Source organism: Hakea prostrata, chromosome 10 (genome assembly GCF_041222555.1).
Source record: "Hakea prostrata isolate BN-2017 chromosome 10, UWA_Hpros_2, whole genome shotgun sequence".
NCBI lineage: Eukaryota > Viridiplantae > Streptophyta > Magnoliopsida > Proteales > Proteaceae > Hakea > Hakea prostrata.
In genome coordinates this window covers 1040401-1167956 of record NC_142609.1, presented here as the reverse complement: position 1 = coordinate 1167956, position 127556 = coordinate 1040401, and the positions used below count along the sequence as shown (strand labels likewise).

Here is a 127556-nt window from a genome sequence, read left to right as displayed (position 1 = left end):
AGTCTAGAAAAAAACCCATTAGTTGAGTCATAATTTACAATCCCAATTGATAACCCACTAAGTGTTTTTTTATTCTAAAAACACTATAAACAATTTTGATTGTTTTTGGAAGTATAAACAATTTTTTTAGGTATTTGATAAAACATGCTTTTGAAAGCAAAAAAATATCAATAAGGTTTTAATAGAGTTCTTAAGTTTACAATGTCAAATTTCATAAATACCCTTCACTTAAACCTACCCAATGACTGACTAACTTTTGCTTTGCGAGGAACAGTGTGTCAAAATTGTTTCTTGAAGCAAAAAGTTTCATGAATTTCAATTTATGTTTCAAAAATCACTTTAAACAAATCAGTTTTATCAAAAAGTTTTTGACCAATTGTTTTGTTTCTCTCAAAGCAATAACACCAAAAACTGTTTCTCAATGGGTTATCAAACGGGTCCTTCAACTCTTCCAGTTGACTTGCTAATATCTCAATCTATTGAGCTAATCACTTTCATTTCATGTGATGGTTCAGTGAACCCATGAAGTGGGAGAAGCTTCTTATACAAGGACGACCGAAGTACAATTTTTGCCACAGAATTATACATTGCAATCTAGATATGCACCTCATGTAGATTTTGTCTTGGAATGACTTGCAGATTTAACTAAATAGAGATTTGTGATGCTCTCTTCCCAGACAAACCACGTGTGACTCCACAACCTTGTATGAAATTTTAGAATAGATATGGTTTGGGAGAGCGACACACAGAATAGTATTTCTTTTTCCCAGATCAGAGAAGATATGGGGAAGAAGAGGAATCTAAAGCTCCTAAGAGAGAACAAAATCTGCCAATGATCACTGTGATGGGTTTAGATGCATGTATCCTCTGTTGTACCTGTCTGTTATATGTTTGTTTAGTCAATAAATGTACTTCAAGCACCATGAGTTGAAATCAAGTAGGAAATCCAGTTTAGTTATTTAATACTAACTAAACCAGAACTGTTCAGATGTTGGGAGTCATACAGATGAAATCCCAGATTGGTTATCTGTTATGCTTTAACAATTTCATATGCTCGGTCTGGTTCCAAGAGAGGTGCATGCATGGGGTAGGGGAAGTGAAGGGAAATTATTTGCATTTCCTATAAAATATCTCACTTCTTAAAGATCAGAGAAATGCATTTTAAAGATCCATGAAGGAGCAAAATCAACTGAGCACCAAGAGATGATTGCCATTAAAAGCTTCCTTTCCTTATTATTCCAAGGGGATTATTTTCCATTGGAAATTATTGTAGATACCCACTGGCCACTGCCATATCTTATCCTATCTCTTTTTCATGAACCTTGCCTTCTGTTTTAAAATTGTGCCAATAATTGTTGCTGTAATTAAAGATCAACAACTTCAAGATTTTGTTGTCTCCTTCTGGTCCAGCATTGTATTTTAAATAGTTCATTGTATGGTCTTTGTGGCCTAGAAGCAGGTCTTGTGAACCTCATATCTCTTCTTTGTCCTCTGCAAGGAATCCATCTGTACTGAAATATATCAACATATAGAGAGTGGTTGATCACCTTAATATTTATTTCATTGAACTACTTTATCTCAAATTGATTGACTTGATTGGATGCAATAATGCAAGCAGATTAAAAATATTCTGTCCTTCCTTTTAAGCTGTGGATGGTAAAAAGCAACTCCATCCAGTCCTTATGAAGTGTTAGTTGGCCTTAAATATGTTCTCCTCAAGCTTATCCATCAAGAAACATAAAATATTCCAGGAAACAACCCTTAAATATGATATAACCTCTCACTTGCTCTTCACACAAGACTGATCCAACCATGACTAGAGGATTTAGTAACCTAGAACTCCTTCCTTATCCATAATAAAGTCAATTATTGTAGTTTAATAGAACTTAACAATTGAAATTTGTTTTACTTAGTCCCTAGGTTAGGAAGAAAAACCTGCAACTCCTGGACATACACCACATCTTCAAGTGGATTTATACCATTATTTAATTGATTTTCAACAAAAAGATACATCATCAAATGTTGACCTCATAAAATGACCTTAAGTACACACTTTCATTTTAATATCAGATAGATGAGCTGGGGAAGAAATAAATCACATGCTAATGCTATATGATTCTTGAATTTTAGACATGTGAAGAGGGCTATTTCTTTCCATTATATCCCCAGGATATAGAAAGCTTCTTAATAAGAGGGTTTTGAAAGATGAATATGCATGGAGTCCTGGATGACTAGTATGAATTAGATAAGACTCTGGCTGAACTATTCAGGAAACTGATATCATCTTTACTTTCATATAGGTTAATCAATCTTTTTTCCTTTCCATGCTTGCAGCCCATTAGTGAGGCTGTATGTGGAAAGAAGTAGGCCTGTGGTGATTGGTTTCAGTTAGAATGGCAACAATAGAGCTGATTCATTTTGACTATGGTATTCTACTTGACTGATACTTCAAATTCTCTTCTCTGTATTAAGGGGCATTGATGACCCAAAAAATTCTACAAGTCATGTTTCCATTTTCACTAAGGATCTACAAAAAGAATATTAATCGAAAAGAATGTCAAAGAATGCCTCTTATCAATCTATCTTCACAAAGAAAAGAATATTTCAGGGACTCCCCCTCATCTGTTATCAGGACTTAAGGGTGTCGATGTTCGTCTGCGCAATGGGGTTGGCGTTAATGACTTTGGGCTCAACACTGTTGAATTCTTAAGACAATAGTAAGCTCTAGCACTTCTGGGAGACAAGTGCACTTTCTCTAAAACAAGTGATTGAAGACCAGAGGGATAGTCCCTCACACAGCCAATACGGGGACCAGCTCCTGTTGTCCATCTGCAAGTCAATTGCTTCCCCAGTTGATATGATCTCATTTCTTTATGTGAATTGATTCTCTTGAGGATCAATTCTTTGGGACAAATTACTTCTTTACTTTCTTCTTGGTCTTCCTCAAATAAGTTTCTCTTGGAAAACATGTAATCATCATCTTCTGTATCTCTTGATTCTCTTGCTGTTTTATAACCATCCATTGGAGATTCTAAGCTCGTGATTGTAGATGGTTCATTGCTTTTTGGACCCTCAAACAGATCATTCCTTTTGGGTATTTCAAGGTTGGTTAAATTGGTCAATTTTTGATGCGGCTTTGATTCCACAGGTTCTGTAGCACTTTTTGAATCTTGGTACACTGATTTGGTCTCCAAGTAAGCATTCACTTGGGTCAAGTCTTCCTCAGATCCGTAGCTATTGAGACCTTCACCACCATGTTTGCTTAGACTTTCTTCTTCATCATCACTTGGACATTTCTGCATAGAACCAGAAGCATAGGTTAATCACTGAGTGCCTATTTGTTTTCTTCCTCCACCTCACTAATGAGGTAGCCTAGATATTACCAATACCAAAAGATATGAGAGATTGTTTTACCTTCACATCAGATAGATCCACATTATGTTCTGTAAGGAATGCTACAAATTCCTGAAAGTTTTCTTCTGTTGGTCGATAATGCCCGCTGTGAGGCCAGATAGCCTATAAGAAATCCAAAGGAACACTGATTTTAGCAATACTATTGATTAGAAAAACTAGAACAGAGAAACTACACAATCTCAATCAGACTGGAGGAAAAGGAAAAAGAATTAGTAATGGCATTTGCTTTGTACCTTAAGTACACCATTCTCTACAACCAATCTCCCTGCAGCAGAAGTGGCACCTCCAGCCAAGAAACTCGAGTGCTGAAACTTGCCTTTTACCTTCTGGCCAACATAAACGGCCTTGGAAGTGCTGAGGACAAAGATCCATTTTGCATCCTTGGGTCCTTTAGTAGTGTCAAGGAGCTCTCCTGTCTGCTTGTACCAGAACTTTCCATCCTCCACTACAACCTCATAAGCTTGTCTTTCAGCCTGCACAAAAAACCAGTGTTCATCTGTAAGAAGATCGGTTCCATCTACAGGGAAAATGCAAGTGAGTTGTTAAAACGAAGGTGAGGCTCACCGGGCCTAGATACTTGATGCATTGTTGTTGAAGCCTTGATCGGGGACATCTCTCAACAAGATTGACCTCCTTCCCTTCCCCTATATCAAGCCTGCATTTTAGAACTTCAAATGATTATGTTCTGAATCTCAAAATATTAATAGAAAAATTGTAAGGATATCAAAGTGAATTGTGCTATTGAAAATTACCAGTAGAAGAAGGGTTGTTTACTTTCACAATGAAGCCATTTAACATAATAGAAATGAAGATTATGTCCATAACGGTGTCTTGGATCAATCTGTCAGCAAGAATAAGATCAGATTAATAAGCCCACAGTGGCACCTACATTTGAAGGTTTTTTTAAAGAATTTTGAAGTCAAGGACTCACTGCCTCAAGCCAATGCTGAAAAGCAAGCTTCTGTGCCTTGTCATCCTTGGATAAACCTTTCCCCACCTGCATAAGAGGAGCAATAATTCCAAATTAGGTAAAATTCAGATGGCATCTATCAAGAAGAGAAGCATATATCAATTCATCTAAAATTTACCTTGGCAACTCTGGTTCTTGCTCTTGACCAACGGGAAATGGCAGTCTCATGTTTCTCAATGTCGAAGAAAGAAATAGAACTTCGCTTCAGTTCGGCGAAATCCAATAGTTTCCACCATTGTTGCTCCACAAGAACTGCACAGTCTGCAAGCTTTCTTCTTGTTCGAAAGCTTTTATACACTTTCTGCAACTTTACTGCAGCTTCATGCTTAGGGCTGCCTGAATCCAATAAGGGTGAGCTGAAAATTTTCTCAGAATCCCTTAGTGGTAATGTTTCAGTCATCTCTCTGCTATTAGAGTTGATGGCTTGAGAGAAAACTTTATTTTCATCATTGGATGAAGGTGTCTGTACTGAAATCATGGTTTTTCTTGGAGATGTTTTTATGCCAACTTTTCCGGGGCCAAGAGATTTCAGTATCTTGGGTTCAAAATCTCCAACATTAAAACTAACGGATTGCACCGGTGTACTAATGTTGTCAAAACTGATGGATTTCACGATAGCAGCTTCATTATTCAAATCATCAACAAGAGACACCCCCATTACAAAAAAGGAGGAACCTCTTATGGAAACACTTTCTAGCAGAAGAAGACCAGATCTTACCTGTTAGAAGCAAAAACATATAAGCAAATCTTTAAGGACACTCTCATGCCTTAAATGGAATTAAGGAGAAAACCCAAGAATCAAATCATCAAAATTACAGAAAAACTTGTATTTATGTTAACAATTAAACACTAATCAAATGGTGCAGAAGACACAAAGCAATCAAAGGGAAAACCCATTTTTAGGGTTTATTTTCGAAAGATAAATATTCAAAAGATTGAAATAAAAACCTGCAAAACCCATTTGCGTATAGGAACAGAACACCATAGATAACCAAAACTAAGAGGTACCCATTACTGATTGATAGAAATGAAATGCAGGTACAAGGTCTTACCCTGAATCTGGAGCTTGACAAGCAAGGAAGACTTATGAGATTCTTCTGTTTTTGGGTTGTGAAAACAGAGACAATTGGAGTCAGAAAAGAGGGTGGGACGAAGATTGGGTGGATATGAATATTGTAGAATCCGAATATAAAGGCGTTGGTTTCTGGGGTTGGGAGATTACAGAGTGGCTGGTTGGCCTCACTTCCCTCTCTCGGAAGCTTTGCTGTGGCGTCTTGACTGAGTTTTTCAAAGCGAAAAAACGTTGGATGAATCGACTAATCCTGTCCCTCTTCCCTCCTATTTATATAATTGCAGCTATAGAAAAGGATGAGAGAGAAAGAAGAGAGATTTAACAAATGAATCAACACTTTCCAACCTCGTGTTGTTCAACTGTTGACTCCTTCCAGTTCTCATCCACGCTCTTTTCTTTATTTTGGGATTTTTTTTTTTTTATTTTTTTTTTTTTGGGTTTGTTGGACGTGGGTGGCAAGGTAATATATACAACAACTGTTATTAAAGGTGGAGCCAAGATTTAACATCAAGGGTCTAGTATTTATACCTCACACCAAATACTAGGATTTAATATGGATTTTCACACTTTACAGAACAAATTTTCTACTCATGATTTTTACACTTAAAATTTTCCTATGATTGAAGGGCCAAGTATTAATATTTAACACAATGGAATGAGGACCAGAAAAATTTTAAAAATTGAGAAAGGATAGGAGAATTTTCAATAATTTGGGGACGAAACAGAGTACTGATCTGTCATACATGAATAGAGGGTCAAAAGGAAATTTTCAAAAATTTGAGGAGAGAAGGAAGAAATTTTTAGTGGAAGAGGGGGAAGTTAGATCACTTCTCCCTTTATGTTTTTGAACCACACAGTTGTGGTGGGGCTTACCTATAAAAATAAATATTTCACAGAGTCTCATGAGGATTCTATTTCCTACTACGTAGTTCAAAAGCGTCAGGAGAACATATTGTTTTCTCTTGACAAAAAGCTGATGTGGACTCAAGAGGGGGGCGCATGGCCCCTTGGCCCTTGGGTAGCTTCGCCCAACCCTGTTAGTGGTCCGTTACGATCGTCACTGCTACAAATCGGATGTTTCAACAAGTATCGCCATTGGGACCCAATTAGTGATTAAAGGAGGTACGTACCCAAGCCAGCTGGAGATGACGATTTCGCTTGCGTTTTAGTGGTATTTTTTTTGGGTAACAAACTAACAATTATCAAGTCAATGACAAATCAGAAATTTCACTTTTTAAGTTTTATATGTGTAAGGGGTGAGGTGTAGGCTAACGTCAATAATTTTGGCTGGTTACGCTTTTACGCTGGTTTGAAAATTTCATTTGACTTTAATACCCTTTCAACGACCTCTTAAAGACCGTGAGGACCAAGAGAGAGAATGTCTAGAATCTCTTCATCATCACGCATTACTTCAGGCGATTTGAATTTTTGAGGACCAACCGACCAAGTCTCATTCTGGAATTTCCATTATCGTAAATTTCTAATTTCCCTTGAAACATTAAACCCTAAATTACATTTCCCAATATGTGGGCCCAAGTTACTTAGAGGCGGGCTCCACCTCAATCGCAATGTGAAGAAATATGAGGAAAACACAAACTTCTATCTTAACTAGAAGATCTAGACTCATTAGTTTTCCTCAAAATTAGTACATATCCATCATATTAAGATGTATATATTAATTACTCAAAACCTAAAAAATATTTCATATTTTTGTGAAAATAATACTATTTGTACGAGTCTATGACATATCGCTAGTACAGTAGCACTAATTATTTAAGATGATGTTTTCATCCAATGGAGAGACTAATCAAGAATTGAAATTATTGATCAGTGCATAAGAAAATTGGAATTAGCCAGTCCTAGAGGTCAGACTAATTCTAATTGAATTGGATTTAGGACCATCTAGACCTGATAGACCTAACTTGAATCTCAATTATGACTTTGAATAGCTAAGAATGAAAACAAAACCACTAATAGGGTTTAAGATATATAAATTAAACCCTAAACCCTAAACCCATGATGCCCATGACGATGGATAAGAGAAAGTGTCATTGGCCAGCTTCTTAACCATTCTTTCCTCCCTCGAAAGTCCAAATAATAATGGTCTTGTGTTCCCACACTTTCTTTTTATTTTATTTATTTATTTTTGTCTTTTCTAAAGGTCCCCCACACTTGATAACCTATCCAAGATTGATTAACAAAATTAAAGATAACCTAAAAGAATAATTAAGAAAATTAAACGACGTTCATAGTTCATACCCAAAAAAAGGGTAAATGAGAGGACGTGCATGGTTTCGGCTGATCTGGCACTTGCTCCATCTGAACTGAGTGGGGCCCAACTGGGAACCGACCACTAGCATTCTATACTTCGTACACTATAAGTCAGCTGTGGGCCCCACAGTTCGATCGTGACATCTACAGCCGGTTCTACCGAAACAGATTTCGTCCAATAATGTTGGTGCCGACACATTTAAGCACCGTTGGGTTAACATACATACGACCTATCCGTTTCTAACACCCACCTAATTGCTTCGTTAATCGTGTTTCTTCAACTAAACCATTTTTTGGTCGAAGTTTCTTCAACTAAACTTCCATATATAACAAAAGTAACATCCAAATTCTAGGTTTAGCTCTGTTTTTTATTGTGATTTCGTGTTTTTCCTTTTTTCTTTTATTTGTTTTTTAATTTTCTATCAATCGTTAATCCAATCACAACGACCAAGAGAATTAGGATCCATTACTGTTTTTATTACTAATGCATCCAAAATTTGCTTAGCCATGAAATCTTTGAGAATGAATCTACAAAACAGTGTTAAATGTGCCCCAATCCTGAGGTCGGGCGGCACTTTCCGAAAGCTAAGTCAATTAAGGAACTGATCACAAAGATCTGGAGAGTTGCAGAGCAGAAATTGAATACGATAGTAAGATAAACGATTTAGATATTCCTCATCTGTGCGTAGGCTACTTGTTTATATAAGTTTTACCTATTGTTCTCGATCTTTAGATTCGTTCATGATCCTTCTTGGTGGTCGTTCGATTGTAGGGTTTTGCCCATTTTCTCGAGTGTGGAAGCAGTTTCCATGTTTTAATAGGATTGTTCACCCCTCTAAGTAGCAATAACCATTTATAACTCAATAACGTATCCCGAATTCCTCGAGGTCATGCTTATCCTTTGGAGCCGCATGGTTCCTTCCTCATCACGCTATAGTGATTCTACTGGACATCTGAACCCAACCGTGGTTAAACCATATTCGATTGAGGTAAAAAATTGAACGGAAGATAGACCTAATTCGGTACAAATTTTATCCACAAAACTTACATTACCATACCACAAAATAAGAACGAAAATGATAAGACAAACCATAGGTGGAACTTCTGATGGACCTTACGTGAGCCCTTCTGCTAATATATAATAAAAACTTATAAATGAAGTATAGACTTTTACCCTAATACATAAAAAATTTGATTACATCAAGGATTCATGCAAAAGAGGAAGGGAGAATCTAGGTGACCTCTCCGTTGGAAGAGCACGTAGACACTTTTTGCCACACATATTGTGTCATTGTGTGGACTCATTTTTAAATATTAACAATATAATTATGAAATGAAACCCCCTTATTATTTAGTAATGGATCTCACACAACCAACTTGGGGGTGATCCAAACTCGAGAATGGAGGAGGAAGAGATGTCTTTAGAGGAAGCTCGAAATTAAAAAACTGCCACCAATCCCATTAAAATTTCACTTATAATATCGTACGCTACACAATGCAAAGAAGAGGCGAACCCGAAATGTTGCGGTTAAAAGTTTCGTGAAGATGGAATTTTGTAAGAAGTCAACGAGTACACCGACGAGGAAACCCGACATGAAGTCTGTGAGAGTTCTTTTAACTACCAATCAGTGTCGGACATATCGTCGTCACGTCCAACTGTCTCTCGGATCCCAATGCATGCATGTACGAATCTCTGGCTACCGTACAAAATCCTTTTGAGCTGCTACTCTGTCAATCTCTTGCCATGTTGCCTCGAAAAGATAAAACTGTCTACGTGGCAGAGCAACATTGAAGCACGTGGTTCAATGGCCAGAACCCGATACAAAATGCCAAAATAACATAATTGCATATCCCACGAAGGACGCTGATAGCCCGATACTTCCACTGGTTCCGGTCCCCTTCTTCTAAATTTCAATCTTTTGATCGATCTCTTCTTATGAGTTAGTGTGATTCAGAAGAAGGACACGAGTTCCGTCGAGTTGAGATCACCATTCATATCTGAATATTAATAAAATAATTCGAATAATTCAAAAGTGAGCCCTTTAGTGAATCTCATATAGGTCTTACTTTTATTGTAAGCCATGGTTTAGAAATCATTAAACCACGAAAATCAATTACCTGTTAGAAATGCAGACTATCGCATCGTCACTAAGGGACTCGAAGGCCTGACGATCGGCCGACAGAAGGCAAAGTGAACTCCATTCAGAGGTTTTGTCAAGATCTTGTGTGACCCGATCAGATGCATTCATAGTCCATTAGGGAATGAAGATCTCCTAGTAAAGAAACGTTGGCCAATGAGCAATTTGTACTCTTTTGACAGAGGTAATTTAGACTTAGCCTGCCGGCTTTGCCAGTTCCCATCATCCATTGGGCTTGACTTTAGTGTTGCGTGCTACGGCCGTTTCATAAAAATATAAAAATATACTTGTAATCAGTATTTAGCCTACGATCCTTGGATCCAAGGATTGGCTTCAGAGCCAGCCTTTGTAGATTATATCTAGATCAGACACTTCTCGGCTCGAGCACACATCCAGGCCCGTTTTCTCTAAGAGATTACATCAAGAGCGAAGTAAATTGGACTCCCTCTTGATAACGTGGGACTTGGCACACTCCTCACGTTGCGGGTCAGCATTAAATGTTCCCAAGATCTCCATTATCCCCCTATGGGTAACTGAAACTTCTATCACACTCAAAGCTTCTCTCGAGCCCAGAGCTGGCGGCTCGACTGACCCCTCTTTTATGAGCTTCGGTCACATCAGTAGTAGGATAATACAAGCCTAACACTCATTGACGAGAAGTACCGACGGCTAAATCGTCTGACAGCTTGGCTTGCCACCTCCTAAGGCCATCTCGACCATTTGCAAGCACATTCCCAATCAAAGGGCCAAAAATAGATCTTGGGATCTCCAGAGGTAGGGGCTTGCGGCATAAATAGCAAGTGACTACATAGGTAAAGGTAGCTCTCCAACCATTACTCCCTTTCATAAATTCACCAAGAACATTCTCCTGTTTATTTCTTGAGCATTTACTTCTTTAGGAGTAAATCACAGTTTCTTTCTCAAAGACTGACTCAATCATTGGAGGTGGTTTCCCGTCCTAAGAGGTGACTCATTTTCACATCTCTTTTGATTTTAGGAGAATCGGATCAAAGTGAACCCGATCAGTACAAGGAGAATCAACATTTCTCCAACAATAATTTGCATAACTAGACGGTATTTTGATAGTTCACTGCAAATATTATGCATTAATTACGCACCGCCCAACAAAATTCTTACCCATATATTACTATACCCATCCGATTGTTGGCGTTTGAAGAGCTAAAAGTGGTAGTTTGGAAGTAGCATCGCACCGTCCATGCAGCTGTATAGCAAAAACAGGCCCGGGTCCATTATTATTTATAGGTTCAAGGGAGGGTCTATAGCTGTATCCATTCTTTCTTATTTTATTTTATTTGGAAGAAGGTGCTGCTATAGTGTGGCTGCCCATCAATAATAAGTTTGATCCACAGCATGTTTTCTTAAAGTCTTAATACTTTATTAGGAATTTGGGAGATATGACATGTATCGATCAATTCAGTTCTCGGTGAGGCTACACGTAAGTCAAATGGTTTGCAGGTGGGAATGGGAACCTCAATAATTCCACTTTACCACCGTTGGCGAAAAGGTAAGAGTGTAAGACTACCGTCCTCTTATAGGCGCTTACCTGATCCACGTGATCGTGGACTTTTTGAAATATCATCACTCACTCACACTACGCTACCAAAGGGAATCCCCTCCACGCAACACGCGACTTTAGATGACTTTTCCGTCGGGAAAGTACAGTGTGCTCCCTTGATTTTTTAATTTTTTATTTTCTTTTTTAAGATGCTTTACATTAAATTGAAAATTAAAATAAAATAATTACAAGCATTGGTAGCATTTTCCACCAGCATCCTGGTAAACAAGTCGAGCTAGATTCGAGGGAAGATCACTAGGGTGCAGGCATGGTACATTGTGTCGGCAATATATCGCCGTGTTGCTGGGGGGCAACACGACTCCCCTAACGACGCGATATTTATAATATATCGGCGATATATCGCCGAAGAATCGGTGATATATCGCTACATTTGCATATAACAGCATTTCATTCGTTTTTTTGCCTATTTTTAATTCGATTTTTGCCAAATTGACATATGACCTCTACAACCCCCGTGTCCGTCGACAACAATATGTGAAGCATGAGCCATACTCAACATAATTGTATAATGAATTGTAAACTTTAGTACATCTATTTACTAGTTGTGTATTATAGCCGGACATGTGCTAATCATAAACTTTAGATTAGGTGATGTTTTAGGTCAAAATAACACTCCCAATGTGTTTATTAGCTTCAAATTAGGCTACTCGTCAAATTTCATCGAACCCTTGCCAAAAGTCGGCTGACATGTCGCCCATGTCGCCCGTGTCGCCATGATCCAACACGGCGACACGGACCGACATGTCGGACCATGGGTGCAGGTGAATTTTCCCTGGGGAGTTCACATAGTTTGCTAAAATGCCGACACAAAAGTTGGATTCTCTTATCACAAGTTTTGTGTGGGGCCTAGATAAAATTTGGTGGAAGTATCACATCTAAATTATTCTATCAATTTTGGTTGTAGGTCCCATACAAAATTTTGGATGAAAAACCGTCATCAAGGGTGGCCTAGACTCACAACAAACGGCTCCCACTACTCTTGCAGTTTGTAAAGCTCCAAGGTTGGAGTTGGTCTAGCCAAGTTGGGTTCTTCATTTTCAACTCTCCTCTTGCAACACACACATGTCAAGACGTCAAGTCCGACTCTAGATCTTCTAGTTGTCAAGATAGGACAGGGGCCTATATGGAGCCCATTTGAAAATTCCACCTATGATTCTGATACGGAAGATTTCTACCCGACCGGGTCTGACCCGGATGGGGCTCCACATGATAGTTAATCGGGAAAGATGCCGATCATCCATGACCAAAAGCGTAACATACGCCACATATATAGCAATCATCCTTGATATAGAATGTCAACTCAGCAGGTGATTGAATGAGACCAACGACAAGGAAGCATGATCCTAGGAGAAACAATAGCCATTGTCGGGCTAACTTACCAAATACATAAAAGGTAACACTTACAATATAAAAGCAGAGACATAACCCTCTGGTAAGCAACCAATACACTCTGAGTATAATCTTGTGTATCTTTTGCACGAGACCTCACTCTGTTCATCATCTGACTTTGCCATCGGAGGCGGCTGCCCGGCACACAAGCCGACCCGCATCTAACCTTTCTTGCAGGGCTCATCGTCCCTAATACGAGAGGAGGCTCAGTCGGATCCAGAAGTATAATTGATCCGCATCAGTTTGGCGCCGTCTGTGGGAACGACAAAATCTTCAAGTCATGCCAAGACGAGGAGGAAATAATGGACGTTCCTGAATAGAAAATGTTTGCGGGAATCAGATTCCCGAAGATCAAACACATCAAGACGATGGAGTCCACTCAACCCGAGTGGAACAGGATCCTCCCGAGGGGAACCTGGTCGTTGAAAATCCAAACGGGAAATGCACATCCCGAGGCCCTCAGGGGTATGCTACGGCAGCAGATATGGACGAGCTCCGCAAGGGAATGATCGATATGCAAAGGGTGCTGCAGGACTTGGTCCATCAAGTTAGAGTTGAGCAAGGACCAAGGCGTAACACTCAGACGGGAAGGCTACTGAGAGCCTTCCAAAATGCAAGAAGATCCCAGCCAAGAGGGAGGATCCTGAAAGGAAGACCTGACAAAGGTCGGAGGTACAATCATGCTGGTCCCGACCATCGTCAAAGAAGTCGTCGGGAAGAAATGGAGCACCAAGGAGAAAGTCATCCTCAATCAACCCAATCGAGGGTCTCAGTTGCCCGAACTCAATCCGAAAAAGAAACAACGTAATCAAAGGGAATGGAGTTAGGCAAAGTAGCCTTCGGAAGAGGATGGCAGAGGTCGAGCGCAAATTGGAGGATTGGGATCGTGACGAGGATTTGGACGTGGTTGATCGAGAACCATTCTCAGATGAGATCATGAATTTACCTCTTCCTCAGAATTTCATTATGCCTACCTTTACTCCATTCGAAGGAAAAACAAGCCCGAAGGAGCATATCGCTTATTTCAAGTCAAGAATGACTGTCTAGTTCGGGAAGATGAGCTACTCTGCGAGAACGTTCTCGGCCTCGTTGAAGGGCCCGGCCATTAAGTGGTTTAGTGGTCTTCAACCCGGATCCATCCATAATTTCAGGGAACTTGCCAGAAAATTCATAGCCACTAGAAGTGCGATCGGAAGCAAGAAGACGTCTGATAGCTTATTCGCTATAAGGCAAGGGCGGAATGAATCCATTTGGGATTTCCTGAAACGTTTCGATGAAGTAACCATTGAGATCGAGAATTTTGATGATCAGATGGCGTACAACGCACTTTAGAGTAGCATTACACACCAGGGACTTTTGGAAGTCTTACTAATAGATAAGCCCAAAACATACAGGACATTGTTACGTAAGTGCCAAAAACAAGCCAGTGTTTATGAAACAGTGTCTTTAAGGCAATAATTTGAATCGGGTCAATCCCATTCATCTTGCACCTTTTTTAAGGTAATAATTTGAATCTGGTCAATCCCATTCATTTTGCGCCTTCCATAAGGACTTACACCTTTTTTAAGGTAATAATTTGAATCGGGTCAATCCCATTCATCTTGCGCCTTCCATAAGGACTTGCACCTTTTTTAAGGTAATAATTTGAATCGGGTCAATCCCATTCATCTTGCGCCTTCCATAAGGACTTGCACCTTTTTTAAGATAACACCTTTTTTAAGGTAATAATTTGAATCGGGTCAATCCCATTCATCTTGCGCCTTCCATAAGGACTTACACCTTTTTTAAGGTAATAATTTGAATCGGGTCAATCCCATTCATCTTGCGCCTTCTATAAGGACTTGCACCTTTTTTAAGGTAACATCTTTTTTAAGGTAATAATTTGAATCGGGTCAATCCCATTCATCTTGCACCTTCCATAAGGACTAACACCTTTTTTAAGGTAATAATTTGAATCGGGTCAATCCCATTCATCTTGTGCCTTCCATAAAGACTTGCACCTTTTTTAAGGTAATAATTTGAATCGAGTCAATCCCATTCATCTTGCGCCTTCCATAAGGACCTTTTTTAAGGTAATAATTTGAATTGGGTCAATCCCATTCATCTTGCACCTTCCATAAGGACTTACACCTTTTTTAATCTTCCTTGCTATCTCGCACAATGTAAACAACGTCCAGATAGGGGGCTTATGATACGGAAGATTTCTACCCGACCGGATCTGACCCGGATGGGGCTCCACATGCTAGTTAATCGGGAAAGATGCCGATCATCCATGACCAAAAGCGTAACATACGGCACATATATATATGTATAGCAATCATCCTTGATATTGAAGGTCAACTCAGCAGCTGATTGAATGAGACCAACGACAAGGAAGCATGATCATAGGAGAAACAATAGCCTTTGTCGGGCTAACTTACCAAATACATAAAAGGTAACACTTACAATATAAAAGCAGAGACATACTCCTCTGGTAAGCAACCAATACACTCTGAGTATAATCTTGTGTAGCTTTTGCACTAGACCTCACTCTGTTCATCATCTGACTTTGCCATCGGAGGCGGCTGCCCGACACACAAGCCGGCCCGCATCTAACCTTTCTTGCAAGGCTCATCGTCCCGGATACGAGAGGAGGCTCAGTCGGATCCAGAAGTATAATTGATCCACATCAGATTCATTTTATTAATTAATACTTAAAAGTATGTCACCTTATTGTGTGATAAAAAAGTATGAAAGAAGTATAAACCTCTCTACCCAGACAAATAGAGAATCCATAACTACACCTTCCACAATTCGCATCACAATCTATGTTTCTCTCCTGTCAAGCCTATTCACGCCAGTAATACAGACAAGATAGGCACATGAGAAGGTGCAAAAACCAAGTCGTGAGTCATGGCAATATTAAATCCAATTGGGCTAAATAATTTCTTCATTCAAGAAATTTATTCGTTGCTTTTTGTTTACAACCTCCTCTAGTTTTACACTGTTTCATACAACATAAGAATTGCACACATTTGAATGCGAATAGGTCATTCAGAGAATAATACCCTAGAATTTCTACCTCAAAAAAACCAAAAAAAGGTTTGCCCTAGCATCAAAAGGAGAAAAGAAAGGGTAGCACAAACTACAAAGATCAATTTACGGCGACAGCGTGATACTAGTGTTTTTGAATTCAAGATTAGCCACCAATTGATTGATTTCTTGAATATCCATTAATGGTCGTCAATTCTTGGTTCTCACAAATCACGACAGAATGAGCACGCAGAACACCATCAAGCTTTGTCTCTGTTTCTCCGGAATTTCCATTTTCTTCATTGACAAGAAGCTCTACCAGGTCTAAAATCTAATACCCCAAGACAGCCACAACTTGTATCACAAGCTTCCGCATCACTTGAGGAATCTTGACTTCTTCTTGGTTCTATTTCAACCCAACGTTTTGAATATTGACCTTCTAACCTAAATTTAATTCCATTTCTATGACTTTCACTGGTCTTGTGATGGCTTTCCTGCCTTTCAACTTCACCCAGCAAACTGTACTGGTCAGGGATTTCCTGCTTGGTGGGACAACTGCTTTCTTTTTAATGGGTTTGACACTTCTTGCTTTACCGACATCTCAAACTATTCTGTCTTGTAATTGTTCTGTAGAAATGTTCAAAGGCAACCATGTAATCATGTATGATATGCTTCATGGGCAAGAAATGGATAGAAAAGAGAGAGAAAACTAGAGAAAAGTAGTGATGAAACTAATGAAAAGTTTATATGCCTCTCTCCTTGATTTTCAATCCGCCCATGTCCTTTTTCTTCCAACCAAACAACAAATATTTACCATTGCAGAATAACTTGCAGCAGAAGGAAAACAGAAGTCACATCCTTTACCTATAAATTCAAACAACAATTACTTATTTCTTCTTGATTGGTGGTTGTGTTAGCATGGCTGGCGTGGTATCAGGGCTGTGAAGTTGGTCAAATTAGTATCTTTTCTAGGGCCAAAAATCCCCACACACCTGAGTTTTTTGGACCTCTTAGAGCAAGATACACTCAACTATTGTAGAAAATTGACAACACACAAAATGTAAAAAATTGACAAAACACAAAGGAATTATGAGGTGAATCTCTCAAATTTTTCTTATTCTCTTGGGAGAAGATTGTATTGAATTTATAATGGAGTATACAACCATGATGCTATACTTAAATAGCTATTAGAAAGTGTTGGAAACTTGTTGAAGAATCTGCACGAATACTTGAAAGGTTATTGTAATAATGATACTTCATCAGAGCTTAAACATACCAGAGGTACTTTCTTTAAGATATTTAGATAGGCTCCATTTCTTACTGTGTGGTTCAAAAGCATCAAGAGAGCACATTATTCTCACAAGAAACTGATCCGGACTCAAGAGGGGGTGCATGGCCCCCTGGCCTTGGGTAGCTTCGCCCTAGCCTATTAGTGGTGTGTTACGATCACTATTGATATCGTCACTACTACAAATCGAATGAGTTGACAACCATCGTTATGTTTTTAAAATTGAGACCCAATTAGTTTAGTGTGAATGGAGACTACTTAATGATTAAGTAAGTGAGGTATTTATCCGAGCTAACCGGAGATGACGATAACGCTTGCGTTTTGTTTGTATCTAATTAAAAAATAAACCATCGAGAAGTATGCAATTAGCAAGTCAATGCCAATTAGAAGGATTTTTATTTGCAGCAGTTGTTGTTGGCTGCTGCCAACAATGGTGATCGCACCACGTAATCAAAATAAGATCGAACGGTTGAGATTCAAATAGCAGGAGTTTACTTGTAAATACTATTTTTATTTTTATATTTTAAGGATTTAAAGTTTACGAATTTACAAAATCAAACCCCTCATTTACTCGAGTCCAAATCCCTATTTCGTTTTTTCTTCTGACTAGTGTTTTTTTTTTTTTTTTGGGTGTGTATGGAGAAAATGGAGACTTATATTAATCAATTTGCCAATTTTGCGTAGTTAAAAACCAAATGAAGCGGTACCATTCAACTTTTTCAGAGCTTCATCTGACTACATTATAAGCCAATTGCATGGTGAACCTGCCCGTCGAAGTGGTTGTCCATGTATGAATATCACTAGCAAACCAACGATAAGTAGTGGTTGCAATCTCATCCCAACGACTCAAGAAAATTGGATTAGTGGACCCATCAACATCAAGAAAATCACTAACCCGAGTGAAGGGATCTCTACCAATCACAGCAGCCACCAAAAGACCAGGAGAGTAGAGGGGCCCGCTAGGTAGCCACGGGTCAAACTAAGTAGAAATCAAGGTGCCATCATAAACCAAGTACCGCATGTGCTGGACAACAATACTTCTCACCTTAAGGGTGGCATTGAAAGAAGTAGAACAACACGAAAATTTAGGAAGGGACCAAATGGTGTGAAGGTGTCGGATTTATACTTTGATCAGCTCCTAATCACTCGCCTTCTAATTAATAATCACCAGGGCCATGGTGACATCTACATCTGATTCAACCGAAACATATAATGTTAGTGCCAACAGTAGGTTTAAAGTATCCCACGATACCATACGATACTAGCCGATACGTATCTATATTTGACCCAATCGATACGATACATCTCGATACATTTTTATATTAAATAACACTAAAATACATTAGCCAGAGCGATACAATACTCGACACAGGACGATATGTCTCTTAAAATCACCTGACCGATACGATACTCGATACTGATACCGATACTTTAAACCTTGGCCGACACATTTAAGTGCGGTGGGTTAACATTCACCTATACGTTTCTACCACACACCTAATTGCTTCAAGAATCGTGATTCTTTAACTAAACCTATCAGTATAAGAATTGTATAAGAAACGTGACATTATAGCTCTTGTTTGTTGTGATATCCTGTAATTTTTTTTCCCTCCCTTTTCTGGTCATCGTTGGTCCAATCACAAGGGTTGAAGAAGTCCAAGCTTGCTTTACACTTCTCTTTTTTTTTTTTTTTTTTTTTTTCCGTTTGCCAACCCCGGTTATGCTTTTTTTTCGTTTACACTTCTCTATTGCACACCAAGAGTGGGGCCCACTTCCTAATATTAATAATTAAACTAAATGTGAGACTCTAAGTGACCACATTACTTCAGTGCTCCGCAATTAAAGTGCAGTACTTTAGCCAACGCAGAGATGTTCTAATGGTTGAGAGTCTTGAGACCAACACCTCTTAGTGAAGAGATTATAGGTTTGACTTTCGCTAAGGCATATTAATATCCTTATCCTTGGCTTAATAAAGCCTTTGACAAAAAAAAAGAAAAGTAAAATCAATGTAATTCAAAAAGTTACAAAAAAAAAAAAAAAAGAATATAAGAGGATTTTTTTTTTTGTTACAAAACGGGGTCAAAATACCAAAAAAAACAAAACAAAACAATCAAACTAGAGCACAACTCTTGAGACAATCCTCTATAAGGATGTCTGTCATTTACTGCAGGGGATCATTGAAAAAGACCAGATCATCTCTTCCAATTACCCGCCTCTTAAACAACCAATTAGCAGCCTTGTTATTTTGACGCCTCACATGACTAAATCTAACATGGCCTCGAGAAACATATAAGGCTTCAAATTTCAGCAACTAATCTTCCCATCGATCCTTGCTCATTAACTTCTGGGTCTAGTAACCTTATGGCCTTCAGCGAGTCTGATTCTATTTGGAGTGGCCATGCTCCCATATCCAACGCTACCTTTATCCCTTCTTTGATTGCTCGCATTTCCGCCTCTACTACATGGCATAGAGGAATCTTGATAGCAAATCCTCTTCTGAACATGCCTTCTTGATCCCGGATCACCCCAGCTAATTGAGCGTAGCATTCCTTCACTTTCACAACAGCATCCATATTGCACTTAAACCATCCTTATAAGATGATGTTTATTAAATTACATAACAAAGTGTAAAATTTACATTTGAATATTAATAAAATAATTCAAAACTAAGATTCCAAGTAAATCTGACAGAGGTTGAAATGATAGAAAAATGTCAAAATACTCCTCCAATACAAATGTGATTTCCTCAGCAGTTGAGCAGTACCCATTACCTATACCCATCCGGTTGTTTGTGTCTGGAGAGCTAAAAGTGGTTGTTTGGAAGTAGTGTCACACCGTCCATGCAGCTGGATAGCAAAACAGGCCGGGGTCCATTATTTATAGGTTCGTGGAAGGGTCTACAGCTAGCTGTATCTATTATTTCTATTTTATTTTATTTTGGAAGAAGGATTATCGGGGTGTAGCTAAGGGTGTTAAGCGGTACAGTTTCGATAATTCGGTACAGTTTTGGTACAAAACTAACTTTAAATATAAAAAATCAAAATCGTACCGTACTATGGTATGGTTTCAATATTGCATAGCTAACGGTGTCAAATAGTACAATTTCGGTAATTCGGTATAGTTTTGGTACGGTACTAACTTTAAATACAAAAACCAAAACCGTACCGTACCGTACTGAATTTACACAATATGGTATGATTTCAGTTTCGTAAAAACTGTTCAGTCCAATTTTGGTATTAAATCGGTGCGAAAAAACCATTTAAACACAATATCTAATGAGGTACAATTTTTGTACGAACAAATTCATGCCACTTTTGTTATTAGTTTATTAAGATTCTAATGCGATTGCAACTAAACAATAGATAAAATCTAATATTAACAAAGCCAAAGCAAGTATATCTAAGAAGGAAATTGAAGGATAAAAAGAAAAAACTGAAACAAGAAATTAGGGATAGGGTAAAGGTCTTCAATTATAAAATTACATTTATGTTTCTTAATTTGGTATGATACAAAAACAAACAAATAATATGGGTACTTAAAATCCGAAACTATACTGAAGAAATTTAATTTCAAATGCTGTGGTAAAATTGCATAGTTCGGTACGATTAAACGATTTCGAACGATTTCGTAGGCAATGAACACCTACCTTTAAAAGGTGACTCCCCATCAATAATGAGTTTGATCCGTAACAGTGGGTCCTTGAAAGAAATTGTAATTTTTTTTGGAGTGTTTTGACATGCATCGATCTTTTGGGTCAAGAAGCGTAGGAGAAGCACGGATCCGGACTCATGAACACCTACCTTTGGACTCATGAACACCTACCTTTAAAAGGTGACTCCCTATCAATAATGAGTTTGATCCGTAACATGTCCTTGAAAGTCGTGGTAAGTTACTTTATTCGGATGATATGACATGCATCGATCTTTTAAGGTATACGTACGTGAAGTTGTTTGGTGGTGGGAAATGGGAAGTTGGGAACGTCAATTCGTCAAATTCCACTTTTCCACCGTTGGCGAAAAAGGTAAGACCACCGTCCCACTTTATAGGATTTTCAGATATCTTATCATCACTCACTCTCACTCCTATGCCGTTAAGGAATCGCCCACTAGTCGACCTAGGGTTGTTGCTGGTCCAGCCTAACTGGGGGTTCTCCATTTTCAACCCTCGTCTTGAAACACACATGTCAAGGTGGCACCATATATTAAATGGAAGGCCCACATAGAGGAGTTTGGATCAACTTCCCACTCCCCTTCCACGCCTTTTAACCACACAATCATGTCAAATCCATATCTTCGTATTGATTAAAAAGTTTTTAAAAAATAGGATTCTCAAGTGGGTCCCACATGGACACATAATTGTGTGGTAAAAAATACATCAAGAAGGCACATATTGCTTCTACGACGGGGGAAGTGATTTGGTCTCGAGCCCACTAAAGATCCCACCTATGATTCGTTTTGTCAACACTTCAAAAGTGGGTCACATTGCAGTTTATGTTTCTCTCCTGTCAAGCCTATTCAGAGTAGTAATGCCTACACAAGTGTGGATCATCTTCCATGATGGCTTTACAACCACAAACTATATAAAACCCACAAGTAAAAAGTAATAAAATATTAAAAAAAAAAAAAAAACCATCACTCTAATCCTATGGCCCCCTGTAATTTAATATCAATAGAGTACAGATCCGGACTCAACACGCACACACACACAAGACAACGTGTGAGGAAGTGCAAAAACCAACTCGTGAGTCATGATAGTATTAAACCAATTGCATCATTCAAGCATTTTACGTATTGCTTTTTGTTTACAACTTCCCCTAGGTTTACACTGTTTCATACCAACATAAGAATTGTCCACATTTGAACGTGAATAGAGGTCATGCAGAGTTTGCCCTAAAATCTTCCTTAGAGTGCTGCAGTGTATACGGGTTTGTTAAAAGGGCCTTTTCATGGATTCATTTTGACTGGAATTCTGGATTCCATGAGAAAAAATTTCTTCCAATGTCTGAACTGTGTTTTTACATAATTGAAACTGCCTATAGTTCCTCATGACACCAAAAATGGAAAACAAAGGGTAGTTCAAAGATCAAATTCATGCTGACAGCGTGATACTAGTGTTCTATAATTCAAGATTAGCGTGATACTAGTGTTCTTGAATCTCCATTGGTAGTCAATTCACAAATCGGAACAGAATAAGCACGCAGAACACTAGCGGGCTTTGTCTCTGTTTCGCCGGAATTTCAATTTCCTTCATTGACAAGAAGCTCTGTTGGTTATCATATCAGGCTCTAAAATCTAATACCCCAAGACAGCCACAGCTTGTATTACAAGTTTCCACATCACTTCAGGAATCTTGACTACTTCTTGGTTCTACTTCCGCCCAACCTTTTGAATTTTGACCTCCTAACCTAATTCCATTTCTAAGACTTTCACTGGTCTTGTGATGGCTTTCCTGCCTCAAACTCCCCCCCAAACTGTATTGGTCTAAGGATTTTTTGCTTGGTGGGACAACCCTTGTCTTTTTAATGGGTTTGACACTTCTTCCATTACCCACATTTCAAACTTATCCAAATGGCCACTGTGGACCTAATATATTCTTCTTGGCTGAGACTATTCTGATCTGTGATTGTTGTGTAGAAATGTTCAAGGGTATGATGTCTCATGGGCAAGAAATTGATAGAAACGAGAAAGAAAATTGAAGAAAAGTAATGATGAAAATCAATGAAGAGTTTATGTGCCTCTTTCTCTGATTTTCAATTCCACACCACTTCGACCCCCCCCCCCTTTTTTCTTTCTCTTCCTTGCTAACCAAACAACAAAAATGAAAACAGAAGTCATATCCATAACCTATGAATTCAAACAAAAAGAACTACTTTCTTCTTGATTGGAGGTTGTGTTAGCTTGGACAGGAATTAGGGCTGTGAAGTTGGTCAAATTGGTATCTTGTACTTGGGCCAAAAATCCTGATATACCTGAGTCTGTTTTGGACCTCTCAGAGCAAGACAGTCACAGCCATGACCATAATTGTGAAATGCTGATTTGGGATCACACTGGGCCAATAAAATGGATAAATGCCACTTCTGGGTTTGTTAAGCTTCAAGGTGCAATGTGGTTGGAGAGTAACTATGACCTGAATATTACTTTTTAACCAGACATTTTTTTCACTTTCAAGCCCTACAGTATCTTCTCAGATGTATTTCACAAGGGTTAGGTGCACTATTATTGTTCTCCCTTTTGAAGATGAGAACAACTGTGATCCTAATGTGCAGGTTTACAGACTCCTATTAATACATGGATGAGCAGTTTGAAGCCAATGGTTTTCGACTTCAAGCCATGTAGTGATCTCCCAAGAGACCTCATATAATGGATATGGTCATCTACTATGCTCATGAAACCAGCTGTAACTTGGGCCAGTGTGCAAGCAGCTATGCTACCTGTATGAACAGTGCAGCTTCACATGAGAGCACCCATCACTTTATCCTGATGAACTGTGCAACCTTGGTTGCTCTCTTTATATGGAACCCTCAGATGTGGGTTTACCAGCACAAGGCCAACACAACTATAATAAATCCAGATGGAGCATCATTCCAAAAATTCAAATCTTATTTATCTATACAACTAAATCATTACAAAAATCATGCATATGTACAAATAATGCATGTTGCTAGGACTACACTCAAGCTATTTGTCTATATAAAAGGAAAAATGATATACTCAACATAGAATAAATTCCATATAAACCGATAGAACCCCGATATCGCATCCTGGAAAAGTTAATTACATCAACAGTTAATATCTATTGATCAGTCAACTCAAAGAATAAAAATCATAGAACCAGAGGAATATTAGGAGAATCAACTTATGCAAAGTACAAGCAGGAAAATATCTACAAAATTGACCTGTAAATATGCTAACATATTGAAACTTAAATCTTTTAACATTTGCTTGGCAGCAAGCTACTCACACAGACAGGATTTCAGAAAGTGATCTTTTAAAATTTAGTTCTGAGTCAGCTTGAATCACCCACTTCCAATTCCATGAGAGCCTAACTGTCATGTTCAATGCACAGAAAGCCATTTCCAACTGTGAGGGGATCCCTTGATGCTTTGACACTTAGCAGTTGAGAAATAGAGTTTCTAGGCATATCTAACCTCAGTCATATACACTTTAACAAGTTCCAGCAAGGAGGAACAAGAAATTTTCAAATAAATTTTATGCTTAATCCACATGTGTGGACGAGATATCTTGACCAATTCAGGTACCTTATGTATTTACATTTTAATAGGAAAAGGAAATGGTAATATTTAGAACCCACTAATAGCATTCTTAAAATATATCAACTTGCAGGCAGGGTGCCTTTCCTTTTTGTAGACATCACATCACCTGTGTTTGGTTGGCAGTATGATCAAATTCATTCACCAATTTGCAGCAAGGTCATTAAAAAGGACCCACTATTTCCATCATGATAAACCACAGATTCAGAACTTTGCTACCTTCCAGAGGCCTCACCCGTAAAATTATACTATGTGGAAAGCATTGATTTCTGACTACATGTTCATACCCTTTCATCCTCTTTCAATAGGAATAAGTATTTTCCCTTTTAGATGAATGGGAACAATATTTCCTTAACAAGACTGCAGTGAACTTAATGATGTACCATATGATAACCCTTAGGCATAATTCCATATCCTGAGATAATACATGGTGGCTCTACAACCTTCTGACTCTATCCAACAACTCTTCCATGTTAAATTCAAAAGATCTTGTTTCTGAGGATCTGTAGAGGATACAGTGTCTTGAATGGTGCTGGTGGCATGAATCCTTGCCATAGAATCAGCTCCAGCGAGGTCAGATTTGATGCAACAAGCTATGCATGCCTGATGCGTCCAAAATCTGCTCAGCCCTTGGATCTCCACGTGATGTCCTGCAAAACGAAAGCGTCAGATGTGGCCCGACCGCTGGGGTCGGGAGTCCACCTCCGAAGGCTAAGTCAGTTGATGAACTTAATCACAAACGGCTCTGCTAGAAGCACATAGCTAATGAATGAAGAAACGGGAAAGGTGATCTAGATAGCAGATCGCGGATAGTTTAGGTCTATCAGTCTGTATCTGAACCTGAGTCTCAGATAGTATTCTTTTTGATCGATTGATCCGTCCCTCACCTTGTATTGTAGTGAGGTTTATATAGAGTGTACCTTCGAATCTCCTTCGTTGGATGCACTTGAGCCTTCTTCGGGTAGTCGTTGGATCTTATCAGTTAGATCCGTTGAGCGATAGACTTCTACTAGTTTGGGCTAGTAGAGGACTCCTGAGATAACCTTTAGGTTATGCGATGGTTATCCCCTCGATAATGATTATCCGCAGCCGTCAATTTGAGTCTGCCATCATTAGGGTGATTACCCTAATCCATAAGTAAGATTAGGGCACGCTTGCAGCCGAATAAGCTTTCTTCTTCAGCAAGCCATCTTCCGGATCCGGTTCGCTCGGGAGCGATTCGGTTTTCTCCGTCTCGACCGGGGTCGAGGGTCGGACCAGGTATGAACCCGGTCTGATCATAAACTCTCCATATCACAAGCCCCCCCGGACCAAGCGTTCGGTCGATCCCGAGGGCTTGGTTTTTAACCGGGTTCGTCGTCGGTGATGATCTCTGCGTGCTTCATTAAATGTCATATCACATTTAATGCGGTGGTCACTTTTCCTCGAGCGTTGTGAGTGTAAGGCCACATATTTCGTTGCAGTTGATCTGTCGTGGCTCACGTCATCCAAGCGACGGTTTCCGAACGCCTATTTCGGATTCGTGAGTTCAAACTTTCAAAACTTCTTTCAATCTTGATCGTTCAGATTCCCGAACACTCGTGCGGGAGTTTTAAAAGCGGTTCGTTGTCTTCGTAGGTTTCATTCTTCCTGTTTGGAATTTGAACCTTTGTTGTTCGCTTCGCGCCTTCCTGCTCTCAAACTTCCGTCTCACTTGAATCGGTAAGTTTCTTGGTCTTTTTCCTTTTGTAGTTTATTGAAACGAGTAATGGCGGACGATAGGGCTTCTTTAGTACCCCATGTTGGTAATAGCGGTGATGCTTTTACTTCTCCTGCTCCCGAACAGTCGGATAGTGATAACAAAACCCTAACCGTCCTCCGCGGGGAGTTCGCTGAAGTTTCTCAAAAAGGTTTTGAAAGAAAAACCGAAACTTCTCCTCCGTCCTTCTCGAGTCTGGATCTTCCAAGATTGTCGAGTCTTCTAGGCAGCCTCAAACCTCCGGGTCCAATGGTGGATATGGCTCTGTTCCCTCCATTTACAATGAGGAAACCCTTCTTTCAGCTGTCCAAGATTTTGATCTTCCTTCCTCATATCGAGTTAGGGCTCCCCACCCCGATGAGAGGGTTGATTCATCCCTTTCGGGTGAATTTTCTCTGTATATAGATGCACTTTGGAAAGCGGGGTTCACTTTCCCTTTTTTAATCCTTTGTTCTCCGCATGATTTTGAATCACTGAAACATTTGTCCGGAATGCTCCTCCCCAATAGCTGGCGTCTCATCGTCGGCTTCTTGGGTTTGTGTTTTGAACTTGGCATTACGCCATCTCTTTCTCTTTTTGTACATTTTCATGTTCTTTCTATCTCCCATCCTCCCGGATGGGTCTTTCTTTCCAAACGCAATAAGGCTGAACTTGATTGGAGGGGCAGCATCCTTGTCAAAGGAACTTGCCCTTCTAACCACAAAAGATGGCGCGAACGATACTTTTTCGTCGAGCGCCTCCATCGGATCTTAACTTCCCAACCACCCGGAGGAGGTTTACTTCTTCGTCCGAGAGTAACCGGGGCCTTCCCTTATCCGGAGAAGACGAGGCGGCCATCGGGAAGATCAAATCCATTCCGTGGTATCAAGAGATACATGGATATGAAGTGGAGTATAACTCCATCCTTTAATCTTGGGGCTTGGCTCATTGTGAGCTTCTAACCATCATCCTTTGATTTGATCGAAGTGATATGTTTTGAATTCCGATTCTTGTCCTTCTTCTTTGCGGTGCCTCCCGAAATGAACCCCGAAAGCTCATGGGTGAAGGCCGCTAGGGCCGTTGTGACAGCCGAGCAACGATCGCCCGGGGTCTTGACCGTAGATCAAGAGGCTTCTCTTCCCTCTCCCGACCCCTCTTATAGGGGTATCGGGAATATCGGGCACAGGCTGATGCTTCGGGTAAAGGGAAGAAACCAATGGTGGAGAGGTCTAATGTCTCTTCCTCCGCCCGAACCAAGAGGAGGCATGACACAATTGATGTTCCCTTCAATAAAAAATCCAAAGCTTCGACGGATGGTGAGGAGGTCTTCACCCCCCAGTGGACCCCGAAGATGACCGACGGGGTTACTCGGGATCCCGAGAAAGCTGCGAATGGAGCTCCCTCGGTCTTGCTCCTTCGATCGCCAAGAGTTTGAAGCCCTGGATGACACCTCCCTTGTTAGTCAATCTACAAGGTACCGGTCTTCTTGATTACTTATGTTTTCATAATTTCTTATGACTTCTTCCGATATCTTCCGCCTTCCCGGGAATGCTTTGTGTTGAGCTTTTATCAACACATGGAAGCATTGAGCCGGGTTGGTCGCACCGACTCCTTGCTGCAAACTTGTGAAGAGAAATTGGCCAAAGCCAATTCCGAAATAGACCAGTGACTGCAGCTACCGTGGAGCTGCAGAAAAAGCATGAGGAAGAAGTGATCTCCCTCGAAGGAAGCCCTCGAGGCTTCGAAAATTCGTGTCACTTGCTTGCCGAGCGTGAGGCCGAGAAAGCAAAAGGCAGCTGCCACGTTGTTTGGTGACAGACCTTGAAATCAAAAGTAGGGAGCTCGAAGAACATCGAAGTTGGCGATCCCTAGCAAGCTTCGAGCATATAAAGCTAGAGCTTCGGAAGGAGTGCATTCGGAAATACCCGAACATCGTACCTTTCTCCGAGTTGCTAGGTCTCTACAACCTTCAAGCTTATCGCATGGGGCGTAACGACGTTTGGGAGCAAATCCTTGGATTGATCCCCGACTTCGACACTTGCTCCTTTTCGTGAGGTATGCCACCAAGAGGTCTTCGGGAAAGTTGGTATGGATCTCCCGGATGGGCTCGGGGAAGAAGATGATCCTTTTCCGGTGACCCTCAATATGAGGCATACCCGAATGACGAGCCGGCACTTCCGGAGGAGAAATCACAAGTCGAGTCTCAAGTTGTTGTTTGTAAAGGACTCAGCCGATGCCACTCTTGAGGAAGGCTCTTCTCATGATCTCGAGAAAAGTCCTCCCGACCCGGGGTCCCTCGGGCAACAATGAAGAAAAGGCTTAGGGAGTTGTTCTTTTGTAAAGATTTACCCTCAATTTAATGAATAGACATTTCTTTTTTCATGTTGGCCTCTAAATTTCCCCGTCTCCTGCCGAAATCTTGCCTTGAATATCAAAGTATTAATGATAAAACTTATCACTTAACTTTTCATTCCTCGCCGAATAATAATCTTGTAGAAATATTGTGAAGATGCGTTTCGGGAAGATGCATTAATCTTCCCCACTACTTCATTTATTGCAAAGTCCGCACGTTTCCCTTCTGCGAAGTTCAAACGTTTTCCTACTTTTGTATACCATTCACTGTTTCCAATGAATCGGAAATACATCCATTATTTTAATGGCGGTGCGACGATTGGAGGTATCTCTCGCATCGGTGCTCGCTTCCACATGTTTCCATGTGGCATCCCTTCGACCGTTGATCTTGCTTTTTGCGGATTTTGAAGCGTCATTTCGATCTGGGTCGTCGGTTGTCCTTAGCCTTCAACCGTCGTCTTATACCTGAGGCTATTTAAAGCCTTCGTGGGTACTCTCCATCTATCCTGACTTCTGCAAGTTAGATTTGCTAAAGTGCCAAAGCAACCTTTCGTCCTTCGGCCTGCTTCCGTATTCCTCGTACTCCAACAACAGCTCTATCCACTTCTGAACAAGTGAGTTTTTTGATTACTCATCTCTTTCCCCACTTCCCCCCTGAGTAAACTGCACAATAGTTATACTTGGGGTTTAGTTTGTTGGTTTGTCAGAAGCTGTAGAAAACTAGGGTTTCCCCATTGATTCTTTGTCGTTTATTTACATCTTGATACGGCTGGTTTTTTTGTTGTTTTGCATAGTGGCTCCCAAGATCAACCCGAACTTTATCAGAGCAAAATCTTGCAAGAAAATCGTTCCGTCGGTGGTGGTTGGGGCCGGTGCGGTGGTTTCAGCTAGTGAATCCTCCAAGCGTAAGGCGGCTTTGGCGGTGAATCTTCAAGTCGATTCCCGCAGCTTCTATTGATGCCGTCCCTGCGCCTCCTTTGCCCGAAGTGATCGCTCGTCTTTCCCGGGAAGATCTTGATCACTCCGTTGCCGATGGTCTTGCTTGGTGAGCTCTGTTGGTGAGCTCTGTTGGTGCACCCCCGAAGGAGACTCTTCGGGCATCCGAGGCAACTATGTTGGCGTCCGATGAAGGTGTGGTCCCGGCGGGTGCTGCTCCTATTTCTAACTCTAGTGCTTGTTTGGCATCCTCCTCCTCTCCTTCGAGTTGGAGGATTTTGCCACTAGGAAGCGCCGTCGGGTGACAAGTGATGAAGCTCATCCTTCTCTTGGTGTAGTTCATCCTTCTCATCCTTCGCTTTGAATTAGTGTCAAACGAGTTTGACAAAGCGTTGGAATGGTGTCTGCTTGCTGCTCGAATGACTTCGAGAACGCAGTTCTTTCCAAACTTCCGGATGAAGTCTTTACGAAGTCACCGGTGATGTAAGTCTTTCTTCATTATCCTCCGATTTTGAAAAATTACTTTTCTGCTCCTCGCTAACTCGGAAGTTGTTTGCGGGAGTCTTCTTGGTAACTTCCACAACCAAGTGGAAGCGATTTACTAGACTTAGTAGGTTGAGCAATGAAGTTTCTAGGCTTCGGGAAATCTCCGAAGCTAAAGATGTTGAGATTGCTCGCCTTCGAATCTAGCTTGGGAGGTGGCGGGGAGAAAAAAAATTCGATGATTGGTCGTCTTCGGTCGGACTTGGATGATGCCGGGGAGAAGATCCGGCGGCTGGAGCGAACAGTTGGAAAGTCGGGAGCCAAAGGATCCGAAACGTTACACGAAAGGCAAGTTGTCGTTCCTTTGCCCGAATCCCTTCCAACCGATGTTCGCAGAGGCTTGTGTCTTCAAGTATTTACACGGTAAGCCCTTTGTTGATATGCTTTGAATGCTTATAACTTGCGGCGTCCGGGATGGTGAGAACGAAGTATGGGAATCAATATTAAGGAAAGATCCTCATTTTGATACGACTCCCTACGGTCTTGTTTGCCATCCTGAAGTATTTACCGACACGGGTATTCCTCCTCCCGATTGGACCAAGGATAAGATTGATCCTCCACCTTCCGATCCCGATATTATGCAATATCCGGAAGATTCTCTCTTTTATTCTCCGCTAGAAGAAGTCAATTATGACGAGCTTGTCTTGAATGCAAGTTTGGTCGAGGACCATTCTTCTCCTGGACAAGCTGGACAAAGAGTATGAAATTGCGGAGGATTTTATGCATACCGAAATATTTTTGTAATCCTCATTTCTTCTCTTCTTTTCCTTGTATCCCCACCAATGGTTGACTCATATGTTTGTTCTAGCAAAGTCGCGTCGATCTTGTATAACTTGTTAACAGTCACCTGTAATGACTTTCTTCTTTGATCGAAGATTGTATCCAGCTCTTGTAATTGTTTTGATCTTGGCCTCTTTGGATCTTTTGAAGAAATAAGAAATTACTTTATCTTGAACTTTGCTAGCCACTTGAATCGCCGTTGTATTAGGTCTTAGTTGTGCGAAACAATGCCTTTACTTAAGGATTTCCGGAGAAATACAATAAGTCCGAGAAGGAACTCACTCGGGTTTTAAACCGATGCCTTTACTTAAGGATTTCCGGAGAAATACAATAAGTCCGAGAAGGAACTCACTCGGGTTTTAAACCGATGCCTTTACTTAAGGATTTCCGGAGAAATACAATAAGTCTGAGAAGGAACTCACTCGGGTTTTAAACCGATGCCTTTACTTAAGGATAATTCAAAAATTCAATAAGTCTCGAAGGAACTCACTCGGGTTTCAAACCGACGCCTTGCAAAAGGAACTCACTCGGATTTTCATCCGATGCCCCGACTTAAGAAAGTTCGAAAAATTTCCATAAGTGTTGAAGTGTTGAAGGACCCATACGAATTTTCATCCGATGCCTTATAGTTGGATCTTGTTCTTGAATGTGGTGTATGATGCCCCCCAATCAAAAGATAGTTTGTTGAAAGCCAAAAATTGCATTGATTGAGTTGAAAATGATTACATCGCGAACAAAATTGAAATCATCCTCAAGGATAAAACTTTTTGAGATGCCTAGCATTCCACGAACGATCCAACTCTTTACGGGAATCGATGTTCTTCATCTGTAAGCTCTCGAACCGACCGGTTTCACAACCATATAAGGTCCTTCCCGGGAAGGGTCCAACTTTCTTTGGTGACGCGGGTCGGAAGCTAGGGTGTTTCTCAACACCAAATCTCCGGCTAAGTACCGACGATTCTTCACTCGAGTATTATAATGAGACGCTATCCTTCTTTGATAATGTTGAGTTCGTGCTATTGCCTTTGCGCGAACTTCGTCCAACAAATCAAGACTATCAAGCAGTCCTTGTTCATTTGCTTTTTCCTCGAACTCACGATCCCGTAATGTCCCCGCCATTATCTCCACTGGTGCCAATGCTTCGGATCCATATGCCAACTTTGAATGGAGTTTCTCCTGTAGGTGTTCGAACCGTAGTTCTATAAGCCCACAGTACATTATGTAGTTCTTCGACCCAAGAAGCTTTGTCGGCTTCGAGTCTTCTCTTTATTCCTTCCGGTAGCGTTCGGTTAGTAACCTCTACCGGCCATTGCTTTGGGGGTATGCCACCGAGGACATACGATGCTCGATCATATATGTTCCACAGAATTGCTCAAATTGTGGACGATCGACCGAGTACCATGGTCGATGACAATAATCTTTGGAATTCCAAAGCGATATATGATTGATTCAAGCATAAATTTCTCCACTTTTTCTCGATAATTGTCGCCGGTCTGCAGCTTCTACCCATTTTGTGAAGTAATCAATTGCTACTATCGGATATTCCCGTCCGCTTTGATGCCTTGGTGAATTTGCCCATGATATCAATTCCCCACATTGCAAAGGGAATGGGATTTAGAATTGAAGTCATAGTTTCCGCCGGGCGCTTCGATCTTGTAGCATGAATTTGACAATTACTACATCGACGAACGTAGTCCATAGCAGCCTCTTGGATCTTAGGCCAATATAACCCAAGTCTTAGAATTTTGTGGGCCGGGGCTCGGCCTCCCATGTGAGCTCCACAAATTCCTTCATGAACTTCAGCCAAAGCTGATTTTGCTCCTTCGGGGCCTATACATCTCATAAGGGGTCCAGCATAAGATCTTTTGTATAGTCTCCCATTCCGAATGACAAATCTAGCTGATCGAATCTTGATCAACCTTGCCTCTCTTGGATCCTCGGGTAATTTGTCATCCTTTAGATATTCGATTATTGGATCCATCCAAAGAACGTTCGCTTCAATATAAGAAATTTCTTTCTCATGATAACTTGGAAAAGTTATCTCTTCAATGTAGACCGAAGGGTCTAGATTCTTTTCCCCGGCATTGGCTAGTCGGGATAGCTCATCCGCCATCTGAATTTTCATTCCTCGAAATCGAGATATCTTCAAATTCCGAAATTGGTTTTGAAATGCCTGCACTATCTCCCGATATTTTTGCAAGCGTGGTTCTTTAATGCCATACTCCCCTGGACTTGGTTGACTATAAGGTGAGAGTCACTATAAATAGTAACATCTGCAATAGCTAATGCTTTTGACAACCGAAGTCCCGCTATCGAGGCCTCATATTCCGCTTCGTTATTACTTGCATCAAATGCGAATCTCAAAGCATATCGAATAATAAATCCTGCTGGACTTTTTAATAGAATTCCAGCGCTTTGCTCCATCTTTATTACTCGAACCATCCACATATACCTCCCAAGTGGTTGGTATAATGGGATCTTCAATGGTGGGCTCCACTGGTGCGGTAGTTTCTACTACAAAGTCGGCTAATGCCCGAGCCTTGATTGCGGTTACGGGCTTAAAGCTCACTTGGAACTCGTTGAGCTCAACCGACCGGGATACCATCCTTCCGGACAAATCGGGTTTGTTAAGAACTTTACTAAGAGGAAAAGTTGTAAATACCTCAATTGGATAAGCTCGAAAATATGGCCTTAGCTTCTTGGTGGCCATCATGAGAGCCAGAGCACGCTTCTCAATCTGCGAATATCTCGTCTCCGCATCTAGCAACACGTGGCTTACATAGTAAATCGGCCACTGTTTCTTATCTTTCTCCCGAACAAGTACTGCTGCACCGACCGCCGAAAGGGACATCGCTAGATATAGCTGTAATATTTCCCCCTTCTCTGGCCTCGGACGGGATCGGTGGTTGTCCAAGTGCTTCTTTTAATTCCTCGAAAGCTTTCCGGCACTCCTCGATCCACTTTGCTTCCTTACTCGCCCTTCGGGTCTTTAAGTGCCTTGAAGAAAGGCAAACATTTTTCTCCAGGACTTGGAGATAAATCGATTTAAAGCAACAACTCTCCCTCGTCAAACATTGTACATCCCGAATGGTTTTGGGAGCCTCCATATCAATCGAGCTTGTATTTTGGCGGGATTAGCCTCAATTCCCCTCGTGATACCATGAAACCCAAAAATTTGCCCGAGGAGACTCCAAAGGCACATTTTTCCCGGGTTTAACTTCATTTGATGCTTCCGTAGTCTTGAGAAAACCTCGATCAAATCTGCAATATGATTTGCTTTTGTAAAGCTTTTCACTAGCATGTCGTCAACATAAGCTTCAACATTCTTTCCTATCGGCTCTTTGAAAATCTTGTTGACGGCCCTCCGATATGTTGCTCCTGCATTCTTTAGGCCAAAAGGCATGACCTTGTAATAATAGCTCTCACCATCGATCATGAAAGCCGTATACTTCTCATCCTCCTTATTCATAAGGATCTGATTATACCCTGAGTAGGCATCCATGAAACTTAAAGTTTCATATCCTGCAGATCGCATCTATCAAGAGGTCAATCCGAGGCAACGGGTAGCAATCTTTTGGGCAAGCTTTGTTTAGATCTGTGTAGTCTGTACACATCCTCCACTTCCCATTCGCCTTTTTCACCATCACCACGTTGGCCAACCAAGTTGGGCACTCGATTGGTTCTATGAAACCAGAATTCTTAAGTTTTTCCACTTCGCTCCGAACGGCTTCATACTTTTCAATAGAGAAATTTCTTCTTTTACGTATCCTTGGTTTCGCCTTAGGGTCTATCCAGAGTTTGTGCTCTACAATGGCCCGATCGATCCCCGGCATGTCCTCAGCAGACCATGCGAATACATCCTTATTCCGTTGAAGAAAAAACTTCAACTCATCTTTAAACTCTTCCAGCTGTTCAGACCCGATATAAGTAATCTTTTTCTCATCTTCGGTACACAGTTGGATTTGCTCCAGTTTCCTCCACTGGTTCGGGCCTTTGCATCTCTGTCTCTTCCCGATCATCTCGAACTTCTATGGGGAGGGCAGTAACCTTCCTCGGACCCTCCTTGTCTTTTAAATAGGCAACATAACACTGCTGAGAGATCTTCCGGTCGAGAGGAGACTTGACCAATTCCCATATCGATCGGGAATTTTATCTTCGAGTGTTTTGTCGAAACAATAGCACCTATCTTGGATAAAGATGGTCGCCCGAGAATCATATTATAGGCTGGTAGTTCTCAAACCACCAAAAAATTGATTCGGACAGTTGTTTCCTTAGGAAAACTTCCAATGGATAGATCCAACTGAACCGATCCTTCCGCCACTGCAGATGACCCTGCAAAGCCATATAGGTGTGTAGATGAAGGTTTCATCAAGTCCTGATCCACCTTCAATTTTTGATACACTTCGTAGGAAATTAGGTCAGTTGCAGACCACTGTATCAATCAAAACTCTATGCACTTCCCGCCGTGCAATCTCTACCTTGATGACTATAGCATCATCATGAGGTAAACAAACGTCTCTTTCGTCTTCCTCGCTAAAGGTGATAGAATCTTCACCATTCAGCCTCTTCCGCTCCACGCCTCTCTCCGGCTCCAACAAATTTGGATTTGGTTTTTAGACTCCGGAATGATTCGGGCTCTGGTCCCCCGAAGATGGTAAGGATCGGTGACCGAGTAGCAGCTTCAATCACCTCCTTGCCTTTTTTAGACTTCGGGGCCTCCCTCGATCGTTCTGAACTAACCGAACGATCCCTCTTTGGAGCAGCCGCACGTGGCCCACGTGGCTCCTCCCTTCTCCTCGCTAACAAAACTGACAGATGTCCCCGAGATATCAATCTCTCAATATCCGCCTTCGAGATGACGACAATCATTAGTATAATGACCATAGTCCTTGTGGAATCGGCAATACTTTTCCCGATCCTGCTGCTCTCCGGGTTTCAAAAGAATTTTAGGCGGCCACTTTAAAATATTTTTTCTTTTGAGGATATTCAAAATATCAGCCCGAGGAGCATTCAATGGAGTGTACTCACTTTTACCGGGGATCTTTGGCGCCAAGGCCGGGATTTTCCAACCCGATCGCGAACATTTTTCCTTGGCTTCGCTTCGCTCAGGAGCCTTTTGTTCCTTATTGGAGACTTTATTATCTCCTTGGCGCGCATCTAGAATCTCCATGACTTCAGCCTGCTTCGGCATCTCTGTACCAACTCGGCATAAGTCGTAGGTATATCTTGTAGTAATAACTCCGGGGAGTTTCCGATTAGTGAGTCCCTGTGAATAAAGCGGTTACGGCTACTTGTTCATCCAAGTTTTCTATCTCCATCGTCACTTTGTTGAATCTTTTCGAAACTCTCTAATCGATTCGCTCTTTCCTTGTTTGACATAAACAAGGTTTCTTCCGTTTTCTTGACTCGTATCCCACTCTGGAATCGCCCTATGAATTGGCGCGCCAATTCGTCAAAGTTTACGATCCTTCCGGAGGGGAGGTTAGAAAACCACTTTTGTGCTTCTCCGGTTAGAGATGAACCAAAAACCACAAAAAAATTTCATCGAATTACACGAAACCGCCACTGGTCAGTTGGTAATAGCCGATGTGAGCTGTTGGATCTCCGGAGCCATCGAATGTTGAGAAGGTAGGCAAACGGAAGTTATGGGGAAACCGATATCCCGCAATTGGCTCGAGCAAAGGAGTCTTCCGAATGACCGAGTAAATATCCTCGATTATTCTTCCCTTAGCCAATTGCCCTAATTTCTCATTGATGTTGGCCAATTCTTGACCAATCTGGGTCGGGTGATCTTCAACAATATGATCACGACCTCGATTAACACGATCATCCCGTGCTACTCGATCATCACGAACAGCCCGTCCTTCCCGAGAGCATTCCTCTCGTCACGAATCGCTCGATCATCACGAACGGTTCTTCGACGGTGGGTGAGTGAGTTCTTACCCACGTATCCAACCTTGTATTTGAATCGGTTGTACTCTCTTGCGGTCTGTCGAACCGATCGCCTCGCCTCGGTTGATCATCGATCCTCCGAAGTCCTCGGTCTCCTTCACGGAAATTCCGATCAACATTCCGGTCTTCAGCCATTCTCTCGGTCACGTGGCAATGCACGTCTCCTTGAATCGCGTTGATCGGGCTCTTGTGGTAAAACCACTCGTCCGGTGAGCATGCGGAGTGCTTGGCTCACCTCCAAGAGTTGAATCTTTTCCTGATCCAATTGATCTTGGATTGTATCGGGGAGGAGGATTACGTCCTCCCTGGCCATCATCCACTTCGATAGGATTTTGGCTTTCTGGGAATATCTGGATTATTCACTCCAGTATCTCGAACACCGGAATTGCGTTGTGCGGCGGCTGCTGATCTAGTCACCATGGCTTTTCAAGTTGTTTCCCACAGACGGCGCCAAATGATGCGACCAAAATCTGCTCAGCCCTTGGATCTCCACGTGATGTCTCGCAAACGAAAGCGTCGGATGTGGCCCGACCGGCTGGGGTCGGGAGTCCACCTCCGAAGGCTAAGTCGATTGATGAACTTAATCACAAACGGCTCTGCTAGAAGCACGAGCTAATGAATGAAGAAACGGGAAAGGTGATCTAGATAGCAGATCGCGGATAGTTTAGGTCTATCAGTCTGTATCTGAACCTGAGTCTCAGATAGTATTCTTTTTGATCGATTGATCCGTCCCTCACCTTATATTGTAGTGAGGTTTATAAAGAGTGTACCTTCGAATCTCCTTCGTTGGATGCACTTGAGCCTTCTTCGGGTAGTCGTTGGATCTTATCAGTTAGATCCGTTGAGCGATAGACTTCTACTAGTTTGGGCTAGTAGAGGATTCCTGAGATAACCTTTAGGTTATGCGATGGTTATCCCCTCGATAATGATTATCCGCAGCCGTCAGTTTGAGTCTGCCATCATTAGGGTGATTACCCTAATCCATAAGTAAGATTAGGGCACGCTTGCAGCCGAATAAGCTTTCTTCTTCAGCAAGCCATCTTCCGGATCCGGTTCGCTTGGGAGCGATTCGGTTTTCTCCGTCTCGACCGGGGTCGAGGGTCGGACCAGGTATGAACCCGGTCGGATCATAAACTCTCCATATCAATGCCTTTCCACACCATTCTCATAAGGTCATTTTATGTCTGCTCCTGGCTCTTTTAATTCCCTCAATCTCAATCAAACATTGCTTCGTGTTGGAGTATCCAAAGGACTCTGTTGAACATGATCTTGCCTCCTCAAAGACCTTCTTGTAGTTTATCATATATCGGAGTTACTCACAAACCAGCTCTAATATGATTATTCCTTACTTTATCCTTCTTGGATTTGCCACTCATCCATCTAAATATACTCTTGTCTCTACCACAGTCAGTTTGTCTATAAGATGCTTCGTAACTACCCACATTCCGCATCACATTGTGAACAAATTTTACTTACTTTTAAATGAATACACCAATCATACAACACTCCAGATGCACCTCACATATCCTATTTTAATTCTAGTTTAACCAAAGTTACACACCATAGGCTCCGTATTCATTCTATTTACTGTAAATTTTTTAAGATTCCAAGACTGATTTCCATAACTTTTGCTAACTTGGCATTCATCCTTGCTTTTGTCTCATCCAACAAAATGATTTATTTCATCAGCTATAAGCATACACTTAAAGGAACCTCATCTTGAATGTCTCTAGTTAAATCATCCATGGTAAGTACAACCAAGGGCTTTACATTGATCTTGATGTAACCCACTTGTAATTGGGAATTTAATACCTTGGCCGTCCGCAGTTCTTATCATTGCACCATCATACATATCTTTAAATATGTCCACATATTTATTTCCAACACTTCTCAACTACTTGTTATAAGCTTTTTCTAGGTCAGTAAAGACTATATGGAGATCCTTTTCAAATCTTTTTATCCTTCCTTAAGTCTCCTAATTAGATAAATAGGTTCCCTGAATCTTATCTGTAATATTACTTCCTAGTATTCCCAAATACCTGCCAATCCACATCAAACAAATCAAAGCTCTGGTTACCAGCATAGTACTTTCTTAATCTCCCAGAATTTATAATTGATGATGATATCCTCCGCAACATAAGTTAGAAAATGGGAGGAGAGACATCTCTTCCTTAATGCAATGCAACAGCCAGAGTGCCAGACAAAGTATCACAAGAGAAATGAAAAGCTTCCTTTAAAGCCTTTTCACCAAGACAGAGCTGCTTCTTTAGGTCTTTTATCAAGACCTCCGCAATCCTCAATGGAGTTTTACCAACCTCAGCAGCTCTGCTGAGGTGGTGAAGAAATTCCATCCAAGTCATTCAGAACAGGAAATCCACTGATAATCAACTAATGATACACACATATTTCACTGTACAATAATTTTGCAATTACCACCCACAAAATATTAAAAGAGAAATCATTTCTATAATTCGCAATGGTCTGTAAAAGTTCTATGAAATAATGTGGTTCAACTCAAATCAATTCCAAGTATCTCATCAATCACCTTTTTGTTTTAACGTAAAGAAAGGCTGTACCTAGTGCACAAGGCTTCCGCGTTTAGCAGGGTTTGAAGAGTGTCATATGTACACAGCTTTTCCTCCATTTTCACTTATATGTACAGAGTACGAATAATCAATAGGACACTCCAAACATCCAAAATAGGAAGGGAATTCTAATATAAGATAAGCTGCAAAATTTTGAAATATTATCCTGTGTTTTGCAACATGGCCAATTCTTTTTGGGCTGAAATTTGACCTGCATACATGGGATAAATTCCACCTGAAGGAAAATGCTCTGTGCTTTGAGGAATTTTACTGCTACGAAGTGTTGAAATAAAATATGATATCAGTCAGGTAAGATACAGAGGTCCTGTTAATCTAACATTTAACAACTCAATCCCTTGTCAGATCAATATTCCAGCTCCATCTGGTTCTTGCATCGTACTTCTTCTCCTAACCGCCTCTTTTGATCTAAAAGAAGTGGACTAGTCGAGTGCATTTTAATGCCTCCATCAGAGTATTATTTTCTCATACAGCAAAATCAATATTTAACCGTCCAATTAATAATCCAGCTCCCACATTAACAAAGAATTACCAAAGATACTCTGGCATATTTTTAACTGAACTATTCATGGTCCTATGTTTCCCACAACATAGATGCATGGAAAAAAAATTTCATCATTCACTACTTTAGTTTATTTTGTAATCTTTGTCAATTTAACCTTATATTAAGTTTTTCAAGAAAATGGCATTCTGCATAAGTGCTTATAGAAATACAGTATAGCATAGGCTAACACACTTTTTTTTTTTTTTTTTGGGGGGGGGGGGGGGGGGGGGGGGAGGGAGAAAAATAAGAAACTAGTTAACTTATTTTCGTGTAAAGCAGTTATCAAATATTTTGTGAGCTGCATCAACCATTACCTTGGTATAATTTGCTTTATCTAATGACCATGCCTGCAACCACAATAAATGGGATGTTTATGCATAATGTTTCTCACCGTCTAGATAAATTTCATTCACCATAGCAAATTCAATTGGAGATAGCATCGTATTTTTCAGGAAAAAGCCAAATAAATAAATAATAATAATAATAATAATAATTTGCAACTTGGTGATCTGAACCTAATGATACGCCATATATCCGGAAAACATAAAAGCAGAAAAAAGAGAGTGAGTCAGAAAATAACAGTAACAGATTATTTCTGCAGGAATTTTCACTTAATGAAGTGAAAACATATGCTGAGTTCGTTTCCCAAGCCCTTGAATATACCCATGTTGATTGTGCTGAAATGTATTAAAGTCATGGATCCTATCATGCACCAACATGCAACAAATAGCTGCTATCTACTTATCGACAAAAATAAATAAATAAATTCAAATCCACTATTACAGTGCAACCAAGTAATACCAGACAAGACTACCCAAACCTAAGGGGTAAAAAGATCCCGTAGAAAATGATCAATGCTGCTCCACAAGAACATTGTGCAATGCCAAGAGAGGATTTGGTTGAAAGATGCTGAGCCAGAAAAGGAAGGAAAGGAATCAAACACATTCAACTAATACTCAACTAACCTTAACCCTTTGTCAGATACATGTTCTTTTCCACCACTTCAAGACAGACCTATCTAGGGTTTCTTGGCTTATTCTTGTGAAAGAAAGATGTGCCAATCAAAAAGGCATGTCCCCCCCCCCGGGGTAGCAGAACCAAACTTGTTACATGCCCCCCACTCCCCAAACCCCACCCAAAAAAAAAATTTGTCCCCACAATTGAGATGTAGGACCACACCCCGTCAATGAGGTGGGCTTCCTCTACCCCCCCCCGGCCCCACTTTTTCCCCTTGGATAGCAAAACCAAACTCATCTTTTGTCTCCCCCCCCCCCCAAAAAAAAAAAAATTTGCATTTGCATATTGTTAGGAAAGGGCAATTTGGGAAATGACAGATCCATCGAGAGTTAGACTCTCGATAGGAAAAAGAGGCGGTAATTAAGAGTTTTATACCAATCGAAATTGGTTAATGCTTTCCTATATAGAATATACTTGTAAATTAGCCTATATATAGTGATATTATTTTGAGGAGTGCTCACAAGTTTGATGGGAGCCTCCACAACTAAATCGTGGCTTCCTTCTTCTCCTCTCCCTCATTCTTCCCCTTATTCTTTCTCAAAATAACATGGTATCAGAGCTGTAGGTCCTCTTATTCTTTTCGATTCTAAGAATTACTAGTACAAACAATTCTATAGAAGGGAAAGAAACCGTACCTGTGTGAGAGTCGTTTCCAGAAATTAAAGGATGCAGTTACGCTGCACTTGTTGGTGATTTTTATTTTGATGCAACTCCTTATTGAAGATCGGTGCAAGAGAATACCCAGATCTGCATTTTTTTTTCAGGTACAAATAAACTGCGTTTTGAGATATTTTTTCGTTTTTTGATTTGGGGCTGAGGAAGAGTGTCTGTAGTCTTCCTCACTCTCGATCTGTTGAATAACCATTCTTTGGAGAAGAAGCAGCCGCCGGAGTAGTTGCTGCTTGGTGTGACTTCTCTTGTTTATGACTTCTCGCTTTCGACGTTGTTTGAGATCAGAGAGAGAGAGAGAGAGAGAGTGAGAGAGAAAGAGAAGAGTGACCTGCGACGCTGCTTTAGATCAGTGTGATTTTTCGTTTCCGATCGGTGCTTTAGATCAGAAAGAGAGAGACTCTTCGTGAAAGAGAAGAGTATGGTACCATCTTCGTGAAAGAGAAGAGTAATCGAACTTGGTTTTAATCTGTTTTCTGGTTCAGTTGGTTCAACTTGGTTTTAATTTGTTTTCTGGTTCGGTTGGTTCAAGTGGTCCAAATTAATCAAGTTGGTTTATTTATGAGATTAATCTGATTCTGGGATTAATCTGGAATTTATTCTGATTCTATTTCTGATTTATGATTTCCGATTCTGATTTCTGGGATTTGATTTTAATTGTGTTGGATATGGGAGAAACTTCAAGTAAAAATACCATGATTGAAATTATTTCTTCATCCTCTCATCGGTTAACTGAGAAGAAATTGGAGGGTGGATCAAATTTCCACCAATGGAGGGCTATAGTTAAAATTGTTCTTACTGGACGGGGACAAATAGATCATTTGACTAAGACTGTACCCATAGATGATGATACTTGGGCAATTGTTGATGCACGAATACTTGGGCAGATGTTTAATTCATTGGCCGATAATATTATAGATTTGGTTACTCACTTACAAACTGTGAAGGAATTATGGGAGTATTTGAATGTGTTGTATTCTGGTCAGAATAATCTGGCTAGAATCTACGAATTGTCCCATGAATTTTATCGAGTAGATAGAAAAGGTAGAGATATTACCCAATATTTTGTAGATTTTAAAAGAATGTATGAAGAACTAAACTCTATTCTACCTATCTCCTCTGATGTCAAAACTATGCAAAATCAAAGAGAACAATTAGCTGTTATGGGTTTCTTGGGAGGTCTTGGAAAAGAGTTTGAGGCAGTTAGAGCACAGATTCTTGGTAGTGATCATGTACCCACGTTAGCTGACACATTTTCAAGAGTTCTTCGTGTTGCAAGGGAGAGTACCAATAATTCTACAGAAAATTCAGCTTTGGCAACAGTTTCTCGAGGCACTTATGGTGGACAGAATATAGGACGAACTCGAGGAAATAATACTGGAAAATATCCAGGTTCACACAACTCTACTGACAGCCCAGGACAAGTTAAGACTTGTCATCATTGTGGTCGCCCAGGACATATTCAACGATACTGTTGGAAGCTTCATGGGAAGCCCCCACACATGGCAAATGCAATTATCACTTCTGAATCAGCGTCTACAACTACTAAAGTTCATCCTGAGGGTAAGACTGTAAAGATGACTGAGGAAGATTATATTCGTTTCACTCAGTTTCAGGCCACTCAACCACAATCAGCCACTGCCACCTTGGTTCAAACAGGTAATGCTACTGTTTGCCTTTCAACCACATCTCACCCATGGATCATTGATTCAGGAGCTTTTGATCATATGACCGGGGCTACAGGTATATTTTCCTCTTTTGTTCCATCATCCTCTTTGGTTACACTTGTTGATGGCTCTCATATCAACGTTAAAGGAGTGGGTACAATTCAACTCACTCCATCCATTACCCTACCCTCAGTTCTTTACATACCTAATTTGCCATTTAACCTATTATATGTTCATAAATTTACTTCCACTAATAATTGTTTGGTGAAATTCTTTCCCAGATATTATTTATTTCAGGATCTTACGACGAAGAAGATGCTTGGTAGAGGCCGTATGTCTGGGGGGTTGTATCTATTCGAGGAGATATCCTCTACTGCTTGTTCTAGTATTTCCATCCCCCATCAAATACATTGTCGGATGGGGCATCCCTCTCTGGAAACCCTAAAATTGGTAGATAAAAGTTTTCATTCTCTGTCAAAGTTGGATTGTGAGTCTTGTCAATTTGGAAAACTTCATCGTGTGAGTTTTCCTCCTCGTATAAATACCAGATCAGACCACCCTTTCTCTCTAGTTCATTTTGATGTGTGGGGACCCTGTCCTGTTATTTCTACTTCAGCTTACAGATACTTTGTTACATTTGTGGATGATTTTTCAAGAGTCACTTGGCTTTATTTAATGAAAAATCGTTCAGAATTATTTGACATATTTTGTAATTTTGTTATTGAAATTCGTACTCAATTTGGTGTTCCTATTCGTACTTTTCATAGTGATAATGCCAAAGAATATTTCTCTGATCCTTTTTGTAAATTTATGGCGTCTAATGGGATTCTTCACCAATCCTCATGTGTCGACACTCCTCAACAAAATGGGGTTGCCGAAAGAAAAAATAGACACTTATTGGAGGTCACCCATTCTCTCTTATTTGAGATGAAGGTTCCTAAATCCTTTTGGGCTGATGCAGTTTCAACTGCTTGTTATCTTATTAACAGGATGCCTTCATCTGTCTTAAAAGGTGGCATTCCTCATTCTCTCTTATTTCCTTCATCTCCCTTATTTACTTTGCCTCCTCGCGCATTTGGTTGTGTGTGTTACATTCGTAATCATCGCCCAGGGATCTCTAAAACTTGATCCTCGTGCACTTAAGTGTATTTTTGTTGGGTACTCTCGCACTCAAAAGGGGTATCGTTGTTATTCTTCTGACTTACGAAGATATTTTGTCACTGCAGATGTGTCATTTTTTGAGTCAACTCCTTTTTCCACTGAATCTCATAGTTTAACTGACCTAAATGATGATCTATGTATTTTTGAAAGTGTGTCTCCACAGGGTACAGTTCCTTCCCCTCCACCTCTGCCAGACATCACCAAAGTGTACATGCGCCGGCCAAAACCACCAACTCCCCCCTCTGCACCTACGGTCTCTACCTCTGTGCCGACTTCGTCTGTTGATCCTGCGGACGTTCCTGCCAAATCTGACCTTGATATTCCCATTGCTCTTCGGAAAGGTACTCTTTCTTGTGTTCAGTATCCCATCTCTAACTTTATTTCATATTCTACTTTATCACTTGGGTTCTCTACTGCTCTATCTACTATCGAGACTTATCCTATTCCTAAGAATGTTCTTGAAGCCTTGTCTAATCCTGGGTGGGTCAGTGCAATGAACGAAGAATTACAAGCCTTAGAAGACAATCAGACTTGGGATCTTGTGCCTTTACCCTCAGGAAAGACAGCTATTGGTTGTAGGTGGATATTCACTGTGAAAGTTAATCCTGATGGTTCTTTAGCTCGCCTGAAAGCTCGTCTTGTTGCCAAGGGCTATGCTCAAGTTTATGGCATAGATTATGTTGATACTTTTTCGCCTGTTGCCAAGCTTACTTCCATCCGTATTTTAATCTCTCTTGCCACTACATACAAGTGGCCCTTGTTTCAATTGGATGTGAAGAATGCCTTCCTTCATGGAGATTTACATGAGGAAGTGTATATGGAGCAACCACCTGGGTTTGTTGCTCAGGGGGAGAAGAATAAGGTTTGTCGCCTCCGCAAATCATTATATGGTCTCAAGCAATCACCTCGAGCATGGTTTGGACGATTCACTACTGTTGTAATAGAATTTGGGATGACTCGTTGTGAAAGTGATCACTCTGTATTCTTTAAAAACTCTGATGCAGGCAAAATCTTTCTTGTAGTTTATGTTGATGATATTGTCATTACAGGAAATGACACTTCAGGAATTGATAGGTTAAAGACCTATTTGCAAGAGAAATTTCAGACCAAAGACTTGGGCAAGTTAAAGTATTTTCTAGGAATAGAAGTTGCCCAATCAACAAAGGGCATCTTCTTATCTCAACGGAAGTATGTACTAGATTTGCTTTCTGAAACAGGAATGTTGGGATCAAAACCCATAGACGCTCCCATGGAATGTAACTTAAAGTTAATGCCAGACGATGGAACCATTCTTGATGATCCAGAGAAGAAGTCTGAAGGCTTGTTGGAAAGCTGAATTATCTTACTGTGACTAGACCTGACATTGCCTTTCCAGTCAGTGTTGTGAGTCAATTTTTGTCTGCCCCACGAACATCACATTGGGATGCAGTTATACGAATTCTGAGGTATCTTAAGAAAGCACCAGGACGTGGACTTCTTTACACTAATCATGGGCATAGAAATGTTGAAGGATTCTCTGATGCTGATTGGGCTAGATCACCTATTGATAGAAGATCAACTACAGGCTACTGCACATTCGTTGGAGGAAATCTTGTATCATGGAAAAGTAAGAAACAAACTGTGGTAGCAAGATCAAGCGCAGAATCTGAGTATCGTGCTATGGCACAGGTAACATGCGAGATGGTATGGATAAAACAATTACTCCAAGAATTAGGAATTATTGATGACACACCAATGAAGTTATGGTGTGATAATCAAGCTGCGATTCATATAGCATCAAATCCAGTTTTTCATGAACGTACCAAGCATATTGAAGTTGATTGCCACTTTGTTCGTGAGAAGTTACTACAAGGCATAATATCCCCCAAGCATGTGAGGACTGGAGAACAACTCGCAGATTTGTTCACCAAAGCTCTAGGGAATACAAGAGTTACCTATATTTGTAACAAGCTGGGCATGAGTAATATATATGCTCCAGCTTGAGGGGGAGTGTTAGGAAAGGGCAATTTGGGAAATGACAGATCCATCGAGAGTTAGACTCTCGATAGGAAAAAGAGGCGGTAATTAAGAGTTTTATACCAATCGAAATTGGTTAATGCTTTCCTATATAGAATATACTTGTAAATTAGCCTATATATAGTGATATTATTTTGAGGAGTGCTCACAAGTTTGATGGGAGCCTCCACAACTAAATCGTGGCTTCCTTCTTCTCCTCTCCCTCATTCTTCCCCTTATTCTTTCTCAAAATAACACATATTTTATCTACATTCAATAAAATTCTAGGGTCCAGCCAAGACTATCCATGTAAGTTCTGGGTTTAAAAGAAATTAAATAATAATAACTATGCGGTATTCACCACCTCTCAGCACCCTAACATCTTTTTTATCTTGCTTACTCATTTCAGAACTCTAAAATTTCCCTCACAAGGGTCCACCAATCACTTGAAGTAGTCTTCTTCTTTTCTTTTCTTTTTTGGGGTGGGGTGGGGTTGGGTTTGGTGGTTGAGGGTGGGAGGATAGACCAGGATACAGAATCCCAAAACTGAAATGAGATGAACACCGAGTGCATAACAGATGGATAACCTATTCTGAAAGATCTTTCTTTTCCCTCCGCATTTTTTAAGACAGTAAAAAAGTGGCTCTTGCAAGGTTATATATATTTTTCCAAAAATAGGATGTTTTAACTACCAGGAACTAGGGTTAAAAGGTAATATAAAGTTGATTGAATTAAGGGGCAAACAGATTCTCAAGGGAATAAAAAAAGACCATGTACAATGTATTTCAATTGTCTGTATAGATGAAGGACTACTAAAAATGCACGAGGCTCTCACTAGTACAGTGTCTGGAAGGGGTAAATGGAAGCAGCCTTACCCCTGCAATAGCACAACTTAACCATTGCCTAAGGGTCACCTAGTTCTAAAAACAAGCAAATAAACACAACTGAAAAAACGAAAAAACAGAACACTTTCTTTTCATCATAAAATGTAGGTACACTCAAATAGAAATTTGTAGACTGTTATAAAGCAAAGTCTGCTTTTACTAAAGCAGAAGCTTGTAGTTTACTCAAACTAGTAATTCAAGATTATCATAAAAAGTAATATTGTAAAAAGTGTAGAGAGCTTCAGAAAACCTGGAAAAGCAAACCCAATGCTAAGATGGTGTGAGCAGGAATCATTATATTACGCTTGAATGCCTGCTAAACACCACAAACAGTGAATTTTAGTTTGCAGCCATCATTTTTGTCTGGAGAAAAACAAATTTATATATATATTAAGGGCATAAAATCAACAAGATAATTAATATTAAAAGCAAGAGGAAAGGAAACAGGTGAAGGATTTACCTGAGGCATGTAAACTGCAACCAATATGGCACTGAGATAATTCATCAGCAAAAGACCAGAGCCAAGTAATGCAATATTTTTAACACCAAGCTTTGTTGCAAGGGTTGATATTCGAAACCTGAAAATTTGTACATAAAACAGATTTCTAAGAAAAAACACAATGAAACAAGAGATTCACACAATTCATAAAACATCTTCTGTGCCTTTGAAGTTCAACAAGAATTTTGTGTAGATGTTAACTCAAGTTGCAGAGACCTTATAACTGGAGGCATGGTTGGCTTTAAGCTGTAAGAAGTAGATGTCAACATGTGAATTGCTGAAGCATAGATTAGTATGCAACCTCAGTGTTGAAATGGTTTATGAACTCAAGTCAGCCAGATTCAAACTAATCTGTATTACAAATACTTAGGGTTATCTGCACGAATCCTTTTCCCAGTTTCACTTAAGAAGACCAGAACATGTTCAAGACAATGATGGTAGAATTGCATAGGATGGCATTGTGAAAGATCCAAGCAAGGGCAATATAAATTTATCATTGCAGAAAAGAAATTTATTTCTAGACCTTCCCCTCCAAACTCAAGTAGGTACTACATTTCAATTGGCGCAGAATAACAGAGTTACATAAACCCAATGATGCAAGTAACTCACCTACATGGGCTCATTTTATTAGAAAGCAAGGATTTTGTATATGATGAGCCTTTAGTCAAAACATGTTTTCATAGGAATTGAGCCCCTTTAATGAGCTTAAAATGTGCACAGAGGCAATGCATACTGCATAAATTAAGTGGTCATTTTACTCCTTTTTGTAATAGTTATTAAGGTTTTTTTTTTTTTTCATTCTTTTTGGATGGTTTTGGGAGGGAGCGTGCTGGTAAAGTTCAGTCCTGTTTTGAGTGAGTTACCTTCATTAGAAGGATTGGGTTAGGCATTTTCTTATTGGTGTTTGAGTCTGTTTTGAGTCCAGTAAAGGGTTCCACCACCCTTGTACTCAAATTTTCTTAATCAGACACTTGGTTTGAACCTTTTCTTTTTTCCGTAAAGTTAAAATTTTATTACGAGATGTAGTGTTATGCAGTGGGGATAGCCTTAATGACTACTTCATTCTTTTGTTCCATCAAGATTCAAGTAAATACTCCATTGTTTTCTGCAATTTTTATATCCTGTCCAATAATTTCAAGTTTTTCATTCAGGAATTCCCGTATTGTTCTGAGGTCCAAAGACAGGATGTTTGGGAGAGAATACCATAAGAAAGGAGATGCTGTTGAAAGCTACTAATGATGTATTCCATATCATTATCACTCTGATCTCTGAAGAACAAAATGGTGGCATTAAATCAAGTCTGAAGAATGGCAATAAACAAATAAAAAACCATCATGGTCATAGAGGGACCTCAGATGTCAGAGTGAATAACTGGACAAGGATCATTACTTTTAAAATCACTTGTTGGATAAGAATACCGAGTGTGTTTGGCAAATTCACAAATATCATAGTTGAGTTGTTCTAAACCACAATCTCTAACCAATTTGGGAACATTGAACATAAAATATGAAAAGAAAGATATCCCAAGTGGCAATACCATGGTGAAGCTTGGTTAATTTACTTTCAGAATGAAGGCTGTGAATGGAACACGGGAGTGGAATTGTTGGTGGAGAATCAAAGAAAGAGAGACTAGAGACCATCATGGGGCCCAACCATACCCAATTGTGGTGTCTAAAACAGATTTCAAACAAGCGTTAAATAGAAAAGAAGTGAACAAAATAATTCACACTATTCAAGGGGTTAATCACTTAATAGACAACCAACTGGCACAACATGGGAACATGTAAAACAACAGAAAGAGAAAGCTGGGGAGAACAGGAAACAGAACCTTTACCTAAAATGAAGTACATAGACCCATCATCAGAATGTAACTTATCCCAGCCAGAGCAACTAAAATAGAAATGGGAGACCTCTAAGTTACTAGTCATGTGACTCATAGCACCAGAGTAAATTAATCATGAGGGATTTAAAGATGAGAGATGAGACTCACTTGACTGAGTAAGCTCTGAAACAAGAGAGGAACTAGTGGTGAGTTGTATCACAAGTTTTGGATGGCAGCCATCTGATCCAGAGAGAAAGGTGTAGAAGTAGAAACCGCAAGACCAACATCAGATGATTCAAAGAGATGATCCTGGGAATGGGTACTGCTCTGTTTCATATGGTACCACCCCTGGGACGCCCATCAAGCTTCCAACAAGTTTCTTGTGTGTTATAGCCTTATAGGGGCGACTGCAATAATCACACTTTTCACGGCAGTAGGAGCTTTCAAGGAGTACACATAAATAGGTGCAGGTGGTGTAGTGAACAACGCAGAATGAAACAGGACACTTTGAGAATCATGACTCTGTATGTTCTTAAGATTGGACCAGTACACACAAATAGGTGCAGGTGGTGTAGTGAACAACACAGAATGAAACACTTTGAGGAATCATGACTGTATATGTTCTTAAGATTGGACCAGATCATATGCAATGTCCGAAATTTTGGTGAATTTCAGCGAATACAGCCAGATTTCGACCCCCCATTTCAGGGATATTTTAGGTCATTTTTTGCCCAAATTTGGTGTATAGCCTAATTTGACGCCAATATTTGGTAAATTTGAATTAGTTCCTACAAATTTTTTCATAGATATTCTCCTTCCTAGCCACATTTAACAGGTTAACCTTGAGGCCTAAATCATTCGGACATAATTGGAAAGATTACCTGTTGACTTTGAAGATTCCATTACAGAATCCCTTCATAATTTAAATTGTTTCCATAAATTCTTTCATGTATATACTCTTCCCTAACCACATTTGGCATGTTGCCTTTTGAGGCCTAAATCACTGGAATATAATTGGTAAGATTGCTCATTGATCTTGAAGATTTTGCTACAAAATGTCTTCCTAATTTGAATTATTTTCAGAAATTATTGTGTAGATTCTCCTCCCTAACCACATTTGGCACATTGCCTTTTGAGGCTTGAATCATTGGGACAGAATTGGTAAGATTGTCAATTGACCTTGAAGATTCCTCTAAAGAATTGCGAGAGAAATCGCCAAAATATCGCAAAAATTGAGATTTTGGCGATATATTTGTAGATTCAGCGATATATCGCTGATATTTCAGCGAGTTCTGCTCGTTTCAGTTTCACCCCTAAAAAAATTTTAATTACCGCCGAACCGGCCGAAATTCGGCAATATTTTTTTTTTTTGATGAATAAATAATATATTAATGAAAAAGGAAACAAACAAAGACGGTATTTAGGGAGAATACCGGAAAGAAAGGTTAAGACCCCAGGAGACAACAGTAAGCTTGTTCCATGGGGTATCATCAATCAGGGGATGGGGAGAAGCTACAAGCCTAGAAGAAACATCAAAATATATGGCATTCCAAATCATATCTTTCAAGTGAGATTTGGATGTCCATCTCCGAAGATTATGCTCCCACCAAAGATGATGGACAGAGGCACAGAACACAAGCTTACCAACATATTCGGCGATATGTTGTTATGATTATATACCTGATATGGAGAAATTATGATCAGACCGGGTTCATACCTGGTTTGACCCTCGACCCCGGTCGAGACAGAGGGAACCGACTCGCTCCCGAGCGAACCGGATCAAGAAGATGGCTTGCTGAGGAAGAAAACTTATTCAGCTACAAGCACGCCCTAATCCTACTTATGGATTAGGTTAATTACCCTAATGATAGCAGACTCGAATTGACGGCTACGGCTAATCATTATCGAAGGGATAATCATCATATAACCTAAAGGTTATCTCAGGAGTCTTCTACTAGTCCAAACTAGTAGAAGTCTATTGCTCAATGGATCTAACTGTTAAGATCCAACGACTACCCGAAGAAGGCTCAAGTGCATCCAACGAAGGAGATTCAAAGGTACACTCTATCTAAACCTCACTGCCATACGAGGTGAGGGGATCGAAAACACACACAATCTGAGACTCAGACTCAGATTCAGATACATACTGATAGACGTAAACTATCAGCGGCTTACGATCTAGATCACCTTTCCCGATTCTTTATTCCTTAGCTCGTGCTTCTAGCAGAGCCGTTTGTGATTAAGTTCATCAACTGACTTAGCCTTCGGAGGTGGACTCCCGACCCCCGCGGTCGGGCCACATCTGACGCTTTCGTTTTGTAGGTCATCACGAGGAGATCTAAGGGCTGAGCAGATTTTGGACGCATCATTTGGCGCCGTCTGTGGGAAACGACTTGAAAAGCCATGGTGACTAGATCAGCAGCAGCCGCTGCACAGCGCGATTCCGGTGTTCAGATCCCTGGAGCAAATAATCCAAATATTCCCCAGGGAAGCCAAAATCCTATCGAGGTAGATGGTGGTCAGGGAGGACGTAATCCTCCTGATACATTACAAGATCAATTGAATCAGGTAAAGATTCAACTTTTGGAGGTGAGCCAAGCACTCCGCATGCTCACCAGACGAGTGGTTTTACCACAAGAACCTGATCAACGCGATTCAGGGAGACGTGCGTTGCCACGTGATCAAAGATTGGTCGAAGACCGGAATATCGGTCGAAATTTTCGTGAAGGAGACCGAGGACCTAGGAGGATTGACGATCAACCTAGGCGAGACGATCGGTTCGACGGACCGCAAGAGAGTACAACCGATTCAAATACAAGGTTGGATACAGGGGTAAGAACTCACTCACCAACTGTCAGAAGAACCGTTCGTGATGATCGAGCAGTTCACGACGAGCGGAATGTTCGGGAAGGACAGGCAGTTCGTGATGATCGAATAGCACGTGATGATCGTGTTAATCGAGGTCGTAATCATATCGCTGAAGATCACCCGACCCAGATTGGTCAAGAATTGGCCAACATCAATGAGAAATTAGGGCAGTTGGCTAAGGGAAGGATAACTGAGGATATTTACTCAGTCATTCGAAAGACCCCCTTTGCCGAGCCAATTGCGGGATATCAGTTTCCCCATAACTTTCGTTTGCCTACCTTTTCTACATTCGATGGCTCCGGAGATCCAACAGCTCACATTGGCTATTACCAACAGACCATGGCAGTTTCAAGTAATTCTGACGAAATTTTATGCAGGGTTTTTGGTTCATCTTTAATTGGAGCAGCACAAAAGTGGTTTTCGAACCTCCCCTCTGGAAGGATCGTAAACTTTGATGCATTGGCGCGCAAATTTATAGGGTGATTCCAGAGTGGAATACGAGTCAAAAGACAGAGGAAACTTTGTTTCTTGTCGGACAAGGAAAAAACGAATCAATCAGAGAGTTTCTGAAAAGATTCAACAAAGTAATGATGGAGATAGAAAATTTGGATGAGCAAGTAGCCAAAACTGCTCTATTCACGGGACTCACTAATCGGAAACTCCTGGAGTTATTACTACAGGATATGCCTGCGACTTATGCTTGAGTTGGTACAGAGATGCCGAGCGAAGTCATGGAGATTCTAGATGCGCACCAAGGAGATAATAAAGTCTCCAATAAGGAACGAAGGCTCTGAGCGAAGCGAAGCCAAAGAAAAATGTCCGTGATCGGGTTGGAAAATCTCAGGCTTGGCGCCAAAGGTCTCCCGGTAAAAGTGAGTACACTCCATTGAATGTTCCTCGGGCTGATATTTTAAATATCATCAAAAGAAAAAATATCTTGAAGTGGCCGCCTAAAATTCTTTTGAAACCCGGAGAGCGACGGGATCGAGAAAAGTATTGCCGATTCCACAAGGACTATGGTCATTATACAAATGACTATCGTCATCCCGAAAGCGATATTGAGAGATTAATATCTCGGGGACACTTGTCCAATTTTGTTAGCGAAGGAGGGAGGAGCCACGTGAGCCACGCGCGATCGCTCCTAAAAGGGATCGTTCGGTTAGTTCAAAACGATCAAGGGAGGCTCCGAAGTCTAAGAAGGGCAAGGAGGTGATTGAAGCTACTCGGTCACCGATCCTTACCATCTTCGGGGGACAAGAGCCCGAATCACTCCGGAGTTTGAAAACAAAATCCAAATTTGTCGGAACCGGAGAGACGCAGAAGCGAAAAAAGCTGAATGGTGAAGATTCTATCACCTTTGGCGAGGAGGACGAAAGAGGCGTTTGTTTACCTCATGATGACGCCATAGTCATCAAGGTAGAGATTGCACGTCGGGAAGTGCATAGAGTTTTGGTTGATACGGGGTCTGCAGTGACCTAATTTCTTATGAAGTGTATCAAAAATTGAAGGTGGATCAGGACTTGATGGAACCTTCATCCACACATCTATATGGATTTGCAGGGTCATCTGCGGTGGCGGAAGGATCTGTCCAATTGGACTTATCTATTGGAAGTTTTCCTAAGAAAACAACCGTCCGAATCAATTTTTTGGTGGTTCGGGAACTGCCAGCTTACAATATTATCCTCGGGCGACCATCTTTATCCAAGATAGGTGCTATTGTTTCGACAAAACACCTGAAGATAAAAATCCCGACTGATATGGGAATTTGTCAAGTCTCCTCTGACCAGAGGATCTCTCGGCAATGTTACGTTGCCTATTTAAAAGACAAAGAGGGCCCGAGGAAGGTAACTGCCCTACCTATAGAAGTTCGAGATGATCGGGAAGAAGCAGAGATGCAAAGACCGAACCGGTGGAGAAGCTGGAACAAATCCAGTCGTGTACCGAGGATGAGAAAAAGATTACTTATATCGGGTCTAAACAACTGGAGGAATTTAAAGATGAGTTGAAGTTATTTCTTCAACAGAATAAAGATGTATTTGCATGGTCTGCTGAAGACATGCCAGGAATCGATCGGGCTGTCGCAGAGCACAAACTCTGGATAGATCCTAAGGTGAAACCAGTGATACAAAAAGGGAGAAATTTCTCCATTGAAAAGTATGAAGCCGTTCGTAGTGAAGTTGAAAAACTCAAAAATTCTGGTTTCATAGAACCAATTGAATGCCCAACTTGGTTGGCCAACGTGGTAATGGTAAAAAAGGCGAATGGGAAGTGGAGGATGTGTACAGACTACACAGATCTTAACAAGGCTTGCCCTAAAGATTGCTATCCGTTGCCTCGGATTGACCTCTTGATAGATGCGACTGCAGGATATGAACAAGGAGGATGAGAAGTTTACAGATCCTTATGATGGGGATGAGTCTGAAAGCTATTATTATAAGGTCATGCCTTTTGGCATGAAAAATGCAGGAGCCACATATCAGAGGGCCGTCAACAAGATTTTCAAAGATTTGATAGGGAAGAATGTTTAAGCTTATATTGACGACATGCTTGTAAAGAGCTTTACAAAAGTAAATCATATTGCAGATTTGACTAAGGTATTCTCAGTACTGCGAAAGTATCAAATGAAGCTGAATCCAGAAAAGTGCGCCTTTGGAGTTTCCTCGGGCAAATTTTTGGGCTTCATGGTGTCACAGAGAGGAATTGAGGCTAATCCTGCCAAAATACAAGCTCTGGTTGATATGGAGGCTCCCAAAACTGTTCGCGATGTGCAGTGTTTAACAGGGAGAGTTGCTGCTTTGAATCGATTCATCTCCAAGTCTGGAGAAAAATATTTTCCTTTCTTCAAGGCACTCAAAGATTTGAGGGGCAGCAAGGAAGCAAAATGGACCGAAGAGTGCCAGAAAGCTTTCGAGGAGTTAAAAGGAGCACTCAAACAACCACCGATTTTGTCCAGACCAGAGAAGGGGGGAAATATTACAGTTATATCTAGCGACGTCCTTTTCAGCGGTCAGTGCAGTACTTGTTCGTGAAAAAGATAAAAAACAATGGCCGATTTACTATGTAAGCCACGTGTTGCTAGATGCGGAGACAAGATATTCGCAGATTGAGAAGCGAGCTCACGCTCTCTCATGATGGCCGCCGGGAAGCTAAGGCCATATTTTCGGGCTCATCCAATTGAGGTATTTACAACTTTTCCTCTTAGTAAAGTTCTTAATAAACCTGATTTATCCGGAAGGATGGTGTCTCGGTCGGTCGAACTCGGCGAGTTCCAAGTGAGCTTTAAGCCCAGAACCGCAATCAAGGCTCAGGCGTTAGCCGATTTTGTAGTAGAAACTACTGCACCGGTGGAATCCACCATCGAGGATCCCATTATACCAACCACTTGGGAGGTATATGTAGATGGTTCGAGTAATAAAGATGGAGCAGGAGCTGGAATTCTATTAAAAAGTCCAGCAGGATTTATTATTCGATATGCTTTAAGATTTGCATTTGAAGCAAGTAATAACGAAGCAAAATATGAGGCTCTGATAGCTGGACTTCGGTTGTCAAAAGCATTGTCTATTGCAGATGTTACTATTTATAGTGACTCTCAACTTATAGTCAACCAAGTCCGGGGGGAGTATGGTATTAATGAACCACGCTTGCAGAAATATCAAGAGATAGTGCAGGCATTTCAAAACCAATTTCGGAATTTGAAGATATCTCAGATTTCAAGGAATGAAAATTCAGTGGCAGATGAGCTATCCCGACTAGCCAATGCCAAAGAAAAGAATCTAGACCCTTCGGGCTATATTGAAGAGATAACTTTTCCAAGTTATCATGAGAAAGAAATTTCTTATATTGAAGCGGAGCGTTCTTTGGATGGATCCGATAATCGAGTATCCGAGAGATGACAAATTACCCGAGGATCCGAAAGAGGCAAGGTTGATCAAGATACGATCAGGTGAGATTTGTCATTCGAAATGGGAGACTATACAAAAGATCTTATTCGGACCCCTTATGAGATGTATAGGCCCCGAAGGAGCAAAATCAGCTTTGGCTGAGGTTCATAAAGGAATTTGTGGAGCTCACATGGGTGGACGAGCCCTGGCCCACAAAATTCTAAGACTTGGGTTATATTGGCCTAAGATCCAAGAGGCTGCTATGGAATATGTTCGTCGGTGTGGTAACTGCCAAATTCATGCTACAGTATCGAAGCGCCCGGCTAAAACCATGACTTCAATTCTAGATCCCATTCCCTTTGCGATGTGGGGAATTGATATCATGGGCAAATTCACCAAGGCGTCAGGCGGACGGGAATATCTGATAGTAGCAATTTATTACTTCACGAAATGGGTTGAAGCCAGTACACTAGCAGCAATTACTGAGAAAAAAGTGGAGAAATTCGTGCTTGAGTCAATCATATATCGCTTTGGGATACAAAGATTATCGTCACTGACCATGGTACTCAGTTCGACTGTCCGCAATTTGAGCAATTTTGCGGAACATATATGATCGAGCATCGTATGTCCTCAATGGCATACCCCCAGAGCAATGGACAGGTAGAGGTTACTAACCGAACGCTACTTGGAAGGAATAAAGAGAAGACTCGAAGCTGACAAGGCTTCTTGGGTCGAAGAACTTCATAATGTACTGTGGGCCTATAGAACTACAGTTCGAACACCCACAGGAGAAACTCCATTCAGGTTAGCATATGGATCCGAAGCATTGGCACCCGTGGAGATAATGGCGGGAACATTACGGGATCGAGAGTTCGAGGAAAAAGCAAATGAGCAAGGACTGCTTGATAGTCTTGATCTGTTGGACGAAGTTCGGGCAAAGGCAATAGCACGAACTCAACATTATCAAAAAAGGATAGCGTCTCATTATAATACTCGAGTGAAGAATCGTCGGTACTTAGCCGGAGATTTGGTGTTAAGAAACACCTTAGCTTCCGACCCGCGTCACCAAAGAAAATTGGACCCTTCCCAGGAAGGACCTTATATGGTTGTAAAACCATTTGGTTTAGGAGCTTACAGGCTGAAGAACATCAACACCCAGAAAGAGTTGGATCGTTCGTGGAATGCCAGGCATCTTAAAAAGTTTTATCCTTGATGATGATTTCAATTTTGTTCGCGATGTAAACATTTTCAACTCAATCAATGCAATCTTTGGCTTTCAACAAATTATCTTTTGATTGGGGGGCATCATACACCACATTCAAGAATAAGGTCCAACTATAAGGCATCGGATGAAAATCCGTGTGGGTCCTTCAACACTTATAGAATTTTTTCGGAATCTCTTAAGTCGAGGCATCGGATGAAAATCCGAGTAAGTTCCTTTTACAAGGCGTCGGTTTGAAACCTGAGTAAGTTCCTTCAAGACTTATTGAATTTTCGAATTATCCTTAAGTAAAGGCATCGGTTTAAAACCCGAGTGAGTTCCTTCTCAGACTTATTGTATTTCTCCGGAAATCCTAGTAAAGGCATCGGTTTAAAACCCGAGTGAGTTCCTTCTCAGACTTATTGTATTTCTCCGGAAATCTTTAAGTAAAGGCATTGTTTCAAACAACTAAGACCTAATGCAACAGCGATTCAAGTGGCTAGCAAAGTTCAAGATGAAGTTAATTTCTTATTTCTTCAAAAGATCGAAAGAGGCCAGTATCAAAACATAAGATTACAAGAGCTGGATACAATCTTCGGTCAAAAAAGAAAGTCATCATCGGTGATTATTAAGAAGTCATACAAGATCGGCACAACTTTGCTAGAACAAACATATGAGTCAACCATTGGTGTGGATTCAAGGAAAAGAAGAGGAGAAATGAGGATTACAAAAAATATCTCGGTATGCATAAGATCCTCCGCAATTTCATACTCTTTGTCCAGCTTGTCCAGGAGAAGTATGGTCCTCGACCAAACTTGCATTCAAGACGAGCTCGTCATAATTGACTCCTTCCGGGGGAGAATAAACAGGAGAATCTTCCGGATAATGCATAATATCCGGATCGGAAGGTGGAGGATCAATCTTATCTTTGGTCCAGTCAGGAGGAGGAATACCCAGGTCGGTAAATACTTCAGGATGGCAAACAGCACTGTAGGGAGTCGTATCAAAATGAGGATCCTTCCTTAATATTGGTTCCCATACTTCGTTCTCACCATCCTAGTACGCCTGCAAGTTATAAGCATTCATCATATCAACAAAGGGCTTACTGTGTAAATACTTGAAGACGCAGGCTCTACGAACATCAGTTGGAAGGGATTCGGGCAAAGGAACGACAACTTGCCTTTGGGGTAACGTTTCAGATCCTTTGGCTCCTGACTTTCCAACTCCTCGTTCCAGTTGCCGGATCTTCTCCCTGGCATCATCCAAGTCCGACTGAAGACGACCGATCATCGAATTCTTTTCTCCTATAACCTCCCAAGCTAGTTTCCTAAGGCGAGCAATCTCAGCATCTTTAGCTTCAGAGATTTCCCCGAAGCTTGGAAACTTCATTGCTCAACCTATTGAGCCTAAAGGCTGCTTCCACTTGGTTGTGGAAGTTACCAGTAAGACTCCTGCAAACAACTTCCGAGTTAAAAAGAAGCAGAAGAGTAATTTTTCAGAATCAAAAGATAATGAAGAAAGACTTACATCACCAATGACTTCATAAAGACTTCATCTGAAAGTGTGGAAACACTGCGCTCTCAAAAGTCATTCGAGCAGCAGTGCACCATTCCAACGCTCTGTCAAACTCGTTTGACACTAATTCGGGCGAAGGATGAGAAGGATGAGCTGCATCACCTGTCACCCGACGGCGCTTCCTGGTGGCAAAATCCTCCAACTCCAAAGGAGAGGAGGAGGATGCCAAACAAGCACTAGAATTGGAAATAGGAGCAGCACCTGCTGGGACCACACCTTCATCAGAGGCCAACATAGTTGCCTCAGATGCCCGAAGAGTCTCCTTCGGGGGTGCACCAACGGTCTCTGCAACAGGGGCGTTAGCAGCGCCATCAACAACGGAATGATCAAGGTCTTCCTGGGAAAGACGAGCGATCACTTCGGGTAAAAGAGGCGTAGGGGTGGCATCAATAGAAACTGTGGGAATCTGACTTGAAGATTCACCAACAGAAGTCGCCTTACGCTTGGAGGATTCACTAGCTGAAACCACCTCCCTGGCCCCAACCACTGCCGACGGAACGATTTTCTTGCTAGACTTCACTCTGATAAAGTTTGGGTTGATCTTGGGAGCCACTATATAAACAGAGAAACCGTATCAGTACAGATATCCAACGACGACAAAAAAGAGGGAAAACCCTAGTTTTCTATCACTTATGAAAAACCCGATTAACTAAACCCCAAGTACTACTACTGTGCAGTTTACTCGGGGGGAAGTGGGGAAAGAGATGAGTAATCAAAAAACTCACTTGTTCAGAAGTTGATAGAGCTATTGTTGGAGTACGAGGAATACGGAAGCAGGCAGAAGGACGGAATGTCGCTTTAGCACTTTAGCAAATCTAACTTGCAGATAGCAGGATAGATGGAGAGTACCCACGAAGGCTTTAAATAGCCTCAGGTATTAAGACGACGGTTGAAAGCTAAGGACAACCAATGGCCCAGATCGAAATGACGCTTCGAAATCCGCAGAAAGCAAGATCAACGGTCGGAGGGACGCCACATGGAAACATGTGGAGGCGAGCACCCGATGTAGGGATACCTCCAATCGTCGCACCGCCATTGTAATAATGGATGTATTTCCAATTCATTGGAAACAAAGAATGGTATAACAGAGCAAGGAAACGTTTGGACATCGCAGATACGAGAAGGGAAACGTGTGGACTTTGCAGTAAATGAAGTAGTGGGGAAGATTAATGCATCTTTCCAAAACGCATCTTCACAATATCTCTACAAGATTATTATTCGTCGAAGAATGTGAAGTTAAGTGATAAGTTTTATCATTTATACTTTGATATTCAAGACAAGAGTTCAGCAGGAGACAGGAAAATGGAAAGGCCAACATGAAAAAGAAGTGTCTATTCATTAGCAATGAGGTCAATATTTACAAAAAAAAAAAAAAAAAAGATAACTCCCTAAGCCTCTTCTTCATTGTTGCCCGAGGGACCCTGGTCGGGAGGACTTTTCTCAGGATCTTGAGAAGAGCCTTCCTTAAGAATGACATTGTCAGAGTCCTCTTTAGCAGCAGCTTGAGACTCGGCTTGTGACTTCTCCTCTGGAAGCGCCGGCTCATCAGCCATGTATGCCTCATATTGAGGGTCAGCTGGAAAAGGATCATTTTCTTCCCGAGCCCCGGTCTAGGGAGATCCATGCCTAATTTCCCGAAGACCTCTTTATGGCACACCTCACGAAAGGGAGCAGTATCGAAGGAAGGGATTGATGCGAGAATTCGCTCCCAAACGTCATTCTGCCCCAAGCGATAAGCTTGAATGTTGTAGGCACCTAGCAGCTCGGAGAAAGGTACGTTGTTCAGGTATTTCCGAACACACTCCTTCCGAAGCTCTGGCTTGCTAGGGACCGCCGACTTCAGATATTCTTCGTTCTCCCTACATTGAAATTCAAGCCTGTCACCGAACAACGTGGCAGCTTCTTTTTGCTTCTCGGCCTCGCGCTCGGCGGCGGCGGCACGAGCCTTCGAGCAACAAGGGCATCCTTGAGGGAGATCACTTCTTCCTCATGCTTTCTCTGCAGCTCCTCGGCGGCTGCGATCAGCCGGTCTATCTTAGAATTGGCCTTGGCCAAATTCTCTTCACGAGTTTGCGGCAAGGAGGCTGTTGCGGCCAACCCGACTCAATGCTTCCATGTGTTGATAGAAGCTCAACACGGCATTCTCGGGAAGGCGGAAAATATCAAAAGAAGTCATAATAAATTATGAAAAAATAAGTAAGCAAGAAGACCGGTACCTTGTGGATTGACTAACAAGGGCAACGTCATCCAGGTTTTCAAATTCCTGGCGATCAGAAGGAACAAGACTGAGGGAGCTCCACTCTGCAGCTTTCTCAGGGTCCCGAGTCACCCTGTCGGTCAACTTCAGGGTCCACTGGGGGGTGAAGACCTCCTCACAATCCGTTGAAGTTTTGGATTTTTTATGGGAGGAAGCATCAATTGTATCATGCCTCCTTTTGGTTCGGGCGGAGGAGGAGACATTAGACCTCTCCACCATTGGCTTCTTCCCTTTACCCGAAGCATCAGCCACGGGCCTGATATTCCTAATACCCCTATAAGAGGGGTCGGGAGAGGGAACAGAAGCCTCTTGATATACGGTCAACGCTCTGGGTGATCGTTGCTCGGCTGTCGCAACGGCCCTAGCGGCCTTCACTCGCAGGTTCTCGGGGTTCATTCTTGGAGGCACTGCAAAGAAGAGCAAGAGTCAGAATTAAAGACATATCACTTCGATAAAATTAAAGGATGATGGTTAGAAGCTCACAATGAGCCAAGCCCCAGTACTGAAGAATGGAGTTATACTCCACCTCAAGTCCATGTATCTCTTGATACCATGGAATGGATTTGATCTTCCTGACGGCCGCCTCGTCTTCTTTGGATAAGGGAAGGCCTCGGTTATTCTCGGAAGAAGAAGTACACCGCCTCCAGGCGGTTGGGAAGTTAAGATCCGATGGAGGCGCTCGACAGAAAAAGTATCGTTCGCGCCATCTTTTGTGGTTAGAAGGGCAAGTTCCTTTGGCAAGGATGCTGCCCCTCCAATCAAGTTCAGCCTTATTGCGTTTGGACAGAAAAACCCATCCGGGAGAATGGGAGATAGAAAGAACATGAAAATGTATAAAGAGAGAAAGAGATGGCGTAATGCCAAGTTCAAAACACAAACCCAAGAAGCCGACGATAAGACGCCAGCTATTGGGAAGGAGCATTCCGGGACAAATGTCCCAATGATTCAAAACTGCGGAGAACAAAAGATTAAAAAAGGGAAAGCGAACCCCGCTTTCCAGTGCATCTATGTACAGAGAAAATTCACCCGAAAGGGTTGAATCAACCCTCTCATCAGGATGGGGAGCCCTAACCTGATAAGAGGAAGGAAAATCAAAATCTTGGATGGCTGAAAGAATAGTTTCCTCCTTGTAAATGGAGGGAACAGAGCCAAGTCCACCATCGGACCTGGAAGTTTGAGGCTGCCTAGAAGACTCGGCAATCTTGGAAGATCCAGACTCGAGGAGGACAGAAGGAGTTTCGGTTTTTCTCTCTAAACCTTTTTGAGAAACTTCAGCAAACTCGCGCCAGAGGACAGTTAGGGTTTTGTTATCACTATCCGACTGGTCGGAAGGAGGAGAAGCAAAAGCTTCATTACCACTACTATTACCAACACTGGGTACCAGAGAAGCCCTATTATCCGCCATTACTTGTTTCAGTAAACTACAAAAAGAAAAAGACCAGTAAACTTACTGATTCAATGAGGCAAAAGCTTGAGAGCAAGAAGGCGCGAAGCAGACAACAAAGGTTCAAATTCCGAACAGGAAGAATGAAACCTTCAAAGACAACGAATCGCTTTTAAAACACCCGCACGAGTGTTCGGGAATTTGAACGATCGAGATTGATTCAAAATCGACGATCGAGATTGGAAGACGTTTTAAAAGTTTGAACTCACGAATCCGAAACAGGCGTTCGGAAACCGTCGCTTGGATTACGTGAGCCACGACAGATCGACTGCAAGGAGACACGTGGCCTTACCCTCACAACGCTCGAGGAAAAGTGACCACCGCATTAAATGTGATATGACATTTAATGGAACACGCAGAGACTATCGCCTGACGAAGAACCCAGTTAAAAACCAAGCCTTCGGGATCGACCGAACGCTTGGTCTGGGGGGCTCGTGATATGGAGAAATTATGATCAGACCGGGTTCATACCTGGTTCGACCCTCGACCCCGGTCGAGACAGAGGGAACCGACTCGCTCCCGAGCGAACCGGATCAAGAAGATGGCTTGCTGAGGAAGAAAACTTATTCAGCTACAAGCACGCCCTAATCCTACTTATGGATTAGGTTAGTTACCCTAATGATAGCAGACTCGAATTGACGGCTGCGGCTAATCATTATCGAAGGGATAATCATCACATAACCTAAAGGTTATCTCAGGAGTCTTCTACTAGTCCAAACTAGTAGAAGTCTATTGCTCAACGGATCTAACTGTTAAGATCCAACGACTACCCGAAGAAGGCTCAAGTGCATCCAACGAAGGAGATTCGAAGGTACACTCTATATAAACCTCACTACCATACGAGGTGAGGGGATCGAAAACACACACAATCTGAGACTCAGACTCAGATTCAGATACATACTGATAGACGTAAACTATCAGCGGCTTACGATCTAGATCACCTTTCCCAGTTCTTTATTCCTTAGCTATGTGCTTCTAGCAGAGCCGTTTGTGATTAAGTTCATCAACTGACTTAGCCTTCGGAGGTGGACTCCCGACCCCCGCGGTCGGGCCACATCTGACGCTTTCGTTTTGCAGGTCATCACGAGGAGATCTAAGGGCTGAGCAGATTTTGGACGCATCAATACCTATACAAGTGTGGGGTATATCAAAGTCACAAACATCTTCCATCTCCCTCCCCTTATGGAAATGTGCCAGCATTTTCAGTCAGAACCATTGAAACAGGATGATAAAAATCCAACTGTTGCCAAAGAGAGGATAGGATGGTATTATGAATACTGAGAGATAACTCCCCCTTAGTTTTATGAACCTGTCATCGTATCTTACATATTTGGGCATATTTTCTGGCTTGCAAACAGTCCTGCATCCAGCAGATCCTTAGCAAAGTTAAACAAGACAAAGTTGGGCCTGACAAAAGGCTCCATGAAATTAATCAGGAAGGACATTGTCAAAGCATAATTGGATGACTATGCAGCAGCAGCAGTAGGATTGGGAATGTCTTCTGCAACAAGTACTACATAGTTGTGTCCTCTCAAAGGGTGAGAAGACAGGCAAGGGGCCAAGTGAGAAAGTTCCGGTCATTCAACTTGATGGAACCATGCTGAAGAGTGTTATGATGAGCGGTACTTGAATGGTCAAGGGTTAGCATTCAGTGGTTCTCATGAATTCAACATTTTTCTTTCATTAGCCATGATAACAGCAAGGTATGAGGTTCAATCTGCAACCACTTAAGGAGCAAACTGTGAAAGGCGTAATAAGGGAAGCCAGCAAAGAGGAGCAGTGACTAGGATCATGGCAGCACAAGCAAAGGAGACTGGTAAGGATGGTTTGGCAACGTGAGCCATTGCGAAACCGGAAAAAGACTGGTGGATAGTTGGTGTCGCAAAGTGGGTCACAGCAGCCTCAGGCAGCTCAACGATGGAAGTCATGATGGCACCACCAATAGGACCTGCAGATAGGAAGCAGTGGTTCGTAGAAAAGCACACAGAACAATTAAGCTTCCTAGGATTTCGCGCTTTGATACCAATTTCAGAATTAGAGAATGAGAAGATGTAACTTGTCATTAATGATAGAGGTTCACTTTATCTATAATGATAATTAAAACTCTAAAACTTTCTAGGCTTTGGAGATCTGATACAAAGTTCAGGATAAGAAACAGCCTCTTTGCGATTTCGAGGGAATGTGTTGGATTCTATTAGGAGTTCAACTAGAGTTTGTATAGGAGTTAAATTAGAGTTTGTATTCATGTAAAATTATATTCCTTGTAATAGTGTACTTTCTACTTAATTATAAATAGAGGGCTTGAGATCATTGATCCATAAGCCATTCTACCAATTCTGTGTTTATCAACATGGCATCAGAGCCTAAATTCTATTAGGATCTTCTTATATTTTTTTTCTTCTTCCCCTAATCCATCGCAGACCTATCGTTCTTCAGTTTTTCTGCCACTGAAAGAACAAGAAAAACAGACAGAAAGGAGAGAGAGGATGAGAACCACTTACCGCTGCTTGTCACTGCTGTTTTCTGCTACTTCAGGAGAAGCCAAACAGAATCGCATGCTTGTTGCTGCTCCGCTGCTTCCTGTTCTTGTAATTAGAAGAGTGCTTCCTGCCGCTTCTCGTGCTTAGAAGAGTAAGACGAACAGAATCGCTGCGATTCTTGTGAATCTCAAAATTCGACCATCGACACTTCTTCCAGCTGCCTTCTCTCTTCATTGCCGCTGCATTCTGTGAGTTCGATTCAACCAAGAACAAAAAAAGGGAAAGAAGAAGAAGAACATCGCCATCGCCACGAAGCCAAGTACCCTTTGTCTGAAACACGACCTTCAACCCTTAAACCCCTCTGGTTCTCTTTACATTTAATCCCTTTGTCTGAAATTCTTTATATTTAAACCAAACCAAACCATATTTGGACCAAACCAAACCATATTTGGTTCTCTTGCATTTAGACCAGACCCATTGCTCTTTGGTCGAACCATATGTTTGGTTCTACTGTTTTCTTTTTCCTTTTCTACTGTTATGAAGAAAGAAAAAAAAAGAGTAGATTTGTTTGAGTTGTTTGGCTATTGCATTCTGCGACATTTCAGTTACTTCGAAAGGGTGAAGACTGAAGAACTGCAGATAATTTTGTCAATATGACAACCATTGATGGTACTCCTGCTCCCACTGGCTCCGAACATTACCCCACTCTTCATCCTCTTTCGGTAAGCTTTGATGGGACAAATTATTTAATTTGGTCCCGATCTGCTTACCCGACTATTGCTGGAAGAGGACTTGTTGGACACATTACGGGCACCACTATCAAACCTACGACCACACGCATTTCACAGGATAAATGGATCTCGAATGACTCTCTTATTATGTCATTTCTTTTGAATTCCATGATTCCAAATATTGCCCGTGGATGTCTATTACTTGACAGCCCAAATCTATAAGGTTACTACTGAAACATATGGACAGTTGGGGAATGATGCACAGGTTTATGAGCTACGAAAGAAGCTGCATGAGACTACCCAAAAGGAACTAATTGTGGCCCAATATTATGTTGCGTTGCGATCTCTTTGGCAGGAGTTGGATCATTATGGGGATTATCATCCCACTAACCCAGATGATGTGACTACTTATAGGAAGCACATTGATAAGATTCGGGTATATGACTTCTTGGCAAGTTTGAATGTGGAGTACGATCAGATCAGAGTGCAAGTCTTAAGTTGTTCTCCCTTTCCTACACTAGAACAGTCTTATGCTCTTGTTCAATGCGAGGAAAGTCGTCGATTAGCCATGCTTCATTTTCCTATTATGGAGAAATCAGCCTTACAGTCTGTTCGCATTAAATCTGATCCGGCTAAGGAGATTGTCAAGTGTGAGCACTATCACAAACCATATCATACCAAGGCAAATTGTTAGAAACTGCATGGGAAGCCTGTTGATTTGAGCAAAAACAAGTACAAAGAAAGGGAAAACCAAGGCTAATCTTTCTGAGACAGTTTCCACCACACCCTCTACAGACGTTGGTTTTTCACAGGAGGAGTTCGCTACCCTGCGACGTATTCTGCAGTCTTCTATTGCCAGTACAGCCTCGACCACTGCTTCCTCTACTACCCATACCAACTCCTACATTGCTACTTCAGGTAAAACTTTTACAGGCTTTCAAGCTTCTTCAGTTTCTACTCCTTTGATCATTGATACAGGAGCCACAGATCATATGACAAGTTTATCCTCCTCTTTCTTACAATTTTCTCCAACTTCTAGAAAGTATAAAGTTCAAATTGATGATGGCTCCTATTCTTCCATTGCTGGAAAAGGGACCATTCAGCATTCTCCATCACTTTCTTTGTCTAAAGTTTTACATGTTCCCTCTTTCTCTACTAACTTTCTCTCTATCAGTAGTCTTACACATGACTTGAATTGTAAAGTGACTTTTTTCCCATCTTACTGTGTCTTCCAGGATCTGGTCACGAGGAAAGAGATTGGACATGGTAAACTAAACAATGGACTTTATTTGCTTGAGTCGATTGGAGAATCTGCGTCTGCTTTGACTACATCTTCTAATCCGGTCCATTCGGTAATATCAGACCTTCATCAGTGGCACCGTAGGCTAGGTCACCCCCCTCTAGGAACTCTTAAAAAAATATTTCCTGATTTGGTTTCTTCTTGTAATGAGGATAATTTTTCTGTGAAGCCTGCATTTTTGCGAAATAGACTCGTTCTACTTATTTACCTTCTCTTCATAATAGAAAACCTATTCCTTTTATGCTAATTCATACTGATGTGTGGGGTCCCTGCCGACGTGTGTCTATTACTAGATATAGGTACTTTGTTACTTTATTGATTGTCACTCTCGTTCTACATGGATTTATCTTTTAAAACAAAAAAATGAGGTTTTCCGATGTTTTCGTGATTTTCATAATATGATTAAACTCAGTTCAATGTCACTGTGAAGATCCTTCGTAGTAACAATGACAGAGAGTATATTTACGGTAAATTTCAAAGATATCTCTCTGACTCTGGCATATTACTTCAGACCAGTTGCTTTGATACGCTGCCCAAAATGGGGTTGCCGAAAGGAAGAATCGGCATCCCTTAGAGATAGCCCGTTCCATCATGATTGCTATAAATGTACCTGACCAATACTGGAGTGATGCTATACTCACTGCTTCTTACCTTATGAATAGGATGCCCAATAGGATACTTGGTTTTAAATGTCCTAATGAGATTCTTCAGGGAGCCTCTTCTTTTGTTATTCCCCCAAAGGTTTTTGGATTCGTGTGTTATGCCAGAATTACAGCTCACCAAAGTAAGCTGGCTCCCAGCGGCCTACACTACATATTTTTGGGGTATTCTGCTACTCAGAAAGGGTACAATGTTATCATCCTCCTTCCAAGAAAATCATTGTATCCATGGATGTAATTTTTCATGAGTTTTGCCCTTACTATACACCTCTCCAGGGGGAGAGTCCTAGAGGAGAGGTGTTCTCTCCGACTCTAGATCTTCCTATCACACACCAACACAACTTAAGAGTCCCAGAAGAGTTTCCTGACTAGGGGGAGACTTCGGCCAGTATACCTGAGGACTCTAATCCTCCCCCTTCGATTTCTGAACCATGTGAAGAACCTAGCCACGGGGAGACCACTCCTGTGAGACACACTGTTGGGGTCTTTCAAAACCAGATTGACTAGAATAAGGAGGTACAGACTTATCAGAGGAAGAAATACAACCGGCTAAAGCAGGTGGAGAAAGGTGATACGTTACCACTTCAGTCTCCTACTCCAGAATCAGATTCTACTGTTCCCCTTAAAGTATCTTCTTTTGATCTTCCTATTGCTGTTAGAAAAGGGGTCAGATCTTGTACTCAACATCCCATAGCTAAATATGTTTCTTATAACTCTTTACTGACTCCTACCGTGCTTTTATATCCTCTCTGTCATCTGTATCTATTCCTAAAAGTTGGCAAAAAGCCTATGCTGATAAGAGATGGACGGGTGCCATGGTAGATGAAATGCCTGCAAAGAAGAAAAATGACACTTGGGAGCTGGTTACACTTTGTTACAACTTCTATGGGACCCACCATACATCAGGTTCCAAGGCACTCTTCACGTAATCCAAAAACCCCACTGTTCCTAAAGGACTATGTGATATAAATACTATAATTCTCAAAGGGTAAGATGGGAATATTATACTATAAGATAAGGGTAATCTTGGATATTCATGTAATAGAAGCATTCTAGACGATTCCTGTAACTGATTGTTGTTCCTATTAAAGCACTCGGATGAATGAGATAAGGATATGAAAAATATTATCCTAAATTCTCTCTCACGTTTCTCACTCTCTGTTCTCTTTCCTCTTAATTTCTCCTCTATTATATTAGATCGCAACAGTGGTCCGACCTGCCGGATATCATGACGGAAGGAACGAGATCTCGTCAATTAGATGAAGCTCTGAAGCAACTGAGCACAATATCAGTGGAGCACAGTGCTCAATTAGCTTCTCTACACACTTCCGCCGGTGAACAAAGAGAGGCATTAACAGCTCTGGTTATGCAGATCTCCAATATGGATGGTCGTCTTGAACAGATGTGTCGACGATCTATGCCAATTGAAAGTTCACCAAGTTCTACTTCCATTCGCTCCAACGACGCAACAGATTCCACTGGAATTCAAACTCGAACAGTTCACCTTGATTTTCCAAAATTTACTGGGATCGATCTATCTGGCTGGATCTATATGGCAGAGAATTTTTTTGATCTACATTTAACTCCAGACGCTCAGAAGGTACGTATTTCTTCATTCCATATGGTTGGCGAAGCACTGCAATGGTTCAGATGGATGTATAAAACAAAAGAATACCTGCTATGGGAACTGTTTTCACGAGCTCTGGAAAATCGGTTTGGTCCTTCCGATTGTGAGGATCATCAGGGAGATCTCGCAAAATTGATGCAATTCACTACGGTGGCTGAATATCAATCGCACTTTGAAGCCTTGGCTACCCAGATATCTGGAATTCCAACAACATTCCTTGTGAGTTGTTTTGTGTCGGGTTTGCACATCGATTTTAAACACGAAGTGAGAGCACTCCGGCCAGTTGATATGACGCAGGCCGTTGGACTTGCAAAGCTCCAAGAGGCGAAACTTGCAGCAGCCAAACGCTCAAATTATCGCTCTCTTCCCGTTTCAAGTAAACCACCATTACTTCCTACTCCCTCCCCAACAACCAAATTATCTACAGGTCTTGTACTACCAACATCTGCTAATTCATTACCAATCAAATGATTAACCCCGAGTGAGATGCAGCAGCGACGTACCCAAGGCCTCTGTTTCAATTGCGACGAGCGGTTTGTTCCCGGACATCGGTGTAAGACTCGTCACCTCTTGTTATTGGATTATGATGCTGGTGATCCAGGCGGAACCACTGACTTGATTCAGGAACCATCGATTGAAGATGAGATAGTGTCGGAAGCTACAACAGAACTCTCCTTCCACTCGATGAATGGAATTCCAACACCGACAACTCTTCGATTCACCGGAAGAATATTCGGGCGTTCACTGCAAATATTAGTTGATAATGGCGTCACCAACAATTTCCTCTAGCGTGAGACAGCAGTCCTACTAGGGTGTGAAGTTGAACAAACTGCCAGCATGTCCGTCATGATTGGAAATGGGAACAAAATTGCTTGTGAAGGGCTAGTACGTGAATTACCTCTTTGTATTCAATCTTACCAGCTGACCATTGATGCTTATGTATTCCCTTTGGGTGGTCCAGATTTGATCTTAGGGGTCCAATGGTTAACCACTTTGGGACCAGTGATTTTTGACTATAGTCAGTTAACAATGAAATTTGAACAAGCTGGGCAGCTGTTTGAACTACAGGGCGACCCAAAACATCCTCCAGCCCAATTTAATTTCCATGAGTTAAAAAGAGCAGTCTCAGCCCAAACATGTGTTGAACTCTTTAAATTGGACTTGGATATGGGCTCAATTGCAACTCCAGTGGATCAGAGGCCCGATCTTGCATAGTTACTACAAGAAAATGCAGCGGTCTTTGAAGAGCCTACCCAGTTTCCTCCTCAACGCTCCCGAGACCATGCTATCTACCTACAACCTGGTGCAGCCCCTGTTAGTGTCCGCCCCTACAGATATCCTCACTTCCAAAAGGAAGAAATTGAACGATAAGTGGAGAGTATGTTACAAGCAGGTATAATTCGGCCCAGTAATAGCCCATTTTCTTCACCTGTATTATTAGTCAAGAAACGTGATGGCACGTGGCGTTTCTGTGTCGATTATCGGGCCCTCAATGCGGTGACGGTATGTGATCGCTTTCCTATACCCACTATTGATGAGATCTTTGACGAATTATATGGAGCCAGGTATTTTTCTAAGCTAGATCTCCGTTCTGGTTATCATCAAATTAGAGTTCGAGTTGAGGATGTCCACAAAACTGCATTTAGGACACATGAGGGTCACTATGAATTTTTGGTGATGCCTTTTGGGCTCACCAACGCTCTAGCTACATTTCAGGCAATCATGAATAGTGTCTTCAAGCCCTATCTTCGCAAGTTTTTGTTGGTTTTTTTTGATGACCTCTTGGTCTATAGCCATGATTGGACCGAACACCTAGCCCATCTACGGGTTGTCTTAGGAGTACTTCAAGCCCATCACTTATTTGCTAAAAGAACCAAGTGCGACTTTGGGCAGACCTCCATTGGATATTTGGGACATGTGGTGTCCAATACTGGTTTATCTGTGGATCAAGAGAAAATTACTGCTATTTTACAATGGCCCATACCCACATGTTTACGTGAGGTACGGGCCTTCCTTGGGCTCACCGGCTACTACCGCAAGTTTATCAAGGGATATGCTTCTATTGCTGGCCCATTAACCAATTTAACCAAAAAGGGGTCGTATTGTTGGACCGAGTTAGCTCAACGCGCTTTTCATGAGTTACAACAGCGACTCACTGAAGCACCCACTTTAGCGTTACTGGATTTTACTAAACCTTTCACTATTGAAGCCGATGCTTCTGGAGTTGGTATCGGCGCTGTACTCTCACAGGATGAACGCCCAATTGCATTTTTAGTAAAAAATTATCTGCAAAATTACAAGGAGCTTCTACTTATGTTCGTGAGATGACGGCAATCACACAGGCAATTGGAAAATGGCGCCAGTACCTACTCGGACACAAGTTTTACATTCGCACCAACCAAAAGAGCCTCCGGGAATTGGTAACTCAGGTGGTGCAAACGCCTGAACAACATCAGTGGCTTAGCAAACTCATGGGATATACATTTGAAATCTCTTACAAACCTGGTAAGGATAATTGTGCAACAGATGCTCTATCAAGGGTGCCGGAGTTGTTTATGGGATTCGCTGCCGTGTCTACACCATAGGCCGATTTCTTACTTCAGGTGCGCCAAGATATTGCCCATTCTATAGAACTACAACAACTCTATAAAAACATTCAAACCAGCCTAGGAGATTACCCTGCGTATTGTATTCGAGACGGACTCATTTTTCATCGTCACCGCCTGGTTTTAGATCCGGCATCCCCACTCTATCACCGATTTCTTAAAGAGTATCATTCAACTCCTTGTGGTGGCCATGCTGGGTTTTTACGCACCATGAAACGCCTCTCTGCTAATGTTTATTGGAAAGGAATGCGTGAGGCTGCCAAACACTTTGTTGCCCACTATACCACATGCCAACAAATGAAGTCACTCAGCACAGCTCCGGCCGGCTTGTTGCAACCCCCCCCCCATTCCCGAGCGTATTTGGGAAGATCTCAGCATGGATTTCATTGTGGGGTTAACTCCTTCGAATGGTAAGACCTCTATCATGGTTGTGGTCGACCAATTGTCCAAATATGCGCACTTCACACCCTTATCCAGCCATTTCACCAGTCTGAAGGTTGCCAAAGCATTTTTGAATAATGTTGTGAAGCTCCATGGTATACCTAAAACAATGGTCAGTGATTGCGATCCCTTATTTCTAAGCACGTTCTGGCAGGAGCTCTTCCGACTGCAGGGTACACAGCTAGCCATGTCTTCTGCTTACCATCCACAGAGCTACGGCCAAACTCAGGTTGTCAATCGCAGTCTTGAAATGCATTTGCGTTGTTTTGTTAGTGATGAGCCCCATCGCTGGACTATCTATCTTCCCTAGGCAGAGTTTTCTTATAATACCTCATTCCACTCGGCAATAGCTTCGACTCCCTTTGAAGCAGTTTACGGTCAACCACCGCCGGCATTAATCCACTATGTGCCCAGCATAGCTACCAACGCTGCCGTTGACGACACCCTGCAAGACCGTAACCAGATACATCGTGACTTGAAATTTCATTTACAGCGAGCTCAGGATCGAATGCGTCACCAAGCTAATCAACATCGTGTCAACACCGAATACCAACCTGGTATGTGGGTTCTGGTGCGTCTTCAACCTTACCGCCAGACCTCTGTCGCACTGCGCCGAAATCAAAAGCTTGGTCGCCGTTTCTTCGGGCCTTATCAGGTGCTTGAGCGCATCGGCAAGGTTGCGTATCGCCTCGCCCTAACTTCCAACTCTCAGATCCATAACGTCTTTCATGTATCTGTTTTAAAACCCTATTTGGGAGCATCACCCTCTGCTGGCCCTTTACCCGTCACCCCTGCACATCCGTTGCTTCCCTCAGCTGTTCTTCAGCGGCGAACACTCTTCCGTAGAGGTAACACCGTGCATCAAGCCTTGATTCAGTGGGCGAATCTTCCGCCGGAGGAGGCAACTTGGGAGGATTTGAGCTGCCTGCGCTCTCAATTTCCTAATTTTCGCTTCGAGGACGAAGTCGGAGCTGCAAAGGAAGGTAATGTTACAACTTCTATGGGACCCACCATACATCAGGTTCCAAGGCACTCTTCACGTAATCCAAAAACCCCACTGTTCCTAAAGGACTATATGATATAAATACTATAATTCTCAAAGGGTAAGATGGGAAGATTATACTATAAGATAAGGGTAATCTTGGATATTCATTTAATAGAAGCATTCTAGACGATTCCTGTAACTGATTGCTGTTCCTATTAAAGCACTCGGATGAATGAGATAAGGATATGAAAAATATTATCCTAACTTCTCTCTCACGTTTCTCACTCTCTGTTCTCTTTCCTCTTAATTTCTCCTCTATTATATTAGATCGCAACACACTTCCTCCAAGAAAAAAACCAGTGGGCTGCAAATGGGTATTTGTGGTTAAACAAAATATGGATGGATCAGTCAACAAGTTGAAAGCTAGACTAGTTGTAAAGGGGTTTACCCAGATCTATGGGATTGATTATCAAGAGACCTTTGCCCCTTTTGCGAAACTAAACACTGTCAAAGTTCTGTTGTCTGTAGCTGTGAACAAAGACTAGAACTTGCACCAACTAGACGTAAAGAATGCCTTCTTACATGGGGAGTTAGCAGAAGAGGTATATATGGAAATCCCACATGGTTTCTCCGATGACAATACTACAAGGAAAGTTTGTCGGTTGAAGAGGTCAATTTATGGGTTAAAACAGTCTCCTAGATGTTGGTTTGGACGCCTCCTGAAGGCAATGACTTTTATTGGGTACAAGCAAAGCAATGTTGATCATACACTATTTGTCAAGAAGTCAGTTACTAACATCACACTTCTCATTGTCTATGTAAACGATATTGTCATCACAGGGAATGATGGTAAAGAAATTCAAAAGTTGAAGGACTTTCTTGGCAGAGAGTTTGAAATTAAAGATCTAGGGAAGTTACAGTATTTCTTAGGGATTGAGGTGGCTCGATCAAAGAAAGGTATATTCCTATCCCAAAGAAAGTATGTCCTAGATCTATTATCAAAAGTGGGAATGTTGGGGTGTAAAGCAATTGATACCCCTATTGAAGTTGGAGCTAAACTTAAAGAGAAAGAGGGAGAACCAATGGACAAAGGAAGATACCAAAGGCTGGTAGGGAAGCTTATTTACTTGTCCCACACCAGGCCAAACATCGCTTATGCTGTAGATATAGTGAGCCAATTCATGTATGATCCATATTTAGCTCATATGAAGGTTGTTATCAGAATACTACAGTATTTGAAGGGAACTCCTGGAAAATGAATACTTTTGTCACTCACTGATTATCTAAAAGTAGAAGCATACACTGATGCAGACTGGGCTAGATCTCCAGATAGGAAGTCAATTTTAGGTTATTATACCTTTGTTGGAGGTTATCTAGTTACTTGGAGAAGTAAGAAACAGAATGTGGTAGCTTTATCTAGTACCGAAGCTGAATATAAAGCTATGGTTCGTGGAGTTTGTGAGCTACTATGGTTGAAAGGCTTGCTGTAAGATATTGGAGTCCAAGTTCCAAACCCTATGATGTTATATTATGACAACAAGGCTGCTATTAGTATTGCTAATAATCCGGTGCAACATGATCGAACTAAGCACATTGAAATTGATAGGTTTTTTGTCAAAGGAAAGTTGGAACAAGGGCTTATCTGCATGCCTTTTGTAAGATCTAGAGACCAAGTAGCAGATGTTTTCATTAAGGGTTTGAAAGAAAGATTTCCTTACTATTATAGGCAAGTTAGGCATGACTAATATCTATGCCTCAACTTGAGGGGTAGTGTTGGATTCTATTAGGAGTTCAATTAGAGTTTGTATAGGAGTTAAATTAGAGTTTGTATTCATGTAAAATTCTATTCCTTGTAATAGTGTACTTTCCACTTAATTATAAATAGAGGGCTTGAGATCATTGATCCATAAGCCATTCTACCAATTCTGTGTTTATCAACAGAGAGGCTGCATACATTATCCAGACCGTGCAGCAGTGGGAGCTTTGCACACTAGGTGCGCCTTTTCTACAATTCTAAGGGGAAAATAATAAAGAGGGAGAATATTACAACCCTAAGGTAACCTAAAATGTAAGGCAACAACATTCCAATTCCATACAGCAACATCCAGTTCTTTAGCATGCAGCATCTTTTTCTGTTGTTGTATACCATGTCATGTACATTTGTTCTTCAGCCATGAATTTTTTTCATTACGTAACCAGAAAAGGGGGTGGGGATGTGTTAATTACTCATATAAATTTTGGACTACAACATTATACAGTTACTGAGAACTCCTACCTGACTTAATACAAATTGGATAAAATACTACATTAGGTATCAAAGCTATATCAAAAAGATCATTTCAAGGATCCAATCTTTGCGGTTGTCTCGGTACTTACTTGCGGTCACCCTCCACATCTGGAAGATCCTTTGTTATGGCAATGACCAACGCAAAGAGTGTCACAAAGGTTGTGATGAACGCCACAGCTGCACTGTATACAGAAAAGGTTGGAATCAGTAAATTATGACCATAGTTTCTACAAATGTGAGAACAGTTTTTGTTCGTTTGCATTTGTACGTATGAATGAAAAAATAAGTAAAGATAATGATTTCCTAATCACAATGGCACAACACTCATAATCTCCTAATGAAATGACACCTTTTGGAATACCAAAGCACATATTTTAATTCTTTCTTTTTCTTTCTTTCTGTTTGACATGTTTATGGAAAGTTGGTGCTACAGTGAAGTTAAGCTAGCAGAACCTTAAAAGTATGTAGGAATATTTCATGGAGCACAATTCAGATAATAAAGGTTAAAAAGGGAAAGTTGGTGCTACAGTGAACTTGGTGCCAAAAAGCAAAAGAAAGGGCAAACTTGGTGCCAAAGGCTTCTGCACAAGAAGAGTCCCACGAGGGGGGCTATAGTAACCTAACCATTCTGTACAAATGCCCTCATCAAATAGGAAGTCTTTGAGTTCAACTGAGCACCCTTCCTAAACAAGGAATACGGCCAGATGTGAATGATAGCACATTTGATTTGATGATGCATGGTTTATATCTTTCTCTCTCTCTTCAGGACTTTTTCAGGATTCAGTTTTAGATGAACAAGGCATAAAGAGTATGACATCAGCATTTATAGGGGAGGGGGAAAAGAAAAAAAAAGGAGTACTAATAAATTACTTATATATTGGATTTATTGGTAGATTGCATCTAAGACTTCCATTTAAGTTTGAAAAGCTTTGGAAAATGTCACCCCATCTACCTGCCCCAAAAAAGAAAGACCCTAAAACATGTTTGGAGGAGAGGAGATTAGGAAGCACAAGTCCAATATGCAAGTCAAACTTGAGATAGTCAGTGATCAAATATTTTGAAGCTTCTGTTATTTCATCTAGGTAAGAAGAGATTTTGGCATTAGCTGCAGAAGGTAGGTTATCAAATGGAGAAGCCTGCATGTTCTTTTGGGTTTGACAATGGCATAAAGGAATCTTCAGTCTAAGCTGTGTCCCTACATTGTAGAGCAAAGTGCAGAACTCTAATGACCTTAGCAGAGGATTGAAGAAAGTCATGCACACATTGGTCCTGGTCACATGTATGACCTCTTACAGAGCTGTTTGGAGGGAATCAATTTGATGGGGCATACTAAGTCTTGGATGTTCTTTTATTGCTCATTTTATGTCTGTCTTTGCTAGGATTTATGTAGTTGACGCAACTTAGCTGGGATAAGCTCGAGCTGTCAGGTTGCTAGTCTGAATTTCAGAGTCTAATGTATAAAAAGATTCCTTACAGCAGGAGACTATGCCCTGAAAAAAGATTTTAGTTCTAGATTGGTAGGACAGGATCATTCAGCTAGTGGAAACCAATGGCTATTCTCCATTTAAGAAGTCACCTCCTCGCTTAATTATCCCAGCCAACTACGACCATTTAATTGGAACTTACCAGTTACCATTTTCCCCTCCCACTCTCCTCTATTTGTTTACAAGTAATAAATGAAAAAGTGAGAAGTGACCTCCACTCAAATGTAAGTCCCAATGCAGCTCTTGTTGCATAGTATACTCCAAAGTTAAGAAGAAAGCCCCGTACCTGCAAAATAGTCATGGATTCAACAATTTAAAAGAAATATACAACTTTTAATACTTCTAGTGGTAAGGCATCAAGGAAAACCATAAAAGTCTGAGAATTCCCTAATGATTATTGAAAGTGAAAAAAGATATAAGACCAAGACTCTGTCTGGTTGTATGTTGAATTTTGAGTCAGTCGTGCAATTATTATCCATATTAGGTTGAAATTTTCTTCCTCTTTCCCCCAACCTTATATCTCTCCATATTCAACCATACAGAGCCTAAGTAAAACCTCCATTTAACAAATTCATTTTAGATCCCTTAATACAATTTATTACCATTAATGAACTGAAAGTTAAATAGAAGCAACCTATAAGCAGCATTTTACACTGCCAGAAGTTTCCTACATAGATCGGTCTGTTCATATTCATGGCGCAGATTTTGGTAAAATAGGATTCAAAAGGAACAATCCTACCAATGCAAATGATATGGAAGTGGAAGGACAGCAAAGGTCATTAATTGTGTACAGTTATCTCATATGCCAAAACATGAATGAATGTATGTTGTATCTACATGTATCTTCATACTATCATAGCAATGGTCCTTTTCCTTAAGCAGTATTCTGATAATTGGTCATCACTGAGCTTTTAAGGATTTTTTTTTTTTTTTTTTTTTTTTTTGTCAATTAATATATTTGGCAAAAGCTTTAACTTATCTTCAAAATTTTCAATGTATCCCTTAACTTTCTTCTTCCATTGTATTGATTAGGATTTCTTTTTGCCTCTATTCTCTTAAAAAACTTAATCTTGTTGTAAACACCATCTCATCCCATCTTTCCTGATACTCGAAAGACATAAAACCCTAACTAACTTCACCCATTGGCTCCCACAAATGCATCTTTTTTGTGGGTAGCAAAAAGTCATGAAAGTGGTTCTTTATATGCTTATTTTCCCTTTTACTACCTTATTAACACCCATTGACTCACCCTTATTTAATCTCATTTGGGCAGGAAGGTGGGGAGAATCTCTCTGGCAAAAGATGAAAAACTACTTACTGACTTTGATTCCATTTAACTCCCTGTCTAGAAAAATGCTTGCAAAATTAAAATTGGCAATGCATCTAGCATATTCAACCAATGAATTAGGTGCAACTTGGTACTCTTCCTATACAAAATAAAAAACATTAAAGGGGGGGGGGAAGATATGGACATATTGGAAAATGGCAAGAAGTGCCGCTTTATGGAAAGGCTTCGGATGTAGATGACAGTCTAGAAGTCAAAATGGAGTTCCTTCACCTCTATGAACCTTCTTCCTTGACCTTGATGCAGCATGGCATTGAGCCAACTCAAATCTGTTTGGGAACCATGGGCAGAGCTCTTGGGGCTGGGGGGGCCATGCCCATCCCCACCCCACAAAATTTTCTTTTCCTCTCAAATTTTCTGACACCTTCTGGCCTTCTTTTCATGTGTGAAATACTAGCACTGGCCTTCCCCCCCCCCCCCCCCCAACAAAATCAGAAAATTTTAATGGTAAAGATAATGAGTAGAGAGGTCATTGTGTTTTGTGACTTTTCACCTATTCGTGTTTTCATAAGTAACTGATATAGATTTTAAATTAGTACCTAGCAGTTTACTTTTTAAATATTAATGGTAGAAATTTTGTAATCATCATCTTGCCCCTCCAGATGTTAAATCTTGGCTCCCATCCTGTTGGGAAACCAAATCGGGATAAACCAAGTCCAATTGAATTTTGGGTTAACTCATATTTAACTATCTGGGTTCATTTACTAAGTGTATCTTATTATTTTACTTTAGAATCTCATTTTGGTTTTAATTGAGGATTCGAGTTACCTAGTTTAGGAGTCTCTTAATTTATCTTTAAATACTATGCAATCATCATTATTTTTTTTTCCATGCAATACAAAAGTGAAAAGCTAAAGCTTTTGTGTGTGCATGCGTGCACTCTTCTTCCCCACTTATCTTCTCTTTTCTGTCTTCTCTATTCTCTCCCCATTACAGGTGCTTATAAATGAATAGGAAGAAAATGTTTCTCCCTCTTCTTGGTTTTGGTAAGAGGATTCCTTTCTCCATATCATTATATTCTCACTCCTTTTTACTTTTTCATCCCCATGGTTACTTCTTCTCGTTGTTTTGTCCTTACTCCCCTTAATCTCTCTCATGCATGGATATGTTATTTTTCTTTCTTTATTTGCCTTAAATTTCATTACCAGTTTATTAGCAGAAATGTTATCCTTCCCTCTCTTGCATATTTGTTTCTTTCTCCCTTCTTCCTCACAGTAACTCATAGTTTCTCTTCCATGTTATCTTTAATAACCTCATACGATTCTGTTATCATCTTCCATTAAATCTGACCTTCAGATCTGGTAACCTCTTTCTATTAATTTTGACCGCTACATCTAGATTCAGATCTGGCCCAAATCCAGTCATCAGATCAGAATCTCTTCCACTCCTGGACCTGTTATGTGCAGGTCAACAAACTTCACTAGATCTGATCGACCAGAGCATCATAGATTATTAACCCTGGAAATAGTTCCATCGACCACTAAATCTGTCCAAAGGATTTAAGGGAATGTTGGTTAGAGTTTTGGCCATTGACATGACAAGACCGACGATAAAAAGAGAGAGAGGACACAAAATTTTGCAATAAACAAAATCTGATCTGCAAGACATACTATGAAGAACTGAAAGACTCTAGATGTGAGTGAATTTGGATACAAAGCCATTACCGTTGCAATGATAAGAAACGCAGCAACAGGAAACCTCTTCAACCTAAATGGAGGAACAGAATAGATACTGCCCAGAAAAAGACCAAGACAGTACAGGCAAGTAATAAATGGGCCAAAGTTCAACCCAACAATCAGAAGTCCCGAAGCTGCAAAACATAATACCAAAAGCCATGCTGATTGAACTGACAGGTCCCCTGCAGCTATAGGTAAATAGGGCTTGTTTACCCTGTAAATAAAATAAAATGATACCAAATCAAGAACAAAGAAGATTATGTGTGAGATGTCAATTGACAAAGAATGTAAAGTCAATAAGTAGTTCTGCCTACTTGTCAATTCCAATGTCATAGATCTGATTAATGCCCACAATGTAACCGTTTCCACATATAAGTGCAACAAGACCAACAAATGCCTTGAGCAGTAGTGACCACCGTATAAGGCTTGAATGCTCAATCAATGCCCTTGCTACCAGAGCACTGTCAAGGGTCAACAAAAAGACAAAACATGATCAAAGATATCTAACATGTACTACCAAGTACCAAGAATACATGACACCCAATATGATAAATAGCAGATCATTATAATGTTAACTACTTACATGGAGCCTAAAGCAGTACCCCGAATTGTATGCGGCCTTAAAAATCTCCAGAATGCATCTTTGAATTCAGAAATTTTACTCCGTAATGGATCAGACCCAACAGCTCCAATTTGCGTAGAAGCCTGTAAAGAACTTCTTTTATATGAACCTTTTAAAAAATCCCATTATAGAAACTCTCCAATGATAATTACACGTGGTCACCTTAGACCATTTCCAAGAGATGCAGCTTACATTCCTTGTTACTATTGAACTGAGTTAGTTTGAAGCTAAATCGAATTCATCTCTTGTAGAGAGGAGTTCCTCAGAACTGTATCACTGGAGTTTGAGTCAACGCAAAGTGAATCTATTATCTATCTAAATCATGACAACAGATATAGAAACCCACAAGGAAGAGAATGCTAAAGATATGTCCCCCCCCCCCCCACAAAAAAAAAAAAAAAAAAAAAAAGGCAGGAGATAAAGAATCAGTCAAGGTCCAACTTTACAAACATCCTTGCTCTGGGAGGCTCAATGTAATTTAGAAGAGAAATATTGTAACAGAGGAAGCTCCTTTCAGCCCATCGCAATATTCTCAAATCAATTGTCTTTTCCCTCTCCTAATAAAACATATAATATTATTAAAAAATTAAGTGCATGCGAAAACAGATAGCAACTAATGAGTGAGAGAGAGATTGCGTCTAAAAACCAGGTTTGTTCATTAGAACGTGCATCGACTGGTTGCTTAACAATGTATCTTCAATATTCTGAGCCAAAACTACTGTTTTTGCCTTACTGTCCTAGTTCGTTTCCTGCACTTCTCCAGGAAAACAATCCAATTCAAGACCAGAGGCCACAAATAGATAAAAGCAATCAAACCAGACTTTAATTCCAAATCCCAAATTCCCCAGCGGAAAATGTACCACATTGAGCCACAGATTTGGCTCTCTGTCACTGTGACACCCAAATCGACCAACTAAATTCCATTGAATAAGCATAACGACTAAACTGAAAATCAGAAATCTAACGGAAGAAATGATCGGTACCAAACATACCCTGACGCGGAAACGCCGGGAAGGGCTTGTTGGAACAGTGGAGGTGCAGTTGCTGCGATGGAACAAGCGAACTGAAGATGTACTACTGCTCCTCAATGAAATGTTGTTACGCTTGTCGACTGGCTTGGTGTCTCTCTTCTGAACTGGTAAGCCGTTGCTGCGAGGAACAATGGTTGAAATTCGCAGCGAAGAAGACACAGAGTAGAAGGAAAGATCCATGGCGATCGACGAGGTACTAATTTGAGTGATTCAGAACTTCGAATCCTTTTTTCGCCACGCTGTCTTTTTCTTAATTGTTTCCTTCTCATTTCTACATATCTCCATGTGTCTTGAGTGCACGTGTCTGTCAAATTGGATTTTTTTATAGTTTTTATTGATGGGTTACTGGGTATTGATCCATTTGAACTGTAAGTTCGTCATTTACAATTTGTGTATGATATTTTATTTTTCTCTCCCATCAATGAGAATATTGTCAGTCGAATCAATTCCAAATCTTCTTAAGATTTGTTTGGGTAGTTAATTAAATTTTCTAATTGTGGTCGTCAGGTTTACTGGAAGACCCTTCAACTGATAATATAAATTAAGTGTTGTCAATGCAGAGTTGGGAGAGTGGTAAGATCCATACTTCCCAGTGGAGAGGTAATGAATTCGATCCTTGCAGAGACGACAAGCATCCCCAGAGGATGTAATCAAGGTGCACGCTTTGACAAGTAATAAGTTAATTTGACTGTCACTAATCTTGAAAACTATTTCTTGAGAATAGCATGCTTTGCTATTTATTCAATGTTAAATACAATTTTTTTGTTGTTAGATGAGCATTGTACAATGCGACATCAATGTCATTGATATTTCACTATGCAGTCTTGTCTAGAATCAATTGGGTACGATAATTAACTAAAGTTTTGTATCTTTTTCCTTCGAATGACACATCTTTTGAATTCATGTAGACTAGCGTTTTCAATAAGCATCTCTCGTCCCTGCAAAAGAGACATGTTCTATGTTTTATAGTATGACTCTCATTAGTAGCCTTTTCCCATAGTCTTTGTTTCTTCTCTCTTATTTTAACTTATTATTTGTTATTGTTTTTGAAGTTTTTCTGTTTGCTTAATTATGTTAATAAAAATAATTAAACAACTTTATTATATTCCTTGTTAATAAAAACAAATAAACCACCTTTATCATGTCCGAGTGATCTAATAAGTGAGTATAATATACTCTACGAGCAAGGCTAGGGTTGTTCTTTCTTTCATCTTACATGTTTAAATCACATAACCATGTAGCACCCAGGAGAAGCTAGACTCTTAAGTAGGGATCAAATGGCATGATTTAGTTTCACTAAGTATTCATGTCTTTTTTCTGGTATCTCATGCTTTCTATGTGTAATGTTTGATTCTTTCATGCAAAAGATCAAGCTGTGAAGATAAATTGAATTCTATAAGTTGAGCTAATTTCTAACCCTTAATAATACCTAGAATTTGATCATTTTATTTCCTTTTGGATGGACGACACATGTCCATTAGTCACATCCAAAGGTTCATATTAAATTAAATGGAAAAATATTATATTCCTTAAATATTACCTCAACCTTAGGATGTGATTAGTGGATACGTATCCTTTATCCAAAGAAAAATGGAAGGGATAACATTTTTTGTGCCTAATTTTCTCTTTTAATGGGGGTGATGTTCTGAAGCTCAGAGCTTATGCTTGCAGCTTGCTTCAAATTTTAAATGATTGAAATGAGATAGAGAGAGCGGTTTTGTGTTTTTAAATCGATTCATGTGGTTTTTGAAGACGTATTTTTGAATCAGGTATGGTTTTATGTATAAACGTATAAGCACGGTACCGTGTGTCGGCAATACGGCGAGATTTATACGTGTGGCTGGGGGGTGACACGAAACCCCCCAACGATACGACTTTATCATTAAGTCGGCAATATCCGTCAAAAAGTCGACCGTTTGTGGAGAGAGAGAGATCAAAGGAAACAACCTGCAATTGCTTCTCCAATGAAGACGACGATGACTTCGAACAATACTTAAGTTAGAGAGAAAAAGGAGAATGGAGAAGAAGAGAATAATAGTCTTTGCGTCATCGTCTTTGTTGTTTTTTGTGTAGTTCGTAATTGTAGACAATGATGAAGATGAAGATGAAAATCTAGAAGAAGAAGAAGAAGTATTCCTCCATGAAATTTCAAAAATGGAAGAAATTTTTCTATAACCCTTGGCTGAATGGAAAGAGAGAGAGATTAGAGAGAATGCACATATCTCACAAATCTCTCTTCTTCATCAGGAACTCAACTAGGTCGTGTTGCATTCTCAACCTTTTGAGAGAGAGAGAGAGAGAGAGAGATTGAGAGAGATCAGAGAGAACGGAAAGAGAGACATCAACAGCTTCAGAGCTAGAGCTTCAATGGAAGCTAAAGCTTGTGCTTATTGTCCTTGCTGCCATAACGGAAGCTTTGTAGTGCCCAACGGCACCATCAAGCTTGACTTGAAAGCCAAAGCCAGGATAAACCCGTTGGAGGTGTTAAAGCTTCCGACGTCACCATCGACCGATCGACGCCTCTCTAAACCTCTGGTAATCTGGTTTCTCCTCTACACACCTATTGAAACCACCGTTGTTCCCGCTGTAACCCTCCCCATCATCGTCTACTTCACGGCGGAGGTTTCTCCTTCTTCTCCGCCGGTTCCCTTTACTACTACAATCTCTGTGACTCTGCCTCAGATTGGCCAGTTGAAAAATCGACCGAAATGTCGCCTGAGTCGCCTGGCACCGACAAAGTGACACCAGGCGACATTTCGGTCCTTGCGCATAACTGTATAAGTGGTTTTGATCGAAGTATCGAACTGCTGGACTGATCGTTCTGGGTGGACCGAACGCTTGCTTTATAAAGAATCGGATTTTTTTAATATTAAAAACAAGCAAAATCCATATTTGGAGTGTTGTATGGTGCTGCCAACATGTACGAACCCCATGATACAGATTAGGTTAAAGCTCTTCTAATGGCGACGGCACTCTCGACAGCCCCTCACGCCTTTCGAAAACGACAATCGCCTACGATTTCACGCCTGAAAAGAACTCAGTGTCAGCGCCTTTCGGTGCCTCGAACGGCGACGGCTACTTACTGCAGAAGGACTGATAGACGGTCAGATACTCAGCATGTCGGAACAAGTAATTGGTCGTTCGAAGAAAGAATGCAAGAAGCCCTAAGCGTGTTGGAGCTCATGGAAGCTCAAGGCATGGAACCCGAAGCCAGCTTGTTTTGCATTCTCCTCAAGAGCTGCGCGGAAGCTGAGAATTTCGAATTTGGCAAAACAATTCACAGCAAAATCATTGGTACGCAGTTGGAAAATGACGTTTTTGTGGTCAATAACCTGGTTAATTTCTATGCGAAATGCAAGTGTCTGAAAACTGCACGCGAGTTGTTTGATAAAATGCCTGTTAGGAACGCGGTCTCTTGGACTAGCATAGTTTCCATGTATAGTCAATCGGGCTTCCCTGAAGAAGCTCTAAAGATGTATAACTTGATGATATCGGATTCAAATATCAAGCCCACTGAGTTCACTTATACGGTGGCGTTGAATTCTTGTGCCAAGACGGGAAATCTAAAGATGGGCATCAGGTTACATGAGGAAATCGTGAGGAGCGGGTGTGAGATGGATGAATTTTTAGCATCAGCTTTGATCGATATGTATTCCAAATGCAGGAGAATCGAAGATGCATGCCAGGTGTTCGACGAAATAGCCGAACCAGCAGTTGCTGCTTGTACTGCCATGATAGAAGGCTACAACATGAACAATCGTGCTAAGGATGCGATGGGCCTTGCTCGCAGGATCTTGCATTCGGGCTTTGATTTGAGAGCTGCTCAGGAGTTGGGTTTGAGTAGTATCATCCGTTCTTGCGTTCTGGAAGTGGCCCTTAGACAAGGGCAAGAAATTCATGCCTACATGATTAAATTTGGGCACAAGCTAGGGACGCAAACAATAAGCGACCTCGTGATATTTTATGAAAGTTGTGATAAGATGGTGTTCGCTCGTCACCTGTTCGATGAATTGCTGGTGAAGAGTACGGAACTATGGGGTAGAATGATTTCAGGATATGTCCGTAATGGGTTGAATCAGGAAGCTTTGGAGCTCTTTGTGGACATGGTTTCTCAGGATGTTGAGCTGAACCCCTTGTTTCTTTCGTGGGCACTCAAGGCATGTTTAGGCACTATGGGTTTAAAGGAAGGTAAAGGAATACACGGCCGAGCTATCAAAGCTGGCTGTGGACTGTGTGAAGATTCAGTCAAAGGAAGCCTTGTAAGGTTGTATAGTGTTTGTGGATATGTGGATGAAGCAAAGAAGATAGGAAGATGCCACGAGAATCAATAATAATTCCTTGTGGTTTCATTGTTATCCATTGACTAACATTCAGTTCATGCTGCCTTCAAATAATGTACAGCTCTGAAACTTAATCCTAAGTCCATTCCTGAACCAAATGTGGTTTACTAAACTAGGTAAGACAATAATCAATTCGATTAAACAGTAACCAGCTCTTATCATGATCCAATTCGATAAAGCAATAACCAGCTCTCTTTTTTCTTCTTCTTCTTCTTAGAAAGACAATTATCAATTCGATAAAACAATAACCAGCTCTTATCATGACCCAATTCGATAAAGCAATAACCTCTCCTTCTTCTCCTTCTGTTTTTTCTCTTATCATGACCCAATTTGATAAAGGGATGATTTGGAAAATGAATGCCGTTGTGAATGATAAATTTTTTACCCATTGTTGAAATCTGGATCCTCCATTCACATAGAGAGAACTGTTTTTTTTTTTTTAATTTACATGGTTAATCAAGGTCAATTCAATTGATATACCCAAGTCATGGACTATGCGAATATTTTTATTCTAAGTATCGAAATGGGTTTACTTTAGGAAAGAACTAACAAAGTCGACGTAGCTAGGGTTGTCATGTCTTTTCAGACCTCTTCAATGAGAATTGAGGTTCTCAACCATTTCGCTAAGACTCCTTTGGCAGATTAAACCATGGTTGTCAATTGTCATGTCTTTTCGGGGACATCCAATAAAAAGAAAATACATAGATATTATAGCATTGGCTGTCCACAAGGATGAAATGCACAAATAGAGAGACGGCCCAAATTTTTGTTCACCTAAAAAAAAAAAAACACCATGGTTATGTTATTTTCCCTCTCTTTTCAAATTAAGCATCATGGTGGGCCGGCCCATAGACAAGTTATTATTCTTGTAGTTTCGGCCCAAGGCCCAAAGTCCAAACCACAGGTTCTCTCCCATCGCTATAAGAGGCGGAAAACTAGGGTTTTTCTAACCCTCTGCAAAGTTTTGTGAATTGGTGAAGCGGCTGCCTCGTCTCTCTGGCTTCAGAGTTGAGATAAATAGCAGATCTTCTCTAAACGCTTCAGGTATCGGCTTGCTTGTGAAATCTTTGTTTTTGTTTTCCATTAATTTTCTTGGATCGTTGAAATTTGGATTCTCACGAAGGTAACTATTTTTCTGATTGGGAAGAATTTGCTGTTTCTTTCGTTTATTCCTTCCCCTATATTGTTCCTCTCTTTCTTTTCGTTTTTTCTTTAGTAATTTGGGATGGTCTGTAACAACTCCTTGATCATAATTATGCAGCCTGAGATTCTGGGATTCTGTCTGATTCCTCAAAACAATCATAACCATAGATTCTAGACTCTTGATATCACTCTTCTCCTGCTGTGAGATATAGGTCTGTAACTTGCTGATTGATTCTGTTTGCCATCTCAGCCTTGTGTTTATACTCGATAATGGTGTAGAATGAGAAAAACTTTTACGATAGATTAGCCGAAAGCTTTCTTACCATCTAAAGCATACCCGAGATTTCCAGTCGAAACGTTTTTTGTCGCTGCGAGTTCATGGGTGGGAGATGCCAATTCCTTTTATGTTTTTAAATTCCGTATCCTGTTCTACCAGTTTTACCCTCTTTTTGCTACCCCAGTTTTAACCCATCTGATTGTTAAAAGTTTTTCCTTAACTATCACAAGCTTAATTTCTTTCTTGTCTATGTTGCAAGTACTGGTTCCTGGGGTGTGATCATTCCAGTAGTTGTTGTGGCTTGTTGAGTTGGGGGCGATGTCTATGATTTTCACTCCGTGTCCATTTATTTTTCCAACTATTTGAACAGAGTTTCCTACTTTCTGATTAGGGTGTGCAAGTTTGCATTGGTAATATTAATGATGTTCTGCTGTAAAGGGTTCTATTCTTTTGATACAATCTCTTTCTTATTATTTCTGTGAATTATACAGGATGGATAGTCAGGTGAAGCTTGCATCTGTGGTGAAAGTGATGGGTCGAACAGGGTCCAGAGGTCAGGTTACCCAGGTCAGGGTCAAGTTTCTAGATGACCCCAATCGGCTCATCATGAGGAACGTGAAGGGACCTGTGAGGGAAGGAGATATCCTAACCCTGCTCGAGTCTGAAAGGGAAGCTAGGAGGTTGCGTTGAGTCTTATTCAATTCAACAGTATTATGGTTTGATTCAGTGGCTACTGCTGCTGCATTTTCGTTCTTACTAGGTTTCAGTTTTTTTTTTGTCATTTTGGGAATACCTTATGATTTTATCTCCCAACCATCAGTTTTGAACTATGTAAGGAGGATTGATGTGTCCATTAGTAATACTTAGGATGATGATAATGTTATTTTTGTTCAAGTGAAAACTGTTCTTCAGCCCTGGATCTGGCTCTTTGATTATTTAACATCTGACTTATCATGTATCTTGTGGAGTTGAGAAGTTGAATGGTGCAGTAGTGTTGCTTGTTTTGTTGGTATGAATTGGATGCCTGTGCTCTAAACGAGGGGTTGGCCAAGGTAAACATTGCCTTAGCTTTGGCATTCTTCAGATATACGAAGTCATCTAAGATATTGAAAGATTGCTAGAGAAAATATGTTCTTTGTAGCGATGAATCTCTCTTGTTTAGGCTTGTTTAAATTAAATGGAGCCTTCAATCTTGTGGTCATATTGCAGCTTTTCCACCAGATTTGGCTCGGTTGGTACTCTATTGTAAAGAGATTCTTGGCAGCTTCAAGTGTCTAATGGGAGATTAGTCATCTTGGACATTGACATGAATCGATTTGGATTCTAAGATCTTGCTACTGCTTTTCTAATCGCTGCTCCCCTGTTGTGATGTCAGCAAATTACCCAGGGGAGCCAGGTGGCTTAGTGACACGGCGTTCCATCAGAGCCCAACAAAGACCAGCTCAGCACCTGCTTGATTTTGCAGCTTGAGTGGAAATTAATTAGCTAAGAAACAGAATGCATGTGCACAGTTGGGAAAGATTGTTAGGCAGTTAGGATTGTTTGTGATCTCACAGTAGCATAATTGAAATTCCTTTATAAAGAAACCTAGAGGATACAGAAAATATCAAATACCTTTAAAACCTGTTCTCTTCTCTTCTTCATCCCTTTATTTACTTGGGCCATGTTGTGTCGGCCCATGATTTAGCAGTGGATACACCTAAAGCTGAGGACATTCTTGGCCCATTCCAAGATGCTTGAAGGAGTACGAGCCTTTTTTGGGGACCCAGTAGCTGAAAACACTTTTATAACAAATAAGAGGACCTCCCCACGAATGCCGCCTGTTCTCACCCTTCCCAACTCTGCAAGCCTTTCACTGAGGAGATACACGCCTCCCGTGTCGGAATAGGTGCTGTACTTTTTCAAGATGGACAACCCATTGCATTTTATGGTAAACAGTTGTTTCCTACCCTACAAGCTGCTTGAGATGCACGAGCTATCACTCTAGTTGTGGGTAAATGGAGGCAATACCTCCTGGGTGCCAAGTTCTTTATTCAAACAGATCAATGAAATTTGGAAGGAGTTGACATCGCAGGTTACACAAATGCCAGTAACAACAACAGTGGCTTTCAAAATTAGTGGGGTATAATTTTGAAATTATTTACCGACCAGGTGAGACATCAACGCCACTGATGCCTTGTCTCGTATACCGGCCATTATGTCTCTCACCATCACCACCTCATTGCCTGATTTTTATGCCCAACTCCGTCAAGAAATCTCCAATTCTGTGAAAACCTCTAACAATCCTAACCCATTAATCCATTGGTTTTAGGAACTGCAAACTCGGAATGCAAGTAGGTGACAACTCTGGACCTTACGAGTTGAACCGGGTGTTGAACTAAAGCGATTACTCTAATAGAGGTCAAGAAGAGAGAGAAAGTCAGTCCGAAAGATATAAAGATGAGGTTTTGGCATATCAAAAATCGATGTAAGAAGATTCAATTTTCAAAATAAACTATACCATTGATCAAGCCTTGGAAAGCCTTTCAGAGAGATTTAATTGAAACGAAACAATAGCCCTATGACTTCATTTTGCTTACCAGATCAAAAACCAAATTCTCAATCGACCATTGACATAGCCATAGCCAGTTGAGCATCCAATGTGGAGGTCACTTTATTTAAGCATATCTTCGTGATTACATGTTCTCATAGATCTCGAATCCCTTAATAGCGCATACTTTAACATCTTCTTTGACCTGGATCTCATCATCTTCTTGTTTCCTACTTCGACGGCTCTGTCTCTTTCACTTATTAAATCACCTTATCCCTTCAGAGGAATATATGAATCCAACAACACAGTAGTCTGGGTTTAAAAATTTTGGTGATCCTTTTCAGGTAACTATAATATCAAGTAGTTCCATTATTGAACTAATAATGGAGGATTAATGTTAATGCATTTATGCCCACTCTGGGTTGCTTTTGCATTAGTGTAAATAGACCTTTTGACCACTATGATTGAAGATATTTTACCTTTCTGTTTTATTCAGTTGGGATGTCATGTATTGGCGTTTTGAAGTTTCTCTCCCTGCTTGCAGCTATTGCATCCCTTCCTGTTTTCTCATGAATAAAGTTTACTCCCTGACCTGAATAAATTATTCGTACCAAATGGACTCGGTCTTTATCAATGGTTTGAATCAGATACGGGTTAGCATACAAGGATCTAATCTTAACCATTAATTCTAAAGTGCTCAATCGATGGTTGAAAGAGGATCAAGTAAGAAACAAGAGCCTATAAATAGGGTAGAAACATATATATAATGTAAGGTATTCAAATTCACTCAAAAACTACTTGGCCTAAAGCATTCAGATATTTCTTAAGCTCTCAGAAGCTCTGCAACCCCGATCTTTGAACACTTACTAATTTGACCGTCGGAGACAGAGTTCCGATCCAGTTAATTGGCTCCGTTTCTATTAGTTCTTCATTAGCTTTGCAGGTAAGAGTGGATTCAGATCTAGATCAAACCAGCTTTGAGGAGTTTGGTGTGATTCGTGGTTTATACCCCCGGCAAATTCTGCACCAACACTCTCTCTTCCCCACAAGAAATGACCATGATACTCTTTCAATCCGCATTCCCTATCCAACTGTGGTCTATGCTCTTCTCATATTTCTTTATAACACAATAAGGGTGTGGCTCATATTTAAATGCTGACAAAATGAATTAAATGTGAGATCTTCTCCATGAGTTTCTCCTACATTATGTAGCTTGGAGAATGGACATCAACATTGACGAATAATGGATCCAAACTCATGCTCTTCAACATCATATGCGGTTTTGTCAGTAACCTCTTTTCAGCTATAAGAACTTCCTTGTTGAGGGATTAGATATTGTTCTCTTGATACTTTTTTACCATGAGGCTCATGTAGAATTTACTAGAATGTTACATCTGAATTATTATATCAATGCTCAGACCTATTCTTATTCTTCCTCTTTTGTGAAAAAAATGTTCAGAAGATCACTATTGTTCTTCAGAAAGGGAGGCAATCTAGAGGGACCTTGTTTCAATCCTGCGCATTAAATGCATATGACCATTATGCCAAACATTTTAATCTTTAAGATCGAAATCTCACTTGACTGTCATACACATTATTTTTTCAATTTGGGATCAAGAGTCACCTATGTTGGCGGCGTGCAAAACGCCTCAAAGAATCTCTTCACATAATAAATTAGAATCTCTTCACATAATAAATTAGAAAAAAAAAGAGAAAAAAAAAAGTTTTCTAGATACACTGGATTTGGCGAGGCATTTGATTTAACTGTCTTGTCTTCTTCAAACCTGCTGCAGTTCCTCAAATCCTCAACTTTGGGAAACCGCATCTTTCCATGCGTCACTGTCACCTCTCTCTCGCCCCTCTCTATCACCTTTTTTTTTTGGTATAAGAGATCTGAAACCTCTGAAAGCGATTTCCTAATGGCGAGATGGATATTCCACATTTCCACTCTCCAATGAAAAAAACGAAGTGGAATCTCGATAATGCAGAGGCGCAGAACGCTTGTCACGTGACTTCTCGTCTTCGCATCAATATATAGTAGGATTCCACAACAAAGAACTCCTGCAAGCGATGTTGATGTTGTTGTGCTGTTGCTATACGGAACAGCAACAACAATACAGGAGCGTCTCTCATGGCGTCTCTGACTCCGGGCGTGCTTTTGAAGCTACTTCAACATGCCAGCGATGGAAACTCCAAGGTCACCGGTGAGCATCGCTCTGCTCTGTTGCAGGTGCTTGAGATAATACCAGCCCTTGCAGCTGGTGATGATCCTTGGCAGAATACAGGTTTCTTCCTTAAGGTCTCTGATTCCATGCATTCAGCTTACGTTTCTATTTCTGATGAAGATCTGGATTTGATCTTCAGCGACAAGATCCAGCTGGGTCAGTTTCTTTATGTCTCTCGCCTTGATCCAGGCTCTCCTGTTCCTGTGATTCGTGGTATTAAGCCTATACCCAAGAGACGGCCTTACGTTGGTAATCCTACAGACTTGGTATCCATTGATTGTTTGTCGATTCGACCCAATGTTGATTTCTCTGCTCGGCGTCAGGGTTTGGAGAAAGTAAGGAAATCCCCGAAGAATGACGGAGGGAACAAGACGAAGGTGAAGAGATCGTCAGAACTTGAAGATAAATCAAGGTCCAGACGAAGAGATTCTTTGAGGGGTAATGCCAGGGTAGAAGACCTGGAATTGAATAGACTGAGCTTGGATTCGATGCGTAGGGGATGGGAAAAGAGCCCTGGGTCCAAGAATGCGAACAACAGAAGTTCCCCTTCGAGTCATAAATCCAAAGACATCACTGGTTCTCCGGATTCTGCTTCTGTGAGTAACATTTCTGTTTCTTCTCTCTGTGTCATCCTTCCTACATTTTCGTTTCTTATTCGGACCATTATGTTGATTGGACTGGTATTTTTTCCTTCTATTGTCCCCCTCCCCCTATTTTTGGGATTCTGTTTATCTCATGGATTCTTGCTTTCATCCCTTCCCTTTCCTATATTTGGGATTTAAAAAATTTCGCTTTTGTGGTCTCCTTCTGGCTGTCAAATGAGAAGATTTTCACATTGACTTGCAGATTCTTTCTGTTAAGGCTTCTTCTAGTAACAAATCAGTGCTGAAGCATCGAAGTTTGAATTGCTCACCACCATCGGGGGAGTCTAATGGCTTGTCACCTAAAATATTGAAGGTGCCACTAAAAAGAGAGGTCAAGGCCAACAATGGAAATAGTCCATCTAGCCTTGTTAAGATTCCAGTTAGATCGAAATTGTTTTCCGAAAAAGACATTTCGTGGGGGACTCTGCCATCTAGTATGCATGTTCTTGGAAAGGTATACAATTTAGCATTTCTATACGAGGTTTAAGCATATATCATCACAAAACTCTAAAATTTCTTGTTATTGATAATGTTTCTAGGATACTATGCAGCATAGAGATGCTGCATTTGTTGCTGCAGTTGATGCATTACAAGAGGCCTCGGCTGGAGATTGTATCATCCGATGCCTGAGGTATTTTCTTTTTATTTATTTTTCCTTTGTAAACCCCATTATTCATTTTGCAAATGATTTGATATCTATTTGAACAGAAACATCAAGGATCTGCACCAGACTTCCACTAAGGTGGAAATGTGCCTTTGACCCTGCTACATCATGTAGTCTAGTGTAATAGTGGTATGTGGAGTTTCAGTATAACCATTAATCCTTGATTGGAGTTGCACTAGTGTTACCTCCAGAGTTTTTGGTTTGAAGCACACTATATGATCATAATTTCTGATGGTATGAAATTCATTTATTATTCATTCATCATTGATGGCTTTTTTTTTTTTTTTTGGGAGGGGGGAAGGGGCGTTCTTGGTGAGTATCATATAAATGTTACAAGTAGAATGCAATCATCTTAGAGAATCTAGAAATTGAACTATTTCTGTATTTCAATGTTTACAGTGATCAGCTTTGATTCGATGAAGGAACTATGATTCACTCATTGCAGTTGTTTGTTTTGCTCAAGTGGCAAGTTTTTCTATATATTATTTATGGCTTGTTATTTCTATTTTTTTTGGGGGTTGTTGTTTCGGAATCGAGGAAAATTGCATTGGAATTGTGCATTGGTGCCTTAGGACTCTGTAGTTTGAAGGTTGCAGTAGTATGACTCTTTCTTTTCTCAAGATAATAGATTTTCTTTGGCCAGGTATGATTTGGTGAGCGATTTAGGGTAGTACAAGTAATTATGATTCTTTAAATTGTTCAATTACTAAACTATTCGTGGCAGTCATGAATTGTGCATCATGCATGTATCTTTTTCATGAGTAATTCCAGGTGAATATTCGTGGTTTCTGAAGTGGATAGAAATCATATTTGTTGTTATTGTTCTTTTGCTTATAAACTTATCTCTTCCTGCGTCCAGCATGTTTTCAGAACTGTGTGCACCGGACCTGCAAGATTCTCCTGGACATATAGTTGAACAATTTCTGAACCTCTATAAGAACATTCAGCAAGCAACAACAGTTGTCAATGAACTACTGGAAATGAAATCTCAAGAAGGGAAAATCTGTTCTAGTAGTGGACAGATTGCACCACCAGATGCTTGCGAAAATTCAATGACTGTTAAAGCTGTGGATGCTGCAACATCATGGGTCCAGGCTGCGTTAGATACCGATCTATCCAGATTCTCTCTGTTTGTCAAGCAAGATAGAAAAGAAGCTTTAGGTGATGAGAAAATTTATTGTATTGTCTTGGAAAATTCTCACTCAACCATAAGTAAATATGTCAATTGTAAAAGCCCTTCTCCTCAGAGCAAAGCAAACCCTAGAATTCTCGGAAGCATGTCTGATTTGAACACCAAGAAGGCTTCTTCAAGAAAGCGGGCTGTGGTTGCTGGGCCAAAGAAGACAAACACCGAGAAGGGTAAATGGTCAAAAGGCAGTGGCTTGAATGAGACAGCATCGCTTGCAAAACAGCTGCTCTTGTTATCTCGTGGATGGTTCTTGAAATACTTGGAGGATTCACTGAGCAATGGTTTTGGACTAAAAGGAGGGGAAGAAGATGATGGGATTGCAGTCCTCTTTGGACAAATTAAGAAGGTGAATCAGTGGTTGGAACTTGCAGTCGGTGATGACATTGAGGTTAATGAGAGGATAGAGAGCTTGAGAAAGAAACTATATGGATTTCTATTAGAACATCTTGATGCATGTGTGCTTCCTAGTAGACAGGGAATGTGCTAAGGGAGTCACTCAGGAGATGTTTTCCTTATGCAAATCCATGAGAGAAAATGCTACTTGCAAATCTTGGTTTTTTAAAGGATGAGGGTGGAGGTTTGTCATTGGTGGGTTGAAGCTGTTTTGTCTAGCATCATTGTTTTTACTGTAAAATTTCACAATCATTACTAACCAAAAGATACATTCTGGGAACCTATTGAAATCCCTTTCTTATATTCCTTCGACTATTATTATTGTACAGTTGTGAGTTAAATCAAGTTGTCTTAAATCAATGTCTTTATCTTAGTCTGCACTGCTGCTTTAAAGAGAGTGGGATATCATAACTAGCCCAAAAGATTTATTCAGGCGTGCTATTGAGCCCCTTTCTGTATTCTTGGCTATCATTAAATTGTACAGTTGAGAGCTGAATCAAGTTGTCTTAAATTGAAATTCATCTCTTAATGCTCCTTAAAGGGGAAGGAAAATGCCCTAGGCTGCATGACCCTGCACAAGCATTGGGCTAATGAGAGCATATCTCAAGGCATTCTTAACTCTTTGTTCGGTCACTGGCACCCCACAGCCTTCTTTTACCTAAAAAATTAAACCAACGCAGTCTTCTTCAGTGGCCAAATAAAAAATTCCTCCGCCAAGGTTGATAAAAATTCTTTAACCCCTGTGCTTTTCAACCTAGTCATTTAGGTACAGATTCCCTCACGACGGGAGCTAGGAATGGCTTATATGACTATCATTCTCACTGTAAGAAGCCAATGTGGATGATCTTTTTTGTTTTTGGGGAAGCCACATAAAAAAAAAATGCTGAAGTCCTTCATAGGCTTTTCTTTGAGTTTTCAAACTTTTTAGGCCTTACCATCAACATGGAGAAGTCTGAACATCTTCTTTGCTAGTTGCTCCTAGGAGAAATTGTGGGTTTTCAACCGAATCCTTGGTTTGTCTCATGGTACTTTCCCGGTGAAGTATCTCAATGGCTTATTCACCAGGATTGATCAAGATTGAACACTTGGAAGACTAGGTGTCTCTCGTATGCTGGAAGAGTTATGCTCGTTAAGTCTGTCCTCAAGAGCACTATTTTTTATTGGTTGAATGTTGTCCCTCTACCTGATCAGTTGGTTATCAATCATCTTGAGAGCTCCATGGCAAAGGATCCTTTGGTGAGGTGGGAATGAAAGTGGTGCCTATAGAGTTGCTTGGAAGACTCGTTGTAACGTAAGCTAGAAGGGGGACTTGGGCTTTGCAGCTTTGGTTGATTAGAATTTGGAATAGGGCTTCGCTCTCGCGAGGACAACGGGAGTATTGCATCTAAGAAGCCTTCTTGCCGGGTCTCTTTTATTTTAGAGAAAAGTACATTTGGTCCTTGGCTTGTCCTATTAGGTGCTCTAACACCTTTACGGCTATCCTTAGGTATTGTTTGTTTGTTGGAATAAAGGTGGGGTGAGAAAAAATTTGAAAAAGAGAACTAATCTCACATGCTAACATTTTTCACGCCTTATAAAAACTTGACAACGTAGGTGAAATTTTATGAAAAATGGAAAAAACAACAAAGTGAGACCTACATTTAACGATTTTCTATAAAATCTTTTCTTTTCTTTTCTTTTGCCGTCACCCCATTACATTTTCCCACTTACCTTTGCAAACCAACGCAATGCCCATGATATTGCTTTGAAATGTACTCGAGTCCTCCTGATGCCAATACTTTACTTTGGTTAGAAGGTTGTAAAGTGGTCCACTAAAAAAATGATGGTTAGATAAAATCACTTTTATCAGGCAAGTACCTTTTGTAAGAGCTTGACTTTAGTGCTGCACATTAATAGTTTATGGATCCGAGGTGGCTTGGCACTCAGTCAATTTGGTTCGCTTACGCTCAACCCTGTTTCAGTTTTGTTGCTAGGGTTGCAGCCTTGGAACGCCTCCCTACTGGATCTAAAGTGGTTTCCTGGAATGGCCAAATTGATATATAGTTTGTCCCTTCTATAATGCCGAAGAAGAATCTCAATCCCATCTTCTTTTCGGATGCAATTTCACAGCTTCTATTTGGTCCACCATCTTATCTCTTAATGGGTTCACTTTCCATCCTAAAACTTCTTTGAAAGATGAACTCATTTGGGTGGTGAATTTCCATCCTCAAGCTTCTTGGAAGGATGAACTCTTTTGGGTGTTGATCATTTTAAAGGTGATAGCTAAGGTTTAAAGTATCGGTATTGAGTATCGTATCGGTTAGGTGATTTTAAGAGACGTATCGTCCTGTATCGAGTATTGTATCGCTTTGGCTAATGTATTTTAATGTAATTCAATGGAGAGACGTATCAAGTTGTATCGTATCAGTTGGGTCAAATACGGATACATATTGGCTAGTATCGTATGGTATCGTGGGATACTTTAAAGCTTGGTGATAGCCTCATCGCCCAAGTACAAAAGTTGTTCTATCGAATATGGGCTGAGAGGAACTCACATGTCTTCCACAACTCATCCAGCACTCACTCTCAGATTGCTTTGAAGATTATTGTTGATACTTAAAGCACTGTTTTTTAAGTCTTCATGTGAGAGTTCTGGGCTTTCTTCAATAATAACCAAACTACCTTGCTAGGAAATAGGTGGTGAGATTCGTTTTTAAAACCGACAAACTTCCTCCCTCTTAGTTGGTGATAGTTAGGTATTATGCTCTTAAAAAATTATACAATAGATTGTAAATGTTATTATCTATTATTATATTAATACAAACTGCCTTATATAGTTATATGTATACACAATTTCTTTTTTTTCTCCTTCTGTAGTCACAGAATTTCTTGAATCTACAAAAAATTATGAACTTGACAGGAGAGATCCAAAATGAAAAAGATGCATGATTCTTTTTGGGTAGAGAAACAATCACATTCATGAACAATGATTTTGTCATTGCCACCTATTGGAACTTCTGCAGACGTGTGCTCTTTACCTGAGAAACGAAAAAGATGCATGACTCCCTTCTATTTAAATATATTATTGCAAAAATTTTCATTACTATGTTCTTTCTAAATTGGTTTGCACAAGGCATAAATTCTTGATTTCTTGTATTTCGTCGGATTTTAATTTTGTCAACTAGAATATCAAATAGAATTGATTGGAAAGCATGAATCTATGTAAACCCCATTTACTTATAAGATTTCTTCTTGTTGAATCTTAACTGCATTTTTTATACTCAAAAATAAACTTTACCTCTATGAACTTTTCTAAAAGTTGTTTCGATTATTTACCTCAGGCTATAATTATGGTCCATCGATTTTATTTTTTTAAAAACTGAAGTTTGTCCTGGTCAGCTTACCTGCACCTTGACTGTTCCTCAAGAAGGTAGCTGTTATAGTCCAGCAATTATTACACCAAGGCCCACCCCTCTCAATTAACCCAATGCATTACTAATTTCAATAGTTTGATAAAAAATTAGGGACAATGTGCATCCACCTGCATATTAATGGCTGTTCATGTGTAGATGTTAAACTATCCTAAGTATTATTTAAGCTGAAGTTGAAAAAAATTGTAGCTCACGAAGGGTTAAATCCATCAGATTTGTGGAGAATGCAAGTGCTTGTTTCAAGGATTTGATTAATTGGATTTAGATGACCAATATTTCTCTACATTTTTTTTTTGTCTAAAACATAATTACACAACCACAAACCAAGAACAACACATGAACCCACGAGTAACAAACTCTTATACCTACAAATGAAAGTGGGGGCGGAGGGAGAAGTCTGGATCTGCTACCTTTGGGGAACAAGGGAGAGATTCAGACCATATATATGATGTAGGCCCTACCTTTGAGGTGTGGGACACATGACCCTAGAGTGGGTCGTACGTCCCAGATATAATCCAAACCTATTCCTTTGCTCCCCTGGGGGCCATTGGTTGCAGAATAAATGGAGAATGGGGAGAAAAATTTAATTAACTGATAAGATCATTTTGGTTGGGAAGTGAACAAATAATGTTGAAGTCTGATGATCTCCTAATGATACCTTCTCAGGGGCTTTCGTAGAACCATTACCACCATTATTAGCAGTCTTGCAAACGCTTTTCATTCCTCTGCACGACTTCATATGGGAGTGCAGTTTCTCTGGGTTGAATCGTTTTCGACATTGCCTGAAAGTCAAATCTCTACTTTATTTAGTACACAGCCGTTAGTGCAGTACACATAAAAAGATAAATAAAAGCATCATTTTTATCCCATAATTTTGCATTCATGCAATAGATTCTAGGACTAAAACTCTTTTTGAAACTGAATCATCCCCCTTTTTTTTTTCTTTCTTCAAAATACGTTCTGAGTATAGAAGCTATTCAAAAATTAACAACACATGCAACATGGGATGGGCAAATCCTAAAATCCACAATGAATTAAACCAACACGCTTTTCTACTCTGGGCGTCTGAATGGAAAGGCTATCAAGCTGAGAAGTGAGAGCTAACCACCTTCCCTTACAGGCTTGAAGATGCTTGCAATAAACTCAGGCATGTTTAGGCCTGCAAGCTCATTATGATTCTCTCATGAGATGCAGACCCACCCCCCTCATTGTATATGCCCAGTGCTGCTTTCTCATTGGAACTCTTCTTTTGTAGACTTTCCCATTGGCAATTTAACTATATGATGAATTTGCCAAACAAACAGCATCACTTGGATTTCCTACCTAAAGAGATAATATGGTAGTTGTAATCTTTGATCCTAATTTCCCCCCTATTTCATGGCTATAGGGAGGGAGAAATAAATCAGAGACCTTACTTCAATAAAGAAAGGGGCTGAGTTTCATAAGCCTTTCTTAGAATAGATTTTGAGGGGCAGGTTTCTGGTACAATGGTAGGTGGTGTAAAGCTATAGTTTTGAAGTCAACGTATCGAAACAATTTCTCAACAAAACTAGCTAAATTAAGATTAAGAGGAAAATTGCCTCCCAAAGTATATTTGGTGTCAAAACCTTGGACTCCAAATTCAGCCTTTTTTTTTTATGTACTTAGTTCAGTCTAAACATGGAAATTGCTTGGGTGCTGTGTAATTAATGCAGCAACACCTGTAGTAAAAGATCAAGGTTTCGATCTTGACTGTCCTTTTCTTAAAAGTGTGTTTTTACACTTTTGAGAACGGATGTCAATACTATGTTGTGTAAATAATATGCAACACTTAAGTCAAGCCCGTCTAAATACACCCGAGGTCAATAATAGAGCCAATTCCAAAATTAGGTCAATTAAGCGAAAACAAATCTTCGACATCTAGCTTTTTGGGCGTCTAGTCTATCCAACTGTTGGATGGAAGACATCTGAACGCACAAGGAGCTGGACTATTAGATTCATAACATGCTTTAAAATATCCGGATCTAGATCCCAATTAAGCGCAATAATTTTTCCCAAAAAAACATCCTTGGTTGTGCACAGCAGTGCACATATATACCAAATGATTGGCTGAAAAAAATAAAGTAAACACAAGACTATTTAAAATTTTTAAAATTTTAAACTAAGCTTTTAATCTTTGGAGGATTTTTCCCTCGAAAAATTTTGGGAGAAATTTTGATCATTTTGCATGCCCTAGGTATTAAATTTTTAATGTATAATTGACATTATACTTACGAACAGATGGGCTCGGTCACTGGCTTACAAGCTGCAGAAGCTGTCTTCTTCTCGTTGGTGGTCTTGGAGTTCTTCCTTCCATTAGAGCTTTTCCTGGTAATCCAATAAACATAAAGTGTCTCAGACAGTTTTGCAGATCGAGAAATAGTCAAACTAAACTAAATTTGATTTATTCACCTAGAATTCTTTTGATTTGTTTGTGGATTACAATCACTAGACTCATCGATTGTCTGCGGAGGACACGTCGAAGATCTTCTGTCCCGACTGATCGTCTTCAATGCAGAATCATTGATGTCGACCGCCCCACACGAGAGTAAATTCTTGAATACGTTGGAGGCTACGTTGGTGAACGGCAATGGTGTTTTGGCATTCTCTGTACTACTCTTCTTGTTCTTCTTTTCTCGGTTGTTTTCTTCCTCATGTAGCACAATCGCATCTGATTTCATTAAATCTTCCAATACTGTACGTGTTTCCGAATGGAACACTTGTGATGATTCCTGCTCCATTGCAATTCCAATTTCGATTTCGGAGGTTTTAGGTGACACCTTCATCTTCGTATCTGCAATTTCTGTGATCGATTTATCTTCCACAGGTTCCGGTTTCTCGGTTAAACCTTTCCTTTCTCCGTATGAACAACGATCTGTATGTTAAAATCCAAAATGTTTGTCCCAAATCAAATCCAAATGTCTGAAACATGAGATACATTAACAGAGTTGAAAGAAAAAAATTCTTACCCGATGGAACAGAGGAGATTTCTGATCCTTTTAGAACGAATTCATTATCAGCAATTGGAGTGATGAGATCTCCATCCATCAAATCTTGCCAAACATAACCTGTCTTGTACCTCCTGCAAAACAGTGATTTTAGGTTTTTTTTTTCTTCTACAGAGCATGAGAGCGACGATCTTTTACGAGATTTTCTGAACTAACCTCTTGTAAGACCACGTGAAGGAATCTGGCATTTCTTTTCCTCGTAAATCCGAGAGCCATCTCTTGACATCTTTCCAAGCAAAAACAAAGAATTCAGTAAAATCAAGAGTTCTGAATGAGGGGAAGAAAAAGTTGCAGAGAAAAACCTCGTAAATAAACGCCATTTCGACTCGCATGATGAATTCGGATGAGATGAGGATGCTCAATGCGTCCCATTCGACTAAGAAAATAAATTACATGAAGTCGCCTGAACTCAGTCGTCATCAACTCCGCTTTCCCATCCATTTTTCCTATACCTGCAACGAAAAATACCTTAAGATGATAATAGAGAATGGGAGATTCGTCACTTTCTCTCTTTTCCAAATTGCTTCTTCGATTTCGTACAGAAACGGAGATGGAAGGAAAGCGATTTGAGAAATCTGAATTCTGCTCAGCAGAAACTTCAATGTAGATTGGATTCAAAACCTTATATGGAGACTTTCTCCAGAAACATATCCGATTCTGGTTTTGATTTCCCGCGATTCTTTCCTCCTTAGCTCGCGTTCGCTCTACGGTTTAACAGTTTCAGCTCAAAGCTCATCAAATTACTCAAAATAACCTCAGGGTTTAAAGTTTTACCCGATAGCCATAAGGGTACGCTAGGAATTAAAATCAAATCTTAAAGGGTCAACCATTCGCATACCTTTTTTTAGCCTTTATTGTTTTCTTTTATTAACTTATCCGGAAATAGGGAATGAAACTATTACATGTTACCACTAGGGAGAATAGAATGTTATAAAGAGCGGTTAGTCGTTGACAATTGAGTCAACTCAGGCGGTTTTATAACCGATTTTGGTTCACTGAAAAATTGGTCACAACATTGTCTTCCATACCGTTCTGTAACTTGCAACAAAAATGGAGTGAAAATGAAGACCATGATGCGTTTGGTAACATTTTCGTATTGTGAGATCAATTCTTGTGTAAAATAATTTTTATATGTTTCTATTATAAGAGACTTCTTTGTTTGGAAATAGGCATTGGATAAACTTAAACTCTATCTTAAAAGTATTTTTTGAATGTGCCAACATGTGAAAAATCTTATCATCTAACAGGGCAAGAGAGCAAACTAGTGGGGGTCTATGAGTAGGGGTGGTCCGAAGAAACTTTCACCATCGGGAGCATTTTATTAAGTTTCTATTCCTTGACTAAAATGCATTATTCTTCTTGTGATAAGTTTGACCTTGCCTTAGATTGGTTTTAAAGCGTTTAATTTTAGTATTACTGTTATCCTTTTGTTATTCCTTTTTTCGTGAGAGTTATCATTCTAAATTGTTAGGTCTTTTAACGTCCTTAATTAACCAAACCCCGAAAATTTGATTTTCTTTAAATTATATTACACCATCTCGAGATGAGTTATGGTAGGTCGATTTTTGTTCCCCGCGCCTATTTTTATAAATCCAACACCTTAATTCTTTGGCGGTTAAGAGATTAAATTCCATTCGAGGGTCCGTAAAAGACATTAGTTTAAATCTAAATATAACAACTACCTGCAAGATGTCAGTCAAGGTGTCATAATTTTAGTATTTTTAGTCATCACAGATATAATATCTATATATCATATACATTTAGCCTCATTGACACCGGCTATCAAGAATATTTTCTAAAGTAAGATGTTACATATGCACCCATTGGATTTTCAAGCTATTATTTCTTATATTTCTTATAATTTAATTTTTTTTTAAAAGTTAAAATAGATTTAAGAGTATGTAAAAGAAAAGTAGTTTAGGAATCTTAAATATACAATATATGCAAAGTCATCACTTAATTCTGTTACTTTAATAATAAAAATGGTTTTAACATACACTCTAGAGAGATCATTTTACATTTTGTTAAAACTTAAATTCTTCTTGTAAATGTTCTTCAGAAATTCAGAAGCTATACTTGAGAAACATAAAATCTGAAGCTGAGAATTGAACTTCTCCATTTATGCTATAATTTTTGCAATCCTAATTATATCTAACGCAATATCAGGATTCAATTGTAAGAGTTGATCGAGCTAAAGTTGCGAAACAAATTTAAAAGGATTCGTAACGAAAAAGAAGAAATTAGTGAAGGAAATTTTCAAATTCATTCTTACAAGTTTTTCAAGGCCTTCGAATCTGAAGCTCTCTCTGTTGAAGTTCGACTTCTTGTATCGCCCTGGAAGATAGCATAAAATGAAGGAATCAAACGAACTCAGACGTGATCTCGAAATCTCAGCTTCAACTCTGCAAGTCAGCGAAGGCGAAATCGGAAGAGAACGTCGAGAGATTTTGTAGAACAGAAAGTAATTTCGATCCAAAAATGGCGATTCGGTTCCAATTCCCTGAACCATGCACACTGGTGAGAATATATATTGGATTTTGCTATGGGATGGAAGGTCATTTTCTAACTGATAGAATTCCACTAAGTCCATTATCATCACTTAGACTTGTTCTTTTTCTTAATTTGCTTACTATTTCTGGTGATCCACTCTCCTACTTCTCCATGAAAACGAAAGATATATGTTGTAGGTGTAGGGTTTCCATTTTCTGTTTGAAAAAATGTTAGTTGGTATTTTGGCAGTTAAAGAGCCATTTCTTTGATGTAACTGTTAGTATGTCTAAGAAAGCTTCTAATTGATGCCACGCCTTCTATTAGTTAGGCAGCTAGCCATATTATATTAGGAAACAGAAATATAATAATACCTATTTTTTTTTAAAGGTTATTTTTATTTGTATCATCAGCCAGGTGGCGTGGAACTATTGTATGTATCATAAGAATATTCTAACTTTTGACCTTGGCCAATGCAGGTTGGTTGACTAGTAAAACTCATACCTCTTATAATAATTTTGGCTTCTTAATAGGGGCGAAGTTAAGATTCAATATTGGAGGGGGTTGGGGGTTGGGGGGGATCTTGCTTTTGCAAGACTGTCTAGCAGTCGTTGGATGGTTGCCATGTGGTCAGGTTTAAATCACGATCACTCGTTGCATCTCTTTTGCACGTAAATGCTTCAACCTTAGAGTGTTGTTTCCCCTTACTATATGTTCATCTTCTTCTTATTCTGTAATGTTCTAAGTTTCTTTTACTAAGATTAGATGGATTCTTATATGAGATAGTTATTGATTTTATTTTCCTTTCATATAATTCAATCATTCCTCTTGTTTTCTTCAATTTTATTTTTAATGTTTGAATGTTTGGCTAATATTCATGAATTTCGTGATATATTTTCATTCATGAAATAATGAGGAATGCATGCTAGACGTAGGATTGAAAAACAACAAATTACATCTAATGCGTAACAGGTTTGGTGGTTTGTTTGACTTTGTTTGTGAGTTTCTTGCGTTTAATGACATATGTTGAATTGATCTTGTATGCGTATTTGATACGTGATTTAATATGTTAGAGATCCTCATGCGTAATAGATGAGGTAATCTAAGTTACGGAATCTCATCAACAAGTAGGAGATTAAATCGGTTGTATGAATAAGGGGGGAATAGATCAATAAACTATATCATGTTTGGTGAAATTGAATTTCTAGTATTTTCATTCATTGAATTTGATTTCTGTTTTCGGTAGCAATTTAATTATTAATAATATGTTTAACTAAAAAATTATAAATGTTTTTGCAATTCGTACGTGATTTTTGCTTTTTGCAATCCTAGAGGGCATAATGTTTCTCTTACCTTTAGACGACCTCGTGCATTTGTGCTTGCAAATGCAACAAGTTTTTGGCTCCATTTCCGATGATGCACAGGATTGAAGCAAAATCATGAGGGTTGGGGGAATGCACAATGACCTTTCTATCCATGGTTTTTACCTTTAAAAATTTTCTTTAATGAACGGGAGATCAAGTGCTCATGTTTCACACATGGAAAGAGGGCTAGATGACTTAAAAAACAAAAGAAAAAAAGCCAAAAGGGAAAATTTGAAAAAATGGGGTGCCACGGCCCCTGGCCCTTTGTAAGCTCAGCCCCTATCTCTTAACAAGAGTTGTTGGTCATCAATGTCAACTAAACCAAGGGCGAAGCTAACACAGGGCTAGGGGCCCCTAGATTTTTTAAAAATTCACTCCTTCCCAAACTTTTGAAATTGTCCCTCTACCCATTTTTTTCAAGTGTGAAATATTAGCACTATGACCCCCACCCCTTTAATTTTTAAATTTTTTACCTCTGGCCTTCGTTTTCATATGTGAAATACCAGTACTTGGCTCTCGATTGGAGAAAATGTTTAACACTAAAGATATCGAATAGAAAATTCAGCGTGCTTAAAAATATCAATACTTGACACTCCCTAATATTAAATCCTAACTCCGCGCCTAAACTGAACCAATGCATTGGTTAACACAGGTGGATTTATTCATTTGTACTAAATATTAGGTCTTTGGATCAACATAAAGATCAACTCGTATCATGCCCGAACCATTAAGGACAGAGTCAGCCAAACACCAAGACTGGCCAGTTGGTTCACCAAGTAAAGATCAATTGATCACATCATATTCGTAGCTGACCCAAACAAAAGTTAGGAAGAATGTGGTTGAAGACAATTTGACCAGGTAGCTAATAGGTTCTATTCAATGGAAGATTTATTGCAGGTTTTCTAGTTGCGCTGTTGTATATATATAGTGGTAGTGGTGGTTACAACCATGGTAAGACCGTAGGTTACTCTCTGCTGACGAATTAATGAAACCTACGTTTGTTTGTTTAATGGGTTTTGGATCCATCGAAGATCCTGAAACAATAACCAGTCATCTGATTCCCTTGTCTTCATTCCATCTTAATCCGTTCCTTCAAGAACCCTAGAAACTAGAAAGGAAATTAACTTTAGGCATCAAACAATTAAAGGTGAACTACGGGTGGGGTGCATGGTTTTGGATTTTTCGGTTCTTATGACTTAAAAGACACGGTGACACTGCAAATGGATTGAAACTAAGAGCAACTAACTCTGCTATTTACGTTTCTTATCTGCAACTTTGGCAGATCCATAATGATTCTTCGTTTCTTCTGTACTTAATTACTAAGCCTGGAGCCAGAACCGAGCTAATTACTATAACTTGATACCTAGTTCGAAAAGAGTGGAATTCAGGATAACCATATACATATCAATACCCTCAGCAACTATCCATGCACGTAGGAGGTCTCTATTCATTTCATGCATGACCATGGAGGGTATGAATCCGGATCATCTCCTCGTCGGGGAAGCACAGAGTGCTCCCCGATGGTTTCTTGACCACAAAAACTAGTGGGTCCCACTTGTGGAAAAAAAGTATTTTAATTTTTTTCAAAAAATATTTTTCACCATGGGCCCCACTGATCTTTGTGGTCAGGAAGCGTCGGGGTCGCTGATCCGGACTCGGAGGGTATAAGGTGAAAGAATCAGCAGGGGCATCGTTTCTGCATTGTATGAAGGCGGTTGACCATTTTATCCCATCTGAGGTCTGATCGTAGAGGTCACAAATTTTTTTTTTTGGGGGGGGGGGGGAGGAGGAAGTAGTTTGTATTATGAAAGGCTAGATGGAAAAATTACATTCTGTAGTAGGTCTTACCATTGGCATCCCCCGCCACAATTTGGGTTAGGGCTTTGATAAGGGCCTCACATAAATAAGAAATTTCATGTAGAGATTTTTGAAGACCTGCAAAGATGGCAGCACCTGCATTGAGTTCATGAATGATGTGGTGAAGGCCAAAACATGGTCATATTCCCCTAGTTTCAATCTTTTTTTTTTGGTCAAGAGCTAGTTTCAATCTGTGCCTTGTTGGGAATCCATATCTACTCTTAGCCGGTTTGTTGATGAGTTTTCGGCAATTTTTTGTATATTTCATTTTGGAGGTTGGTTTCATATCGGTCTTGAGCGACACGACACACCGAATTTTTACCAACGTTTTGCAATATGTTAGCGACATATTGTTCCTTGGTACACAATGAGCTAGAGGGGCATTATGGTCATTTAATGGGTGAGGGTATTCTTGTCCACTAACAATTAAAATTTGAAAAGTTAACGACCAAAGGTTGAAAAGTTTGTTGGGTTTGGGTATCTTGTATTTTGTGGGTCCATGTAATTATGGTTTTGGTTATATCTGTAATTGAAACAGGGTTTGGGTCAATTACTAGTACTATGAGTAAAATTGTAATTACATTGGGATTAGGGTTTTAGGTTTCCCTATAAATAGTCTCTGTGGGATAACCTATACCCCAATCAATCCCTTAGGTAATGGGGATCCCATCTTGATAAGGATCCGAGGCATCCAAATGGTAACATTTTGTGGGTGTGAGAGTGATGTGAGGTTTTCTGTAAATAGTGAAACTCTTTTTCTCTCTGGTGGACGTAGGCATGGTTTTGCCGAACCACGTTAAATTTTCCTTGTGTGATTTACTTGTGTTCTTCTCTGTTCGTGGTTGTACTTGTACATCCATTATCCCTAACAAAGTTAACAGTGGGCAGCTTGAATTTTTCCACAGTGAAAAATTTAGGCTCACCTTTAGTAAGTGCCATGAAAAAATTCTTTATTTTTCAAAATTTTCATATCTAATTATCATAAAAATGTGAACTCTTACATCTCCTTCAACCTTGTTTTTTTTACAAAATGGCCAACTTATCCTCTATTTTTATCCTTTTAGTCGAGTTAAAAACTGAATTTTTACATTTTTTTTCTCTTGATGTTATTTTCAGCCACCTAATTGGACCCCCATCATGAGTTTAGAGTTTTTTTTTTATTTTTAATGAGAGGAAAAAAGATAATTTCACTAATAAGTTAAACCACACGTGCTAAAGTCTATCATGGATGCATTCCCCCACATTACATCCTTTGGGCCATTTAGAAGTAGTTCTAGCCAGATTTAAAAAAATCAGTTTGGTAGAAAAACATTTTTAAAAGGAGATAACATAACATTTTTTCCCCTTGTTCTGGATATGCATTTAACATATGAGCGCCCTATGATCTGCCACGTGGCAACACAGGATGGCGGGATTCCAACCGATAACCCTTTTCCCTGTAAACCGGCGGTTGGTAATTGTATGTTTCATAGAACTGCTGGCAACGGATAATCCCAAACTCCGTTATTTATATAGAGATTCAATCGAAATTTCCTGCTCTGAAATATTTCTCGATTACTGTACCAGTGGCAGCCATGGAATCACTGGGAACACTCTCATTGCCTTCTTCGTGTCTCTCATCGACGACCCATAGAAGGCCTCCTCCAGTGAAGATACCCAAATTGCTTTATCCCTCCACACTACAAACCATTTCATCCCTCTCATCCATTTGCAGAAACAAGGCGAAATTCAAGCTTTTCTCGACCCTTTCTTCAACTGTTTCGGCTGAGCCATCAGACGCACCTGCACCAGAGGTAGTAGTTGAAACTAGTGGAGAAGAAGAGAAATTCGACTGGTTCGCCAATTGGTATCCGCTAGCACCTGTGTGTGACCTGGACAAGAGAGTTCCCCATGCGAAGAGGGTGATGGGTCTCGATGTTGTGGTTTGGTGGGATCGCATCGAAGGAAAGTGGCAGGTCTTCGATGATAGTTGCCCTCATCGTTTGGCGCCACTCTCAGAAGGACGGATTGATCAGTGGGGTCGACTGCAGTGCGTTTACCATGGTTGGTGCTTCAATGGTGCTGGTGACTGCAAGCTCATTCCTCAGGCCCCACCAGATGGTCCTCCAGTAACAAATCCTCAAACCAAAAACCCTTTTAAATTCCATCTTGCGCTATAACTGTTTGTCTTGAAATTGGGTTCTTGTTCTGTGAGAATGTGGATTTTCTCTTCCTTCTATGAAATCTGTCTCTGGTTCGGTATTTAGTTTGGTGTGCAGGAAAAAAATACATCTGGATTGGATAAGTGTTTGCACAATTTAAACAAACTTATTACATTCGTAGTTAATCCTTCTGATCGTCGGTTCCTAGTAGAATGACTATTCGAATCTTTGAATTCATGCTTAATTCATCTGAACGATGATTCAGTCTGTCAAAGATTGAACTTTTGAAGTTACTCGAGTATCAGGAACTATAAGTCAAGGTGGTATCTTTGTGGTGACAGTATGCTGAACAGTATTGAAATAAGAATATAAATCTTATCTTCTTCAAGAGACTTAATATTGGTAGATTCAGCTCTTAAAAACTTTAAAAACTTCGAAACAATGATGCTTCAGTAATGTAGGATTTAGCCATGCTACAGATAACATTCTCAGTAAGTAAATGCCCCTAGTTAGTGCATTTAGGGCACTTTAATGTTTCAACCTCCTAAATAAATCAACCCTTTAGGAATCACAGAGTTTTTCAATTCATTCTCCAAATTACTCAAACAATTGAAAAACTATGCTCAACAATTCAGAAAAAAAAAAAAAAAAAAAAAAAAGGGAGAAGAAGATTCAATTTGATAAAACATAGAGGGAGAGAGCAGTGACCTGCGTGCAAATCCTCTTACCTGCTTGGGGCTGCCCACCTTGGATTTAATTGGCTTACAACTTAAATCATTGCATCCTGTCACTCTGTGGTTTGCATGAATTTGATGGGTGATAGTAAGTTTCAAACAATTGAAACCTCTCTACACATTAACATTTGTCTAACCCATCCCCCCAATATAAAAGAAAAAGGAAAGGCATTAGCAAGTTGGTTCCTCAATTGGAAACCTCCAATAACTAGTCTACGATGCAATCATTTTTAATGTATTTTTGCTTTTAATATGCAACCATTAGATGGCTTCATTTGACCTTATCAACAATGTTTTTAGGTCCACACGTTCAAGAAGGCATGTGCAGCTGTCTATCCAAGTTTTGAGCAGAACAGTATTGTTTGGTTTTGGCCGAACACTGCATCTCAGTACAAAGATATCCATCTGAAAGTAAAGCCTCCATATATTCAAGAGCTAGATGATCCATCATATTCAAGTTTGATGGGGACAAGAGATATTCCATACGGGTATGCGAATACTTTCCAATTGAATTCTGCCTTTTTTCTTTTTTTCTTTTTGCTACATGTCGAGAAGGGAGGACATGACCATGATATTTAACTTCCTTCATTGAAACGTGGCGACTAATCTTGCTGGCGAAGTATGGTTGTAACACCACAGCCCTAGGATTAAATATCTCCTTTGTTTTGTCTCCCCCCCCCCCCCCCCAAAAAAAAAAAAAAAAAAAAACTCCTACATTGATATCCTTAAGAAGAAAAAGAAAAAACTTCTGTGCAATAATATGTCTTAAAGTATTTTCTTACTAAGCCTGGTAATCTCCCTTTGAATCAATCCTCTTGCTGAGCTAACAGGAATGCTCTTCCAAAAAAGAGAAACTTGAACCCATTTTAGTTGATGAACATTGAAGGTACATTCTTATCTTCTGTTAATTTGGGTTTTTCATATTGGGGACAGGACTTACAACTTTTATTTACCATTACTTCCCAAGTTTGGGGTCCTTTAGTAGAGATTAACTAAAAGAAGAATCTGCAGCTCTAGTTTCAAATCTAGCAAAAGGAACATCGGAATGCATGTTTCGAAGCAAAGCCCCAAGACTATTTTTATTCCTGTTGTAGCTCATCTCCTTCCCTTTTCTTTATCATTGGTCTAGGCCTGGCTCATTTAGACTTTCCTGTCTGTTCTGAGTATCAATCTTCAGCATTGAGATGCCTAACGTAGCTGTCAAGACCCCCATGCCATCTTTGGCTTCTCTCTTTTCAGCTTTGACATGACATTAGAATATGTGCATGGATTTTAAACCTTGGACATTGCACAAATTCCCTCTTTATAATAGAATATAGCAAGTAAAACATCAATCTCTCAGTAAGATAAATTTTTGCTGATTGCATGGACCATCATTATCCATGTACTAGGATAGTTGTGAAATCTGATAAGTGAAAAAACTTGATATATCTAGATACTTATGAAAATGAAATTAGGGCCAGATTTCCACAACTCGGGAATGAGATAAGCACTAGCCTATTTGTTGATAAATTGATGAAAGGAGGTGATAAATGCTTATGGTTTTGAGACCAACCATCTCCTGACCACCCTTAGAAAATTGTCATGAGTGTTCAAAGATCCGAATTGAGATATGAAGACACCAAGGGTGAATCATTTTTGATTTGGAGAGCAACGTCATTGACTCATTGGAGACTGGTGGACAATGCATTTGAATTAGTTTAAACAGATAATCAGGGAATTACTGAACCTTTCTTGTGTCATCCAGGTAGTATTATGGACGGGTTATTATTGTGGAGTTATGTGTCAATGTGATCCTAGGGCTGCTCTGATTTCTTCTGAAGTTGTTGTGTTTCTACCTCAGTCAATGTCTAACCTGTTAGCGGTGTTCTGAGTTCTTGCTTAGTCACCATCAACCTTCTTTCTTTTTCTTTTCTGGAGGGGAAAAAGGATAAGCACATCTTACCATCTGGTTTTTTCAATGTTGCTGTTGCTCTCATGATCCTCTGTGTGATTTGTAAATCCAACCTACACTAAAAGATTTTTTCCCCCTGTCAGAAAATTCTCATTCCGTCTTCTGGCTTGTTCTCTTGTATGGGACCTCCACTTCAGCATTTTCTCTTCTGCTTTCTTAATGTGAGTTCACTGCACAGGAGCAAACTTGGACCTCATGTGTACAATAGCATGTGTTTTTCACATCAAATGATGGTCCATAAAGCATCTTAAGCAAACATTTCTATGTCATATGTATAAAAAGCTTACATCCAGCATTTCTTCTGGTTATAATTTATCAATTTAAAATATATTATGCTAGTTTTTCTTTTCTCCATACAAGCAATGAATTATCAGATGATTAACCTAGGAAAGGATAGTTTCCATGGATTGTTGTGTCGCAACAGTTATTTTGGAGGGTATACCTACTGAACTATTGTCATGATTGTGTATAAATAAATAAGTATTTATAGTGAGAGGGAGAGCTTTTTACTGATGACTGTATTGATGGAAAACTTCAAAACCATTAGTTTTTTGAATGTTAAATGATCTGATGGAAAGTTTTAAGTAAATATTGGAATTTGTTAAGCCAATTTGTTTATTTCGGAGTGAAAGGAAAACTCAAAAGCCAAGTATTAATATCCTGAATCTAATATATGAGTTTGATTCAAGAGCAATTCTATGAGGGAAAGATTAGAGACTGGGTGACTTAGATAAAATAAATGAGTGGAATATTTTAATGTCAATCATGGACTTTATAACTTCCATTTTTGTAATGCTAGTAAAATAACTAACCTATCTTAGTTACATAAGGCATACAAATGTTCATATGTTTTCATTGAGTGACAATTCACACTGATAATTTATCAGCCTAGCATGGAATATATAACAAAGTATATTGATAAATATATGTATTGTACTAAGATCAGTATACAATTTACTTTTCAGGTATGAAGTTCTGATTGAAAATCTCATGGACCCTTCTCATGTTCCATATGCACATTATGGAATAATGCGAGTTCCAAGTTCCAATTCCAGATAAGAACTTTAAATAAGTCCTTTATTTATTTAGCTTTATATAAAATATACTGATATTTATGATCTTAGTCGCTACATTTATTGAGAGCTAACATTTGATTGCTTCCACACCTAAGGTTGACAGAGAAGGAGGAAGACCAATGGAGATAAACGTACAGGAATTAAATAGAAATGGTTTCCTTGCAAAGCAGCAGTTAGGCTACAACAAGTTCATACCTCCTTGTGTGTTTTATGTGTTTCCAAGTTTGAACATGAATCAAGGCAATGGATCATTGTCATCAGCAGATATGGAGGTAATGCATAAACTTGATGTGGACCAAGTAATTAATGGCACATAATTTAATCCTCACTCTGATATTCAACTCGAAAACTCAACAAATCTTTCGTCTAATCACTCACTTTTATAGTGACTTTCAGATTCTTAATTTCATTGGCTCAGGAACAACCAAGTCATTTGGCAAAGGGACGATTGCTCTTGATATTTATTTGTATCCCAGTTAGTCCTGGTAAAAGCAGACTGATATGGACCTTTCCTAGAAACTTTGGGGTCTGGATTGATCGGGTCATCCCAAGATGGGTTTTCCACATTGGACAAAATCTAATCTTGGATTCAGATCTCTATCTTCTTCATTTGGAGGTAATCCCTGTTCTATTATTTATTGAAATGGGACACCAGCAGTCCATATACTCTACAGAATTCATGACTCACAATGAAGGAAGTTTATAACTTATTTGTTTCTGATGAACTTCTTGTACTGACCTCCACAAGTGCTGAGATTTAACAAGGGTCAATGGATGTAAGATTACCTTGGTTCAGTAGTTCATCTTTTAGTAATATTGCCATATTCAAAGAGTGGAAACCAAAAAATTCTGTTACGGTTATTGCATTACACTAGATTTTTACATAATTATCATGAGGACAGGTTTGCCATTTTCTGGTGAGGCACAATAGTTTTGCAGTCGTATTGCTGTATAAACCTGATGCACAGATCTCTGATGTGAATTTGCTTTCTATGATTCTTCCAGCCATTCATTCCCATGTAGGAATTTCCTGCTCAATACCAGTTGGTGATTTGGCAGATTACTTCTTTCAGCCTTCTTTACCATTCTCTTTCTCTCTCCCTCTCTCTGCACTTGTTTTTTATGTACTGTTTGACAATGCTGCAGTAATGTTTTCCATATATCTTTCCAAGGCTTGCACTAAAATTTTGGCTTCATATTCAATACTTATGTGCCACACTGCAGGCTCCATTAACTCAAATCTCTCCTATTGTGCAGGGTACTTGGTGATATTTTATATATTTCTTATTTTCTGTAACTGTGAGGTTGCATTGAGCCTTTGAAGGATCTCCAGCACTTTTATCTTATCACACATGAAAACTGTGATTATTCAAAGTTTTCTTTTATCTTTCAAAGAGATTTTCAAAAAGTGCATTCAGCTCCCAAAACTTATTCTTTCCCATTGAGTCCTCTGGAAGGACAAGTCCTCATTGCTTGTTATTCTTTCTTTTCTTTCCCTTTTTTCGCCTACTGAATATTATGTGGAACCTTTAAAATATTCTCCATAGAGTTTGATATTTAAGATGATATCCACATAGTGATAAGGATGGCCATAATGGTGTCATTGCTATTAATTTTGTGTTGCTTTTCTCTTGGGATAGTACTATTGTGAGTCAAGTTAGTTTTTCCTCATTCTTTGGTGTTTACTTGCAGGAACATAAGATAAATGAAATTGGTCAATCCAATTGGCAAAAGGCATGTTTTGTGCCAACAAAGTCTGATGCCCTTGTTGTTGCCTTCAGAAAGTGGTTGAGAAAGTACTCAGGTGGCCAAGTGGATTGGGGTACCAAGTTCAGTGGAGCCCTTCCCCCTACTCCTCCTAAAGAACAGCTAATGGATAGGTAAATCAAGCAGGGCATGTGCCATGACACAACGGATCTGTGTTCACAAACTTAAAACAACCTATTTTATTATCCATCTACTGTGGGAGTATGTTTGCTTCTCCATCAGGCTTACGATGGAGTTGCATATACCCGTCGTCTAATCGCTGCCAATCTTTGTCGTAGGTACTGGTCTCATGTGGTGAATTGCAGTAGCTGTAGTGCAGCAATTAAGGGTCTCAAAGTGCTAGAAGTTGCACTCCAGATTTTCTCTATTGCATCTATTGGGATTGTTGCAGCCATCAAGCAGGGTGCAATATCATATGCTGCAAGGAATACCATTGTTTCATTGGCAGTGGTATGCTTTGGGTTGTCTAGGTGGTTGTCTTATTTCATCTACAAGAATTTCTATTTCCATGATTACAACCATGGTTTCAAATGAGGAAAGCATTACAGATATTTTAGAGTGCATGCAGTTATCTATATTAGTAAAGTAAGAACAGAACCTTTACAAAGCCCTGCTGAATTTTGTATATGAAAATAAGGGGAAAATTTATATTATGTATACATGATCCAAAGAATGAAGAGTTGGTCTTGTATTTCTGTTGCTTATGCTGTTACAGACCCACTCAGTCAATGCTCATATAATTTGACTGATGTGAAGAAGATAATGAAAATATTCTCCTTTTCTTATCACTTTCTAGTTTCTACTTCTATTTCTTGGTGTTTATGAGAATCTCCTAATCACCCCCTGAGTTATCCTCAATATCAATGTTAGCCCTGAGTCATCTAATTAATGAATCAGACCCTCTATTACTGATATCATTAGTGTCAGTTAGAATGTGGGAGAAATATTGGAGAAAATGAAAAACAAAAAAAATATTCATATGAGAATAAAAATCATGAAAATGCAAAAATGGAATAAGAAGAGTGGTTGCAGAAAGCATAGATTGTTTGTTCAGGGGTATTCTTGTTTTCTCGAATAGTTAACTTCCTTGAGTCAACATTAACTTTGATTTCGGACAAGATTGTTGCTGGTATATATTTTCCCATTTAGGGTCTAATTGATAAACTAGATAACTCAAGAGATAACATTAATTTAAGGATTTCCCAAAAGAAAATCCAAACTTGCCAGAGAAGTCTCTACTCTCGTAAGTAACCAAACTTCAGGTGACGTGTACATTAGCATTAAGCCGCCGACAATCTATTAGAACATCAAAATTAATAAGAGCCCCTTTATCATTTTCTTTTTTACCCAATTGGTTAGCGGGTATATAGGTTTGGACTTCGGACAGGTGTCAAGGAGGCCCGAATCTGTAAATTACCAAAATTGCATGGGCCATTGTTAGTTATTACTTATTACACTCTCTCTCACTCGCTCTTTCCCTTTCTTGGCCTCGCTGGTATCTCATCTGAGAGGAGAATTTTTCTTTAAAAATCAAAGAAGAAAACAAGGTCTGCAGAGAGGTTTCGTATCTTCCTTCTTTGCTGAACCAAAGATCTGGTGAGTTTTCCTGAACCGTAGGAGTTCTTATTCTCTTTCTAAATGTTTATCGACTTCGTTTTCTCAAGAAATCAATCAAAACGTGTGAACTGAAATTTGGGGGAAAAAAGATCATCCTGAAGAGCAAGTTCCATGAAAGAAGCGGGTTCGACAGAGCCCATTGGGCAAAACCTAATCAAACTCGTTAGCAATGTTTGCTTTTCCGTCTTTGTCTTCTCTGTTCTTGTATTTACTGTAATTGCCATCACCTACCAACCTCCTGACCCCTGGCTTGAATCCTCCAAAGCCCTCACTAAGGTTTTCACCGAAGTAGAGAATGCTACCTTCAAAACCGACGATTCAGTTTTGAAAACTGGAGAGGATTTGGTCGAATCAGCCGCCTCTCCTGACGCTGGTGATCCCATCACCTCAGTTACTATTGAGAAATCTGAAGTGAAGATTGGGAATTCGAGCTTGATTTCGGACTGTGCCGATACCTTGGAGCAAGTTAATTGTTCGGATCCGCGTGTTCTTATTGCGATTGAGAAGTTCAATCTTAAGGTGTTTAAGTCGATCGTGTTCTTAGAGTATCAGACTCCTGTGAGGGGATCAAAACCGAATGAATGTGATGTAGCATGGAGATTTCGGAACAAGAAGGAGAAATCTTGGCGGAAATATAGAGATTTCAGAAGGTTTAAGCTTGGAAGGGGTGATAACTGCACGTATAAAGTCACTGGTGCTAGTGGTTGGCATTCGGGAACTAATGCTAGGCGGCCGAGGGGTAAGATTCCAGGTTCTTCTTCTACGAGAAGTGGCAGAGCTCCCAGGGTTGCGCCGCCTGTACGTGATGAGGAGATCAATGATACGATACCCACCATTGGATCTGAAACGGACTTCAGAAAGGGGAGGTATTTGTATTATTCTCGTGGAGGCGATTACTGCAAAGACATGAACCATTACTTGTGGAGTTTCTTGTGTGGTCTTGGCGAGGCACAATATCTGAACAGAACATTCGTCATGGATCTGAGCATTTGCTTGGCTGCGACCTATAATCCTAGTAACAAGGATGAGGAGGGAAAGGATTTCCGTTACTACTTTGATTTCGAGCATCTCAAGGAGGTGGCATCAATTGTTGAAGAAGGAGAGTTTCTAAGGGATTGGAAGAAATGGGATAAGACCCATAAGAAGAAGATACCTGTCAGGAAGGTTGCAAGCTATAAGATTTCACCTATGCAGCTTAAGAAAGAAAAGAGCACAACCATATGGAGGCAGTTTGACGGGCCAGAGCCAGAGAATTACTGGTATCGAGTCTGTGAAGGCCAAGCTGCAAAGTATGTGCAGAGACCTTGGCATGCTCTTTGGAAGTCAAAGAGGCTGATGAATATAGTTTCTGAAATTAGTGGTCGGATGGACTGGGATTTTGATGCAGTTCATGTGGTACGGGGAGAAAAAGCACAGAACAAAGAGCTCTGGCCGCATTTAGATAGTGACACATCCCCAGATGCCCTTGTTGAGAAGCTTCAAGGGATGATTCACCCATGGCGCAACCTGTATATTGCTACCAATGAACCATTCTATAATTATTTTGACAAGTTGAGGTCTCACTACAAGGTTCATCTACTTGATGACTACAAGGAATTGTGGGGAAACACCAGTGAATGGCATAATGAGACCAAGCTCTTGAATGAAGGGGACCCAGTTGAATTTGATGGCTATATGAGAGTTGCTGTGGACACTGAGGTCCTGTACAGGGCAAAGACTCAAGTGGAGACATTTTATAACTTGACAAAGGATTGCAAGGATGGCATTAATACATGCTAACCCAAGTTGAGGTTAATGCACGGTATGAAATCCATACGTAGAGAGAGAGTGCTTTTTTTCTATTTGTTCATCAGGTTATTAGGCTAAAAATACTGAGCACCTCCTTCCCCCTGTTATACGTACGTGCTTTTATTTCTTGTATTACTTTGTCTTTCTGCGATTGGAAAGGTTCATTTGAGTACAATATACTGAATTTTTTTTGTGATTGAAGATCTTCTGTATGATTGCCCCACCCATATGAATTTTAAGATCTGCCTAGATTCCAACTCTGTTGCTACTGCACTTCCAAAGAGACTAACAATGTAGGGAGGAGGTGGAAGACGTTCAAACTGCTGCGGAAGATGTCAGTCTTCATAGCTGAATTCTTTTTCTTTTACATCCTCGTATGTTTAAGATTTCCTTGGGAGTTCTACAGTAGGCATTTCTTTCATATTCAGGCCGGCACTGTTGCTCAGCCAGTCTACCGAAGAAATCAACCAGTTGAGGGGATTCAGCTTGTATGTGACAGATGTGTGCCAACAGGGAACACCTTGGAACTCCTTGAAAAGCCAATTGCACTTGCTGTAAACATTCATGGAGCAAAATAAAAGTTTGGGTTTTTGCTCATACAGCTCCGGGGAGGCAGGCAACAAATGGAAGAGTAAATTGTCTTGTATGATGATCCAATCGGATACAGTTGGGAAATATTACACTTATTGATACATTTTTTGTGTACTGGCACCAATTGCTTTGTCTAGGATGGATGCAGCCGTGGATTCAGATGGCTGTTCACGCATCATTATATTGTGCTTCAGTGATTCGCGGAATGTAAGTTCTTTCCATAACTTTTTCTTAATGTTTTGTTCTCCTGAACATGATTTTGTTTCAGTGGGAAAACATGGACTCTGTAAGAAATCAGTTGGTTTTAGTGTAAATATTTTTGCACCCACTTCGTATATGATGTCAATGGATTTTTTTTTTTTTTTTTTTTTTTTGGTTCTAGGCGATTGGGCAGGTGATTGATTAATGGGTTCTGTCTGCTGAAGTTGTTGTCACCCCAGCTTCCAAACCGAAAGGTTGAGTTCCCTGATCACTTCCCTTGGGAGCTTCATTGAAAAAGAAAGCCCAACAACTGGTTGTTGTGCTATTAAACAAAACTAGATATACATGTGTTTGTTAGGTAGCCTCAGATTACTTTTTGTTATTCAAAATGCCAACCTTAGAGAATCTGTTAGTTCACCACCCTTGCCTTGGTTCAAATGAGACGTTGTGGGTGAGATGTTACCCAATTCTACAATTTTAGCAAAACTCATTATAGTTGTTTTGTTTCTTCACTATAACATTTGATGGTTCAATGCAAATTGTGAAAAAGTTGTTGCTTTAACATGAAACATAAAGAAGTGCCCGAGACCGAAAATTTGGATGGTCACTTCAAATTCACTGTTGATATTGATGAGTGAGACAAGAAAGAGAATTGGTACACAAAAATGCAGATGTCGCAGGAGTTGGAACCTCAGGTGCTTCCATTTTTCCAGCATTTACTGGCTGCCACTTGTTCATGCATTGGTGTATATTCCTACAAAATAAAACAACAGCACCAGGGAAGAGAAGATTAGTCAGCACTTCAAGAGAACTCTGCTTGTGCCTCTGCAAGTGTATACTGGATCAAAGTACAAATGGAAATGTCAACCTGGATGGGATTTCTTGTACAGGCACAAGAGTCACATTGACAACCCAATCCTTTTACCATAAAGATTAATAATCCAACCTGTTCAAGTTGGATCATGATACGTCTAATTTAAAGATGGACACTTCTAGTATTTGATTAACTCTGTTAGTAAAGAACATATACAAATGAGCTGAATAATGGGCATACCTGCATTTTCTCTATCAGTTCTCGGGGGTTCTTAGCAGAGATCACAATGTTTCTAGCAGAAGACTTTATGAAACCTTCCTCAACTCCTTTGTCGAACAGTCCAAGCAAGCAGTCATAATATCCATCAACATTTAGAAGACCAACCTGTAAGTACACTATTGAGTCGAGGTCATTTTGATTAGGAATTTCTTAATTAATCAATCCATTTTTACTAAGCCGTAAATGGGTTTATTCATCTTATTATGGCTTCCATCATAATTTTGAGTACGATGTCACACCAGTAAGTTTGGATAGGATTCAAAGTAGAACAATCACAGAGGACAGTTTAAAAAAAAAAAAAAAAAAAATCACCTTGGATTAGAAATTCTAGTAACTTTATTAGACAATAATTGTGGTTGACAATTCTATAATATACATTCAAGTCGAGTTTGGGAGAAAAAAAATTATGTGTGAAGCAGTGCAATTTTATACAAAATAGAAAGTTGTGGTTAAAGGCTTTATTTTTAAAAATTTTTTTTAAAAAAAAATTCTTCAATAACCTTTTATTTTTTTAATTTTTTTTTCAGTTATTTATTTGACATATTAATGCACTGTTGTGCACAATTGTGAATTATCTGAGAAGGAGAAAAAGAAAGAAAAAAAATGTCTCAGTCACAGCTATCCATTCAGGTTAGCTGCATACCAAGTTGGTTAGTTGTCATATTTGAAATGAAATCACCAAAAAGTGATACAGCTAGTAGTCTCAGAAGGTGATGGGATTTTTGACTCTTTTTTTTCATTAAAAAAAAGAAAAGAAAAAAGGATTAATAAGAGGAAGGTATATGAAATGATCAACCCATCCCTTGTAAATGACAAAATGTTATTCTTAAATGTTTCTACATATACTTTCTTGAGCTAAATATAAAAGGATAGCTTAAATCGCTATCCATATGTATGATTGATTTGATCTGGACTTCTTTCTCATTCAATGTCAAATGTGTGCAGTGATTCATTTGGAAGGATTGAGACTATGGTGAATGAGACACTCAATAGTGTAGGTAGGGTGACCTCTGTGAACCTATTCTCCAGGACAAGTGAGCCAAATCCTTGGCTCCGGGAAAGATAAGAGTCAAATCTCAAAGGTAGAAGACTATGATCTATTTACATATTTTTACATATTTAGGAGGAGAATTCACCTTTGATTCACTTTACATTTCTTTTAATTGTGCCGTGAAAAGATATGAGGGAAGCATGGTGCTCTACCTATGAGAAGATCCAGATTTAAAGATAAGAGGAAATTGTTGGTAGGGCTGACTACAGTAACCACTCTGTAAACAATGATCAAAGCTCTGATGAGAAAACCCAAGTTCAAAATTTGTAGGGCACCTGGTACAGCCACAAGTGTTGCAGAATCTTTTTCTACTTCTTTTTCAATGTCATCTCATGTGAGAAGGAAAAAATTACTGGTGGTCTAAGAGAAAATGTACTGCACTTAGGTTTTTGGGTCATAAATTAATATACATGCTAGATATTTTTTTGAAGGAGTTCTACAAAATTCAAATCCTTTTAAGAAATTGGTTTTTAGAAGAAGAAAAGCCATATTATGTGGGGACTGTAAGAAGCAAATTGACTCACTGGTTTGCTGTGGATTCCAAGCTGAGACCATGTTATCATCTCTAGTAACTCCTCCATTGTTCCATATCCTCCTTCATTGATAAACAAAAAATACCCACATTTCTTAAAACTTTGAAACTTTGTTCTTTCCAATATGATTGTTACTACAGCAACTACTTCTCTTTCTGAATTTTTGCTCACTAAACAGCTTAGTTAATTCATACATGCCTGGGATTGCAATGAAGGCATCAGCTTGGCGTTCCATTACAGCCTTCCTTTCATGCATGTCTGAGACAACTAATACTTCTCCCACGGCATGGCCTGATATCTGATAACACCAGAGAGAGAGAGAGAGAGAGAAGTAATATTTCACAAACTGCACGGATGCATGGCCTAATGATATCTATAGCTAGACACACAGAGACAGAAACAGAGTCAGAGACAGGGAAAGAATTTAGTCTATATATGCCATACCTCAAGTGGAACAAGAGCTGTTGGGATAACTCTGATTAGAAATGAAAACAAAGCAAGATCATTAATATGACAAATCACCAAGAACTGTTTCATGGATTAGAAGCACATAAGTTGGTGAAGAAGAAGCAGCAGCAGCAGCTAATTTTTCTTGAATTCTGGATATCTGTTCTTCTTCTTTTTTCTTACCCAAGAACATGGCATCCTCCATCAAAGACAGTCTGAGAGACCAAACCCATAAGCCCACCACTTCCTCCTCCATAAACCAAATCCATCTTTCTCTCTACCTGTGCATCATATCATAATTCCTAAAACCCTCTACTGAAATCTGAAACATAGAAAAAGAGAAGATGTATGCAACAGTCCAGGAAAAAGAGGAGAGAGGGGGATAATACAAACAAACCAGTTCTCTTCCAAGATCAAGGGCTGCATCACTGAAAACTTTTTTGTTCCCAGATTTACTTCCACAGAAGACACAAACAGTTTTGAAACTGCCCATGATCTTGTTCAATCTTTGATCTACAAACTGCAATGGAAGAAATTGAAAGCTTATTATTAATATTATAAAAGTCAAATCTTCTAACAGCACTGGCTCTAATGGCCATAAAAACAACTGTAGTGTTCCACATCATTATACAAGACGAATAAGATAAGGATTAAAATACATCTTTTTATGTTGTTAATGCGTTCAGGGCTTGCATGATAAGTGACAGATGAGGTCCATGACCCACGAATGAATCAAATTGAAACATCTCAGTCAAATGGGGTTACTGTCTTTCTCTTTCCGTGTTTGATTTCATTTCCTCATCCGTTCGGTTTCGAGCCACTAAAAATTACAGTTTTTCATTACATTTGGAAACATTCGATGATTCATCTCCCTTAATACGAGTTAATTGTAATCCTATCATAATCATTAATTATTCTGTACCCAGTTTCCTTCAAAAAGAGATCCTTTCCATAATTTTAATCCTATTCATAATTATAATTCTCTACCCAGTTTTCTTCAAAAGAGATTCTTTGCAACACGCATTCAAAAAGTTTGATGTGCCAGTTTTTCGATCTGAGGTTCATTCAGACCAGCTTATGCACACTTCATTTCAACTACATCTTCAAAATAAAGGTAAACCTTCGATTACTTAGAGATAAAGGTGTCAAGATAAAGCTGCAACCATTTCCAAGAATCGAATCAAACCATTTAAACGGAACTGATGAAATGATTACCATTGGGTAAAGTTATGATTTATCATGCTAAAAGTTGGTTGGTTTTGTTTTTGAAACTATGGACCACCATTCTTAACCGCTCATAATTGTATAAAACGTTTAAATAATTGTTGCTCTTGAATCTGCCCAAGACCTGAGTTGGTTCAAAGATAACCTCACGTTTAAATAATTGTTGCTCTTGAATCTGACCAAGACTTGAGTTGGTTCAAAGATAACCTGAGCTGATCTTAAACTAGACATCTATACAAGGAACAATCCGTGAGACTGAGCCGCCTTTGTGAATAGAGGGCCACCTCAAACGATTTAGTCAGATTCCAAATAACACAAAATCTCGTATTGAGGAGTTCAGAAGTCAAAGAACTTTTAATATTATAAAATATTAAAAGAGAGTAAATGTTGTTGTTTTATCACCTGATTTGCCATCAATCTTTCATCTATTACCTCTATACTTAGAATCCATGATGTCCTCATGGAGAAGATTCTCCTAATCCCTTAGATTGGCATATGCTCGTTGAAGAGTCCAAATTGAATATCACAATTGGCTTGCTGAAGAAGCCAAGGCCTAAATCTTCTTCAAGAAGCTACAGGTGTAATACATCAAGCTCCACATATTATTCGAAATATCCGTTCACATTATCCTTTGATTTGATGTGCAATTAATGTAGATTAAGACGATTTGATGTGCAAATAATGTAGATTAATGTCTTAGCAACTGACATTAAATTCTCAAGACCTAGGAGTTGCACATTAAATGATGCATCTAGGTCTTCTCCAAGAAGTAACATCTCTAGAGACATCACTTGAACTTCTATTCCGCAAAGTAACACTAATTGCGTAACACTTAAGTAAAGTTGACCTCCTCTAAATGCTATTTTTTAGAATAAACCTAGCAGTTTATTATTCTCCCTGATTAGACCAATACCAATACCAAAATCATTCGTACCAAACGGTTCACTCCAATTTATTGGCCTTATCCAAATTAGGTGTAGTAATGGCAAAATCAATTCCTACGCATTGGATAACGAAAAATTGTTTGTTTGTATTTTTCCCTTTTTTAACATCTGTACTTAACATTTGTTTTTTGAACAATTCTAAACGTATGTTCCAAAAAGTGTCTTAGAGCCTGTTTGGTTACATGAATCTGGGGATTTCAAATATCTAGAGATTTCAAATCTACAAATTTCAAATCTATGGAGTTATAATTTATAAAATTAGATGTTTGGTTGTGGAATGAAATGTGTGGATTTATCCTAAAAAATTATTTGATCGACGTGATTTTTGTGAATGTGCAAATGTATAGCTTTTTTGAAATCTCTGGATTTCACCCCTTACCCATAAATCTACAGATTCACGTTTTTAGTGTAAAAAGGTGAATCTCTAGATTTCATGAATCTAGAGATTTTTACAACCAAACGGGTATAATTCTCAGATTCATGAATCCAGAGATTTGAAATCTCTGGATTCATGTAACCAAATAGGCCCTAAGAAAATGTTTATCAAACAAATAATTATAAAAATTACATCATCATCTAATTAACTAGAAAGAATAACCTGGGAAATTAAATTTTATAAAGCCCTTAAACAAGACTGGCTATTCATTAAGAAAAGCTCTTAAATTTAAACTCTCTTTGATATAGTTTAATTTAAAATTATGATTATTTAATCTATAAATATAAATAGATACATTTGATTTGATTTATGACCTCTATTTCTCATTAAAATAAATTTATAAAAAGATCAAGAGCTATTTATGAATTATCGCCATAAATTCTTAATATTTGTAGGTACCATTAATGCACATGAGCAGAAGCACTACTTTAAGGGGTAGTAAAAAGGTAAAGTAACAAAAAATTAGAACAATACATCGTTTCCCTCTCTCTTTCTCTCTAACCTCCACATTGCTCTGATTTCCACTTTCACAATATTTTAGAAATATTAAAAAATATCAAAACCAATAAAAGTAAGCCAAAATCAAAATATAATGATACACCGTAAACCAACTAATGATACATAATATATTATTCACTCAATAATACCAAACTTATTTCTTGTTATATAATATATCACACCTAATAGCAACCAAATGAAAATTATTTATTACTCATAACGTATTTTCATAATTGATTATTCATAAATAGGTCATAAACATAAACCATGCCAAAGGAATTTACAACACATTCAAATTTAAAAGTAAGTTGCAGTCTTGCAGAAGAAATCTACGAAGGTAGATCGTAGATTCTGCTTGGGCTCTCACTTCGTCCTGCTATTGAAAATTCATAAGGTCAAACCCATAGCTAAATTCTGGTCTTGACAAAGGTACATACAGAATCAAATTTATCATATATAACCCCCCTCCAGTCCAGAGAAAATGCATCAAATATTAATAGGAACTCCTGAGCAAAATAATGCTGAAGCAAGCAACAATTCTCCCCCTAAATGCATGTTGATCCAATTCGTCTGATTATATAATATTGAGGCCTGAGCTTCTCTTGTCAAATCCAGGAGTCATGCAATCCATAACAATTACAAATTGGATCAACATTATCTGATATTCTGATACACATCAAGCGATCTTAAATATTGGAAATCCGAGTTCCAAATTGAGCAGGTCAACATCCAAACAGATTAAAATAAAATATAACGTGAATGCTGTACACTAATTTGCATCACCCAGATATCCAGCCCAGTCAGCTTCAGGTAGAAGGAAACAACAGTTTATGTAATGACATAAGAAATCTGAAATCCTGCACTAGCCAAGGATTGAACCGCTTTAAAGTAACCAATGAATCACGTTGCAGAGCATTAGTAGCAGAAAATTAGGGGAAAGTTATGTTCCATTCAACTACGAAGAGGCTTGAGTATGGTGTTTCAGGAACCATTTATTTGATGCTATAACCCAATTCATTAAGAGAGGATCAGTAGGAGCTGAATACAGCAACTGAAACCGTTACGTAACAACAGCAACAGGGTTGTAATATGCCAAAAGATTAGAATTGGAGCAGCAGTATGGGTTCCACACTAGTAGTATACCACAAGGTTATGGTTACAATCCATGGCAGATTTCAAGTAAAGAGTATAGTCACTGTGAATGGCAGCTTGATGCCCAATTAGAAGCTATAAATATCCTTTGAACCCTATGCCAGAACACTGACAAGTATTGATATCAAAATGAGAAATCCCACGAAATCTCAGTTACAACAAATGAGTAGACAGAATTTCAGAACCACTCCATCATAGCAACAACAGATGAACCAACAGTAATAACTCACAGCCATCTCTAATGGGACTGAAACTAGAGAGGGATGGCAGATTTTATATGGCAACAATTTAGGATGCAAATAAAACTGATAATCACAACATGTTCAGAAGATATAGGACTAATTTGAGCTGAACAAAGTGGTTATAAGTTATAACCACAACTCAACATGAATAGAAATAAGAGAACAAAAACTAGATAAGCAACCAATTCTGATTACAGATTATAAATCAAAGCTCAGGAAAGGCCTCATTTCCTTTTTAATCTTCCATTTTTCACCATAAATAATTGATGCACTCCATCACTCTGAAAGTAGACAGATTAGTGGGTCTGCTACAATATACATTATTGATTTCCTTTTGAATCAAGTTCATGAGATAGTCTAAAATCCAAATTGACAAACATATGAATGTGGTATAAACAGAAAACAACATTTAAAAGAGAAGAAAAGTTAAATTTTCAAACTGACGTTTCAACATGT

At 39.8% G+C, this 127556-nt stretch overlaps 9 protein-coding genes and 1 non-coding gene across 11 annotated transcripts; 6 read left to right on the top strand and 4 right to left on the bottom strand.

The window, feature by feature from the left end:
• Positions 1 to 2378: 2378 nt before the first annotated feature.
• Positions 2379 to 5682, bottom strand: LOC149001334 (calmodulin-binding family protein). Its single transcript, XM_089136858.1, has 8 exons — positions 5437 to 5682; positions 4503 to 5102; positions 4346 to 4411; positions 4167 to 4255; positions 3979 to 4069; positions 3648 to 3887; positions 3415 to 3516; positions 2379 to 3296 (listed from the first exon to the last, which is right to left on the bottom strand). The coding sequence occupies exons 2-8, from the start codon at positions 5040 to 5042 to the stop codon at positions 2619 to 2621; spliced, it is 1806 nt and encodes a 601-aa protein (XP_088992984.1). The 5' UTR covers positions 5043 to 5102; positions 5437 to 5682; the 3' UTR covers positions 2379 to 2618.
• Positions 5683 to 23056: 17374 nt separating this feature from the next.
• Positions 23057 to 82358, bottom strand: LOC149001333 (homogentisate prenyltransferase). 2 transcript variants are annotated; one of them, XM_089137305.1, is made up of 10 exons: positions 82024 to 82358; positions 80993 to 81114; positions 80724 to 80870; positions 80398 to 80623; positions 77601 to 77674; positions 75994 to 76086; positions 47702 to 47819; positions 47492 to 47557; positions 40163 to 40195; positions 23057 to 23911 (listed from the first exon to the last, which is right to left on the bottom strand). In XM_089137305.1, the coding sequence occupies exons 1-10, from the start codon at positions 82240 to 82242 to the stop codon at positions 23837 to 23839; spliced, it is 1173 nt and encodes a 390-aa protein (XP_088993431.1). In that variant the 5' UTR covers positions 82243 to 82358; the 3' UTR covers positions 23057 to 23836. The 2 variants fall into 2 exon arrangements, with proteins under 2 accessions (XP_088993431.1, XP_088993433.1); XM_089137307.1 differs by having other exon boundaries at positions 23058 to 23911; positions 47492 to 47554; positions 82024 to 82357.
• Positions 82359 to 85022: 2664 nt separating this feature from the next.
• Positions 85023 to 86393, top strand: LOC149001332 (pentatricopeptide repeat-containing protein At2g03880, mitochondrial-like). The gene has a single exon (XM_089137014.1). It carries the CDS (start codon positions 85023 to 85025, stop codon positions 86391 to 86393), a length of 1371 nt encoding a protein of 456 aa, XP_088993140.1.
• Positions 86394 to 87069: 676 nt separating this feature from the next.
• On the top strand, positions 87070 to 87170 carry LOC149001331 (U6 spliceosomal RNA). Its single transcript, XR_016170464.1, has one exon. It is a non-coding gene; the product is annotated as a U6 spliceosomal RNA (small nuclear RNA).
• Positions 87171 to 87358: 188 nt separating this feature from the next.
• On the top strand, positions 87359 to 88834 carry LOC149001330 (small ribosomal subunit protein eS28). The gene is made up of 2 exons (XM_089137138.1): positions 87359 to 87446; positions 88314 to 88834. The coding sequence occupies exon 2, from the start codon at positions 88315 to 88317 to the stop codon at positions 88510 to 88512; it is 198 nt and encodes a 65-aa protein (XP_088993264.1). The 5' UTR covers positions 87359 to 87446; position 88314; the 3' UTR covers positions 88513 to 88834.
• Positions 88835 to 92187: 3353 nt separating this feature from the next.
• Positions 92188 to 95771, top strand: LOC149001329 (elongation factor 1-delta, putative (DUF936)). Its single transcript, XM_089137526.1, has 4 exons — positions 92188 to 93173; positions 93424 to 93675; positions 93761 to 93852; positions 94745 to 95771. Exons 1-4 carry the CDS (start codon positions 92484 to 92486, stop codon positions 95559 to 95561), a joined length of 1851 nt encoding a protein of 616 aa, XP_088993652.1. The 5' UTR covers positions 92188 to 92483; the 3' UTR covers positions 95562 to 95771.
• Positions 95772 to 99458: 3687 nt separating this feature from the next.
• Positions 99459 to 104377, bottom strand: LOC149001328 (protein SOSEKI 1-like). Its single transcript, XM_089138504.1, has 7 exons — positions 104176 to 104377; positions 102206 to 102355; positions 102060 to 102129; positions 101865 to 101977; positions 101308 to 101770; positions 101131 to 101223; positions 99459 to 99659 (listed from the first exon to the last, which is right to left on the bottom strand). Exons 2-7 carry the CDS (start codon positions 102342 to 102344, stop codon positions 99461 to 99463), a joined length of 1077 nt encoding a protein of 358 aa, XP_088994630.1. The 5' UTR covers positions 102345 to 102355; positions 104176 to 104377; the 3' UTR covers positions 99459 to 99460.
• A 4709-nt stretch (positions 104378 to 109086) lies between these two features.
• Positions 109087 to 116068, top strand: ACD1-LIKE (ACD1-like protein). The gene is made up of 7 exons (XM_089137550.1): positions 109087 to 109719; positions 110787 to 110974; positions 113406 to 113496; positions 113606 to 113788; positions 113935 to 114132; positions 115209 to 115396; positions 115562 to 116068. The coding sequence occupies exons 1-7, from the start codon at positions 109186 to 109188 to the stop codon at positions 115815 to 115817; spliced, it is 1638 nt and encodes a 545-aa protein (XP_088993676.1). The 5' UTR covers positions 109087 to 109185; the 3' UTR covers positions 115818 to 116068.
• A 676-nt stretch (positions 116069 to 116744) lies between these two features.
• LOC149001326 (uncharacterized) lies at positions 116745 to 119966 on the top strand. Its single transcript, XM_089136716.1, has one exon. It carries the CDS (start codon positions 117012 to 117014, stop codon positions 118677 to 118679), a length of 1668 nt encoding a protein of 555 aa, XP_088992842.1. The 5' UTR covers positions 116745 to 117011; the 3' UTR covers positions 118680 to 119966.
• A 34-nt stretch (positions 119967 to 120000) lies between these two features.
• On the bottom strand, positions 120001 to 123381 carry LOC149001325 (cytokinin riboside 5'-monophosphate phosphoribohydrolase LOG8-like). Its single transcript, XM_089136717.1, has 7 exons — positions 123002 to 123381; positions 122788 to 122885; positions 122602 to 122632; positions 122356 to 122455; positions 122149 to 122219; positions 120535 to 120678; positions 120001 to 120234 (listed from the first exon to the last, which is right to left on the bottom strand). Exons 1-7 carry the CDS (start codon positions 123095 to 123097, stop codon positions 120172 to 120174), a joined length of 603 nt encoding a protein of 200 aa, XP_088992843.1. The 5' UTR covers positions 123098 to 123381; the 3' UTR covers positions 120001 to 120171.
• Positions 123382 to 127556: the final 4175 nt, after the last annotated feature.

Coding starts and splice junctions, on each gene's coding strand:
- LOC149001334 (XM_089136858.1), bottom strand. CDS start 5,042: ATGGGGGTGTCTCTTGTTGATGATTTGAATAATGAAGCTGCTATCGTG. Junction 4,412..4,502: donor CAAGAACCAGAGTTGCCAAG/GTAAATTTTAGA, acceptor CCTCTTATGCAG/GTGGGGAAAGGTTTATCCAA. Junction 3,517..3,647: donor TAGAGAATGGTGTACTTAAG/GTACAAAGCAAA, acceptor GATTTCTTATAG/GCTATCTGGCCTCACAGCGG.
- LOC149001333 (XM_089137305.1), bottom strand. CDS start 82,242: ATGGATCTTTCCTTCTACTCTGTGTCTTCTTCGCTGCGAATTTCAACC. Junction 80,624..80,723: donor TATGACATTGGAATTGACAA/GTAGGCAGAACT, acceptor TTTTATTTACAG/GGTAAACAAGCCCTATTTAC. Junction 23,912..40,162: donor ATAAAGCAAATTATACCAAG/GTAATGGTTGAT, acceptor TAACTTTTCCAG/GATGCGATATCGGGGTTCTA.
- LOC149001332 (XM_089137014.1), top strand. CDS start 85,023: ATGGCGACGGCACTCTCGACAGCCCCTCACGCCTTTCGAAAACGACAA.
- LOC149001330 (XM_089137138.1), top strand. CDS start 88,315: ATGGATAGTCAGGTGAAGCTTGCATCTGTGGTGAAAGTGATGGGTCGA.
- LOC149001329 (XM_089137526.1), top strand. CDS start 92,484: ATGGCGTCTCTGACTCCGGGCGTGCTTTTGAAGCTACTTCAACATGCC. Junction 93,676..93,760: donor GTATGCATGTTCTTGGAAAG/GTATACAATTTA, acceptor TAATGTTTCTAG/GATACTATGCAGCATAGAGA. Junction 93,853..94,744: donor TGTATCATCCGATGCCTGAG/GTATTTTCTTTT, acceptor TCCTGCGTCCAG/CATGTTTTCAGAACTGTGTG.
- LOC149001328 (XM_089138504.1), bottom strand. CDS start 102,344: ATGGATGGGAAAGCGGAGTTGATGACGACTGAGTTCAGGCGACTTCAT. Junction 102,130..102,205: donor AAATGGCGTTTATTTACGAG/GTTTTTCTCTGC, acceptor TTGCTTGGAAAG/ATGTCAAGAGATGGCTCTCG. Junction 101,978..102,059: donor TTCACGTGGTCTTACAAGAG/GTTAGTTCAGAA, acceptor ACTGTTTTGCAG/GAGGTACAAGACAGGTTATG.
- ACD1-LIKE (XM_089137550.1), top strand. CDS start 109,186: ATGGAATCACTGGGAACACTCTCATTGCCTTCTTCGTGTCTCTCATCG. Junction 109,720..110,786: donor CCCCACCAGATGGTCCTCCA/GTAACAAATCCT, acceptor CAATGTTTTTAG/GTCCACACGTTCAAGAAGGC. Junction 110,975..113,405: donor ACAAGAGATATTCCATACGG/GTATGCGAATAC, acceptor TTTACTTTTCAG/GTATGAAGTTCTGATTGAAA.
- LOC149001326 (XM_089136716.1), top strand. CDS start 117,012: ATGAAAGAAGCGGGTTCGACAGAGCCCATTGGGCAAAACCTAATCAAA.
- LOC149001325 (XM_089136717.1), bottom strand. CDS start 123,097: ATGGGCAGTTTCAAAACTGTTTGTGTCTTCTGTGGAAGTAAATCTGGG. Junction 122,886..123,001: donor TTGATCTTGGAAGAGAACTG/GTTTGTTTGTAT, acceptor TATGATGCACAG/GTAGAGAGAAAGATGGATTT. Junction 122,633..122,787: donor GGAGGATGCCATGTTCTTGG/GTAAGAAAAAAG, acceptor ATTTCTAATCAG/AGTTATCCCAACAGCTCTTG.